This window comes from Pelophylax lessonae (genome assembly GCF_965119305.1).
Source record: "Pelophylax lessonae genome assembly, chromosome: 8".
Lineage (NCBI taxonomy): Eukaryota > Metazoa > Chordata > Amphibia > Anura > Ranidae > Pelophylax > Pelophylax lessonae.
The window spans coordinates 3,739,749-3,883,927 of NC_138775.1; positions in this window are offsets into that span (position 1 = coordinate 3,739,749).

The following is a 144,179-nucleotide window of genomic DNA, read 5'->3' on the forward strand; positions in this document are numbered from 1 at the left end:
TCAAGGTGAGGTAAGCAGCCCATTGCCATCTCAGGGCTCAGGAGGCATGTTGAAAGTTATACAGGTAATGGAGTCTCCAATGCAGGAAGATCAGCTGGTGTTTGGTGATGTGGAGGACTTACCTGAGAGTGTGCCTGATAAAGTAAAGTATATAAAGCCCCAGCTTACAGATAAAACAGTTTTTGTGCCTTTTAGCACCTTGCCTAATGATGGGTTTCCTAATGACACTCCGGGTGATTCCCCTATGCTCAGCAATGTTGTGCCTGCTGCTGATGTCTCTAAACAGGAAAAGTTGTGTTTAAAAAATGACATTTCTGCTGAAGAACCACAAAACCCAGAAGAGCCGATTAACCCCCCTTCTGCTGAGCTTAAAACTATTTCAGTCACTGTTGAACAGGACTCTACAGCGCAGCAGCAGGAAACATCTGGTACTGCATCAGAAACAGTTATCCCTAATAACATTGCAGGCATGGTGGATCCCACCATTATATGTGGAACTGATAATGCTGCTTGTTTAGGCCAAGCTGGTAAAAATAATAATAGTAGTGTACCTGATAATGTGACATCAGTGTGGGGTCTTGGCCCTAATAAGCCTACATTTGCACAGGTGGTAAGCTGTGCTCCTGGCAATATCACCAAGCCAGGGTTACAATCAAGGAGGAGCTCTGCTTCTAATCAGGGTTTTCCCTCGCGGGCTGCCACTATGAGCACCATTGGATCTGGTATTGGATCTATGGCTTCTGCTGGGGGTCCAAGGCGGAACGTAGTCCTCCTTAAATGGGAAGGTGGTGCAGTCCCTCTAGCAAGGCGTATGGTGGTGGACCTGATCTTAGATATGGGTTTTGGGGCTAATGACCTATATGCCCTGATACATGTGGCTGGAAGCCGGGAATACACAGTTAGTTTCACCAGACCAGAGGGTCTTGACTTGTTCTGGGAACGATATATGGCTCGGTGCAGGTCAAGACCCGAATGGGAAGGTCTGGTGCCAGTGGCAGTTTCCCAAAGGTCAACAGTGAAGAAAATTACTATTGTCCTTACAAATGAGAGTGTTCCTGCTCGGGACTTAGAGGTCTGGTTGAGAAATTATGGGGATGTTTTGACCAGGCCGGATAAAATTCATGATGAGAGTGGCATCTGGACCGGGGGTTGGTCGGTAACGGTCAGGTTGGCTAGGGATGGGAATGTTGTCCGTCACCTGCCCTCCTCTGCCTTTATAGGGAGGGATAGGATGACCATTTTTTATCCCGGTCAGCCAAAACTGTGTCACCGCTGTGGAGAAAAGGGGCATTTTAGCTCCTCTTGTTCAGCTCTGATCTGTTCAGTGTGTCGGGGGCAGGGTCATGTGGCCAGGGACTGCACCCAGGCGATAAGGTGCAACCTGTGCCTGCGCCTTGGCCACCCCTACAGCCGATGTCCTGAAGCCTGGCATAATATGGATAGAGAGGTGATAGATGATCTGTTAAGGCTGGACAGGATGGAGGATGAGGCCCCTGTTGTACCACCCTCCTCTGCGGTGACTGACCCCCCTGGTCTTGTGCAGGATCCCTCCCTAGTCCCTGAGCCCACCCCTCCTGTATCTGTAAGTTTTCCTTCTGTGTCTGTCCCTGTGTCCCCCCAGCCTACTGTACCGGCTCCTCTTGTGTCAGAATCTGCCAAGTCTGTGCCCCCCAAGTCAGTTATTCCCGATAAAGCTTCCCTTCCTAAGTGTGACCTTAAAGAAGCCCCCCACCCACCAGGAGTGGTAGAGGGTACCAAAAAGGGTGCTGCTGCGGCTTCCTCTGTAAAGAAGTCTTCTGTGAAGACTTCAAAGAAGAAGAAGAAAACAAGAGATGAAAGCATCTCTGAATCTGACCTTCAGTACCTGGAGGAGAGAAGGAAGGTTGTGAGGCGGAAGAGACAGACGGTGAGGACGGAACAGGGACAGGATGCCTCAGTGACTGTCTCCAACCGTTCTAGGGCTTCTGCTTGGGATATCTCCTCATCTGGGGATTCTTCTGAGCAGAATTCAGAAATTGAAATGGAGTTGGAGGAGGCTTCAAGAAAGAGAGAGGCTTCTGGTGATGAGCAGCAGAGGGGAGCTAAGAAGCAATCCACCCAATAACCCAAATGGCGGTTCCCCCTCCGTTAAAAGTGGTGACAATAAATGTCGCCAGCATTAAGTCGGTAAGAGCTCGTTCTATGGCCTTCTTTTTGTTCAGCCAATTAGATGCTGAAATTTTATTTTTGCAGGAGACTAGGCTCACCTCCTTGGCAGATATTCATATGGCCAAGAGAGAGTGGAGGTATGGTCCATCTTACTGGTCTCTTGCGGCCGAGCCTTACGGCGGGGTGGCGGTGTTGTTTAAAACCGGCATGGTAACTGTCCGGCGGGTTATTGAGGTGGAGATTGGGAGATGTATGGTCTTAGACGTTCTTGTGGGAGGGCAGGACCTGCGCCTAATTAATATCTATGGGCCGCACACAAAGTGGGACAGGAAATGCCTTTTTACAAGGATCAAGCCATTTCTTTTTACATCCCGGCAAGTGGTTTTTGGAGGTGACTTTAATACTGTGACTAGGCCCAAGGACAGGAAGGACTTCAATGACCGGCTGGGATATGATAGCGTTTTTTTAAATAGTATGGTTAGGGATGCTGGTCTTGTGGATGTGCACATTAAGCACCTCCCGGATGACACAGGGTTCACCTTTCATCGAGGTAATAGTCAGAGTAGGATAGATAGGTTTTTTTTGAAGGAGGCCTCTGCTTTCTCACCCCCAGTGGTGCAGGCGGTGGAGTTCTCTGATCACTGTATGCTATCTGTGGTCTTGAATGCTTCAGATTTCCCTCAGAGGGGCAAAGGCATCTGGAGATTAAATTCGACTCTCCTTGAGGAAGAACATGTTAGACAATCCTTTGAGGAATTCTTTCAGGCACAGGTGACCATCCTGGACTTTTGTAGCAGCAAGGCTGAGTGGTGGGAGCTGACCAAAAAGAGGATTGCTGGATTCTTCAGGGGCCTAGCCAATAAAAAACAGTTTAATAGATACATGACCTACCAACGTTTGCGGAGGAAGCTGGATATTCTTGTCTCGAGAGGAGGAGATCCTGGGGCAATCTCTGAAGTGAAAATCCTCCTCAGGAAGTGTCAATATGACCGGCATACCTCTTTGGTTCTGGAGCGGGACTATGGGAAATACCACTCGCCTGACCCTTACCAGAACTGCAAACAGGGTGTAGCTGTTAAGATGGTCGTTGGCCTTAAGGATAGTACAGGTTCCTTGACAAAGTCCAGGTCAGGGATCCTGGAGGTCGTGAGGTCTTTTTATGCTGAACTTCTTGGGAGGAAGGAGCTTGACCGAGACAAGATGGAAAGCTTTTTGGACTCTATTCCAGGTCTAAATGGTGGAGATGTCCCTTTGATGAATTTGACAGAAGAGATCACAGTTGAAGAGGTGACGAGGGCAATTGAACAGCTTGCCATCAAGAAGTCACCTGGACCGGATGGTCTGACGGCTGAGTTTTACAAAGCCTTTAAGTCTATTCTGGCCCCACATTTGGTAGAGATTTTTAACAGTTGTCTTGCTGAGGGGGTGCTTCCCCCTTCCATGAGACACTCAGCTGTGATTCTTCTTTCAAAAGGTAAAGATCCTTCGATGATTGAGAATTGGCGCCCCATCAGCCTTCTCAATGTCGATAGAAAGGTGCTGGCGAAGATACTTTTCTGGCGCCTATCGGCAGTAGCAGAGTCTTTGCTTTCTCGCCATCAGCACTGTTCGATCCAGGGTAGGAGCACCTTCACAGCGGTTTTAGCTGTCCGGGAGGCCTTGGAGCAGTGCAGGGCTGCAGGCTGGGGAAAGTATCTACTGGCATTGGATCAGGCAAAGGCTTTCGATCGTGTCAACCATGAGTACCTGTGGTTGCTCTTTAGTAAGTACGGTCTGCCGGGTGGTTTTGTCGATTGGTTAAAAGTTTTGTATAAGGGGGCAGAAAGCTTCCCTCTTGTTAATGGTTGGGTTGGACAGTCCTTTAAGGTTGGTTCTGGGGTGCGCCAGGGTTGTCCGCTGAGTCCCCTGCTCTATGTGTTTGCAATCGACCCCTTCATCAGGAGGCTAGAGAGCAGCATGTTGTGTGGGGTACCAGTGGGAATCCCGGGTGAGCCGCCTTTGAGGGTTGTTGCCTATGCGGATGATGTGTCAGTGATTGTCACTGGGACAGATGAAGCGGAGGAGGTGGTCTCTCTGACATCACGGTACTCTGAAGCATCAGGCTCCAAGATCAATCAGGAAAAGAGTGAAGTTTTTTGGATGGGAAAGGAAGGTGAGGGGTTTGATCTCCCGGACACTTTTCCAGTGCCCCAGGAAAAAATTAAGATATTAGGCATTGAATTTGGACCTGGCGATTATGGCCTCAAAAACTGGGAGGGCAGGCTGGAAGTTGCCAATACTAAGGTGGTCAGCTGGAAGAGATGGAAGTTATCTCTGAGGGAAAGGGTTGATCTGATTAAGACTTACCTGATACCGATCTTCTTGTATGTCAGCCCTGTCTGCATCTTGCCAGTGTCTCTCTATGCTAGGATCTATAGTGTGTTCTTCCAGATGCTGTGGGGGAACAGACTGAACCCCATCAAGAGGAATGTCACCTATCTATCCAGGAGGGAGGGTGGCTTAGGTATGGTCAACCCCGTTCTTTTCTTTTCACTGCTATTTCTCAAGTTTAACATTGGTAGTATGCTTGCAGTGGAACCTCCTGGATGGGCAGGCATGTTTAGATCTTGGTTTAGGCCTTTTCTGCGACTTTGGGAAGAAGGTGGCCAAGTGAAGAATCTCAGGGGTCATCGTGGTCAGCTCCCAGCCTATGTCGCTCCGTGTCTGAAGTTGCTGCGGCAGTGGCGACTGTCGGCTGAAGATCTCAGATCCGCTCCGAGGAAAGTCCTTATGAGCCGAGTCTTGAGTGAAGTCTTTCATGACCCACTGGCCTTAAGGGATTGCCCAGGCCCAATTTCGAGGGAAGGGTTAAGATTGATTAATTTGGCTAGAGTCCCCCTTAAATTCAGGGATCTGGCCTGGTTGTGCTTCCACGGGAGGCTCTATGTTCGGGGCAATTTGAAATTCCGCAGTGGGATGGATCGTGGTTGTCCTCGGGAGGAATGTGCAGGTGAGGAGGAGACTATGGACCATTTTCTGCTTCGTTGCCCTTTTAACATAGAGGTATACAAACAGGTTGGGCGGGCCCTCGGTGTTCCTTTCCTCTCCAGGCTGGGTTATGCTGAGTGGGTGTACGGAGCATTCAATACTGGTGGGGGCTTTTGTTTGGATACACTTTTTTTAGTTAGTTTAGTAGTCCGTTATTACACATGGAACGCACGGTGTCAGGTCACCCTTCGGCGTAAAATCCTTCCTGTTCAGGTGGTGGTGTGTGACATTCTGCATGAGGTGGGGAAGATTCGGGCGCTTGAGAGAGACAAGTGGGGTCAGAGGGCTTGGCTGAAGGCGTGGAGGGGTTTCAGGCCTCCCTGACTGCCAGGAGTCTCTTTCCCGGGTGTGGCTTTCTGTCTCTTATCACCCTAGATTTTTTCTTAATGCTCAGTTTTTGATAAATGGCTGCATACATAGGTGATGGGTTGTGCCTCTTAGGCCCTCTCTGCTGCTTTATGTAAATAGTTTTCTAAGAATGTTGGAAGTGGATTATGTATATATTGTATATATTCTGCACATGGATGTGAATTCCTTTGTTTTTTTTTTTTTGTTGGAATATTGTACTATAGTTCTGTTTTTTACTTTTGTATAAAATATGTTGCTTGATTCTTTTCAATAAAAGATCAATAGTGTCCCATCATTGGTGTCAGTGGGAGGAGTAGTGTCCCATCATTGGTGTCAGTGGGAGGAATAGTGCCCCATCATTGGTGTCAGTGTGAGGAATAGTGCCCCATCATTGGTGTCAGTGGGAGGAATAGTGCCCCATCATTGGTGTCAGTGGGAGGAATAAAGTCCCATCATTGGTGTCAGTGGGAGGAATAGTGTCCCATCATTGGTGTCAGTGGGAGGTAAAGTGCCCCATCGGTGTCAGTGGAAGGTAGAACTGTCCCATCATTGTTGTCAGTGGGGGGAATAGTGCCCCACCATTGGTGTCAGTGGGAGGAATAGTGCCCCATCATTGGTGTCAGTGGGAGGAATAAAGTCCCATCATTGGTGTCAGTGGGAGGAATAGTGTCCCATCATTGGTGTCAGTGGGAGGAAAAGTGCCCCATCGGTGTCAGTGGAAGGTAGAATTGTCCCATCATTGGTGTCAGTGGGAGGAATAGTGCCCCACCATTGGTGTCAGTGTAAGGAATAGTGCCCCATCATTGGTGTCAGTGGGAGGAATAGTGCCCCATCATTGGTGTCAGTGGGAGGAATAAAGCCCCATCATTGGTGTCAGTGGGAGGAATAGTGTCCCATCATTGGTGTCAGTGGGAGGAAAAGTGCCCCATCGGTGTCAGTGGAAGGTAGAATTGTCCCATCATTGGTGTCAGTGGGAGGAATAGTGCCCCACCATTGGTGTCAGTGGGAGGAATAGTGCCCCATCATTGTTGTCAGTGAAAGGAATAATGTCCCATCATTGGTGTCAATGAGAGGAATGGTGCCCCATCATTGGTGTCAGTGGGAGGAATAGTGTCCCATCATTGGTATCAGTGGGAGGAATAGTGCCCCATCATTGGTGTCAGTGGAAGGAATAGTGCCCCTCCATTGAAGTCAGTGGGAGGAATATTGCCCCATCATTGGTGTCAATGGATGTAATAGTAACCCATCATTGGTGTCAGTGGAAGAAATAGTGCCCCATCATTGGTGTCAATTAGAGGAATAGGGATGACCTGGCATGCGGAATAGGTTCTGGGGATCTTGGGCGGCGCAGCGGAAGAGACGGTAGCAGCGGAAAAGGAGGAGTCAGCTGAGGAGGAGAGGGAGGATGGAGAAGGAGGAGGAGAAGAAGAGCCAGGCTTGCATGCAATCCATGGCAGTACAACCAAATCTACACAGGTGCCACGGGTTACATGCTTGACGGCCGTCAGAAGGTTCACCCAGTGGGCAGTAAAAGTGATATACCTTCCCTATCCATGTTTGCTAGACCATGTGTCTGTGGTCAGATGTATCTTGGCACCAACACTGTGTGCCAGAGATATATTCACTTGCCACTGAGCATGGCCATACAGCTGTGGAATGCCGTTCTGCGAGAAATATTTCCTGCCTGGAACCTTCCATTGTGGTTTTCCAATGGCCACAAATTTCCGAAAGGCCTCCGAGTCCACCAGTTGATATGGCAGTAGTTGGCAGGCTATCAGTTACCACAAGCCAGCAGTCAATCGTTGGGCAAGAGGGTTAATCCGGCGTCATCATATTTTTATGCTCGAACATTTGGGCCACGGAAGCCTGCCTTTCTCCAGAACAACGTGAGGATGGCATCATGGGAGGTGGAGTGGAGGACAATTGTGAGGAGAGAGGAGCAGAGGCTGAACGGTGAGAGCCTGGAGTGTAGCTTTGTGGGTTCTGACGGTGTTGCTCCCACTGGGTGCCTTCTTAAGGCGGTCGTCCCTAAGTGAGTGTTGGGCTTACCGCGACTTATGCGTTGACTGCAAAGGCTGCAGATGGCAACACTGTTGTCAGCAGCGGACACAATAAAAAAAGCCCACACTGCGGCTTATGTGGACGCTCTGAGGAGTGATGAACCACTGGACACTGGGTGGGCAGGCTTGACCTCTGGCCAGAGCTTGCACAATTTGCAATGGAACTGTTGGCTTGCTCCCCGTCCAGTGTCCTGTCTGAAAGGACGCTCAGCGCAGCAGGGGGGATCGTGACCGATAAGCGCACTCGCCTAGCTCATGACAGTGTAGACTACATCACATTTATAAAAATGAATGAGGCATGGATCTCTGAGGAATTCAACACATGTGACCAGTAGACCATGTTTTATTGAAATTCCTCATGACAGGCCACAAATATCCGCCAGACCGCCATCCACCCACAACAATTCATGGTCCTTGTCTTCGCTAAATACAGCGGCATAGAAGGCATTTCATGTCCATTGAATGCCTAATTTTTGGGGCCTTTTATGGCCGTCACTTACTTCTGTATCCTGTGAATGCCTAATGTACCTTCAGCCGCAGAATACAATGTTCTTAGCTGTCAGGTAAACCCATGTGGGCTAATTTTTGGGGCCTATACTGGCCGATACTTACTTCTGTATCCTGTGAATGCCTCATTTTTCAGACTGGAATTTAAAATCAATGGGTCTGTAAACTTTCCGCCAAATTGTGGAATGAATGCGGACTCATTTTACAGATTTGTGAATGGACCCTATATGTATTTGACATGTATTTACCGACTGCTGTCAGTTCTGGTTGATTTATGAAAAAATAAAAATTTTTTTTTTTTTGCTGTAAAAAAATAAAAATAAATTGTAGGATAACTTTTCCAATTGCAATACTTCTGTTTTGACATTGTCCATGTGGTGGGACTATTTGTGCACAGCTAGTACATCTTTTGTGGCTGCAAATATGACCTAAAGGTTTTTAAAGTTCGCCGCAGTCAATGGGGCCCGCCGCGAACTTGGGGTTTGCAGACATTTGAGAAAATTTGCGGCTGACGTTCGCGAACCGCCCCGGCTGATGTTTGTCCATCACTAGAGAGGAATAGTGCCCCATCATTGACCTCATTTGGTGGAATAGTGTCCCATCATTGGTGTCAGTGAAATGAATAGTGTCCCAACATTGGTGTCAGTGTCTTCTTTCTGTGTCTGTTAGGGAGGGGCACCTTCTCTATGTGTCCTGGTGACCACTGTCCCTAGAACTGAAAAATAAGGAAAAAAAAAAAAAAAAAACTCAAAAAATGTTGACATTGGAACACACGTGTAGGTGTGATGAATCAAGTTGTCAGTGTCAGAACAGAAGACATATCACGTAACTGAGAGCAGAGATGGAGCTGCCAGGAGAGTTTGCCGGGCTAAGGGCTCACTTTACAGTATTTAAGTGAAGGTATTCTTTGTTCCTTTATGCCTACTTTTTTTATTTCAAGGGGTAACTATGAATACTTTTTCAAGGCACTGTTCCTTGATTACTGGAGGCCCCTATAACACTTGTGTGACGTCAATTTTTTTTCAATATTTTTGGCCAATTTGTTTTCTGCTACATATTTTTGGTAAAAAAAAAAATCTCAATAAGTGCATATTGATTGGTTTGCACAAAAATGATCGCGTCTACAAACTAGGGGAAAGATTTATGTCATTTTTATTTAATGTATTATTTTTTTTACTAGTAACGGCGGTGATCAGCGATTTTTAGCGGTACTGCGACATTGCAGCGGACAGATCGGACCCTCAACTGACCTTTTTGACACTTTTGGGGGGACCAGTGACATTACTATAGTAATCAGTGCTAAAAAATATGCACTGTCACTGTACTAATGACACTGGCAGGGAAGGGGTTAACACCAGGGCGATCAAAGGGTTAAATATGTGCCTAGGGGGCTGCTTTCTAACTGTATGGGGGATGTACTTACTGGATGAACACAGAGACCTGTGTTCCTAAATAGGAGGAAGTCAGGATCCCTGTGTTCACCACTGATAGGACAGCGATCTGCCATGCTTACTTCGGCAGACCGCCGTTCTGTCTCCATGGGGAGCGATCGCGGGTGCCTGATTGACATGGTGGCCGCCGGACCCACTGATTGGTTCCCTCTCTAACCAATCTGTGCCTGCACGCGCCTCCAACACTGCGTGTGCTCCTACTAACTGCTACACGAAACGTTGTACAGGTACGCTGTTTCGCATAAAGGAGCCGACCTGCCGCAGTATAAGTATGGCGGCTGGTTGGCAAGTGGTTAAACATTCCATCTTTAATTTGTCCATCCACCTTAGATATGTGAGGATTGACAATACAGCCGAAGAACTTTGAATCAGTTTGATATTTTTATAACCTTCATCTTCCTTATACCTTTTCTATAAGGTAAAGTCTGGACACATCGATACCCTCTGGGAGTTCTGAGTGTGTCAGCTAGAATCATTACAGAACACTTGACCTATGGATGTTTTCCATCTTGTTTTTGCAGTATTGTAGTAGAAAAAAAATCCTGCCACAATTTATTTCCAACCTTGAGAGGACCTGACTCAGATGTTCAGCATTTGTTGTCACGGTGCGTTACAACAAATACAGTATCTGACAAAAGTAAGTACACCCCTCACATTTTTGTAAATATTTTATTCTATCTTTTCATGTGACAACACTGAAGAAATGAGACTTTGCTACAATGTAAAGTAGTGAGTGTACAGCTTGTATAACAGTGTAAATTTACTGTCCCCTCAAAATAACTCAACACACAGCCATTAATGTCTAAACCACTGGCAACAAAAGTCAGTACACCCCTAAGTGACAATGTACAAATTGGGCCCAAAGGGTCAATATTTTGTATGGCCGCCATTATTTTCCAGCACTGCCTTAACCCTCTTGGGTATAGAGTTCACCAGAGCTTCACAGGTTGTCACTGGAGTCCTCTTCCCCTCCTCCATGATGACATCACAGATCTGGTGGATGTTAGAGACCTTGCGCTCCTCTACCTTCCGTTTGAGGATGCCCCACAGATGCTCAATAGGGTTTAGGTCTGGAGACATGCTTGGCCAGTCCATCACCTTTACCCGCAGCTTCTTTAGCAAAGCAGTGGTCGTCTTGGAGGTGTGTTTGGGGTCGTTATGTTGGAATACTGCCCTGCAGCCCAGTCTCTGAAGGGAGGGGATCATGCTCTGCTTCAGTATGTCACAGTACATGTTCGTGGTGCATTCATGGTTCCCTCAATGAACTGTAGCTCCCCAGTGCCGGCAGCACTCATGCAGCCCCAGACCATGACACTCCCACCACCATGCCTGACTGTAGGAAGACACACTTGTCTTTGTACTCCTCACCTGGTTGCCCCCACACACGCCTGACACCATCTGAACCAAATAAGTTTATCCTGGTCTCATCAGACCACAGGACATGGTTCCAGTAATCCATGTTCTTAGTTTGGGGGCTTTCTTGTCCATCATCTTTAGAAGAGGCTTCCTTCTGGGATGACAGCCATGCAGACCAATTTGATGCAGTGTGCGGCGTATGGTCTGAGCACTGACAGGCATCCCCCCCCCCCCCACCCCTTCAACCTCTGCAGCAATGCTGGCAGCACTCATACGTCTATTTCCCAAAGACAACCTCTGGATATGACGCTGAGCACGGCACTCAACTTCTTTGGTGGACCATGGTGAGGCCTGTTCTGAGTGGAACCTTTCCTGTTAAACCGCTGTATGGTCTTGGCCACCGTGCTGCAGCTCAGTTTTAGGGTCTTGGCAATCTTCTTATAGCCTAGGCCATCTTTATGTAGAGCAACAATTCTTTTTTTTCAGATCCTCAGAGAGTTCTTTGCCATGAGGTGCCATGTTGAACTTCCAGTGACCAGTATGAGAGAGTGAGAGCGATAACACCAAATGTAACACACCTGCCCCCATTCACACCTGAGACCTTGTAATGCTAACGAGCCACATGACACCGGGGAGGGAAAATGGCTAATTGGGCCCAATTTGGACATTCTCACTTAGGGGTGTACTCACTTTTGTTGCCAGCGGTTTAGGCATTAATGGCTGTGTGTTGAGTTATTTTGAGGGGACAGCAAATTTACACTGTTATACAAGCTGTACACTCACTACTTTACATTGTAGCAAAGTGTCATTTCTTCAGTGTTGTCACATGAAAAGATAGAATAAAATATTTACAAAAACTTGAGGGGTGTACTTACTTTTGTGAGATACTGTATATTCCATAGTTTGTGGATTCTATAACTTTCCTACAGACTAAATTATATACACTGATTTGGGTTATTTTCACCAAAGAAATGTAGCGGAATACATTTTGACCAAAATTTATGAAGAACGATTATTTATTTGCAAAATTTTATAACAGAAACAAAACAGAACATGTTTTTTTTTTATAATTTGACATCGTTTTTTTTATTTCTTTAGATAAAAAAAAATTTAAAATAGCGGTGATTAAATACCTATCAGAGCCAATCAGTGCCTATCAGTCCAGCCTATCAGTGCCCATCAGTCCAGCCTATCAGTGCCCATTAGTCCAGCCTATCAGTGTCCATAAGTCCAGCCTATCAGTGCCTATCAGTCCAGCCTATCAGTGCCCATCAGTCCAGCCTATCAGTGCCCATCAGTCCAGCCTATCAGTGCCTATCAGTCCAGCCTATCAGTGCCCGTAAATCCAGCCTATCAGTGTCCATCAGTTCAGCCTATCAGTGTCCATCAGTCCAGCCTATCAGTGCCCATCAGTCCAGCTGATCAGTGCCCATCAGTCCAGCCTATCAGTGCCCATAAATCCAGCCTATCAGTGCCCATCAGTCCAGCCTATCAGTGTCCATCAGTCCAGCCTATCAGTGTCCATCAGTCCAGCCTATCAGTGTCCATCAGTCCAGCCTATCAGTGCCCATAAGTCCAGCCTATCAGTGCCCATAAGTCCAGCCTATCAGTGCCTATCAGTCCAGCCAATCAGTGCCCATCAGTCCAGCCTATCAGTGCCCATAAGTCCAGCCTATCAGTGCCCATAAGTCCAGCCTATCAGTGCCCATCACTCCACCTTATCAGTGCCCATCAGTCCAGCCTATCAGTGCCCATCAGTCCAGCCTTTCAGTGTCTAGCAGTCCAGCCTATCAGTGCCCATCAGTCCAGCCTATCAGTGCCCATAAGTCCAGCCTATCAGAGCCCATCAGTCCAGCCTATCAGTGCCTATAAGTCCAGCCTATCAGTGCCTATAAGTCCAGCCTATCAGTGCCCATCAGTCCAGCCTATCAGTGTCCATCAGTCCAGCCTATCAGTGCCCATAAGTCCAGCCTATCAGTGCCTATCAGTCCAGCCTATCAGAGCCCATCAGTCTAGCCTATCAGAGCCCATCAGTCCAGCCTATCAGAGCCCATCAGTCCAGCCTATCAGTGCCTATCAGTGAAGGGGAAAAATGACCTGCTTTCAAAATATTATAACTATGTATTTTTTTTTCAAAATTTTCAGTATTTTTTCGTTTGCTTAGCAAAAAATAATAACCCCAGTGATGATTAAATACCTCCAAAAGAAAGTTCTATTTGTGTTAATAAAAAAGATACAAATGTCACATGGGTACAATGTTGCATGACAGTGCTGAAAGCTGGAAATTGGCCTGGGCAGGAACGGGGGGGGGGGGGATAGGGGGAAGTGCCCGGTATTGAAGGAGTTAAACATAAATAATTTATATGTTTCAGTATTAATGGGTTAATAAATACGTCGGTATTTATGACTACATCTAGAACATGCTGGGATTTGTAGTGCTCATGGTCTACCTGTGATCCCTCCATGGAAGTTGCTCCCCCTTCTCCTCTCAATCATTGCGTATTGTAGGAGAATTTTCCATTTGAAGTGATTAATTGATGTGCGAGTCTCTCGTGGTGCCATAGTCTGTTAATTATGCGTTTAATTTCTTGGAAAGATAAGCAATTTCTGTCGCTATGTTAGAACAATATGCCGACAAGCTGCAAGGCAAGCATATCTTTACAGACAAGCTCCTTTCCTCCGAGATAAACCGTGCCAAGGTGCCAAGCTGGCGGAGCCGGAGGAAGCGATCATGTTACATTAAATTCTGGAGACGTGAACGCCATTCCATAACGCTTATAAATCGTCTTCACTTCGCGGGGCGGTGACGGCTTATTTACACCGATAACGCTTCACCGCTAAAGGAGAGCTCCGGTCTCCGCACTCCTCGTTCACTCCTTAACCCCTTCATTACCGGGCACTTCCACCCCCTTCCTGCCCAGGCCAATTTCCAGCTTTCAGCACTCTCACACTTTGAATGACAATTACGCGGTCATGCAACATTGTACCCATATGACAATTCTTTTTTCATTTTTTTTCTTTTTCCACACAAATAGAACTTTCTTTTGGTGGTATTTAACCACTTGCTGACCGCCAGCAGTACATATACTGCGGCAAGTCGGCTCTGTCCCGTGAAATAACATAACTGTATAGGTGGTACTGATGGGCACTGATAGGCGCTACTGATAATGGGACTGATGGGCACTGATAGGCGCTACTGATAATGGGACTGATGGGCACTGATAGGCGCTACTGATAATGGGACTGATGGGCACTGATAGGCGCTACTGATAATGGGACTGATGGACACTGATAGGCACTACTAATAATGGGACTGATGGGCACTGATGGGCACTACTGATAATGGGACTGATGGGCAGTGGCACTGATAGGCACTACTGATAATGGGACTGATGGGCACTGATAGGCGCTACTGATAATGGGACTGAAGGGCACTGATAGGCGCTACTGATAATGGGACTGATGGGCACTGATAGGCGCTATTAATAATGGGACTGATGGGCACTGATAGGCACTACTGATAATTGGACTGATGGGCACTGATAGGCGCTACTGATAATGGAACTGATGGGCACTGATAGGCGCTACTGATAATGGGACTGATGGGCACTGATAGGCGCTACTTATAATGGGACTGATGGGCACTGATAGGCGCTACTAATAATGGGACTGATGGGCACTGATAGGCGCTATTAATAATGGGACTGATGGGCACTGATAGGCACTACTGATAATGGGACTGATGGGCACTGATAGGCGCTACTGATAATGGGACTGATGGGCACTGATAGGCGCTACTTATAATGGGACTGATGGGCACTGATAGGCGCTACTAATAATGGGACTGATGGGCACTGATAGGCACTACTGATAATGGGACTGATGGGCAGTGGCACTGATAGGCGCTACTGATAATGGAATTGATGGGCACTGATAGGCACTACTGATAATGGAACTGATGGGCACTGATAGGTGCTACTGATAATGGGACTGATGGGCACTGATAGGCGCTACTTATAATGGGACTGATGGGCACTGATAGGCGCTACTAATAATGGGACTGATGGGCACTGATAGGCACTACTGATAATGGGACTGATGGGCAGTGGCACTGATAGGCGCTAGTGATAATGGAACTGATGGGCACTGATAGGCACTACTGATAATGGGACTGATGGGCACTGATAGGCGCTACTGATAATGGGACTGATGGGCAGTGGCACTGATAGGCGCTACTGATAATGGAACTGATGGGCACTGATAGGCGCTACTGATAATGGGACTGATGGGCACTGATAGGCGCTACTGATAATGGAACTGATGGGCACTGATAGGCGCTACTGATAATGGGACTGATGGGCACTGATAGGCACTACTGACAATGGGACTGATGGGCACTGATAGGCACTACTGATAATGGGACTGATGGACACTGATAGGTAGCAATGATGAGGAGGCACCGATAGGCAGTAATAAGAAAGAAAGGAGCAGAGCCCTCCAGCAGTGCAGAGTATTTCAGGAGAGGAGAGTTATAGAGGAAGGAGCAGAGTTCTCCAGCAGTGCAGAGTATTTCAGGGGAGGAGAGTTATAGAGGAAGGAGCAGAGTCCTCCAGCAGTGCAGAGTATTTCAGGAGAGGAGAGTTATAGAGGAAGGAGCAGAGTCCTCCAGCAGTGCAGAGTATTTCAGGAGAGGAGAGTTATAGAGGAAGGAGCAGAGTCCTCCAGCAGTGCAGAGTATTTCAGGAGAGGAGAGTTATAGAGGAAGGAGCAGAGTCCTCCAGCAGTGCAGAGTATTTCAGGGGAGGAGAGTTAGATATGTAGTCAATATGTTCATTCTGAGGTTGTACCTTTGCATTGTCAGACATTGTTGTGTCTCCTCTGATCACCCCCCACCTCCCCCTTGGTGATTGGCCATTATATGGATTTCTTCTCCTCTGTAGAGGTGAATTTGTGCTCATTAATTTCTCAGGCGTTAGCGGAATCCGGTTCCCGGTGACTGCTGCCCTTATTTAATGAAGCCTCGTCTCTGGTTTTTGGCTTGCTGGCTGGTGAAGCTAATCTATTCTATTCTTTAGGACACATTTATCCACTGAAGCCGGGCAATTTTATTTAAGGACCTGTCAAAAATTTTGTCCAGTCCAAGCCTCCCGCCACCGGAGAAATTGGCTGCGTGATTTGTTTATCAGCAATCTGTTCAGCCGCTGTTTTCTGGCGACACTTGATTAATCATCAAGGGAATGTAAGATGTAATATTGATCTCCAGAATTAACTGCATTTAACGGGTTCTTTAGATGGTAATTTTGTCTCTCACAGCCGGCATTTTTAAAGAGAAATATATACGTTCAGAGACTTAAAGACCTATTTGTAAAAGGTCGAAATTGATCTTTCAACGATATAGTTCCTGACAGTTTTATCTATTTTTAAACCTGCCCTGGACAATTGATGTGCTCATTTTCTTTGTAAATTGTCTAAAGTGAAAAAAGTCCCAAGAGAATACATTTTACCAATTAAAAAAAAAAAAAAGTCTGTATTATTTATTATTATTATTATTATTATTTTTATTATTATTAATAATAATATTAATAATAATAATAATACTAATAATTGTATTGTTATTATTATTATTATTATTATTATTATTATTATTATTATTATTATAATTAATATTTTTAATAATAGTAATAGCAGTATATGTATTGTTATTATTATTATTAATTTTAGTAGTAGTAGTATATTTATTTTTATTATTATTAGTAGTAGTAGAATATTTTTATTATTATTATTATTATTATTATTATTATTATTAGTAGTATATTTATTGTTATCATAATTATTATTATTATTATTATTATTATTATTAGTAGTAGTAGTAGTAGTAGTAGTAGTAGTAGTAGTGTATTTATTGTTATCATAATTATTATTATTATTATTATTATTATTGTTATTGTTATTGTTATTATTATAATTATTATTATTATTAGTAGTAGTATATTTATTGTTATCATTATTATTATCGTTATTATTATTATTATTATTATTAGTAGTAGTATAGTAGCAGTAGTATTTTTATTATTACTATTATTGTTATTCTTATTTATTGAAATAAAAAGAAAATATTTTGTTGATCTTTTTAAACAGGTCACTAAATGCAAAAAAAAAACCAAAAAAAAACCCCAAAAACATGAAACATTCATGAGCAAACGGTTTAGAGAAGGGCCAGGACAAGGGCGGGCAAAAGGGACATGTGCCCTGGGTGTCGGTCATGTGGGGGATCGGAGGGGGAGGTGCACACCGTAAGCTCCCATCTCCCTGCCTCTTACTAACTCTAGTGACTGCAGTGTCACTCCTGTCAGCAGGGTCTTTTTTGTCTGGAGTGCCGTGGTACCTGGAACTTCCACCTCCTGTGTTCCCTGCTGGCTGCTGTCACTTGTACACCTAGAAGTGGCTTCCTTTGGGGGATTCTGTGTTTATAAGTGACAGCGCCCCCTCAGCACAGGAGGAACAGCTGTGCTCCACAGGACTGCATAACTAGCTGTGGGGGGAAGTCCTGGGGGGGAGGCTCTATGTACTGAGGGGCTCTGTGTACTGGGGGAGGCTCTGTGTAATGGGGGGCTCTCAGTACTGGGGGAGGCTCTGTGTACTGGGGGGGGGGGGCTCACAGTACAGGGGGAGGGAGGCTCTGTGTACTGGGGGGCTGTCAGTACTGGTGAGGCTCTGTGTACTTAGGGGGCTCTCAGTACCGGGGAGGCTCTGTGTACTTAGGGGGCTCTCAGTACTGGGGAGGCTCTGTGTACTTAGGGGGCTCTCAGTACTAGGGGAGGCTCTGTGCACTGGGGGGCTTTCAGTACCGGGGGAGGCTCTGTGTATTGGGAGGGCCCATCAGTGCCACCTTATCAGCACCTATTAGTGCAGCCTCATCAACGCACATCAGTGAAGGCGAAAAATTACTTATTTACTAAATTTTACAAAAATTAGGAAAAACTGTTTTGTTTTTCAAAATTGTAGGTCTTTAATTTGTTTAGCAAAAAAAAAAAAAAAACAGCGTTGAATAAATACCACCAAAACAAATCTCTATTTGTGTGAAAAAGCTGAAAAAAATGTCATATGGGTACAGTGTTACATGACTGCGTAATGGTCATTCAAAGTGTGACAGCGCTGAAAGCTGAAAATTGCCTGGGCAGGAAGTTGTGGGAGGGGGGGGGGGGGTTAAAGTGACCGGCATTGAAGGGGTTGAAGACAAAAAAAATAAAATCCTCTGCAGAACGGGGACATATGAACGCATTATGATGTTGGAGAGAACCACAGAATCATGTGACCTGTTCATGGAGATCCAATTAGGATATCATACCCAGGAATCTTTGATAAATACTACCTGTACTTTATACCGGATACACCACTGCCACTTTATACCGGATACACCACTGCCACTTTATACCAGATACACCACTACCACTTTATAACGGATACACCACTGCCACTTTATACCGGATACACCACTGCCACTTTATACCAGATACACCACTACCACTTTATACCGGATACACCACTGCCACTTTATACCGGATACACCACTACCACTTTATACCGGATACACCACTGCCACTTTATACCAGATACACCACTACCACTTTATACCGGATACGTCACTGCCACTTTATACCGGATACACCACTGCCACTTTATACCGGATACACCACTACCACTTTATACCGGATACACCACTACCACTTTATACCGGATACACCACTACCACTTTATACCGGATACACCACTACCACTTTATACCGGATACACCACTACCACTTTATACCGGATACACCACTGCCACTTTATACCGGATACACCACTGCCGCTTTATACCAGATACACCACTACCACTTTATACCGGATACACCACTACCACTTTATACCGTATACACCACTGCCACTTTATACCAGATACACCACTGCCACTTTATACCAGATACACCACTACCACTTTATACCGGATACACCACCGCCACTTTATACCGGATACACCACTGCCACTTTATACCAGATACATCACTGCCACTTTATACCGGATACACCACTGCCACTTTATACCGGATACACCACCGCCACTTTATACCGGATACACCACCGCCACTTTATACCGGATACACCACTGCCACTTTATACCGGATACACCACTGCCACTTTATACCGGATACACCACCGCCACTTTATACCGGATACACCACTGCCACTTTATACCGGATACACCACTACCACTTTATACCGGATACACCACTACCACTTTATACCGGATACAACACTACCACTTTATACCGGATACACCACTACCACTTTATACCGGATACGTCACTACCACTTTATACCGGATACACCACTGCCACTTTATACCGGATACACCACTACCACTTTATACCGGATACACCACTGCCACTTTATACCGGATACATCACTACCACTTTATACCGGATACACCACTACCACTTTATACCAGATACACCACTACCACTTTATACCGGATACACCACTGCCACTTTATACCGGATACACCACTACCACTTTATACCGGATACACCACTACCACTTTATACCGGATACACCACTGCCACTTTATACCGGATACACCACTGCCACTTTATACCGGATACACCACTACCACTTTATACCAGATATACCACTACCACTTCATACCGGATACACCACTGCCGCTTTATATCAGATACACCACTACCACTTTATACCAGATACACCACTACCACTTTATACCGGATACACCACTGCCACTTTATACCGGATACACCACTGCCACTTTATACCGGATACACCACTACCACTTTATACCGGATACACCACCGCCACTTTATACCGGATACACCACTGCCACTTTATACCGGATACACCACCGCCACTTTATACCGGATACACCACTGCCACTTTATAACAGATACACCACTGCCACTTAATACCGGATACACCACTGCCACTTTATAACAGATACACCACTGCCACTTTATACCGGATACACCACTGCCACTTTATAACAGATACACCACTGCCACTTTATACCGGATACACCACTGCCACTTAATACCGGATACACCACTGCCACTTTATACCGGATACACCACTACCACTTTATACCGGATAAACCACTGCCACTTTATACCGGATACATCACTGCCACTTTATAACAGATACACCACTGCCACTTAATACCGGATACACCACTGCCACTTTATAACAGATACACCACTGCCACTTTATACCGGATACACCACTGCCACTTTATAACAGATACACCACTGCCACTTTATACCGGATACACCACTGCCACTTTATACCGGATACACCACTGCCACTTTATACCGGATAAACCACTGCCACTTTATACCGGATACACCACAGCCACTTTATACCAGATATACCAATGCCGCTTTATACCGGATACACCACTACCACTTTATACCGGATACACCACTGCCACTTTATACCGGATACACCACTGCCACTTTATACCGGATACACCACTGCCACTTTATACCGGATACACCACTGCCACTTTATACCGGATACACCACAGCCACTTTATACCAGATATACCAATGCCGCTTTATACCGGATACACCACTACCACTTTATACCAGATATACCACTGCCACTTTATACCGGATACACCACTGGCGCTTTATACCAGATACACCACTACCACTTTATACCGTATACACCACTGCCACTTTATACCGGATACACCACCGCCACTTTATACCGGATACACCACTACCACTTTATACCGGATACACCACTGGCACTTTATACCGGATACACCACTGCCACTTTATACCGGATACACCACTGCCACTTTATACCGGATACACCACTGCCACTTTATACCGGATACACCACAGCCACTTTATACCAGATATACCAATGCCGCTTTATACCGGATACACCACTACCACTTTATACCAGATATACCACTGCCACTTTATACCGGATACACCACTGGCGCTTTATACCAGATACACCACTACCACTTTATACCGTATACACCACTGCCACTTTATACCGGATACACCACCGCCACTTTATACCGGATACACCACTACCACTTTATACCGGATACACCACTGCCACTTTATACCGAATACACCACTACCACTTTATACCAGATATACCACTGCCACTTTATACCGGATACACCACTGCCGCTTTATACCAGATACACCACTGCCACTTTATAACGGATACACCACTGCCACTTTATAACGGATACACCACTACCACATTATACCGGATACACCACTGCCACTTTATACCGGATACATCACTACCACTTTATACCAGATACACCACTGCCACTTTATAACGGATACACCACTACCACATTATACCGGATACACCACTGCCACTTTATACCGGATACATCACTGCCACTTTATACCGGATACACCACTGCCACTTTATACCGGATACACCACTGCCACTTTATACCAGATACACCACTACCACTTTATACCGGATACACCACTACCACATTATACCGGATACACCACTACCACTTTATACCAGATACACCACTACCACTTTATACCGGATACACCACTACCACATTATACCGGATACATCACTGCCACTTTATACCGGATACACCACTGCCACTTTATACCGGATACATCACTGCCACTTTATACCGGATACATCACTGCCACTTTATACCAGATACACCACTAGCACTTTATACCGGATACATCACTGCCACTTTATACCAGATACACCACTACCACTTTATACCGGATACATCACTGCCACTTTATACCGGATACATCACTGCCACTTTATACCAGGTACACAACTGCCACTTTATACCGGATACACCACTGCCACTTTATACCGGATACACCACTGCCACTTTATACCAGATACACCACTGCCACTTTATACCGGATACATCACTACCACTTTATACCAGATACACCACTGCCACTTTATACCGGATACATCACTACCACTTTATACCGGATACACCACTGCCACTTTATACCGGATACACCACTGCCACATTATACCGGATACACCACTGCCACTTTATACTGGATACACCACTACCACTTTATACCGGATACACCACTGCCACTTTATACCAGATACACCACTACCACTTTATACCGGATACATCACTGCCACTTTATACCGGATACATCACTGCCACTTTATACCGGATACATCACTACCACTTTATACCAGATACACCACTGCCACTTTATACCGGATACATCACTGCCACTTTATAACAGATACACCACTACCACTTTATACCGGATACACCACTGCCACTTTATACCGGATACATCACTACCACTTTATACCAGATACACCACTGCCACTTTATACCGGATACACCACCGCCACTTTATACCGGATACACCACTGCCACTTTATACCGGATACATCACTACCACTTTATACCAGATACACCACTGCCACTTTATACCGGATACACCACCGCCACTTTATACCGGATACACCACTGCCACTTTATAACAGATACATCACTACCACTTTATACCGGATACACCACTGCCACTTTATACCGGATACACCACTGCCACTTTATACCGGATACACCACTGCCACTTTATACCGGATACATCACTACCACTTTATACCAGATACACCACTGCCACTTTATACCGGATACACCACTACCACTTTATACCAGATACACCACTGCCACTTTATACCGGATACACCACTGCCACTTTATACCGGATACACCACTGCCACTTTATACCGGATACATCACTACCACTTTATACCGGATACACCACTACCACTTTATACCGGATACATCACTACCACTTTATACCGGATACACCACTACCACTTTATACCAGATACACCACTACCACTTTATACCGGATACACCACTGCCACTTTATACCAGATACACCACTGCCTCTTTATACCGGATACATCACTACCACTTTATACCGGATACACCACTACCACTTTATACCGGATACACCACTGCCACTTTATACCGGATACACCACTACCACTTTATACCGGATACATCACTACCACTTTATACCGGATACACCACTACCACTTTATACCAGATACACCACTGCCACTTTATAACAGATACACCACTGCCACTTTATACCGGATACACCACTACCACTTTATACCAGATACACCACTACCACTTTATACCGGATACATCACTACCACTTTATACCAGATACACCACTGCCACTTTATACCGGATACACCACCACCACTTTATACCGGATACACCACTGCCACTTTATACCGGATACACCACTACCACTTTATACCGGATACACCACTACCACTTTATACCAGATACACCACTGCCACTTTATAACAGATACACCACTGCCACTTTATACCAGATACATCACTACCACTTTATACCGGATACACCACTACCACTTTATACCGGATACACCACTACCACTTTATACCAGATACACCACTGCCACTTTATAACAGATACACCACTGCCACTTTATACCGGATACACCACTACCACTTTATACCAGATACACCACTACCACTTTATACCGGATACATCACTACCACTTTATACCGGATACACCACTGCCACTTTATACCGGATACACCACCACCACTTTATACCGGATACACCACTGCCACTTTATACCGGATACACCACTACCACTTTATACCGGATACATCACTACCACTTTATACCGGATACACCACTACCACTTTATACCGGATACACCACTACCACTTTATACCAGATACACCACTGCCACTTTATAACAGATACACCACTGCCACTTTATACCAGATACATCACTACCACTTTATACCGGATACACCACTACCACTTTATACCGGATACACCACTACCACTTTATAACAGATACACCACTGCCACTTTATACCAGATACATCACTACCACTTTATACCGGATACACCACTACCACTTTATACCGGATACACCACTACCACTTTATACCAGATACACCACTACCACTTTATACCAGATACACCACTACCACTTTATACCGGATACATCACTACCACTTTATACCGGATACACCACTACCACTTTATACCGGATACATCACTACCACTTTATACCGGATACACCACTACCACTTTATACCAGATACACCACTACCACTTTATACCAGATACACCACTACCACTTTATACCGGATACATCACTACCACTTTATACCGGATACACCACTACCACTTTATACCGGATACACCACTACCACTTTATACCAGATACACCACTACCACTTTATACCGGATATACCACCACCACTTTATACCAGATACACCACTACCACTTTATACCAGATACACCACTACCACTTTATACCGTATACACCACTACCACTTTATACCAGATACACCACTACCACTTTATACCGTATACACCACCACCACTTTATACCAGATACACCACTACCACTTTATACCAGATACACCACTACCACTTTATACCAGATACACCACTACCACTTTATACCGGATACACCACTGCCACTTTATACCAGATACACCACTACCACATTATACCGGATACACCACTGCCACTTTATACCAGATACACCACTACCACTTTATACCGGATACACCACTACCACATTATACCGGATACACCACTACCACTTTATACCAGATACACCACTACCACTTTATACCGGATACACCACTACCACTTTATACCAGATACACCACTACCACTTTATACCGGATACACCACTACCACTTTATACCGGATACACCACTACCACTTTATACCGGATACACCACTGCCACTTTATACCGGATACACCACTGCCACTTTATACCAGATACACCACTACCACTTTATACCGGATACACCACTACCACTTTATACCGGATACACCACTACCACTTTATACCGGATACACCACTGCCACTTTATACCAGATACACCACTGCCACTTTATACCAGATACACCACTACCACTTTATACCGTATACACCACTACCACTTTATACCGGATACACCACTACCACTTTATACCGGATACACCACTACCACATTATACCGGATACATCACTACCACTTTATACCGGATACACCACTGCCACTTTATACCGGATACACCACTGCCACTTTATACCGGATACACCACTGCCACTTTATACCAGATACACCACTACCACTTTATACCGGATACACCACTGCCACTTTATACCGGATACACCACTGCCACTTTATACCGGATACACCACTACCACTTTATACCGGATACACCACTGCCACTTTATACCAGATACACCACTGCCACTTTATACCGGATACATCACTGCCACTTTATACCGGATACATCACTGCCACTTTATACCGGATACATCACTGCCACTTTATACCAGATACACCACTGCCACTTTATACCGGATACATCACTGCCACTTTATACCGGATACATCACTGCCACTTTATACCGGATACACCACTGCCACTTTATACCAGATACACCAATGCCACTTTATACCGGATACATCACTGCCACTTTATACCGGATACACCACTGCCACTTTATACCAGATACACCACTGCCACTTTATACCGGATACATCACTACCACTTTATACCGGATACACCACTACCACTTTATACCGGATACACCACCACCACTTTATACCGAATACACCACTGCCACTTTATACCGGATACATCACTACCACTTTATACCGGATACACCACTACCACTTTATACCGGATACACCACCACCACTTTATACCGAATACACCACTGCCACTTTATACCGGATACATCACTACCACTTTATACCGGATACACCACTACCACTTTATACCAGATACACCACTACCACTTTATACCAGATACACCACTGCCACTTTATACCGGATACATCACTACCACTTTATACCGGATACACCACTACCACTTTATACCGGATACACCACCACCACTTTATACCGAATACACCACTGCCACTTTATACCGGATACATCACTACCACTTTATACCGGATACACCACTGCCACATTATACCGGATACACCACTGCCACTTTATACTGGATACACCACTACCACTTTATACCGGATACACCACTGCCACTTTATACCGGATACATCACTGCCACTTTATACCGGATACACCACTGCCACTTTATACCAGATACACCACTGCCACTTTATACCGGATACATCACTACCACTTTATACCAGATACACCACTGCCACTTTATACCGGATACACCACCGCCACTTTATACCGGATACACCACTGCCACTTTATACCGGATACACCACCGCCACTTTATACCGGATACACCACTGCCACTTTATAGCGGATACATCACTACCACTTTATACCAGATACACCACTGCCACTTTATACCGGATACACCACTGCCACTTTATACCGGATACACCACTGCCACTTTATACCGGATACACCACTGCCACTTTATACCGGATACATCACTACCACTTTATACCGGATACACCACTACCACTTTATACCGGATACATCACTACCACTTTATACCAGATACACCACTGCCACTTTATACCGGATACACCACTGCCACTTTATACCGGATACACCACTGCCACTTTATACCGGATACACCACTGCCACTTTATACCGGATACATCACTACCACTTTATACCGGATACACCACTACCACTTTATACCGGATACATCACTACCACTTTATACCGGATACACCACTACCACTTTATACCGGATACACCACTACCACTTTATACCAGATACACCACTGCCACTTTATACCGGATACATCACTACCACTTTATACCAGATACACCACCACCACTTTATACCAGATACACCACTACCACTTTATACCGGATATACCACCACCACTTTATACCAGATACACCACTGCCACTTTATACCGGATACACCACCACCACTTTATACCGGATACACCACTACCACTTTATACCGGATACACCACTACCACTTTATACCGGATACACCACTACCACTTTATACCAGATACACCACTGCCACTTTATAACAGATACACCACTGCCACTTTATACCGGATACACCACTACCATTTTATACCAGATACACCACTACCACTTTATACCAGATACACCACTACCACTTTATACCGGATACACCACTACCACTTTATACCGGAGACACCACTGCCACTTTATACCAGATACACCACTACCACATTATACCGGATACACCACTGCCACTTTATACCAGATACACCACTACCACTTTATACCGGATACACCACTACCACATTATACCGGATACACCACTACCACTTTATACCGGATACATCACTGCCACTTTATACCAGATACACCACTGCCACTTTATACCGGATACACCACAGCCACTTTATACCAGATACACCACTGCCACTTTATACCGGATACACCACTGCCACTTTATACCAGATATACCACTGCCGCTTTATACCAGATACACCACTGCCACTTTATAACGGATACACCACTGCCACTTTATAACGGATACACCACTACCACATTATACCGGATACACCACTGCCACTTTATACCGGATACATCACTACCACTTTATACCGGATACACCACTGCCACTTTATAACGGATACACCACTGCCACTTTATATGGTGGGAACCTCGTACTGCCTCTGTGCGTTCGGCTCTCTCCGCTTGGCTGCTTGGCGTCCATTCGACCTTGGTTCTCCTTGTGCATCAAACGCCTAACGACCGCGCTGATTCTATTGGCAGCTCACACGCAATGACATTAGCCTAGCGGCATTAAACCCTGAGAACCAGGCCAGGGTCATACGACGTGAGCGGCTCATACAATACAATCAGAAGCATGGAGGGATGGAGCCATTCCATTTATGAAGATGATTGCTTCATATTTTTTTTCTGCAACTTTTGGCGCAATCGTTCGCCCAGTGGAATGGCGTTCGGCGGGGGGAAGGACTCAGTTTTTTGTCTGTGGGATCCGTGTGGATTAATAGAAGCTTATCCCAATGAAAGACTCCAGCCCGTAGCAGGACAAGCCCTCCGTATTATCTTCAATCACTCATCATCTGCTAATGTGTGCAATTATATCCCAGAGAGAGGAAAACTATCGCCTGAATCCGAGGATTACTCCATCCCTCAATCCACTTTGTTATCAGAGCAGCAGGGGGTGGGGGTGGGGGGAAATCGCAGAGGTCTCCTCTATTGAGGGAACCATCAGGACATTAATTCCTCTTTCTTCTGCGGTTGGACGGGTACGGTGTGGCGCTCGGTTGGCCCCAAATTTTAGCAATCACCTTGAAGGCTTTTGTTTTTTGTTTTTTTTTGCAGGAACCTGCAGATGGCTTATCCCAGGCTGGTGCAAAATATATCATCAAATGAACACGCTGAGGTATAGATATGTAAATTTCCCGCATGCGGATTAGTCTACAGAAGGAGCCGATAGCTCGCCATTTCCAGCAAACCTAACAAAGGGAAGACTGCTGTCAAGGTGTAAAAAAAACATCAACAACTCTTTCCAAGAATCCACTTTTCGCCCCTTGCTACCCATTTATTCCATCCGGATCTCATGTTCTTCATTATAGGTTTCAGTGTGCCAAGCGCTCAATTTGTGGTCAATTTTGCGCTGGTAGGACCTTTGTGCTGGCACCTTCTCAGATCTTAATTGACTCCTGGGGCCATTCCTCCCAATATTATCCATTGATTAACCACTCGGATAACCAGCCAATATTACCTCTCCATTACCAGGCCAGTTTTCAGTGCTGTGATAGTTTGACTGATAATAACTCCGTCATGCAACACTGTAGCCAAATTCATTTTATATACTATTTTTGAGACTCAATGCTGACACTTGGCCACTCACTAAAATGGTGAGGAAAAATGGTTTAACCTTAAAATACATAGGGGGTTATTCACTGTCAGAGCAGTAAGGATGTGGAATTCTCATCCACAAGCAGTGGTATCAGCAGGGAGTATCGATAGTTTAAAAAAAACTATTAGATGGGCACCTTAAAGACCACAACATACAGGGGTATACAATGTACAACATACAGGGATATACAATGTACAACATACAGGGGTATACAATGTACAACATACAGGGGTATACAATGTACAACATACAGGGATATACAATGTACAACATACAGGGGTATACAATGTACAACATACAGGGGTATACAATGGACAACATACAGGGGGTATACAATGTACAACATACAGGGGTATACATTGTACAACATACAGGGATATACAATGTACAACATACAGGGGGTATACAATGTACAACATACAGGGGTATACAGTGTACAACATACAGGGGTATACAATGTACAACATACAGGGGTATACAATGGACAACATACAGGGGGTATACAATGTACAACATACAGGGGGTATACAATGTACAACATACAGGGGTATACAATGTACAACATACAGGGGTATACAATGTACAACATACAGGGGTATACAATGTACAACATACAGGGGGTATACAATGTACAACATACAGGGGGTATACAATGTACAACATACAGGGGTATACAATGTACAACATACAGGGGTATACAATGTACAACATACAGGGGGTATACAATGTACAACATACAGGGGGTATACAATGTACAACATACAGGGGGTATACAATGGACAACATACAGGGGGTATACAATGTACAACATACAGGGGTATACATTGTACAACATACAGGGATATACAATGTACAACATACAGGGGGTATACAATGTACAACATACAGGGGGTATACAATGTACAACATACAGGGGTATACAGTGTACAACATACAGGGGTATACAATGGACAACATACAGGGGTATACAATGTACAACATACAGGGGTATACAATGTACAACATACAGGGGGTATACAATGTACAACATACAGGGGGTATACAATGTACAACATACAGGGGGTATACAATGTACAACATACAGGGGGTATACAATGTACAACATACAGGGGTATACAATGTACAACATACAGGGGTATACAATGTACAACATACAGGGGTATACAATGTACAACATACAGGGGGTATACAATGTACAACATACAGGGGGTATACAATGGACAACATACAGGGGGTATACAATGGACAACATACAGGGGTATACATTGTACAACATACAGGGATATACAATGTACAACATACAGGGGGTATACAATGTACAACATACAGGGGTATACAGTGTACAACATACAGGGGTATACAATGTACAACATACAGGGGTATACAATGGACAACATACAGGGGGTATACAATGTACAACATACAGGGGGTATACAATGTACAACATACAGGGGGTATACAATGTACAACATACAGGGGTATACAATGTACAACATACAGGGGGTATACAATGTACAACATACAGGGGTATACAATGTACAACATACAGGGGGTATACAATGTACAACATACAGGGGTATACAATGTACAACATACAGGGGTACACAATGTACAACATACAGGGGTATACAATGTACAACATACAGGGGGTATACAATGTACAACATACAGGGGTATACAATGTACAACATACAGGGGTATACAATGTACAACATACAGGGGGTATACAATGTACAACATACAGGGGTATACAATGTACAACATACAGGGGGTATACAATGTACAACATACAGGGGGTATACAATGTACAACATACAGGGGGTATACAATGTACAACATACAGGGGGTATACAATGTACAACATACAGGGGTATACAATGTACAACATACAGGGGTATACAATGTACAACATACAGGGGTATACAATGTACAACATACAGGGGGTATACAATGTACAACATACAGGGGGTATACAATGGACAACATACAGGGGGTATACAATGGACAACATACAGGGGTATACATTGTACAACATACAGGGATATACAATGTACAACATACAGGGGGTATACAATGTACAACATACAGGGGTATACAGTGTACAACATACAGGGGTATACAATGTACAACATACAGGGGTATACAATGGACAACATACAGGGGGTATACAATGTACAACATACAGGGGGTATACAATGTACAACATACAGGGGGTATACAATGTACAACATACAGGGGTATACAATGTACAACATACAGGGGGTATACAATGTACAACATACAGGGGTATACAATGTACAACATACAGGGGGTATACAATGTACAACATACAGGGGTATACAATGTACAACATACAGGGGTATACAATGTACGGTAAACAGCAAACACACACACATCATAGGTTGAACTGGATGGACTGATGTCTTTTTTCAGCCTCACAAACTATGTAACTATGTGTGAATACTTATGTACATGGGATTTTTTTATTTTTCATTTTTAATAAATTTCCAAATATTTCAAACAAACTTCTCCCACGTTGTCATTATGGGGGAGGGGTTTGTAGAAATTTGAGGAAAATAATGAATTTAATCCATTTTGGAATAAGGCTGTAACATAACAAAATGTGGCAGAAGTGAAGCGCTGTGAATACTTTCCGGATGCTCTGTACTGCGAGTCCCAGAAAGAAAGCGATTGAGCTGCAAGTTTGGAAATGACGTTGCTAAGCTATTCCTAGGCTTGCCGGGATTCACACGTTTGTTGCACAATTGCAGCAAGTCTGCATTGCAGTCCCGAGTTGCAGGACAAGTTGCACAAGTGTGAAAGAGGCCTTAGTGTCCCTAGCAATGTCAGTCAGTTAGTGACCCTCCCAGCCAGTGCCAGTTAGCACCAGATTGCCCACCGCCCTATCCCACTATAAGTCGCTGATTGCCGCAAATACCAGTATAGTGTCTGCTAAAATTCCTGTATATATCCCATAGTTTGTAGACGCAATAACTTTCATACAAAATAATTAACCACCTGCTGACCGCCGCACCAATATATACTGCGGCAGTCAGCCCCCTACAGGTAAAGTGACGTAGGGGTACTTTGCTCGCCAACGAGCCTGTAAGGGGTGAGCCCACTCGTTCCCTGCGTAGCCAGCGCATATGACTGGCGGCTCTTATGTCCGCCGGCCACTCGCGATCTCCCGCAGGAGAGGGAGAAAGACAGACGGCTGATGTAATGACAGAGCTATGCGATCCTGCTATATAGGATCGTATGTCTCTGTGATTCCTTCACTAGCCATGCCCCCTAACAGTTAGAATCACGCCCCTAGGGACACACTTAACCCCTTAATCACCAATAAAGTTAACCCCTTCCCTGCCAGTGTCATTATTACAGTGCATATTTATAGCACTGATTACTGTAGTAATGTCACAGGTACCCCCAAAAGTGTCAAAAATGTTTACCTGATTAGATGGCCATGTGGCCTTGACTATGTTGGCCGCACAATCCGAAAGCTGCATGTCAGGCTCAAGGAGCATGTGGCCAACATAGCCAAGGGTTACCCGAAACGAACAAGTACACACCAGTCATCTGAACGCATCCAACGATTTATGAATTATTGATGAATGCGTTTAGATCCCAAGCAATGTTTAACCCCAAGGGAGTATAAGATTTCAATTTAAAAAGTTCGAATTAGAAATTCGATGTTTTATAGAATTGCCTAACGGCTGGCCTTTCTTGACCCAGTGATAACAGCACATAAATCCAGCATTTGGGTTCTCTTTCAGACTTCTAGTTACAAACCTGTACTAGAAAGGGCCTATCCATCTATTTATTACTTTGCAGGTAAAGCCCCCCTTTTTGCTCTCTTGTCTCTCCCCTTCTTTTTTCCCAATTACTCATTGGAGAGTCATTTCTTAGACTCCTAATTACAGGTACACTTTTTTGTATTTTCATTTTAATAGTTCATTACCCTGCGTGTTGGTTCCAATATGGCTGCCATACTTGAGCCCTCCTGCTTTTAACCCTGTCTATCTTGACTATACAAACGAGTCTATCTTATACATCGAATGAGGTATATATACTAGCTTAATATACAGATTTCTTTTTACTTTCCTCCATTTTCCCTGATGGTGAAGGTGTTTTCAGTTTATATCCTTATCCTGCTCCATATGCCCCTCCACATCCGCTGGTGAGACGTTTCCCTTGGGGAGTGCTTCCATCCGACTGGTCTATGAGTGGGTCTTTCCTTGGTGGTGGTCTCGGATGCATCTCAATATTCTATGGTGGCATGCAACTTATATTTGTCGTTATACATATATGCATTTGAGCCAATAACAAACGTTTACTGTTGTTGTATCATACAGGCACTGTATATTGATACATTCTTACTCCCCTGAAGAAACGGAGCATTATTGCCCATGAAACATGTCGGGACTGGTCTGATGTTCATCATTGGACGCATTCATCCTCACCATTTATTTACTGCCTTATGTCTTATGTATTTGTTCTTTTTGTATTTGTATGTGTCAATATATGTATCTATGTTACACTGTTGGTCTTTGATTTTAAAGATGTTATGCCAATAAACATTTCCAGTTTTTAATCATGTCTTTACCATTTTGAATTACCTGGTACCTTAAAAGTCCCACCAGCCCTCCCATTTTTCTTCTCACCTCCTTTGTCTTACAGTTCCCTATCCTATCCTTCCCCATTTCTTGTCCTTTCCAGTTCCCTTCCACAGTCCCTCCTTTTTTACTTTCTCTTCCTTGCTTCTCCCATCCCTCTCCCTTCCCCTGCTTCTCTCCTCTCTCTTTTTTTCCCTTCCTTTCCTATACCTTTCCTTTTTTCTTTTCACCCCAGCACCTACCTGCACACCTCAGGTTTTAGCTGTCGGTTTCATTCTTTGGGATATCTTTCCCAGTATAGATTATATACAGATTAGGGATGCGGTACCTTTATCTACCATCTTGTGCTACAAACACACTCTTTATTTGAAAGATTTCAATTTATAAATCCAGCTGGTCTCTAGCCTGGATACTCCTTGAATCATATTACTTCCCCTCCAGTTACCAAAGAAATTGTCAATGCCCAAAAACACCGTACCCTTAGGGTCCCTCTGATGATATTGATCATAGTGACGTGATCTGCGATTTTTTTTTGCGGGACTGCGACATTACGGCGGACAGATCGGACCCTTGACTGACATTTTTGACACTTTTGGGGTTACCAGTGACATTTCTACAGTAATCAGTGCTATACATATGCACTGTTACTGTAAAATTACACTGGCAGTGAAGGGGTTAACTTTTTTTGAGAGGGAGGGGTTATGTGTGTCCCTAGGGGTGTGATTCTAACTGTGATTGGCTGTGGCTTGAGGTGTAGGAACAGTGATCAATGGTCCTACATAGCAGAACCGTATGATCACCATTCCTACACAGGGGAGAATTACAGGCGGCTTGTTTACATTAGCCGCCCGCCTTTCTCCCTCTCCACCCGACGAGTGACCAGCGGACATCGGGTCCGCCGGTCACACGCGCGGGGGGGGGCCCGTGACCACGCGGGAGCGGGAGCGCGCTTCCGGCGGCGCGCACTCGCTCCCTAGACCCTCACAGGCTAGCGACGTAGCCCTACGTCGCTCTGCCTGTGAGGAGCTGACCGCCGACGTAAATAGTCGTGCGGCGGTTGGCAAGTGATTAAAGCCCCGTACACACGATAAGAAAATCTGAAGGGGAATTTCGTCCGACGACCGATCTGACGATTTTCAGATTGTTAGTATGGTGCTTTAGACAGCCGACTCCGACTTTTCGGCTGACAAAATCCTGATGTGCAGGCTATATATTTTTTGTCGTCCGTAATAAAACGTCCGATTTTCGTCTGATTAGTACAGATTTCGACGGAAAAAAAATCTTAAGAGCAAGACTGGGCATGCTCAGAGACGAAAGAACACATAGAAAGCAATCCAACACATGACATCACTTCTGAAGTAGAATTCTGTCGTACGGGAAAATTCGTATGAAAATAACCTCTTCACTTTCCACATCAGACTAGCATGCCACAAAAAAACGGACGACAGATCGTTTGATAATCTGATCGTGTGTACGGGGCTTTAGACTCTGCACAGTGGTGTAAGCCCACCCCTTCTAGATATGTGAGAAACCATGCCATGGTATGACCCCAAAGATTCAGACACACATTTATAGTAAAAAAATAAAAAATGTTCCTGATGATTATTAGCTGCAGATGTGATCTGGGCATGCGAACCCCTTCCAGCCCCATTAGACACAAGCCGGTCCCTGGATTCCTGGGCAGACAGTAGGAACCCTCTGAACAAACTGACAGATTTCTCCATCTGGAGAGACAACACAGAACGGGAAAACTCAAATACCAAAAGATGTTCCATATGCCCCCATCCTATGGGCTTTCCATAAAAGGGAACATTTTTTTTTTGGGGGGGTGGTGTTTGTAGTTTAGTTCCTGAGAGCATGGACGCTATCTGACGTCCTCCATGCCCATTCACTTGAAGTGTTCGCCATCTGGATGTGACCCCGGCATGGATGTGAGCGATCTGGCAGTTCCTGATACAAGCTGTCCTGGAGGGACGTAATCTGTACACTAATGATTGCAATATGTTTTTCGGGATTCTTCTCTCTGAATAAACAAGCTTGATGTCTGAAAAACACTTCAGTCAGATTTGACGGCGGCGGTGGCAGGCGAATGTCCCATGCTGGATGATATTTCCAATTTGTTTGGCAGAGGACGGTGCCATCGCCCACTCATGCTAATATATGTAAATATTCCGGGAGTGAAGCTCCTCCATGCAGAATGGCTTTTGATAAACATGTGCAGAAATTCGATGTGAACATTTGGAGGGGAGATGTGCCGTACATATAGTATGAGACGGGGGATGGGGGTCTATAGGTGCACTTCATGGATGCAGGACACAATGGTCTGTTGTGTAGAGATGAACAAAATAATTGACAAATCAACAGTTGGAAAAAAATTACCAGTTGTACACCAATTGCACACCTTACGGTTCAAAACTTTATAGTTGGCCATAGACGCTGCAGTGATATGACAGATGGGGGCCAATAAATATACCTGGAATAATCCTCACCGGAACACCTGGGAGAAGGGATTTCAATTCATTCTGGATCCATCTTTGCCACTTAAAGCATACTATACCAACATTATGGGACCTCCCTTCCTTCTATCCTCCTTTCCCTTTCTTCTTTTTTTTGTTCTTTCCCTTTTTCTCCCTCCCTCCCTTCATCCTGTTCTCTCCTCTCCTCCCCTCTCCTCTCCTCTCCACACTTTTCCTCTCCATCTTCCTCTCTCCTCCCTTCCTCCAGTCGTTTCCTCCCCTCTCTACTCCTTTCCTGTCCCTCTCCCCCTCTTGCTCTCCTCTCCCCCCTCTTGCTCTCCTCTCCTCTAATTTTTCATCCCCCTCTCCACTCTTTTCCTCTCCCTCTTCCTCTCCCCTTCTTTCCTCCCCTCTCCACTCCTTCCCTCTCCGTCTCCCTCTTCATCCTACTCTTCCTCCTCTTCTTCTACTTTCTCCTCCTCTGCCTTCTCTACTTCTTCCTTCTCTTCCACCTCCTCTTCTTCTTCTTCCTCCTACTCTTCCTCCTTTTCTTTATCTTTCTCCTCCTCTTCTCTTCTTCTTGCCCCTCTTGCTCTCCTCTCTCTTTCTCCTCTCTTTCCCTCCTCCTCTTCCTCTCCCCCTCATTTCCTCCCCTCTCCACTCTTTCCCTCTCCTTCGTCTTCTTCCTCCTACTTGTCCTCCTCTTCTTCTACTTTCTCCTCCTCTGCCTTCTATACTTCTTCCTTCTCTGCCACCTCCTCTTCTCTTCTTCTCCCCCCTCTTGCTCTCCTCTCCTCTCTTTTTCTCCTCTGTTTCACTCCTCCTCTTCCTCTCTACTCATTTCCTCCCTGCTCCACTCCTTCCCTCTACTTCGTCTTCTTCCTCCCACTCTTTCACCTCTTCTTCTACTTCCTCCTCCTCTGCTTCCTCTTCTTCCTTCCCTGCCACCTCTTTTTCTTCTTCTTCCTACTGCTCTTCCTCCTTTTCTTCATCTTCATCCTCCTCTTCTCTTCATCTTCCTCCTCCTCCTCCTCCTCCTACTATTCTTCTTCTACCCCCTTCTCTTCTTTCTCCTCCTCCATTTCCTTTTCTTCCTGTTCCTCCTCCTCCTCCTCTTCTGCCTCCTCCTCTTCTTGCTCCTTCTCTTCCTTATCCTCATCTTTCTTCTCCTCCTCTTCTTCCTTTTCCTCTTTCTTCTTTTCTTTCTCATCCTCTTCTTCTTCCTTCATCCCCTCTTCTTCTTCCTCTTCCCCTTCACTCCTTTCCTCTCCCTTCCCCTCTCCTCTCCTCTCCACTCCTCTCTACTCCTTCCCTCTCCTTTTCCTCTCCTCTCCTCTCTTCTCCTCTATTGGCTCACAGGTCACTGACCAGTTATTCACCACCAATATTTCCATTCATTTTGCAGCATTCATAAAGTGCACCCCTTGCCAAACATTTGAATTTCCTGTTTATCAGTCTTTTACCTGTATTTATTATGTCAGTTGATAAATCTCCAGGCTCTGGTCTGCTTTTAATAGTTATCAGTGACTCCCTATAGACTCTTCTAGAGGAGTCACCATTCCTGATCCGTGCTGCTGGTTATTTCCTGCACACCCTTCAAACATGGAATCCTCTTTGTACAAACTGGCATTCAATCCCGACACCCAGCGCCACAAACCAAACCACATGCAAATGGTAGCAACCAACATTTACTTTGAGCACGGTATCATTTTCTAAATCCAACCCCTCGGTGTAAATCGATATTGATGTCAAGTTCTGGTTGGAATGCAGTAAATAAACGGTGCGTTCGGCCTTCTCTGCCTTCAACACAATCATATCTCCAGCAAGGCGAGGAACGCAAAGCAGGTCAAATACCGACTCCAAGCTGTCATCTACACTGTGCCATGGAGGTCATTGGGGATGTTCTGACCTGCGTTTGATGAACCAGAAAAACGTCATCTGAGTATAAAAATCCTAAATGAATAAAATTAGATTTTACAAACATTCAATATGCAGAGCTGGAAGTAGAAAGAACTGAGCTGAGTTCTATATGTGTGAAGATATTCATTATCAGAAAACATGGCAGCTCTACCTCTACTCCCCGGAATGTATGGACATACCAACCAATCAGGACTTCTGAAGGTGGATTCCACAGTGAGATTCTCACTTTAATAATTAGTGAGTGTTTGTTAGAAGTCAATCACTGCGCTTAATGTCTGCACTTACCTGTGACCCCCCAACCCCCCCCCCCTCTCCTTTATGTGGTAAATAATAGAGAACACCACCTTGAGCCATAGCTTAACATCCGTCTATTCCTTCCTTTATTCTTTCTTCCTTCCTTCTTTCAACCCTCCTTCCCTTCCTTTTCCCCACCTTTTCCTGTCTTCCTTCATTCTTTCCTCCATTCCTTCCTTCCTTCTTTCCTTCCTTCCTTCTTTCCTTCCTTCCTTCCTTCCTTCCTTCCTTCCTTCCTTCCTTCCTTCCTTCCTTCCTTCCTTCCTTCCTTCCTTCCTTCCTCTCTCCTGTTACTTCCTCCCTTCTTTTCTATCTTCCTCCCTTCCTTTTTTAATTCCTCTTGCCCTTCCTTCACTTCCTTCTCTTGCTTGTTTCATCCTTTCCCCTCCCTACTCTTCCTTTCTTTCCTTCCCTTCCTTCATCATTCCTCCTTCCTTTCGGCATTCTATCTTACATTATCTTCCTCTCTTCCTTTTACGTTTATTTCTTTACTTTCCCTTTTAATTTCTTCCTTCTTCCTTTCATCCCACTTTCTCTTCCTTGCCCCTCATATGCTTTCTTTCTTTCTTTCTTTCTTTCTTTCTTTCTTTCTTTCTTTCTTTCTTTCTTTCTTTCTTTCTTTCTTTCTTTCTTTCTTTCTTTCTTTCTTTCTTTCTTTCTTTCTCCCACCTCCATTTCCACCTCCATTTCCTAACTCCTTTCTTTCCTTTTCCCATTTTCTTTTTCTTTCCCTTTTCCTTGTTCTTTTCCTTTTCTTTTCCTTCCCCCTCCTCCTCTCCTCTCCTCTCCTCTCCCCACCCTTCCCTTCATCATTCCTCCTTCCTTTCTGTATTCCTTATTATATTTCCTTCCTCTCTTCTTTTTCCTTTTGTTTCTTTTCTTTCCCTTTCTTCCTTCCTCCTTCCATCCCTCTTCCCCTTCCTTCACATCCTTCTCTTTCTTTCTTCATCTTTTCCCCTCTCTACCTTTCCTTCCTTCCTTCCTTCCTTCCTTCCTTCCTTCCTTCCTTCCTTCCTTCCTTCCTTCCTTCCTTCCTTCCTTCCTTCCTTCCTTCCTTCCTTCCTTCCTTCCTTCCCTTCATCATTCCTCCTTCCTTTCTGCATTCTATCTTACATTTTCTTCCTTTTCTCTTTGTTTCTTTACTTTTAATTTCTTCCTTCTTCCTTTCATCCCACTTTCTCTTCCTTCCCACTTTTCCTTCCTTCCTTCCTTCCTTCCTTCCTTCCTTCCTTCCTTCCTTCCTTCCTTCCTTCCTTCCTTCCTTCCTTCCTTCCTTCCTTCCTTCCTTCCTTCCTTCCTTCCTCCCTCCCTCCCTCCCTTCCTCCCTCCCTTCCTTCCTCCCTTCCTTCCCTCCCTTCCTTCCCTTCCTTCCTCCCTTCTTTCCTTTCCTTTCCTTTCCATTTTCCTTTTTCTTTGCCTTTTCCTTATTCCTTTCCATTTCTTTTCCTTTTTCCTTTCCCCTTCCCTCCTCCTCTCCCCACCCTTCCCTTCACCATTCCATCCTTTCTGTATTCCTTCTTACATTTCCTTCCTCTCTTCCTTTACCTTTTTGTTTCTTTACTTTCCCTTTCTTCCTTCCTCCTTTCATTCCACTTTCCCTTCCTTTTCCTCTCCTATTTCTCTCTTCCTGCCTCCCTTCCTTTCTTCTCTCTCCTTCCTTCCTTCCTTCCTTCCTTCCTTCCTTCCTTCCTTCCTTCCTTCCTTCCTTCCTTCCTTCCTTCCTTCCTTCCTTCCTTCCTTCCTTCCTTCCTTCCTTCCTTCCTTCCCTTCTCCCCTCCTTCTCATTCCATAATTCCCTCCTTACATTTTCCTTTCCTTTCTTTCCTTTCCTTTCCTTTCCTCCCAATGTTTACTACATATTCACTCACAAGCCCCCCCCCCCCCCACCACCTTCCCTTCGATGTTTGGAATGTTATAATATTCGTTTGGTGGATGTTTCAGGGGCCCCTCATGAATTTTTGTAGCACTCATTTGGTGGTCCATTTTCCAACAAAATAACTTCCCATGTTCCATTGGGCACCCCTCCCCCCCTTAAATCTATCCATACAGGAATGTCGCAGTGAAAACATGGCGGCTCTTCACCCTCTTGGACTGTAAATACATAAATCTGAAGGCGGATTCTATGGAGAGATTTTCACTGATAATTAGCGAGTGCTCGTTAAGAAGTCAATCACTGAACTTAATGTCTACACTTATCTGTGACCCCCGAGCACTGACCCCCCCAATGTGTTAAATCACAGAGCCCGCCGCCCTGAGCGACAGCTTTCCATCCCTCTATGGCAGGCGCAAGCGGCGTGCATCACTGACTAATTCACCAACAACTGGCAATAAGTGGCTCCTGATCATTAAATGCTTTTCGTGGACTGCTAATTAACGGCAGCTTTTCCAGCAGACTTGGCAAAGACGGAAATTCCTCTCTGCTTCTGTGCGGACAAATCATTTATTTCACGGCTATAAATAACGCAAAAACCCCCCTTCTGCTTATCAAGGCCATGGAGCGCGTTGTCGACATTAACGAGCGATGAACATTAATGAAATTTAGAGATTTCCATATTGGAATATTAATGGAGGAGAGATCAACGTTTTCTGATGGTTCTTTGATTTCCCGAATCTGGAGAAATCTTCTTTTTATTTATTGCAGATAAGAGCGCTCCTTCTTCAAGCGGACCGGTCACTTCATATAATGATGAGAAAAGCTTAGATCAGGGGTGGAGATCTACCTGAGCAACATGGGAGGAGTCAAAGATCACCGGGCACAGGGCTGCCCATGTCACCCAATGACACTTCAATCAGTGGTGTATTTTGGTTTTGTGCTGCCCTAGGCAAGACTAAAATTGGGCGCCCTGCCCCCCCTCATATGTAAATTTGCCCCACTCCTTTTTTAACGGATGTGACTCCCTCCAAAATTGAAGGACTACAAGTCCCAGCATGAACCCCTGAGATCTCACAAGAGGGGGGGTGAGAGAGAGAGGGGGGGAGAGAGGAGGGGATGAAAGAGAGGGGGTGAGAGAGGAGGGGATGAAAGAGAGGGGGTGAGAGAGAGATAGAGGGGGAATCAAAGAGTGAGAGAGAGAGGGGTTGAGAGAGAGAGGGGGGATGATAGAGAGAGGGGGGATGAGAGAGAGAGGGGTGATGAGAGAGAGAGTGGGTTGAGAGAGGGGGATGAGAGAGAGAGAGGGGGGATGAGAGAGAGAGAGAGAGGGGATGAGAGGGGGGTGAGAGAGAGAGAGGGGGGATGAGAGAGATAGAGGGGATGAGAGGGGGTGAGAGAGAGAGAGGGGGGATGAGAGAGAGAGGGGATGAGAGGGGGTGAGAGAGAGAGAGGGGGGGTGAGAGAGAGAGAGGGGGATGAGAGAGAGGAGAGGTGATGGAGAGGGGGTAAATGAGAGAGAGGGAGATGAGAGAGGCAGCTCTAGCAACCAGTGGCCAATAGAGTCTCAGGTAGAGGGGGGTGGCGGCTTTTTTGCTGCCCCCCTGCAAAGTGCCACCCTAGGCCTGGTCCTTGTTAGCCTAGGCCAAAATACAGCACTGCCTTCAATATGTCGCCTCCTAGCACCTGATTTAAACTTATAGTCGCCGTTCTATCGTGCCGCAATCACGTGCATTGCAATGGTTTATGATGCAACATATCGCCTCCTCACCACCTGTCAAACACACTCGGTTTGCTTTTTTGAGGAGCAACAGGGCCTGCCCCACTTGTTAATGAGCCCTTGAGTTTAATTTGGTGGCGGCACCCTTAGGGCTCATTCACACCTAAGGATGGGGATGGTAAAATCCTTTGTTTAAGCTGTGGCTTTATCACCCCCCAATCCTTACCACCTTTAGCTGCAAAGTCAGCACATGCTGGGCTCATGCCCATTGTCCAAGCGCCTCACAAATGCATGGAATTCCTGCTATGGCATGGGTACAGAGAGGCGGAGGGCAGTTGATATCCCACCGCCTGTTACTGCAGCCACATCTACAGAAGAAGCATCAGCAGATGGGGCTGCCTGCTCTCTCCACGACCGGTGCTACCTCTACTGTGTTTGAGACTCTGCAGATAGTGGGCTGGCAAGCTGAGGGTGCAATCTACCAGTCACCTGGCAGCGATCGACTGGTAGATCATGATCAACGGGTTGCAAACCTCCAACTTAGAAGGGGAGGCTGTGTTTTGGGGAGCTGCGATGTGAGAGGGGGAGCTGTAATATGGAGAGGGGGTGTGATTGTGGGGGGGGGGCTTTGTGTGGGGAGAGCTGTGATGGGAGAGAGGGAACCTATGATATGGAGGGGGCTGTGATTTTAATAGGGGACTGTGTTTGGAGGGAGCTGTGATGTGAAAGGGGGGAGATGTGATATGGAGGGGGAGGTGTGATTGTAAAGAGGGCTTTGTTTGGGGGGAGATGTGATGTGAGAGGGGGAGCTGTGATATGGGGAGGGGAGTATGATTGTAGGGGGGGCTTTGTGTGGGGGGGAGCTATGATATGGAGGGGGCTTTGATTGTAATAGGGGACTGTGTTTGGGGGAAGATGTGATGTGAGGGGGAGCTGTGATATGGAGGGGGGCTGTGATTTTAATAGGGGACTGTGTTTGGAGGGATCTGTGATGTGAGAAAGGGACCTGTGATATGAGGGGGGGGGGGGGGGGAGACTGTAAATGTAATAGGGTTCTGTGTTTAGGGGGAGCTGTGATGTGAGAGAGGGACCTGTGATATGGGGGGGGGGGGCTGTGATTGTAATAGGGTTCTTTGTTTGGGGAGAGCTGTGATGTGAGAGAGGGGACCTTCTGATATGGGGGGGCTGTGAATGTTAGGGGGGTGTGTTTGGGGGGAGCTATAATGCGAGAGAGGGAACGTGTGATTATAAGGGGGGGCTGTGATTATAAGGGGGGCTGTGATTATAAGGGGGAGCTGTAATATGGGGGGCTGTGATTGTAAGGAAGGACTGTGTTTGCAGGGAGCTATGATGTGAGAGAGGGGACCTTCTGATTTATTTAAAAAAAAAAAATGTTTAAAATTGGCAGCAAATGACATTTCATTGCAGGCTTAAAAATAAATAAAATAAATAAATAAATAAATAAAAAGCACAGCCCCCAATCCCAAAGGGACTGCTATGTATTTGGGGGACCTGTGGATGGGGTTTGTGTGTTTTTTTTTTTCTTTTTTTTTTTGGAACCCGGCAATGAAATTTCATTTGCTGCCAATTTAACTATGTCCAGTCTGGGGCTTTTCTGGCACTATTTTTTTCTTTTTCTAAGTAGTAACCCCCAGCTCTGCTGATCCCCCTCCCAGTAGTACCCCCAGTTCTGCTGATGCCCCACTCAATAGTAAACCCAGCTCTGCTGATCCCCTACTCCGTAGTGACCTCCAGCCCTGCTGATCCCCCACTCAGTAGTAACACGCCCCTCTGCGGATCCTCCCTAAGTAGTAACACCCAGTTCTGCTGATCCCTTCTAAGTAGTAACCCCCAGATCTGTTGATCCCCCACTCAGTAGTACCCCCAGTTCTGCTGATCCCCCACTCAGTAGTAGCCCCCAGCTCTGCTGAACCCCCACTCAGTAGTAACCCTCAGCTCTGCTGATTCCCCCCTAAATAGTAACCCCCAGCTCCTGTGCTTATGTTTTTATATTTCTCCAATGAATCTTCATTGCATCTTATGGGAAGTGCAGCCATTCCTCATTCATTTGTTCATGTTGTCTGCAGCAGTGGCAGGGCGTGCACCCCAGCAGGAGTTTGTTTACTTTCAGCCCGATGGATCCACCTGGAGCAGAGATATCTGGCTTAGTTATAGGTGGGGGCAGGGGCCATTTTGTTTGTTCTTGATGTATACTGGTGAGGGGACACACTGGGTGCCTTTGCTGCCATTGTGCTATGCGCTGGGTGTCCATTATGCCCCTGTGCCTTTAAGGAAGGGTTGGGCTCCCTCCAGGCCCACCTGCCCCCTATCTATCCATTGGAACTCATGCACTCCCACTGTGGAGCCTCTCATAGATTTACAGGAGTTAGGACTGCAGGTAATACAGGGTGCCGTGAAGTGGCCCTGCAGCTTACACATGCATTAGCCAGTGTGCGCTAAACCCCTGTTTTTAACGCATAGCCTTATGCTGGCCATACACGTATAGATTTTTGGACGGAAATATTCGTAGAACATTCGTACGACAATTCTTTGAACATTCGTTGAATAGATGAATGTCGTTCGAAAATTGTCTTTTACTTTTAACATTTAATGTTAAAATGAATGTAATTTCTGAACGCTAACCACATACACTGCCCGAAAACTCGTTGACCGAGAAAAGTTTGCCCTTCTGCCCCTATGAATTTTCCCGTCGCTGCAGTTGAAAAGGGGCATCGATTTAACCGCACTAACGATTAGAAAATCGAACGAATTTTTTTTTAAAGAAAATTTCCGGATGAAAATCTATACGTGTATGGCCAGCATTAGACAGGTTAATTCGGTTGGTAAGCAGACTGGTTGGTGAGTTGAGCTGGGAATTATTTTTCTGGTTTTGTCTTGAGCGGTGGATCAGCAGAGCTGGGGGTACTACTAAGCAGGGGATCAGCAAAGCTGGGGGTACTACTGAGCAGGGGATCAGCAATGCTTGGGCTACTACTGAGAAGGGGATCAGCAAAGCTGGGGGTACTACTGAGCAGGGGATCAGCAAAGCTGGGGTACTACTGAGCAGGGGATCAGCAAAGCTCGGGGTACTACTGAGCAGGGGATCAGCAAAGCTGGGGTACTACTGAGCAGGGGATCAGCAAAGCTGGGGGTACTACTGAGCAGGGGATCAGCAAAGCTGGGGGTACTACTGAGCAGGGGATCAGCAAAGCTGGGGGTACTACTGAGCAGGGGATCAGCAAAGCTGGGGGTACTACTGAGCAGGGGATCGGCAATGCTGGGGAACTACTGAGCAGGGGATCAGCAAAGCTGGGGGTACTACTGAGCAGGGGATCAGAAAAGCTGGGGAACTACTGAGCAGGGGATCAGCAAAGCTCGGGGTACTACTGAGCAGGGTATCAGCAAAGCTGGGGGTACTACTGAGCAGGGGATCAGCAAAGCTGGGGGTACTACTGAGCAGGGGATCAGCAAAGTTCGGGGTACTACTGAGCAGGGGATCAGCAAAGCTGGGGGTACTACTGAGCAGGGGATCAGGAAAGCTGGGGGTACTACTGAGCAGGGGATCAGCAAAGCTGGGGCTACTACTGAGCAGGGGATCAGCAAAGCTGGGGCTACTACTGAGCAGGGGTTCAGCGAAGCTGGGGGTACTACAGAGCAGGGGATCAGCATAACTGGGGGTACTACTGAGCAGGGGATCAGCATAACTGGGGGTACTACTGAGCAGGGGTTCAGCGAAGCTGGGGGTACTACTGAGCAGGGGATCATCAAAGCTGGGGGTGCCTGTATTTGTATGGCTGCGATAAGTGGATAGCAGAGGGGGGGGATTTGGCTGTTGAGATTGTTCTGAGAATTTGATGGGAAAAGAGAAGGAACTGCAGAACAGGAACTGGAGAAAGAGCCAAGAGATACAATTGTGGCGAAGTGTCTCTTCGTTTCCTTCTCCAGATCTCATTGTATCTTCTCTGCTGAACAGATTGTAAAAGCATCAAATTCTGTCAAAACACGCGATGTGCCAGGTGTGCCTGCGACGATTATTCCAAGAAGCCGCTATGTCGAGAAAAAGTGGATCTCCAGAAAATTGTTTGTGGTTTTTTTTTTTTACCGTTGGCTCCAATGTTCTCTCTTCCCAGCAGCTTCTAAGAACAGCCGGGTGGGGACAATCGTCGGTGAGTGTTTGCCAAGAATGAACTTTGCTCTTTTGTCCTTGCATTCTTTATTGGAAAAGTTTGTAGATTTGCGTATTCTGAAAGACCGCCGGGGAGATTCATCCTGGCTGGATTCGGCTTTTACAACGAATCCTCAATTTTAATAAAAAACAAAATGATTTTGATGTAAAAAAAAAAAAAAAACATTGTCTCCAGATTACTTTCAGTATACAGTATATGTAAGAATTTTAGTAAAAAGTAATAAATTCCTCACCTGCGTCTGTCCTGTAGATAACTGAGTTCCGGTTGAAGGAGATTGGCTTGACCACTTGCCGGCTGATTACCGCCTTCCTGCTCAGTGCGGGGAAGACTGCGCAGAATCACGTATATTTACAGTGAGGGAAATAATGATTGGCTCCCCTGCAGATTGTGTAAATTTGCCCACTTACACAGAAATGGGGGGTGTATAATTTTTATCATAGGTGTATTTTATATGATAGAGTCCCCATATCAACCAAAAATCCAAACATAACATTCCCAATAAAAAAAATTTAAAATCAATTGTTTTTGTTTTCATAATTTTAGGCCAATGTGTTTTCTGTTACATATTTTTGGTAAAAAAAAAAAAAAAAAAAATCCCAATAAGCGTATTTTGATTGGTTTGCTCAAAAGTTATCACATCTACAAACTACGGGAAAGATTTATGTAATTTTTTTTTATTTACTAGTAATGGCGGCGATCTGCGATTTATTGCAGGACTGCAACATTGCGGCAGACAGATCGGACTCCTCACTGACATTTTTGGGGGTACCAGTGACATCACTACAGTAATCAGTGCTAAAAATATGCACTGTCACTGTACTGATGACACCGGCAGGGAAGGGGTTAACCCCTTCACTGCCGGTGATCAGCGATTTTTAGTGGGACTGCGACATTGCGGCGGACAGATCGGACTCCTAACTGACATTTTTAATACTTTTGGGGGTACCAGTGACATTACTACAGTAATCAGTGCTAAAAATATGCACTGTCACTGTACTAATGACACTAACAGGGAGGGGTTAACCCAGGGGCAAATAAAGGGTTAAATATGTGCCTAGCGAGCAGGGCCAGCGCTACCTGTAAGGCGACCTAGGCAGCTGCCTAAGGCGCAGCTTAACAGGGGATGCCAGCATCCTGCACCCGGAATCAGTAATGGACCAGCCGTTTTTATTTACTAGTAATTGCGGCGGACAGATTGGACCCCTAACTGACATTTTTAATACTTTTGGGGGGACCAGTGACATTACTACAGTAATCAGTGCTAAAAATATTCACTGTTACTATAATAATGGCACTGGCAGGGAAGGGGTTAACCCAGGGGTGATTAAAGGGTTAAATCTATGCCTAGGGAGCAGGGCTGGTGCTGACTGTAAGGCGACCTAGGCAGCCGCCTAGGGCGCAGCTTAGCAGGGGGCGCCGGCATCCTGCACCCGGAATCAGTAATGGACCAGCCGTTGGCCGGTGCAGCACTCCTCATTCTGTGCCGCCTGAGCGCTACAACAAGCCATGCTATGAGAAGACCTTTAGCGTCGCTGAAATCCCCATAGGAAAGCATTGAATAATGCTTTCTTATGGGGAGGTCTAATGCGCGTGTGCGGCCATTGCCGCGCATGCGCATTAGATCTCCCACGCCGACTGATGTCGGCGGGGTTGGAGAGTAGGTGGAGCCTGACCCAGCGCCGAGGTAAGTCACTGAAAAGGTTTTAACCCCTTTAGCAACTTGGGATGGGGGGGGTGGGAGGGAGAGGGGCACTAAAGGGTTCTGCAGTTGTGGGCCGAGCAATTTTTGTTTTGCCTAGAGAGGCAAAAATCCTTGCACTGGCCCTGCTAGGGAGTGTTTTCTAACTGTGGGGGGATGGGCTTATTGGAGCAACACAGGGATCTGTGTTCCTAAATAGGAGGAGCCTTGTGATAACTGACAGAACAATGGTCTGCTGTGTTTACAATGGCAGACCACAATTCTGTCTTCCCAGGGAGTGATCCCGGGTGCCCAGCGGCCCGCCGGCCCTGCAGATCAGCTTCCCCTCACCCACACGTCCCGACGAGCGACATATGGGTACGGCGATTCACACGGCCGAGCCAGCCTGCCGCAGTATATCTGCGGCGGGCGGTTGGCAAGTGGTTAGCCACCGACCATCGCACGACTATAAACTGCGGCGGTCAGCCCCTCCTGGGCAAAGTGACCTACCGGTACGTCACTCGCCCATGAGCCTCTAGGGGGCGAGCGCTCCCTGACATCCCTGCGCGAGTGACCGGCAGCTACGATGCCCGCCGGCCTCTCGCGATCTCGCTCAGGAGAGGGAGAAAGACAGACGGCTGATGTAAACAAAGCCGTCTATCATTCTCCCTTAGATCATGACAGAGGCCATGTGATCCTGCTATGTAGGATCGCATGTCTCTGTGATGATCGAACAAGCCACGCCCTCTGACAGTTAGAATCACGCCCCTAGGGACACACTTAACCCCTTGATCACCAATAAAGTTAACCCTTTCTTTGCCAGTGTCATTTTTACAGTAACAGTGCATATGTATAGCACTGATTACTGTAGTAATGTCACTGGTACCCCCAAAAGTGTCACAAATGTCAGTCAGGGGTCCGATCTGTCCGCCGCAATGTCGCAGTCCCGCAAAAAAAATCGCAGTTCGCCGCCATTACTTAAAAAAAACAATAAAAATGACATAAATCTTTCCCTTAGTTAGTAAACGCGATAACTTTTGCGCAAACCAATCAAAATACGCTTATTGCGATTTTTTTTTACCAAAAATATGTAGCAGAAAACAAATTGGCCTAGAATCTTAAAAAATTTAGATTTTTACATTTTTTTTGGAGAATTTCATATAAAAAAAAATGTGAAAAATATTGTTATTATTTCAAAATTGTCGCTCTTTTTTTGTTTATAGCGCAAAAAGTAAAAATCGCACAGGTGATCAAATACCACCAAAAAAAAAGCTCTGTTTGAGAGAAAAAAAGGACGTCAATTTCATTTGGGTGCAGCGTCACACGACCGCGCAATTGTCCTTTAGGCTCCATTCACATCTTAGCGTATGGATCACGGGCAGAACCGCCGCGGTTCCGCCCGCAATCCGGAGATTATTGAAAATCGCGGGACGCCCGTGCGTTGCCCGTTGATTTGCAATAGACCCCCAAACGCTGAGCGATGTTGCCGCGATTTCCGCCTGCCGAATCGCGGTAACATTGCGCAAAAAAAATCGCGGGACGCAATACGATCCAAAAAAGCTCTTGTACTTTTTTGGTCGTAATGCGTCCCGCGATTTTTTTTGCAACATCGCTCAGCGTTTGGGGGTCTATTGCAAATCAACGGGCAACGCACGGGCGTCCCGCGATTTGCAATAATCTCCGGATCGCGGGCGGAACCGCGGCGGGTCTGCCCGTGATCCATACGCTAAGATGTGAACGGAGCCTTAAAGTCACGCAGTGCCGAATTGCAAAATAGGGCCTGGTCTTTGAGCAGCCAAATCCTCCGGGGCTAAACTGGTTGAAGAAAAAAAAAAAAAGATATTTTGAGTTAACAATTTTAATTTTTCAATTTAAGCATTTGATATTCTGTTGTTTTTTGCTTTGTTTTCACATAAATTCAGAAAAGGTTAAAATCCAAAATCCAAAATTACCAAAAAAAAAAAAAAGGCAATTTCCAGATGAATTCCCCGAGGTAACGTCTGTCACATGACTATTTGTAACATCATTTTCCCTCTCTAAGGAAAGTATTGATGGTTTTCCCACCTGCCCAATTTTTCTCTCATAGTTTGCTTTTTGGTTTTTTTTTATTTTCGCAGTTTTCAGAAGCCGCTTCACTGTTTCTCTGCTTGGCTGGTCTATAGATCGCAGCTTTCCAAATACCTGGCTAAATGACCGCCGGCGGTCCTCAGAAAACCAGCAAACTCACATCAAGCGCACACCGGGAGGAAGATTTATTAACCTCAGAAACATCTTTTGTATTTTCCTTCTTTGGAGGAAAATACATTTTTTGTTACTATTTTTTCGAGGGTTTTTTCTCATCAAAAATCAACAATTTGAGGACTGACTTTGCTGCGGCAGAATTTACTTTTCCCCAAATATTCCACATTTTTCAGCATTGTGTATAAAACTGTTTATATGATGTTAACTTTTACAGTGCAGTGAAAAAGTATTTGCCCCTTCCTGATTTTATTTTTTTTGCATATTTGTCACACTTCAAAGGATTCAGATCATGAAATAAATTTTATTATTACACAAAGATAAATAAATAAATAAGAGAAAAAAGCTGTCCAACCCTGCCTGACCCCATGTGAAAAAGTAATTGCCCCCCTCCCTTTGCTAAATCATGAATTGTGATTAAAGCGGAGTTCCGGGCAGAGAAACGATTTTTTTCTGAACATACCCCCGGGACAGTCAGGGTTAGTACATTCCACAATGGTTAGCCTCTGATCTGTCCCGGTTCGCACTTACCTGTAAGAAGAAATACTTACTTAGAAATTTTCTTCCACAGCGTTTCCATCTCGGTTGTGGGCAGCTGAAGCCGGCGCGGTCCTCTTCTCTGTCTTCTTCTGCGTCTTCGTGTCCCAGAATGCACTGCACCGGCCCCTCTCGTCACTTCCGGTGCGGCGCCGCATTCCTAAACAGCTTCTGGGCATGCCCAGAAGCTGTTTAGCAGGGGAATGCGGCGTCGCCCGGAAATGACGAGCGGGGCCGGTGCGGCGCATTGATTCCTGGGAGCTATGACGTTTAGCTCCCAGGAATCATCGCGAGGCAGGAAGTGACGGGGTGAGCCTCGGCGCTGGAGGAGGAAGCTGTCATAGGTGAGTATTTACGATCTTCAATAAAAAGGTGAGTAAACAAAAAAAAAAAAAATAACTATCCAATTCCTTTTCAGGTGAGGCATACCTAGCGGAGGGGCACAAAAAATAAAATCTTTTTTGTGCCCGGAACTCCGCTTTAACTACATTTTTAAAAAAGATGAGTTAACCACTTCTGGACTGGAAGGTTTTCCCCCTTAATGAGCAGGCCATTTTTTATGATTCGGCACTGCATCACTTTAACCACTTAAGCCCTGGAGGATTTGGCTGCTCAATGACCAGGCCCTATTTTGCGATTTGGCAATGTGTGACTTTAACAGACAATTGCGCGGTCGTCCGACGCTGTACCCAAATTAAATTGACGTCCTTTTTTCCCCATAAACAGAGTTTTCTTTTGGTGGTATTTGATCACCTGTGCGATTTTTCTTTTTTGCGCTATAAACAAAGAAAGAGCGACAATTTTGAAAAAATAACAATATTTTTCACATTTTTTCATATGAAATTCTCAAAAAAAATGTAAAAATCAAAATTTTTTAAACATTTTAGGCCAATTTGTTTATTGATACATAATTTTGGTAAAAAAAAATTGCAATAAGCGTATTTTGATTGGTTTGCGCAAAAGTCATTGCGTTTTCTAACTAAGGGAAAGATTTTTGTAATTTTTATTGTTTTTTTTTTTTTTAACTAGTAATGGCGGTGATCTACAATTTTTTTTGCAGGACTGCGACATTGCAGCGGACAGATCGGACCCCTGACTGACATTTTTGACACTTTTGGGGGTACCAGTGACACTACTACAGTAATCAGTGCTAAAAATATGCATTGTTACTGTAATAATGACACTGGCAGGGAAGGGGTTAACTATACTGGTGATCAAGGGGTTAAATGTGTCCCTAGGGGCGTGATTCTGTGAGGGGGCGTGGCTAGTGAAGTAATCACAGAGACATATGATCCTATATAGAAGGATCGCATAGCCTCTGTGATAACCTAAGGGAGAATGACAGACGGTTGTGTTTACATCAGCCGTCTGTCCTTCTCTCTCTGCTGCGGGATATCGCTAGTGGCCGGCGGACATCGGAGCCGCTGGTCACACGCACTGGCTCCCCAGCTAACGAGCGGGGGCGGGAGCATGCCGCCGGCGGCACGCGCTCGCCTCCTAGAGTCTCCTGAGCGAGTGACGTAGTACTACGTCACTTTGCCCAGGAGTGCCTGACTGCCGCAGTAAATGTGCGATGGGCGGGGCGGAAGTGGTTAACTGACAATTGCGCGGTCGTGCGACGCTGTACCCAAATAAAATTGATGTCCTTTTTTTTCCACAAATAGAGCTTTTTTTTGGTGCTATTTGATCACCTGTGCAAATTTTTTTTTTTTTTTTTATAAACAGCGACGATTCTAAAAAAAAAAAAAAAAAACAATATTTTTCACTTTCTGCTATATAACTTTCCCAAAACAAAATAAATAAAAATCAAATTGTTTCATCTTTTTAGGCCAATTTATTTTCTGCTACATATTTTTGGTAAAAAAAAATCCCAATAAGCGTATATTGATTGGTTTGCGCAAAAAATATTGCATCTACAACTAGGGGAAGGATTTATGTCATTTTTATTTATTTATTTGTTTTTACTAGTAATGGTGGCGATCTGTGATTTTTAGCGGGACTGCGACATTGCGGCGGACAGATCGGACCCCTAACTGACATTTTTGACACTTTTGGGGGGACCAGTGACATTACTACAGTAATCAGTGCTAAAAATATGCACTGTCACTGTACTAATGACACTGGCAGGGAAGGGGTTAACCCAGGGGCGATCAAAAGGTTAAATGTGAGACTAGGGGGTGCTTTCTAACTGTGAGGGGAGGGGCTTGTGAAATTAACCCAGAGACCTGTGTCCCCTAAATAGGAGGATCACAGGTGCTCTGTGCTAATTCCTGAGAGAAAAACTGTGGTGAACACAGCAGACCACCATACTCTTTTCACAGGGAGCGATCGCAGGTGCCGGCCCCATGGATCGGCTTCCCCGCAGGAGCGCTCCTGTGAACCGCCCTACAGATACGGCGATTTTTCGGTAACCTGCCAGCTGCTGGTCGGCAAGTGGCTAATTGCTGTCACAAGGAATGCAAACCTCCCCTGTGACAGTAATAGGAGTGACAGGTACTCTTTATGGAGGGATCGGGGGGAATGTGACAGTAATAGGCAGTGACAGGTACTCTTTATGGAGGGATCGGGGGGAATGTGACAGTAATAGGCAGTGACAGGTATTCTTAATGGAGGGATCGGGGGAATGTGACAGTAATAGGCAGTGACAGGTACTCTTTATAGAGGGATCGGGGGGAATGTGACAGTAATAGGCAGTGACAGGTATTCTTAATGGAGGGATCGGGGGGAATGTGACAGTAATAGGCAGTGACAGGTATTCTTAATGGAGGGATCGGGGGAATGTGACAGTAATAGGCAGTGACAGATACTCTTTATGGAGGGATCGGGGGGAATGTGACAGTAATAGGAGTGACAGGTACTCTTTATGGAGGGATCGGGGGGGAATGTGACAGTAATAGGAGTGACAGGTACTCTTTATGGAGGGATCGGGGGAATGTGACAGTAATAGGCAGTGACAGGTACTCTTTATGGAGGGATCGGGGGGATGTGACAGTAATAGGAATGACAGGTACTCTTTATGGAGGGATCGGGGGGAATGTGACAGTAATAGGAGTGACAGGTACTCTTTATGGAGGGATCGGGGGGAATGTGACAGTAATAGGAGTGACAGGTACACTTTATGGAGGGATCAGGGGGAATGTGACAGTAATAGGCAGTGACAGGTACTCTTTATGGAGGGATCGGGGGGGAATGTGACAGTAATAGGAGTGACAGGTACTCTTTATGGAGGGATCGGGGGGGAATGTGACAGTAATAGGCAGTGACAGGTACTCTTTATGGAGGGATCGGGGGGAATGTGACAGTAATAGGAGTGACAGGTACACTTTATGGAGGGATCAGGGGGAATGTGACAGTAATAGGCAGTGACAGGTATTCTTAATGGAGGGATGGGGGGGGGGGGGATGTGACAGTAATAGCAGTGACAGGTACTCTTTATGGAGGGATCGGGGGGAATGTGACAGTAATAGGAGTGACAGGTACTCTTTATGGAGGGATCGGGGGGAATGTGACAGTAATAGGAGTGACAGGTACTCTTTATGGAGGGATCGGGGGGAATGTGACAGTAATAGGAGTGACAGGTACTCTTTATGGAGGGATCGGGGAGGAATGTGACAGTAATAGCAGTGACAGGTAATCTTTATGGAGGGATCGGGGGAATGTGACAGTAATAGGCAGTGACAGGTAATCTTTATGGAGGGATCGGGGGAATGTGACAGTAATAGGCAGTGACAGGTATTCTTAATGGAGGGATGGGGGGGGGGATGTGACAGTAATAGCAGTGACAGGTACTCTTTATGGAGGGATCGGGGGGAATGTGACAGTAATAGGAGTGACAGGTACTCTTTATGGAGGGATCGGGGGGAATGTGACAGTAATAGGAGTGACAGGTACTCTTTATGGAGGGATCGGGGGGAATGTGACAGTAATAGGAGTGACAGGTACTCTTTATGGAGGGATCGGGGGGAATGTGACAGTAATAGGAGTGACAGGTACACTTTATGGAGGGATCGGGAGGAATGTGACAGTAATAGCAGTGACAGGTACTCTTTATGGAGGGATCGGGGAGGAATGTGACAGTAATAGGAGTGACAGGTACTCTTTATGGAGGGATCGGGAGGAATGTGACAGTAATAGGCAGTGACAGGTACTCTTTATGGAGTGATCGGGGGGATGTGACAGTAATAGGCAGTGACAGGTACTCTTTATGGAGGGATCGGGGGGAATGTGACAGTAATAGGAGTGACAGGTACTCTTTATGGAGGGATCGGGGGGGGATGTGACAGTAATAGGAGTGACAGGTACTCTTTATGGAGGGATCGGGGGATGCATAAGACCCCAAACCCCTCCTCTGCACTTCAAAGTATTCAAAATGCCCAAATTATAATTTTTGAATACTTTGTGTTTTTTTTAACTACCACTGTTGGCTGCCTAGTAACCCTGAAGTGACGTCGCTTCCAGGTTACTACATCAGAGACCCAATCATTGGCTATTCCAGCATTGTTCGGGTATCCGGCCAGCCGGCGGACATGCCAGCTGGTGGCTTGGGTCTCCCGGTGGGAAGGGAGACATTGGTGGAGCGGTGGAAGGCGGCGGGAGGGGGAGGGGACGTCCCCTCCCGCTCCTTGTAATAACAGTTGCATAATTACAAGAAAGCTGACCGTCGACTCTGGCAGGGGACAGGCTTATCTACCCAGGCTGAGGCTGCATTCTAAACCAAAGAAAGATAACAAGATAAGTAAGATGTTGCAGACTTTTTATTACACCTGGAATGTATTTAACTAATTAAAAATAAAAGCGCTGCAGTGCCATTTGCTGGGGACTTTGACATTCAGTTCTGCCACACGCTTGCCAGGGGATCGTGTCTGATTTTGTATAATTAAACAGCGCAGCCACTTCTCCTCTTCTTCATTTAGTGAGGCGCTATTCACTCTAATTCATTTTTCACACAAAACAAAAAAACAAAAAACTGAAAAGATATATTTCTAATCCACTAATACAGATACACTTTATTTATTTAATAGTTGTATATATTAAATAAATAAATAAATTAAAAACGTTTCTGAGTGTTTAGTAAGTGTACAAAACCACCCCAAAGTTTCCCAATATACTGTATATATATATATTGGGAAACTGTCCTAACTGCTCCTAATGAGATGACGGGTGGTGTCCTGGGGTATTTCCTCCCAGATCTGGACCAGGGCATCACTGAGCTCCTGAACAGACTGAGGTACAACCTGACGGCATTGGTTGGACCAAAACATAATGTCCCAGAGGTGTTCTATTGGATTCAGGTCAGGCGAGCGTGGGGGCCATTCAATGGTATCAATTCCTTCATCCTCCAGGAACTGGCTGCATACTCTCACCACATAAGGCCGGGCATTGTCAAGCTCCAGGAGGCACCTAGGACCCACTGCAACAGCATAGGTTCTGACAATGGGTCCAAGGACTTCATCCCAGTACCTAATGGCAGTCAGGGTGCCATTGTCTGGCCTGTAGAGGTCTGTACATCCCTCCATGGATATGCCCCCCCCGACCATCAATGGATTTGCCTCCCCCGACCATCACTGACCCACCACCAAACTGGTCATGCTGAACAATGTTACAGGCAGCATAACGTTCTCCACGTCTTCTCCAGACCCTTTCACGTCTGTCACATGTGCTCAGGGTGAACCTGCTCTCATCTGTGAAAAGCACAGGGTGCCAGTGGTGGACCTCCCAATTCTGGTGTTCAATGGCAAATGCCAATCGAGCTCCACGGTGCCGGGCAGTGAGAACAGGGCTTATTAGAGGATGTCTGGCCTTCAGGCCACCCTCATGAAGTCTGTTTCTGATGGTTTGGTCAGAGACATTCACACCAGTGGCCTGTTGGAGGTCATTTTGTAGAGCTCTGGCAGTGCTCATCCTGTTCCTCCTTCCACAAAGGAGCAGATACCGGTCCTGCTGATGGGTTAACTTAAGGATCTTCTACGGCCCTGTCCAGCTCTCCTAGAGTAACTGCCTGTCTCCTGGAATCTCCACCATGCTCTTGAGACTGCTGGGAGACACAGCAAACCTTCTGGCAATGGCATATATTGATGTGCCATCCTGGAGGAGTTGGACTGCCTGTGCATGCTCTATAGGGTCCAGGTATCTCCTCATACTACCAGTAGTGACACTGACCCCCTCTATAGGGTCCAGGTATCTCCTCAGGCTACCAGTAGTGACACTGACCCCCTCTATAGGGTCCAGGTATCTCCTCAGGCTACCAGTAGTGACACTGACCCCCTCTATAGGGTCCAGAGATGGCCTCATACTACCAGTAGTGACACTGACCCCCTCTATAGGGTCCAGGTATCTCCTCAGGCTACCAGTAGTGACACTGACCCCCTCTATAGGGTCCAGGTATGGCCTCATACTACCAGTAGTGACACTGACCCCCTCTATAGGGTCCAGGTATGGCCTCATACTACCAGTAGTGACACTGACCCCCTCTATAGGGTCCAGGTATCGCCTCATGCTACCAGTAGTGACACTGACCCGCTCTATAGGGTCCAGGTATCGCCTCATGCTACCAGTAGTGACACTGACCCCCTCTATAGGGTCCAGGTATGGCCTCATACTACCAGTAGTGACACTGACCCCCTCTATAGGGTCCAGGTATCGCCTCATGCTACCAGTAGTGACACTGACCCCCTCTATAGGGTCCAGGTATCTCCTCAGGCTACCAGTAGTGACACTGACCCCCTCTATAGGGTCCAGGTATGGCCTCATACTACCAGTAGTGACACTGACCCCCTCTATAGGGTCCAGGTATGGCCTCATACTACCAGTAGTGACACTGACCCCCTCTATAGGGTCCAGGTATCGCCTCATGCTACCAGTAGTGACACTGACCCCCTCTATAGGGTCCAGGTATCGCCTCATGCTACCAGTAGTGACACTGATCCCCTCTATAGGGTCCAGGTATCTCCTCATGCTACCAGTAGTGACACTGACCCCAGCCAAGTGCAAAACTAGTGACAAACAGTCAGATAAGATGAGTAGGGAACAAAAATGTCAGTGGCCTTCACCTGTAAAACCATTCCTGTTTTGGAGGTTGTCTCAATTGTTGCCCATCTAGCAGGGGAGGACCGGACCAGGGGGCAGGGGGGCAAAATTGCCCCCCTGTGGCACTCTGATGCCCCGAAAAAGGCTCTGTCACAGACATGCCATAAGGGATTCCTGGTGAAGAGAACTAAAAAGTCCCTGACGCTGGCCTACTAAGTGCAGGTTGAAGACAAGGACAGAGCACAGGCCTCCCTCCCCCCCTCTCCCCAGCGTGGATGGTGTAAACTGTGTCTGAGCAGAGGCCGGTTCCATGCCCCAACGGAGACTCTTCTGCCCCCCCCCCCAGCCCCAACAGAGCTGTCCTAGCTTCCCCCAAACGCCCCCTGCTGGCCAGGTTGGGAACCCTGATTTAGCTGGTGAGCAGAAAGTACCTGGAGCGGAGCTTAAGCCTGGAATGGGGGTCAGGGAGAGGTAGAGTGGGAGGGGAAGCCGAGTTTTCTGCACCACAGGCCTCTGGTTTGTACTTGCCCCCTGGGCCGAAAGTTGCCAGTCAGCCCCTGCCATCTAGGGCACCTGTTGTTAATTTAATTAACACTAAAGCAGCTGAAACTGATTGACAACCCCCTCTGCTACTTAACTGATCAGATCATTATCCCAGGAGTTTAATTGACTTGATGCTTTATTCTAATTAAAAAGTGTTCCTTTCATTTTTTTGAGCAATGTGTATCCCATAGTTTGTGGTCTTTATAACTTTCCTACAGATAAATAATTTACACTGATTGGGGTTATTTTCAGCAAAGAAATGGAGGAGAATACATTTTGGGCTAAATCTATGAAGATAGATTATTTATTTGCAAAAAAAATAATATTTTTTTTTTGCCTGGCATTAACCACTTGCCAACTGCCTAACGACGATTTACGTTGGCAGTCAGCCCCTCACAGGCAAAGTGATGTAGTACTACGTCGCTAGCCTGTGAGGCTCTAGGGAGCGAGCGCGCGCCGCTGGAGGCGCACTCCCGCTCGCTCACAGACCCCCCCGCACGTGTGACTGGTGGACCCGATGTCCGCCGGTCACTCGCGATCATCGGTTACACCGGGAGAAAGGCAGGCGGCTAATGTAAACAAAGCCACCTGTCATTCTCCCCTGTGTAACAGCAGAGATCATACGGTCCTGCTATGTAGGACCGTAGATCTCTGCTGTTACACACACAGCCACATCCAATCACAGTTAGAAGCACGGCCCTAGGGACACACTTAACCCCTCCTTCTCCAATAAAGTTAACCCCTTCCCTGCCAGTGTCATTTTTACAGTAACAGTGCATATATATAGCACTGATTACTGCAGTAATGTCACTGGTACCCCCAAAAGTGTAAAAAATGTCAGCCAAGGGTCCGATCTGTCCTCCGCAATGTCGCAGTCCCGCAAAAAAAAAAATCGCAGATCACCGCCATTACTCGTTAAAAAAAAAAACAATAAAAATGACAAAAATCTTTCCCTTAGTTAGTAAACGCGATAACTTTTGCGCAAACCAATCAAAATACGCTTTTTGCGATTTTTTTTACCAAACATAGGTAGCAGAAAACAAATTGGCCTAAAATGTTAAAAAATTTTGATTTTTACATTTTTTTTTTTTTGGGAATGTTATTTATCAGAATGTAAAAAATATATTTTTTTTTCCAAAATTAAAAATCGCACAGGTGATCAAATACCTCCAAAAGAAAGCTCTGTTTGTGAGGAAAAAAAAGGACATAAATTTCATTTGGGTACCGTGTCACACGACTGCGCAATTGTCCGTTACATTCACGCTGTGCCAAATCGCAAAATATGGCCTGGTGAGGAATGGGGTAAAATCTTCTGGCCTTAAAGCGGTTAAAAATATGCTCATTGAGGATTTTTTTGTCAGACATGTAGCTAAATACATTTTGGCCTAAATATATGACACAAATTTAATATATTGGATATTTTTTTAACTGTCAAAGTAGAAAATGTCAATTTTTTTGCAAAATTTTCGCTATTTTTTTATTAATATTGCAAAAAATGAAAAGCGCAGAGGTGATCAAATACCACCAAAAGAAAGCTCTGTTTGTGGGAAAAAAAGGACATAAATTTCGTTTGGGTACGGCATTGCACGACAGCGCAATTGTCAGTTAAAGTCGCGCAGTGCCAAGTTGCAAAAAGTGGCCTGGACGTAAAGCAGGAAAATCCTCCGGTGGTAAAATGGTTAATTAAAAAAATAAACTATTAACACTTTGATTGCTGAAGGCATTCTTCATTTACAGCATTAGCATCACACCTGCCTAAGACTTTTGCACAGTGCTGTGTGTATATTTATTAATATTGTAATAGAAAGTGATAGAAGTAATGAAATAGAAGTGATTTTCAGTTGGGAAGTCACGTCCCGATCCCTCGCGTTTCCTGTTGTTGTTTTTCTCTCGGATGGATATCTTGGCGCTGCGCACATTGCGTGTGATAATTTCTATTTATGTTTAATTTATTGAATTTTAATTTTAGCATTTATTAAGTCCATCCATTCCGGCCCTCCTGACTGGGTGCATCCGGTTGCCTGGAGACGGCGTGTATTGTCTGACTCCGGCGGAGCTGTAATTCAAAATTCTACACAAGTCCAATTATCCCGAAAATTCCAACTGACGCAGCGCTTAGACCTACGTAAGCGGCATCTGTTACATTGTTTATCTTTGTTATTTGCTGTTTCGGCTCGAACCTTCCTCCTCCAATTAAGTTTCTTTCTTACTAATTGGATTGTATTTGTATAATCATAAGGATTTTTATTTCATTGACTTCATTCACTATGATATAGACTAGTTTTGTGTTTTTCTAGAATAAATGTGTGAATCATGAAAGGAAAAGTCTTTAATCTGACAAATGTATGAAAGCAATTATTACTGAGAAATAAAGCGTTGGCCATGTAAGTTATATTGCAATCTAGATGGGAAATCTCTCCATTGTGGGAGGAGCAGAGACACAAACTACTGCAGGAAACCTCACCATTGTGGGAGGGGCAGAGACACAAACTACTGCAGGAAACCTCACCATTGTGGGAGGGGCAGAGACACAAACTACTGCAGGAAATGTCATCTTTATGGGAGGGGCAGAGACACAAACTACTGCAGGAAATCTCCCCATTGTGGGAGGGGCAGAGACACAAACTACTGCAGGAAATGTCACCATTATGGGAGGGGCAGAGACACAAACAACTGCAGGAAATCTCCCCATTGTGGGAGGGGCAGAGACACAAACTACTGCAGGAAATCTCCCCATTGTGGGAGGGGCAGAGACACAAACTACTGCAGGAAACCTCACCATTGTGGGAGGGGCAGAGACACAAACTACTGCAGGAAATGTCATCTTTATGGGAGGGGCAGAGACACAAACTACTGCAGGAAATCTCCCCATTGTGGGAGGGGCAGAGACACAAACTACTGCAGGAAATGTCACCATTATGGGAGGGGCAGAGACACAAACAACTGCAGGAAATCTCCCCATTGTGGGAGGGGCAGAGACACAAACTACTACAGGAAATCTCACCATTGTGGGAGGGGCAGAGACACAAACTACTACAGGAAATCTCCCCATTGTGGGAGGGGCAGAGACACAAACTACTTTAGGAAATCTCACCATTGTGTGAGGGGCAGAGACACAAACTACTGCAGGAAATCTCACCATTGTGGGAGGGGCAGAGACACAAACTACTACAGGAAATCTCACCATTGTGGGAGGGGCAGAGACACAAACTACTACAGGAAATCTCCCCATTGTGGGAGGGGCAGAGACACAAACTACTGCAGGAAACCTCACCATTGTGGGAGGGGCAGAGACACAAACTACTGCAGGAAACCTCACCATTGTGGGAGGGGCAGAGACACAAACTACTGCAGGAAATGTCATCTTTATGGGAGGGGCAGAGACACAAACTACTGCAGGAAATCTCCCCATTGTGGGAGGGGCAGAGACACAAACTACTGCAGGAAATGTCACCATTATGGGAGGGGCAGAGACACAAACAACTGCAGGAAATCTCCCCATTGTGGGAGGGGCAGAGACACAAACTACTGCAGGAAATCCCATCATTGTGGGAGGGGCAGAGACACAAACTACTGCAGGGAAATCTCACCATTTTGGGAGGGGCAGAGACACAAACTACTGCAGGAAATCTCACCATTGTGGGAGGGGCAGAGACACAAACTACTGCAGGAAATCTCCCCATTGTGGGAGGGGCAGAGACACAAACTACTGCAGGAAATCTCCCCATTGTGGGAGGGGCAGAGACACAAACTACTGCAGGAGATCTCACCATTGTGGAAGGGCCATCATAGGACCTTCCCAGCACCAAATATAAATATAAAACAAAAAAATACATAAAAACATTAAATCTTTATTACAAAATAAAGAAACCATATCTCAACATAGGAACATAGGGGAACAAAACTCCATATACTGTATAACTCTCATAGGTTTATGTAGTTTAGGTATAACAGCCCTGATATAGAAGCTTCCTGACAGGTTTTGAGTATCACTCTTCATCAGGACACAAATTCATCTAGAAACTCATAGAGAGGTTAGTGGCTGCAAGCATACAGATAAAGGTAACAGCAATAAGCCTGGTAGACAAATAGAACAATGTCGGTTCTAAGGACAACCATTCACAGCCACATCCCTTTAGACCAGAGATATGCAAACCATGGCCCTCCAGCTATTGCAAAACTTGCTGGAGGGCACATCTTGCCTCTTCCAATGGGTGTCATGCTTGTGGCTGTCAGAGTCTTGCTATGCCTCATGGGACTTGAAGTTCTGCAACAGCTGGAGGGGCAAAAGTTTGCATATCCCTGCTTTAGACCTTATAGTAAAGACAAAAGAAAAGGGGGAAGGGTGCCAACAGTTCTCCAATCCAAAAATGGATAGGAGAGTTGGCTCACACACCACCTTATAAAAATGGGATTTTATAGGCTGAGAGGTTGTCATCAATTCACATACAGCATACTTTGTATAAAAAGATACAACTTTATCGATTCCATCAAAGATAGAGAATAAAAACACAATATGCAAATATAAAAAAAAACAATAGATTATTCATCCATAGCATGTTTGTCATGTTCATAAAAAGAAACAGGATACTTGGTATGTCCTACGCGTTTCGCTGAGTGATTAGGCCCCTATATGAGCTTCTTCAGAGACCAAGTTGAACATTGATAAAACTGTTTCTACAAGCTAAATTGAGAAGTTGTGAGAAAGAGGAGAAAAGATCACACAATCATTGATAATATCAGACCGTATACATAAAGTTAACCTCTTTCAATATATATACAGTGCCTTGCAAAAGTATTCGGCCCTCTTGAACTTTTCGACCTTTTGCCACATTTCAGGCTTCAAACATAAAGATATAAAACTGTAATTTTTTGTGAAGAATCAACAACAAGTGGGACACAATCATGAAGTGGAATGAAATTTATTGGATATTTCAAACTTTGTTAACAAATAAAAAACTGAAAAATTGGGCGTGCAAAATTATTCAGCCCCTTTACTTTCAGTGCAGCAAACTCTCTCCAGAAGTTCAGTGAGGATCTCTGAATGATCCAATGTTGACCTAAATGACTAATGATGATAAATAGAATCCACCTGTGTGTAATCAAGTCTCCGTATAAATGCACCTGCACTGTGATAGTCTCTGAGGTCCGTTTAAAGCGCAGAGAGCATCATGAAGAACAAGGAACACACCAGGCAGGTCCGAGATACTGTTGTGGAGAAGTTTAAAGCCGGATTTGGATACAAAAAGATTTCCCAAGCTTTAAACATCCCAAGGAGCGCTGTGCAAGCGATAATATTGAAATGGAAGGAGTATCAGACCACTGCAAATCTAGGAAGACCTGGCCGTCCCTCTAAACTTTCAGCTCATACAAGGAGAAGACTGATCAGAGATGCAGCCAAGAGGCCCATGATCACTCTGGATGAACTGCAGAGATCTACAGCTGAGGTGGGAGACTCTGTCCATAGGACAACAATCAGTCGTATACTGCACAAATCTGCCCTTTGTATGATGCTTACCCTTTTACACAGGTCACAGAGCACGCTGGGCATAACCGGATCCCATGGTGCGGGAATGAGACCGGAGATGTAATCCCAGAGGGAGATGAACACCAGTAAGGTGGCCAATAACCCACATGGAGACGCTTAATTGACGGGCACTGGACCAGACCTATGTCCTATGGGGGTCCCACCCAGACACATGGAGCGGAGGAGCAGGCGAAGAGGCCACTCTAGAAATCAGTGTATAGAGAAAAAGACTAATATAGTCAATGACCATCAAAAGCATATTGGTGATACAATATAAAGCTAAATAATCCTGGTATTTTGGTGATGCCATCCCAAAGGGCCAAAAATGGTCAACCATAAGTGCAGAGATGCAAAGGGCAGCTAGGAGATCTTAACCACAGCCCAAAATTGGCCCACCCAAGAGCGTGGCTGGCCAACACCAGGGAATTGCTCTTTGTAAAAAATAACCTATAAAATTGAATATAAAAATGAAAATATATAAATTAGTGATCGATATCGTTTTTTTATTTCCGATACCGATATTTTGGTCATCGGATATCGGTATCGGCCGATATTAGCCGATATTTTCAGACATTTAAATTTTTTTTTTTTTCACAGGTACTGTTGTGGAGGGATCTGGGGGTCTAAAATGCCTCAAGCCCCTCCTCTGCACTTAAAAGCATTCAAAACGCCAAATTTGGCTGTTTTGAATGCTCGCATTTTTTTTAATTTGGCGCCGCCAGTACCCAGAAGTGATGGTCATGACATCACTTCCGGGTTTTTTATATGGAGACCCGATCAGAGCCGAATGCGGCTTTTATCAGATCTTCTCTTCGGCGGCCGTGCAGGTAGGATGCCCGGGTCTCCCGGTGGGACAAGAGACCCGAGCGAGCCGTGGAAGGCGGCGGGAGGAGGGCATGTCCCCTCCCGCTCTTTGAAATGACAGCTGAGCGGCTTCTCAGCCGCATCAGTTGTCATTACAAGACAGCCGACCGTCGGCTATGGACGCCGTTACCGGGGTGATGCCTCTAGCTGCAAGATCACTCCGGTACAAGCACCTTCCCAAAATATCGGCAATATCAGTAACCTCCGGGGCCCAGGGGCTTAACTACAAGGGTTTCAGGGGTTGCAATTGCAACCGGGCCCCATGCTCCAGGGGGCCTGTGCGGCTCCCCTGTACACCTGGATAGGAGGGACGGTGGGGGCAACATGTAGATAAATCACTGTTCTCCTTTTTCCTCCTGTAGCTGCATGAGGAAAATGGGAGGAGATTGGTTCCTCTGTATGCTGCCCCCGCCGCTCCTCCTATCCAGTTCACTTGTGTTCTGCTGTCTCTGGGCCTCTGTGTGCAGGATCGTAATAAAGGGCCCCGCAACAAGAGTAAAGGGCCCCAGGATCAGTGGGAAGAGCCCCAGGCTTGAAGGGAAGGGCCCCAGCCAGGGGTCCAGGGGGCCCTTTATGGTTTCTTGCACCGGGCCCTGAAGGTTCTAGTTAAGGATATATCGGGGAAAGTGCATATCTGCCCTCCATATATCAGTGTTGCCGATAATCGGTCGATCCCTAATATAAATCACTGTTTCCTACCAGCGGGAATCTGACAGACCGTGCAGATAATAAGATTGGCATAAATCAGACCCAGAAACGGCCAGCTTGGTTGATTGTCATCTCATGTTATCAGCCATAAGGCCGTCAGCGCTCTTCTATATACAGACAGAATATTTTGCCCTGACAAAACAAATATCACCATAAGGAAAGAAAAAAAAAAAAATGTCCCTCCATATTGGAGGGATGAGATAAATTGATTCTCGTTGGGAAAATCTGGAACATCCTGGAGACTTTATTAGTGAGATATTTCACAGGGTATCGGATGTGATCTCGGGGGACGGTGCACTTATGGCAATTGATATAATCCATCCATCGCAGTACGCAGCCGGCGTCCTAACAAGCCAGCTGAATGGATGAATGTAAGTGATTGTAATGTATTGCGCACTTTACAGCGGCGTGGATAAAATGGCAACTCAGATTGCCAACCGCCTCTAACTGACTCCTCGTCCGTGGTGCGTATCTGTTTCAATTTGTCTCTCATGGCTTCTTTTTATGACGCGACCATTAGAATAATGAGAAAAGCATTTGGTGTTTATCAGATGACATTTTTACCAAGTTTCTGTAAAATCTCCAATTAATTGGAAGGAAAAAAGTGCAGTTAAAATGGACCTTTACTAACTACTGTGCCTTACAAAAGTATTCACACCCCCTTAAATTTCCCACACTTTGTCGTGTTACAACCAAAATCGTAAATGTATTTTATTGGGATTTTATGTGATAGACCGACACAAAGTGGCCATAATTGTGAAGTGGAAGGAAAATGATAAATGATACAAATAAATCTGTGAAAAGTGTGGCTGCATTTGTATTCACCCCCCGGAGTCAATACTTTGTAGAACCGCCTTTCCCTGCAATTACAGCTGCAAGTCTTTTTGGGGATGTCTCTACCAGCTTTGCACATCTAGAGAGGACATTTCTGCCCATTCTTCTTTGCAGAATATCTCATCTCTGTCAGATTGGATGGAGAGCGTCTGTGAACAGCAATTTTTAAGTCTTACCACAGACTCTCAATGTGATTTAGGTCTGGACTGTGACTGGGCCATTCTAACGCATGAAACCATTCCATTGTAGCTCTGGCTGGATGTTTCGGGTCGTTGTCCTGCTGGAAGGTGAACCTCCGCCCCAGTCTCAAGTCTTTTCTTCTAAGATTGTCCTGTATTTGGCTCCATCCATCTTCCCATCAACTCTGACCAGCTTCCCTGTCCCTGCTGAAGAAAACCATCCCCACACCATGATGCTGCCACCACCATGTTTCACAGTGGGGATGGTGAGTTCAGGGTGATGTGCAGTGTTAGTTTTCCCCCACACATAGCGTTTTACTTTTAGCCCATAAAGTTGAACTTTGGTCACCTCTGAGCAGAGCTCCTTCTTCCACATGTTTGCTCCTCCCCCACATGGCTTCTCCCAAACTGCAAACAGGACTTCTTATGTCTTTCTTCCACCAATGGCTTTCTTCTTCTCACTCTTCCATAAAGGGCAGATTTGTGGAGCGCACGACTAATAGTTGTCCTGTGGACAGATTCTCCCACCTGAGCTGTGGATCTCTGCAGCTCCTCCAGAGTTCCCATGGGCCTCTTGGCTGCTTCTCTGATGATGTCTTGGTAGGGGCCCGGCCGGTCAGTTTAGGTGGACGGCCATGTCTTGGTAGGGGCCCGGCCGGTCAGTTTAGGTGGACGGCCATGTCTTGGTAGGGGCCCGGCCGGTCAGTTTAGGTGGACGGCCATGTCTTGGTAGGGGCCCGGCCGGTCAGTTTAGGTGGACGGCCATGTCTTGGTAGGGGCCTGGCCGGTCAGTTTAGGTGGACGGCCATGTATTGGTAGGGGCCCGGCCGGTCAGTTTAGGTGGACGGCCATGTCTTGGTAGGGGCCCGGCCGGTCAGTTTAGGTGGACGGCCATGTCTTGGTAGGGGCCCGGCCGGTCAGTTTAGGTGGACGGCCATGTCTTGGTAGGGGCCCGGCCGGTCAGTTTAGGTGGACGGCCATGTCTTGGTAGGGGCCTGGCCGGTCAGTTTAGGTGGACGGCCATGTATTGGTAGGGGCCCGGCCGGTCAGTTTAGGTGGACGGCCATGTCTTGGTAGGGGCCCGGCCGGTCAGTTTAGGTGGACGGCCATGTCTTGGTAGGGGCCCGGCCGGTCAGTTTAGGTGGACGGCCATGTCTTGGTAGGGGCCTGGCCGGTCAGTTTAGGTGGACGGCCATGTATTGGTAGGGGCCCGGCCGGTCAGTTTAGGTGGACGGCCATGTCTTGGTAGGGTTGTAGTTGTGCCATACTCTTTCCCATTTTCCCATGATGGATTGATCAGCGCTCCGTGAGATGGTCAAAGCTTGGGAGATTTTTTTTTATAACCTAACCCTGCTTTACACTTCTCCACAACTTTATCCCTGACCGGTCTGCTGTGTTCCTTGGCCTTCATGATGCTGTTTGTTCACTAAGGTTCTCTAACAAACCTCTGAGGGCTTCACAGAACAGCTGTATTTATACTGAGATTAAATGACACACAGCTGGACTCTATTTACTAATCAGGTGACTTCTGAAAGCAATTGGTTCCACTAGATTTTAGTTAGGGGTATCAGAGTAAGGGGGGGGGGTGAATACAAATGCCCCCCCCCCCCCCCCACACTTTTCACAGATTTATTTGTAAAAAATTGTGAAAAGCATTTTATCATTTTCTTTCAATTTTTTTCCCACTTTGTGTCGGTCTATCACATACAATCTCAATAAAATACATTTATGATTTTTGTTGCAACATGACAAAATGTTGAAAATTTCTAGGGGTATAAATACTTTTTCAAGACACTGTATAATCAGGAATCTATTGGCTCAAACTGCTAAACTGTAGACTTTGAAGAACGCATCTCTTAGTAAATTTGAAGTGTTGGGGATGTGGGGGGAGGGGGGGCACTGGATGACTTATTTTGAGTGGAGGTCCTTTTTGGCAGATCTCTGGATAACAAGGGCCATGGCGCGGTCTTGCAGCTCTTAGGTGTCTAAAGGTGTATGGAGGAAAGCACCACATGAGGTGTGTAAACTGTAGAATGTTTTTTTTTTTTAAATTCAAAAGTCACATGCTGTACAAATCCACCAAATTTCAGGGGTTTGTAAAGCCCCCCCCCCCCCCCCCTGCTCATCAGGGCTTTATAAATTGTGATATATTCTAGATCAAGCTTTCTCAATCATGGTTCCTCCGCAGATTGCCAATGTAAGGGTGCAATTTCCCACTGACATTTATTGCAGAGTCCCTTCTACACTGACCTCCAATGTAAGGGGTCACTTCTACACTGACCTCCAATGTAAGGGGTCACTTCTACACTGACCTCCAATGTAAGGGGTCACTTCTACACTGACCTCCAATGTAAGGGGTCACTTCTACATTGACTACCAATGTAAGGGGTCCCTTCTACACTGACTACCAATGTAAGGGGTCCCTTCTACACTGACCTCCAATGTAAGGGGTCCCTTCTACACTGACCTCCAATGTAAGGGGTCACTTCTACACTGACCTCCAATGTAAGGGGTCACTTCTCCACCGTCCATCAATGTAAGGGGTCACTTCTCCACTGTCCACCAATGTAAGGGGTCCCTTCTACACTGACCTCCAATGTAAGGGGTCACTTCTCCACTGTCCACCAATGTAAGGGGTCACTTCTACACTGACCTCCAATGTAAGGGGTCCCTTCTACACTGACCTCCAATGTAAGGGGTCACTTCTACACTGACCTCCAATGTAAGGGGTCACTTCTACACTGACCTCCAATGTAAGGGGTCACTTCTACACTGACCTCCAATGTAAGGGGTCACTTCTACACTGACCTCCAATGTAAGGGGTCCCTTCTACACTGACCTCCAATGTAAGGGGTCACTTCTACACTGACCTCCAATGTGAGGGGTCACTTCTCCACCGTCCACCAATGTAAGGAGACAATTCTCCACTGTCCACCAATGTAAGGGGTCACTTCTACACTGACCTCCAATGTAAGGGGTCCCTTCTACACTGACCTCCAATGTAAGGGGTCACTTCTACACTGACCTCCAATGTAAGGGGTCACTTCTACACTGACCACCAATGTAAGGGGTCACTTCTCCACTGTCCACCAATGTAAGGGGTCACTTCTACACTGACCTCCAATGTAAGGGGTCACTTCTACACTGACCTCCAATGTGAGGGGTCACTTCTACACTGACCTCCAATGTAAGGGGTCACTTCTACACTGACCTCCAATGTAAGGGGTCATTTCTACACTGACCTCCAATGTAAGGGGTTTTGGCAGATCTCTGGATAACAAGGGCCATGGCGCGGTCTTGCAGCTCTTAGGTGTCTAAAGGTGTATGGAGGAAAGCACCACATGAGGTGTGTAAACTGTAGAATGTTTTTTTTTTTTAAATTCAAAAGTCACATGCTGTACAAATCCACCAAATTTCAGGGGTTTGTAAAGCCCCCCCCCCCCCCCTGCTCATCAGGGCTTTATAAATTGTGATATATTCTAGATCAAGCTTTCTCAATCATGGTTCCTCCGCAGATTGCCAATGTAAGGGTGCAATTTCCCACTGACATTTATTGCAGAGTCCCTTCTACACTGACCTCCAATGTAAGGGGTCACTTCTACACTGACCTCCAATGTAAGGGGTCACTTCTACACTGACCTCCAATGTAAGGGGTCACTTCTACATTGACTACCAATGTAAGGGGTCCCTTCTACACTGACTACCAATGTAAGGGGTCCCTTCTACACTGACCTCCAATGTAAGGGGTCCCTTCTACACTGACCTCCAATGTAAGGGGTCACTTCTACACTGACCTCCAATGTAAGGGGTCACTTCTCCACCGTCCATCAATGTAAGGGGTCACTTCTCCACTGTCCACCAATGTAAGGGGTCCCTTCTACACTGACCTCCAATGTAAGGGGTCACTTCTCCACTGTCCACCAATGTAAGGGGTCACTTCTACACTGACCTCCAATGTAAGGGGTCCCTTCTACACTGACCTCCAATGTAAGGGGTCACTTCTACACTGACCTCCAATGTAAGGGGTCACTTCTACACTGACCTCCAATGTAAGGGGTCACTTCTACACTGACCTCCAATGTAAGGGGTCACTTCTACACTGACCTCCAATGTAAGGGGTCCCTTCTACACTGACCTCCAATGTAAGGGGTCACTTCTACACTGACCTCCAATGTGAGGGGTCACTTCTCCACCGTCCACCAATGTAAGGAGACAATTCTCCACTGTCCACCAATGTAAGGGGTCACTTCTACACTGACCTCCAATGTAAGGGGTCCCTTCTACACTGACCTCCAATGTAAGGGGTCACTTCTACACTGACCTCCAATGTAAGGGGTCACTTCTACACTGACCACCAATGTAAGGGGTCACTTCTCCACTGTCCACCAATGTAAGGGGTCACTTCTACACTGACCTCCAATGTAAGGGGTCACTTCTACACTGACCTCCAATGTGAGGGGTCACTTCTACACTGACCTCCAATGTAAGGGGTCACTTCTACACTGACCTCCAATGTAAGGGGTCATTTCTACACTGACCTCCAATGTAAGGGGTTTTGGCAGATCTCTGGATAACAAGGGCCATGGCGCGGTCTTGCAGCTCTTAGGTGTCTAAAGGTGTATGGAGGAAAGCACCACATGAGGTGTGTAAACTGTAGAATGTTTTTTTTTTTTAAATTCAAAAGTCACATGCTGTACAAATCCACCAAATTTCAGGGGTTTGTAAAGCCCCCCCCCCCCCCCCTGCTCATCAGGGCTTTATAAATTGTGATATATTCTAGATCAAGCTTTCTCAATCATGGTTCCTCCGCAGATTGCCAATGTAAGGGTGCAATTTCCCACTGACATTTATTGCAGAGTCCCTTCTACACTGACTACCAATGTAAGGGGTCACTTCTACACTGACCTCCAATGTAAGGGGTCACTTCTACATTGACTACCAATGTAAGGGGTCCCTTCTACACTGACTACCAATGTAAGGGGTCCCTTCTACACTGACCTCCAATGTAAGGGGTCCCTTCTACACTGACCTCCAATGTAAGGGGTCCCTTCTACACTGACCACCAATGTAAGGGGTCACTTCTACACTGACCTCCAATGTAAGGGGTCACTTCTACATTGACTACCAATGTAAGGGGTCCCTTCTACACTGACTACCAATGTAAGGGGTCCCTTCTACACTGACCTCCAATGTAAGGGGTCCCTTCTACACTGACCTCCAATGTAAGGGGTCACTTCTACACTGACCTCCAATGTAAGGGGTCACTTCTCCACCGTCCATCAATGTAAGGGGTCACTTCTCCACTGTCCACCAATGTAAGGGGTCCCTTCTACACTGACCTCCAATGTAAGGGGTCACTTCTCCACTGTCCACCAATGTAAGGGGTCACTTCTACACTGACCTCCAATGTAAGGGGTCCCTTCTACACTGACCTCCAATGTAAGGGGTCACTTCTACACTGACCTCCAATGTAAGGGGTCACTTCTACACTGACCTCCAATGTAAGGGGTCACTTCTACACTGACCTCCAATGTAAGGGGTCACTTCTACACTGACCTCCAATGTAAGGGGTCCCTTCTACACTGACCTCCAATGTAAGGGGTCACTTCTACACTGACCTCCAATGTGAGGGGTCACTTCTCCACCGTCCACCAATGTAAGGAGACAATTCTCCACTGTCCACCAATGTAAGGGGTCACTTCTACACTGACCTCCAATGTAAGGGGTCCCTTCTACACTGACCTCCAATGTAAGGGGTCACTTCTACACTGACCTCCAATGTAAGGGGTCACTTCTACACTGACCACCAATGTAAGGGGTCACTTCTACACTGACCTCCAATGTAAGGGGTCACTTCTACACTGACCACCAATGTAAGGGGTCACTTCTACACTGACCTCCAATGTGAGGGGTCACTTCTCCACCGTCCACCAATGTAAGGAGACAATTCTCCACTGTCCACCAATGTAAGGGGTCACTTCTACACTGTCCACCAATGTAAGGGGTCACTTCTCCACTGTCCACCAATGTAAGGGGTCACTTCTACACTGACCTCCAATGTAAGGGGTCACTTCTACACTGACCTCCAATGTGAGGGGTCACTTCTACACTGACCTCCAATGTAAGGGGTCACTTCTCCACTGTCCACCAATGTAAGGGGTCACTTCTACACTGACCTCCAATGTAAGGGGTCCCTTCTACACTGACCTCCAATGTAAGGGGTCACTTCTACACTGACCTCCAATGTAAGGGGTCACTTCTACACTGACCTCCAATGTAAGGGGTCACTTCTACACTGACCTCCAATGTAAGGGGTCCCTTCTACACTGACCTCCAATGTAAGGGGTCACTTCTCCACCGTCCACCAATGTAAGGAGACAATTCTCCACTGTCCACCAATGTAAGGGGTCACTTCTCCACTGTCCACCAATGTAAGGGGTCACTTCTCCACTGTCCACCAATGTAAGGGGTCACTTCTCCACTGACCTCCAATGTAAGAAAATAATTCTCCAATGACCACCATTGTAAGGGGGCATTTTTCCACTGACTACCAAATTAAGAAGGCATTTCTCCAATTAATATCAATGTAAGGAGGCATTTCTCCACTGACCATCAAAGTAAGAGGTCACTTCTGCATTGACTGCACATGTAAGGGGGCTTTCCTCCAATGATCACCAATGTAAGGAACCATTTCTCCCCTCACCACCAATGTCAGGAGGCATTTCCCCACTAACCGCCAACACATGGGAGCATTTCTCCCCTGACAACCAATGGGAGGAAGCATTGCTTCACTAAACACCAGCATAAGGGGGCATTTCTCCACTAACCAACAATGTAAGGAGGCATTTCTCCACTAACAGCCAATATATGGGGGCATTTCTCCTCTGACCCCCAATGTAAGGAGGCATTTCTCCACTGATCGCCAATATAAGGGGGCATTTATCCCCTGACCACCAATGGGAGGAGGCATTTTTTCACTAAACACCAGCATAGGAAGGCATTTCTCCACTGACCACCAATGTAAGGGGGCATTTCTTCACTGACCACTTGAGTAGGAGGATGATTTGTACAGTCTGTGTTTCTTTTCTGGCCATAATTATCTCCATGTATAAATACATAAGGGGGATATGATCTCCATGTATAAATACATAAGGGGGGATATGATCTCCATGTATAAATACATAAGGGGGATATGATCTCCATGTATAAATACATAAGGGGGGATATGATCTCCATGTATAAATACATAAGGGGGATATGATCTCCATGTATAAATACATAAGGGGGGATATGATCTCCATGTATAAATACATAAGGGGGATATGATCTCCATGTATAAATACATAAGGGGGATATGATCTCCATGTATAAATACATAAGGGGGATATGATCACCATGTATAAATACATAAGGGGGGATATGATCTCCATGTATAAATACATAAGGGGGGATATGATCTCCATGTATAAATACATAAGGGGGGGATATGATCTCCTTGTATAAATACATAATGGGGGATATGATCTCCATGTAAAAATAAATAAGGGGGGATATGATCACCATGTATAAATAAATAAGGGGGGGATATGATCACCATGTATAAATACATAAGGGGGGATATGATCTTCATGTATAAATACATAAGGGGGGATATGATCTCCATGTATAAATACATAAGGGGGGATATGATCACCATGTATAAATACATAAGGGGGGGATATGATCTCCATGTATAAATACATAAGGGGGGATATGATCTCCATTTATAAATACATAAGGGGGGGATATGATCTCCATGTATAAATACATAGGAGTGGATATGATCTCCATGTATAAATACATAAGGGGGGATATGATCACCATGTATAAATACATAAGGGGGGGGGATATGATCACCATGTATAAATACATAAGGGGGGATATGATCACCATGTATAAATACATAAGGGGGGGGGATATGATCACCATGTATAAATACATAAGGGGGGGATATGATCTCCATGTATAAATACATAAGGGGTCCATATAGTGAACTTGGTGTTGAGTTGTTCACTTTAAGGCCATCACAGAGGACAAGGGAGCGCTCTTTATGTCTAGAGGAAAAGAGATTTTATCTCCAAATACAGAAAGGTTTCTTCACTGTAAGAGCTGTGAAAATGTGGAATAGACTCCCTCCAGAGGTGGTTCTGGCCAGCTCAGTAGATTGCTTTAAAAAAGTCCTGGATTCTTTCCTGGGTGTACATAATATAAATGGGTAGTAATATTTATAGGTAAAGTTGATCTAGGAAATATCCGATTGCCTCTCAGGGGGATCAGGAAGGAATTCTTTCCCTTGCTGTAGTAAATTGGATCACGCTTTGCTGGTGTTTTTCCGCCTTCCTCTGGATCAACTGCGGGTATAGGATTGTGTATATGCGATTGTATCGCTGTGTTTTTTGTTTTTTTTTTTAATTGATTGAGCTAGATGGACTTTTTGTACCTGACTAACTATGGTAACTATGTAACTATTTTATGTAACTTTTCAATCACTTTAAGTATAGAGGAAGGTCGTGTTGTTAATTGGCTTTGAGAGTCAGATATTCCAGATTCTTCATTCTTTTACTTGAAACTTTCAACAGCTTACCTATCATGTTACTTCACCATATAATGTGGGTAGAATCATTTTATCCGGGGTTCTCTGAGACCTCTGAATTATTTCAAGGGTCTCCTCAGGGTAAAAAGGTTGGAAACGGCTGTTCTAGATTTAGTTAATCCTCTGGGAATATGTTTTTAAAATGAAACAATCCTGTAAAGTGTATAAAAATATATATTTCGCGCTCACCCAAAGTTATATATGTGGGAAAAAGGTGCTGCAACTCTATATACTCAACTGTTAAATTTCTGTGTACAGTAAACCCCCCTCCATTTCGGGGGTTACGTTCCGGGCCTAGCCGCGAAAAGTGAAATTCCGCGAAATAGAAAAACCCTATTAAAATGCATTGTAGGCATGATTTTTTTACTGTCACTGTACGTGTAAAAGCATTTTAAGGTCTTTAAACACACTTTTAAAACAATAGAAACTCATTTAAACACATAAAAGATACTGAGAGACAGAGCAAGAGCTATGGAAAACACAAAAATATTTAATTTTTTATGATTTATATAGTAAAATAACATTACAAAAAAAGCCGCGAATTACCGGGACCGCAAAAACTGAACCGCGATGGAGCGGGGGATTACCATAGGTGTGCGCACAGGGTGTGCCAGGTGTGCCTGGGCACACCCTAATCACCCCTTGTGGTGCAGATTCCCCCTGTTTAGATCCCTGATATTTCAGCAAAGCTCCCAAACTGTGCTAACAAAAAAAATTAAACTGTAAAAAAGAATAAAAAAGTAACAATAGAACTACAGACACCGATCTCTACCCTACTGACACCATCAGTATATACACATGGATATGTGTTTGGGCTTTGGTGTGCACACCCTAATGTAATAGGCTGCGCACACCTATGGGGATTACTGTATACAAAATACGTGCGAAACCTAAAATGAATAAATTGATAGCTACGTATATTAAAAAAAAGGTCCCTACAAATATATGAATCACAACGTAAAGGAAAGCCCACTTATAGTGCTCTTATGAAGGTGAAAAAATTATTCAAAGTAACACCGGTGACAGAGGCGTAACTAAAACCTGCAGGGCCCCGGTGCAAGAAACCATGAAGAGGATTAGTTGCTGCCCCCTGAAATGCATTACATATGTTTAGTGTAAACCAATCAATTACAGTGAGGGGGAAAAGTATTTGACCCCCTGCTGATTTTGTACATTTGCCCACTTTACCAGTGAGAGACAAAATAACAAGAAAAATATCCATAAAAACACATTTCAAAAAAAGTTATAAATTGATTTCCATTTTAATGAGTGAAATAAATATTTGACCCCTTATCAATCAGCAGATTTCTGTCTCCCAGGTGTCTTCTATACAGGTAACAAGCTGAGATTAGGAGGATTCTCTTATAGGGAGTGCTCCTAATCTCAGCTTGTTACCTGTATAGAAGACACCTGTCCACAGAATCAACCAATCAGATTCCAATCTCTCCACCATGGCCAAGACCAAAGAGCTGTCCAAGGATGTCAGGGAGAAGATTGTAGACCTACACAAGGCTGGAATGGCTACAAGACCATCGCCAAGCAGCTTGGTGAGAGGGTGACAACAGTTGGTGCGATTATTCACAAATAGAAGAAACACAAAATTGTCAGTCTCCCTCAGTCTGGGGCTCCATGGAAGATCTCACCTCGTGGAGTTTCAATGATGATGGAGAACGGTGAGGAATCAGCCCAGAACTACATGGGAGAATCTTCTCAATGATCTCAAGGCAGCTGGGACCATTGGTGTGTGCAGCCTATTGCATTAGGGTGTGCACCCCACAGCACAAACACACACGCATTGTATATGAGCAGAGCAGTGGATGGTGTCAGTAGAGAAGAGATTGGTGTCAGTCGTTTTTATTTATTTATTTTACAATTTTAGTTTTTTAATTATTTTTTAGAGTAATATTATTATTATTCTAAAAAATATTATTATTAATAATAATATTTTTTAGAATAATAACAACAACATTTTTTAGAATAATATTATTATTATTCTAAAAAATATTATTATTAATAATAAATATTTTTTAGAATAATAATAAATATTTTTTAGAATAATACATATTTTTTAGAATAATAACAACAACAACAACATTTTTTTGAATAATTATATATATATATATATATATATATATATATAGATATTTTTTTTTTTTAGGGGCCCCATTAGGGGGCTTTGGTGAAATATCAGGGGTCTAAACAGACCCCTGATGTCTCACTTTTCAGACAGAGAAACGGATTGAGGACAGAGCTTCCCCAGTCCCTTTCTCTGCAGCCTCAGGTGCACTAAACAGTAAAGATCATTCACAAACTGAAGCATAATAAACAGTTGACCATGCTTCAGTTAAAAATGAATGCAGGAGCAGCCAGAACAGATTACGCCTTGCATTAATTTAGGAAATGAAGGGGCAGGTAAATAAAATCTTTATCGACCCCTTCCCCTGCTCTCCATTCTGAAACATCCCCTGCAGCAGCCTGCAGGGGAGGAGAGAGGAAAGCTGGCAGCACTGCAGCAGGAAGACGGGGAACCAGGAAGCAGGGGAAATCTGCCCTGCACAGGTTGATTAGAGTGTGCCCAGGCACACCTGGCTCACACTGTGCACACTCCTATGGCTGGGACCATAGTTACCAAGAAAACAATTGGTAACACACTACGCTGTGAAGGACTGAAATCCTGCAGCGCCCGCAAGGTCCCCCTGCTCAGGAAATCACATGTACAGCCTGTCTAAAGTTTGCTAATGAACATCTGAATGATTCAGAGGAGAACTGAGTGAAAGTGTTGTGGTCAGAGGAGACCAAAATTGAAATTTTTGGCATCAACTCAACTCGTCGTGTTTGGAGGAGGAGGAATGCTGCCTTTGACCCCAAGAACACCATCCCCCACTGTCACACATGGAGGTGGAAACATTATGGTTTGGGGTGTTTTTCTGCTAAGGGGACAACTTCACCGCATGGAAGGGACAATAGATGGGGCAATGTACCATCAAATCTTGGGTGAAAGGCTCCTTCCCTCAGCCAGGGCACTGAAAATGGGTTGTGGATGGGTCTTCCAGCATGACAATGACCCAAAACACACGGCCAAGGCAAGAAGAAAAACAATAAGGTCTTGGAGTGGCATAACCAGTCTCCGGACCTTAAACATATGTGGAGGGAGCTGAATGACTTGGAGAGGATCTGCAAAGAGGATTGGGACAAAATCCCTCCTGAGATGTGTGCAAACCTGGGGGCCAACTACAAGAAACGTCTGACCTCTGTGCTTCCAACAAGGGTTTTGCCACCAAGTACTAAGTCATGTTTTGCGAAGGGGTCAAATACTTATTTCACTCATTAAAATGCAAATCAATTTATACATTTTTTGAAATGTGTTTTTCTGGATTTTCTTTTTGTTGTTGTTATTCTGTCTCTCACTGTTAAAATAAACCGACCATAAAAATTATAGACTGAACATTTCTTTGTCAGTGGAAAAACGTACAAAATCAGCAGGGGATCATATACTGTTTTCCCCTCGCTGTATTTGGGTTCTTCCCATTTGGTTTGGTGCTCCTTCCATTGTTGAATGTTTTTTCTTTCCCTGGAAACAAGTGTCTTTAGTCCGCTTCTAGAAAGTTTCAGCAGCCATTTGTTAAGCATCTTATAGTAGAAAGTCTCCTCAGAACTCTACCCAACAGTCTTTGAAGCTCGGTAAATGACTTCTGAAAGTTCTTTAAAGCTTCATAGATTCTTGTCAGTGAGGACCCCTGCTGAGGTCTCCAGAGCCAAAGAGCTCTTAGAGGGCTCCAAGGAAGCCATCTGATGCTTTCTGAATGCTTTGTAGATACAAAGTATAAAAAGGGCCACGCTATTTACCAAACAAAAAGTAGACAAATCAAAAGTTCATAAACAAAGCATAGAAGTTAAAATAATCTTATAAGTATAAATCAAAGTCCACACTCCGCATGTAAATCTTCCTTTAAGTGACCCACTTTTGCAAAAATATGTGGATGTGAGGAACCTCTTCAGTATAGAAATGAACATCACACACGTGTAGCTCCACCAAGGAGCCACACAAGGAGGCTTACCACAAAAAATGTGACCCCCTTATTAAGAGAAGTCACATCATGCCTGATTTAGTCCGCTAAGGTGGGGGTCAGCAAGCCGCAGATCCTATTGACTGCAGGCAGCAGACAGGTAGATCAGGAACACAGACCTGCATTGCCAGTCCTTCCCCTGCATTCCTGGTCCTTCCGCTCCTTCCGCCCCCCCCCCCGCCCCACACTGCAGAGTGGAGAGTGGGATATATCACAGCATGGGAGCTGCCGGAGTTGCCTGTTCACAATAACCAGCAGATTGTTTACTGGGAAGCTGGATGTTTCTAGCAACCAATCATTAGTGATGATCAAACGATTCAGGTCGACCATCGGTTCAAACCGAACATTGACTGTTCGAGGTTCGGCCGAATATAGAACTTTTAGCTGAAAAAGTTCGGAATTCGGCAACCAGAACCGACCAAAATGCAATGGGACAGGAAATGGGTTTTAAAAGCCCGTGATTGGACCAAAACCATCAGTAAAAGCCAATTGAGGGGGCAGGAGAATGCTAGGAATGTGATTGGAGTGACTAGGGGGTCCAGAGGCCAATCATTAGTGAATACGCCCCCCAGTATATAAGATAGCCCCCGCCAAATCTCCACCATTTTAACCAGGGCTGTGGAAGAGAATGGAAGCAGTTCTGTTACTTCTGCTTCAAAGTGTCATTTAGCAATTATTCGTGTGAGGAAAGGGATATCTAGTGTAGTTAGGGTGCTATTTTCCACTTTAGTTAGCTTCAAAAATATAGTTTCTGTAGGGAAAGTGTTAAGTGCCAGGGTGACCGTAGTGTAGTGTAGGGTTAACTGACAGTGACTGCTATGGCAGGGTGACCAAACCCTTCCATGTCAGGGTGACCGCTTTAGAGAAAAGATCGTTTCTCTTAGGTCACTTAGAGAACAGTAATATGGCTTCTCCCCTGTCAGCCTGCTTTTTGCTGCAGGCGTTTATAGGGCATTTTTGAGGACATGTTTGGAGTCAGGCATGACATCTGAACTTGTGTATAGGGGTATATATACACACACACTTGTATGTATACATACACCTACACATATATAGGTGTGAAAATAGCAGAACACTATACTTGCGCTAATGAAATAATTCACACCCATATGGCTTCTCTGCTATCACACCTATATATGTGTATGTGTATAAATACATAGAAGTGTGTGTGTGTATATATACCCCTATACAGAAGTTCAGATGTTTTGCCTGCCTCCAAAGACCCCAAAAAATGCCCAAAAAAAAGCCTGCGCCAAAAAAAAAAAAACAAAAAAAAACACCCAGGTGTGTTATTGCAGGCGTTTTTTTTTGTTGGGCATTTTTTGGGGTCTTTGGAGGCAGGCAAAACATCTGAACTTCTGTATAGGGGTATATATACACACACTTCTATGTATTTATACACATACACATATATAGGTGTGATAGCAGAGAAGCCATATGGGTGTGAATTATTTCATTAGCGCAAGTATAGTGTCACACCTATATATGTGTATGTGTATATATACATATAAGTGTGTGTGTATATACCTCTACACAGAAGTACAGATGTTATGCCTGCCTCAAATAACCCCCAAAAAATGCCCAAAAAAACGCTTGCTACAAAACAAGATGTGAAAAGAGCGGAGCCATATCCCTGTTCTATAAGTGCACTATACAAACTAACTTTTTTTTCTGGTTCTGGACATGCTACAGAGCTGAAACTTCACAGGTACACTTTTTAGACCCCCAGACACAAAATCACACACAAAAAAAAAAAGGTCTTAAAAATTGTCATTTTTGATAGAGAGACAATTATTGAAAAAATTAAAAAAAAATTCTTTGGATTTAGTGTCTGGGGGGGTCTAAAAAGTGTACCTGTGAAGTTTCAGCTCTGTAGCATGTCCAGAACCAGAAAAAAAAAAGTTTGTTTGTATTAGTGCACTTACAGAACTGTAATATGGCTTCGCTCTTTTCACACCTTGCCGGTTTTGTAGCAAGCATTTTTTGAGCATTTTTTGGGGGTTATTGGAGGCAGGCATAACATCAGAACTTCTGTGTAGAGGTATATATACACACACACACTTATATGTATATATACACATACACATATATAGGTGTAAAAGTAGCATAACACTGTACTTGCGCTAATGAAATAATTCACACCCATATGGCTCCGCTCCTATAACACCTATATATGTGTATAAATACATAGAAGTGTGTGTGTATATACCCCTATACACAAGTTCAGATGTTTTGCCTGCCTCTAAAGACCCCAAAAAAAAGCCTGCAATAACACACCTGGGCGTTTTTTTGGGCATTTTTTTGGCGCAGGCGTTTTTTTGGGCATTTTTTTGGGGTCTTTGGAGGCAGGCAAAACATCTGAACTTCTGTATAGGGGTATATATACACACACACTTATATGTATATATACACCTAGACATATATAGGTGTGATAGCAGAGAAGCCATATGGGTGTGAATTATTTCATTAGCGCAAGCATAGTGTTCTGCTACTTTTACACCTATATATGTGTATGTGTATATATACATATAAGTGTGTGTGTGTATATATACCTCTACACAGAAGTTCTGATGTTATGCCTGCCTCCAATAACCCCCAAAAAATGCCCAAAAAAAACGCTTGCTACAAAACCGGCAAGGTGTGAAAAGAGCGGAGCCATATCCCTGTTCTATAATTGCACTAATACAAACAAACTTTTTTTTCTGGTTCTGGACATGCTACTGATCTGAAACTTCACAGGTACACTTTTTAGACCCCCCCAGACACTAAATCCAAAGATTTTTTTTTTTTTTTTTTAAATTTTTCCAATAATTGTCTCTCTATCAAAAATGACAATTTTTAAGAACTTTTTTTGTGTGATTAATAGTCCCTGGGGCATGACCCAGAGCCCTAGGCACGTTTTAGGGGCATTTATTGGGTTTTAGGGCTTCAAAATGGTGTTTTTTGATTACCGAAGTTCGGGTCCCATTGATTTCAATGGGGTTCTGAAATCCGGGCCGAACTTTTGGGAGGTTCGGGTGTTCTGGTTGAACCGAACTTTTCTAAAGTTCGATCATTCCTACCAATCATCAGCTAGTTCATGAAAAAAGTTAACTCGGGCAGCTCCCGCCCTCCATCCAGTACTGTGACACCTCTCGCTCTCTGCTCTTCTGCATAGTGTACACCAGTGTAAGGTAGGAGACTGCTACCTATACTGTGTGTGGGGGGGGGGAGTAATGGGGGGACAGAGGAAACTACAGTGGGGTGATGTGTGTGAAGAGGACAGATGACACTGATGTAGGAGGGGGGGGGGCAGGGGACACTACAGAGGGGAAATGTGAAGGGGGGCAGTGGGATTAGAACACTGCTATGGGGGCACAGGGCACTACATTCGGGGGCTGTAAAGGGGGGCAGAGGACACTATGAGGGGGGCTTGTGAAGAGGACACACTGCTTTGTGAGGGCACATGACACTGTTATGGGGGGCAGAGGACAGTGCTTTGGGGGGCAGAGGACACTACTGTGGGAGGGGGGAGTGGGAAGGGGGGCAGACAGCACTGCTTTGAGGGGCACAGGGAAATTATATGGGGGGGCACAGCACACTATATGGGCGGGGTTGTAAAGGGGGGCAGTGGACACTACAAGGGGATGATGTGAAGAAGGACACAGGACACTGCTTTGGGAGGGCATAGGACACTGTTATGGGGGGGAGAGGACAGTGCTTTGGGGGGTCAGAGAACACTATTCTGGGAGGGGGGATTGTGAAGGGGGACAGAAGACAAAGCTTTAGGGGGGCACATGATACTGCTATGGGGGGGCGGAGGACACTACATGGGGGGTTGTAAAGGGGGGCAGAGGACACTACGGGGGATGATGTGAAGGAGGGCACAGGATACTACTTTGGAAGGGCACAGGAGACTGTTATGGGGCGGCAGAGGACACTACAGTGGAGGTGATGTTAAGGGTGGTAGAGGACACTACGGGAGTGATGTGAAGAGGGGCATAGGACATTGTTATGGGGGGGGGGGGACAGTGCTTTGGGGGTCAGAGAACACTATTCTGGGAGGGGGGATTGTGAAGGGGGACAGAAGACAAAGCTTTAGGGGGGCACATGATACTGTTATGGGGGGGCGGAGGACACTACATGCGGGGTTGTAAAGGGGGGCAGAGGACACTACGGGGGATGATGTGAAGTAGGGCACAGGATACTACTTTGGGAGGGCACAGGAGACTGTTATGGGGTGGCAGAGGACACTACAATGGAGGTGATGTGAAGGGGGGCAGAGGACACTACGGGGGTTGATGTGAGGGGGCATAGGACACTGTTATGGGGGGGCAGAGGACACTACAATGGGGGTTATGTGAAGGTGGGCAGAGGACCCTGCAACATACATGGGAAGATATAAGACCAAATACACCACATGGCATAAAATGATTCAGGCTACTCCCACAAAAGTAGAATGACATCAGCGCTGTATATATAAGCCACTCCTGGGGTAGCACGGGCCGCTTCTGGGTTCTCATGGTGTGGTGAGGCCACGAATGTCACCTCCGCCAGAACCGATGTTCATGACGTCCCCGCTCACTGAGAATGTATGGACATTGTAGCCATTGATATCTAATGGTGTACTGGAATCTTTTTGTTTATTAGCACATTTTCACTTTGCACCCAAATGTTTTGTGGATGGCCAAAGCTCCCCAGGCTAATATTTGATGGAAATATTGCCTTTTGTACCTAGCCGAGCCATGCTGACATTTGGAGTCCCAAGACAACAGCCCATCGGTGCTCAGGAATTAACTCTGAAAGTTTGTGCAGCTCGGGTCCGGAGGAAGCCGAGGGAAAGGCTCACTAATAATGACTTCTTGAAGAAGCTCGGGTATTGATTCAATTAGAAGGAAACAGACATTAATGGCTTTGCTGCAATGTGTATCAAATTCATACCCCCAGGGTGAAGCCATTTAGGCCGTACAGGACGGGGGAGGTAATACATCTATCCTGACATGCAGGGACAAGCAAAGTTGACTTTTACAAACTAGTACTAAGTGTGTTTTTATGTGTCAGTCTTCCTGGAGCCTTTCCACTTTACAGAGAGAGCTCAGATTGCAGAGCTGTTTGTAACCATCTTCTCGTATTGCTGCCCTGAGCTCTTGTATCCAGTTTCTGTTGCTAATTTCTCAATCTTCCTGTTGCTTCTATTTGCAATGACATTAAATGGGGTGATTGGCTTCATAAATTATCCTCTCTAGTCCTATTTTAAAGAGGACCTAAAGTTGCAAAATATACCTGCCTAACCCCACGGGTGTCCCCACCATAAATGCAACAGATTGTGCAGTAATATTTTGGACTTTGAAGATCAATGGAGAAAATGGGATCTCCAACATTCTCAGGTGGCATGCAATCTGTGTAGCTCATTACCTTCCAGACTGATACCATCAGATAATGATCAGCCCTCCCCTGGCAGGAAACAATTTTTCATAAAACTTTGTACCCCCTGATTACCTACACTTTTTCAGTCATGGCACCTGTAACACTACCCCCAGTAGACCATCTTGTAGCCGCTGGATAAGATGGGTCTTCATTTCTTTGCCTTGAACTTCTCAAGAACTTCAGCCCCTCTGACACACCAGGTTGAGTGTACAAATATACAATAGCACAGGAAATCACGGAAAGTAATACTTAGTATTGATTAGTAGTGCTTTATCAAAGAAAACAGGCACAAAACCAGGTGGTAAAGGCAAACCTAATGTATTGTCACCCAATATGGTTGGTAACTAGGCAATATTAAAATAGATTAACAATGGTAAAAAACACAATTTAGCATACAAAATGATTAACAGTAAGGACTAGACATTAGATGACATTTGGCATCCAGATCAGCATAAACAGTAGCAAAGGCATTTCGAGTGCAGCAGTCAGCAGTAATAAAATGTAATCTACCGGGTGCTGAAACTATACAGCCAGACAATGCTAGTCCTAGACTGACTGGGTATGAACTGTTCAAAAGAAATGGAGGATGGTAGCAGAGGGGGCAGGGGAACAAAGGGGGATTGCAGAATAATTATTATGGGAAGGGAAGTTCTTTGAGATGTTCTCCTGCCGGCTATCATTGGGGCCCTTTAAGAGTGTATTTGCATCTAACAACAGTCCCAGGTAATCTGCATGCAGTATAGGTACAGTATAGGTATGGTATAGTCTTAGCACAGGTGTAAGGTAGATGTGGTTCAGATGCAGTAAAGGTTCAGTATAATGCAGTATAAGGTCGGTATAGGTGCAAACTAGTTTGGAAGATGTGTGGTACAGAGTGCAGTATGGGTGCTTTATGGATTGGGTACATTTGGTGTCCTGCTCTCAGTGGCTCAGTCCCTGCTAGCAGTAACAGGAATGATAATGGGATAAAACCCACCTGACCTTTGTGATCGTAACAGCTTATAAATTCCAAAAATCTGTTGGCCATAAATTTGGTTAAGAGGTTTAGATTGTTGTTGATCAAAGAAATGGGTCTATATTTACCCACTTCAGCGTGATCTTTGCCCGGTTTGGGGATGACAGAAATTAGAAATTCTGAAGCCAGGTTGGCTTCAGAATCCAGGAGAATCCAAAGAGAGTTAAAAAATCTCATTAAATATAGGGCGAGAGTGGAAGCGAAGGTTTTGTAGTAGCAGCATTAGAACCCAACCTGGAGCAGAGCCGATCTTGAGATTCTTAATAACCCCTAAAACTTCAGATTCTGTTATTGGATTTTCAAGGATTTTTCTATGTTCCCAATGGGATCCCATCAAAAAAATCAGTGAGGAAACGAGGACAGGAGTCTTCAGTCGTCTTGTACAATTTTGCAAATAAATCATGAAAGGCAGTCATAATCCTTTTCGGATTTTGGTTGAAAGTACCCGTTGAATCACGTACCTTAGGGAAGGAAAAAGATCGTGTCCGGGGTGTCAACCCAGCAGCCAACATTGGACCTATCCTATCTTTTTGAGAATAAAATCGACAACCCAAGTCAACAATGATTTTCAAAAGTGAAAAAAGAAAACTATCCATCTGAGCGGTGGGGGGGGGGGGGTGGATACAATGCTCTATGGGCCCTGTCTAGCTCCAAGCAGAGTTCTGGTATATCTGGTATAATATCTTTGATGAAGGTTTGAACTGCTAATTGAACATCTTTGACAGATTCGGGGAGTCCCCTAATGTGAAAGTTGTATCGCCTAGAATGGTTCTCTAGGTTATCGATTTTGGAAATGGCGGTGTCCAGTTGGTCCTGTAAATCTTATATGCGGGCCCTAGAGATTGTTTGTTCCAATTCCAATTTGTGCTCTATGGTCTTTATTCTAGTGCCAATGTTTTGGAGGTCAGCCTGTGTGGTGGAAGTGATTTGGGATGCAGTTCCTGCTAGGCCCCTGGAAAGCATCTTGCAAAGGGTATTCATCGTAATAGTGAAGTCCATCGGGCCTGCAGGGGACTATGGGCTGAGAAGGGCCGACATGGCTGGGCTGGCTTCAGGATCCCTCATAGGGGTTATCAGCTCATCCATGGTTCTCTCCAGCAGGGATATCATGGATGCTGGTGACAACAGGGTGGGGACAGGTTACTCACTGAATTAGGCCCAGAGAGGGGAACCACCTGTGGTCCTGAGTCCGTGCCTGCCTCCATGTCTTCCGCCCTATCTGCATCCACGAGCCGAGCTCTGGACCATCTTGGATTGTTCCGAGGCTAAGAGGCCAAAGCCGGGCTGGTGGGATAGGTCCCTCTTGACTGAGGACATAGAAGTGTTCTCGGACTGTTCCACAATCGATTGAGCCTGTTGGGAAGGCAGCCATCCAGCTGCTAGCGGCAGTGGGGCTGGAAAGGCCGGAGCGGGACGGAGCTCTGAGTCTAGGCATCCATCCTGGAAGCTCCGCACATGCGCATTCTTCCACAAGTTTTTGATGTGTGCGTTCTGTGATGCACTTTGTATGAACAAGAGCATACAAGTGATATTATTTATAAGTTCAATGCATTTGACAAACAAAAACCACTCCACATGCATTAGCTAGCAGTGCATGATCCCCTGGATAGATTGGGAGATTGCAATGCACATGTGAGAGGACATTCACAAAGGTAGGTCCAGGATCCAATCATACTCTCACCATTCATTCCAGCTTTGGCATAAAGAGGAGAGCTGAGTGTAATCTGAGATCTGAGTAGAAAGTAAGGTCTCATAGGGAAGCAGAGACAGTCGAGGCTGTCAATCACCTGCTGTATGCCGGAGGCAGGGCTATCTCCCGGGATCCATTGGTGTCTGCATAGACTATCAGAAGTGACTCATATAGATAGTAGGGGAAGGAGAGAAAAGAAATAAATCACACTAGGTGCTTTGGATTGAGACAGATATACACTATAGAGGGATGTGCTTTGTTCATTTTTCATTTCAGACACTAACAGCCAACTTTTTTCAGCACACAACATTCTTTTTAGCTGTTTTTAAACAGGTTTTGTGACACGCAGGGGTCCTATTCCTCTGCCGGTCTTCTACAGCACTGGAGGTTCCTAAATGCTGCAGAGTATTGCTCCCATAATGGTGTGAATGTGGTTCTCTCCATTTATCTCATGTGAACCTGATGATACACCCCTAGGGGGGCATTATCTTGGCACTCTGGGCTCACAGTAAGTAATCATTCAACCTGGCAGAGGACTGGCAGCTCTAGGCTAAGAGTGGGGGACACCACCATGGAGAAGGGGAGTATTGCAGCAGGAGCTGTTTTCTTATTAAATAGGTAGACTTTAAGTTGAAGATAGTATGAATCATTCTATACCTATGCAAGTCCATATCAGGATTACAGAATATCCATGATGAAGAAGTGACCAGCTTTTTAACCAGGAGGGGTGAAGGGGGAATTGATATTTGAGGAGGTATAAGGGGGAGGGGGGACAAGGGGTTCCTGGGGGGTTATAGGCAGATGGAGGGCCTGACTCGGTCCCAGTTGGTCAAAGGGGATTGTGACCTCGCTGAATATGGCTATGAGGGTCCTTGCAGTGCACCATTTTATTTATCAATCCAAGGTTGCCCAGCCCAGGTATATTTGGGAAATGTATCAGCTAGCGTTGCCTCAAAATTTCTTATTTCAGAGGTTATACTTAAATGCTCTGTGCAATAGTATTGCACAGAGGGGTCCCTTACCTCCTCTTTGGCAGTCTCCACCAGCGATGTCCGCTCCTCCTTCCTGCGGGTGCCTCCTTAGCAAGCTGTGTGCTATGGGGGCACTCATGTGTGTGCTCCCGAGCCAGGCTGTGTGCATCCACAGACACACACCACTGGTAAACGACACCCCTGCTTTCTCCTTAAAGGAGCTTGACTGACAGCAGCAGGAGCTCATGGCTCAGTGTCTCAGTGTCTCCTGTGAAAGCAAGAAGCGAAGGGAATGGTTCTGCACCTGGGTGCCTCCTTTGCAGGCTGTGTGCTATGGGGGGGCACCCATGTATGCCTGCACCTGAGCCAGGCTGTGTGCATCCATAGTCACACACAGCACTGGTGAGTTCCACCCCTTCTCCCTCCTTAAAGGAGCTTTACTGCCTCTGCTCTCAGTGTTCCCTGGGAAAGGAGGAAGTGAAGGGAATGGTTTTGCAGCCAGGATGGCACTGGATTGGTGACAGGAGTCAGGTAAGTATTTAGGGATGGGGAGTCAGGTAAATATTTAGGGATGGGGAGTCAGGTAAGTATTTAGGAATGGGGAGTCGGGAAGTATTTAGGGATTTGAAGTCAGGAATTATTTAGGGATGGGGAGTCAGGTAAGTATTTAGGGATGGGGGAGTCAGGAAGTATTTAGGGATTGGGAGTCAGGAAGTATTTAGGGATGGGGGAGTCAGGAAGTATTTAGGGATGGGGAGTCAGGTAAGTATTTAGGGATGGGGGAGTCAGGAAGTATTTAGGGATTGGGAGTCAGGAAGTATTTAGGGATTGGGAGTCAGGTAAGTATTTAGGGATGGGGGAGTCAGGAAGTATTTAGGGATGGGGAGTCAGGTAAGTATTTAGGGTTGGGGGGTCAGGTAAGTATTTAGGGATGGGGAGTCAGGTAAATTTTTAGAGATGGGGAGTCAGGGAAGTATTTAGGGATGGGGAGTCAGGTAAGTATTTAGGGATGGGGAGTCAGGTAAATATTTAGGGATGGGGAGTCAGGTAAATTTTTAGAGATGGGGAGTCAGGTAAGTATTTAGGGATTGGGAGTCAGGTAAGTATTTAGGGATGGGGAGTCAGGAAGTATTTAGGGATGGGGAGTCAGGAAGTATTTAGGGATGGAGGAGTCAGGAAGTATTTAGGGATGGGGATTCAGGCAAATATTTAGGGATTGGGAGTCAGGTAAGTATTTAGGGATGGGGAGTCAGGTAAATATTTAGGGATGGGGATTCAGGCAAATATTTAGGGATTGGGAGTCAGGTAAGTATTTAGGGATGGGGAGTCAGGTAAATATTTAGGGATGGGGGAGTTAGGTAAATATTTAGGGATTGGGAGTCAGGTAAATATTTAGGGATGGGGATTCAGGTAAGTATTTAGGGATGGGGAGTCAGGTAAGTATTTAGGGATGGGGAGTCAGGTAAATATTTAGGGATGGGGAGTCAGGTAAATATTTAGGGATGGGGAGTCAGGTAAATATTTAGGGATGGGGAGTCGGGTAAATATTTAGGGATGGGGAGTCGGGTAAATATTTAGGGATGGGGAGTCAGGAAGTATTTAGGGATGGGGAGTCAGGTAAGTATTTAGGGATGGGGAGTCAGGTAAGTATTTAGGGATGGGGGAGTCAGGTAAATATTTAGGGATGGGGATTCAGGTAAATATTTAGGGATGGGGATTCAGGTAAATATTTAGGGATGGGGAGTCAGGTAAGTATTTAGGGATGGGGATTCAGGTAAATATTTAGGGATGGGGAGTCAGGTAAATATTTAGGGATGGGGAGTCAGGTAAATATTTAGGGATGGGGAGTCAGGTAAGTATTTAGGGATGGGGAGTCAGGTAAATATTTAGGGATGGGGAGTCAGGTAAATATTTAGGGATGGGGAGTCAGGTAAGTATTTAGGGATGGGGAGTCAGGTAAATATTTAGGGATGGGGAGTCAGGTAAGTATTTAGGGATGGGGAGTCAGGTAAATATTTAGGGATGGGGATTCAGGTAAATATTTAGGGATGGGGAGTCAGGTAAATATTTAGGGATGGGGAGTCAGGTAAGTATTTAGGGATGGGGAGTCAGGTAAATATTTAGGGATGGGGAGTCAGGTAAATATTTAGGGATGGGGATTCAGGTAAGTATTTAGGGATGGGGAGTCAGGTAAGTATTTAGGGATGGGGAGTCAGGAAGTATTTAGGGATGGGGAGTCAGGTAAATATTTAGGGATGGGGAGTCAGGTAAATATTTAGGGATGGGGAGTCAGGTAAATATTTAGGGATGGGGAGTCGGGTAAATATTTAGGGATGGGGAGTCGGGTAAATATTTAGGGATGGGGAGTCAGGAAGTATTTAGGGATGGGGAGTCAGGTAAATATTTAGGGATGGGGAGTCAGGTAAATATTTAGGGATGGGGAGTCAGGTAAATATTTAGGGATGGGGAGTCAGGTAAGTATTTAGGGATGGGGGAGTCAGGTAAATATTTAGGGATGGGGATTCAGGTAAATATTTAGGGATGGGGATTCAGGTAAATATTTAGGGATGGGGAGTCAGGTAAGTATTTAGGGATGGGGAGTCGGGTAAATATTTAGGGATGGGGAGTCAGGTAAATATTTAGGGATGGGGAGTCAGGTAAATATTTAGGGATGGGGAGTCAGGTAAATATTTAGGGATGGGGAGTCAGGTAAATATTTAGGGATGGGGAGTCAGGTAAATATTTAGGGATGGGGAGTCAGGTAAATATTTAGGGATGGGGAGTCAGGTAAGTATTTAGGGATGGGGAGTCAGGTAAATATTTAGGGATGGGGAGTCAGGTAAATATTTAGGGATGGGGAGTCAGGTAAGTATTTAGGGATGGGGAGTCAGGTAAATATTTAGGGATGGGGAGTCAGGTAAGTATTTAGGGATGGGGAGTCAGGTAAATATTTAGGGATGGGGATTCAGGTAAATATTTAGGGATGGGGAGTCAGGTAAGTATTTAGGGATGGGGAGTCAGGTAAGTATTTAGGGATGGGGAGTCAGGTAAGTATTTAGGGATGGAGGAGATACAAAAGAGAGTGCATTGAAGGTAAGAAACATTGAAAATGTTGATTTTAGAACCACTTCATATTTCTTTGTGAATCTTGGTTTGTAATCCTATTTTCCCTTCCGTTAGACATAGGTTTGTTTTTTTTCCAGGCCTTGACTGCAGATTGATTGGCCGCTGTGAGTACTTGAAGTACTTGAAGTTGGAGTCTAAATTGTGCATTAGAGAGCAATATTAATTTTCATTTTCAGCTGGAACTGGATTTGGGCTTTGCGGGGACACAGAAAGCCGAACATTCAGCCGAATTAATGGAAAAAATCTCTGAAAAGAGCAATGTAACTACTTGAACTTTCTTTTTTTTGTGTTGGGTTGTAGAACAGATGCTCGCACATTTAGAATAAGAATCTTGTTGGTTGTCAGGCACACTCAGGGCAGAGGCGGCCATTAAATGTTTTTCTTGCCATTAAAAGCGTGTCGTGTTCACTCAGCTGAACGTAGAGATAATGAAGCCGTCACAGATAGTAAAATAACCTTTTCTCTTAATAAACTAATGACAGACCATAGGCATCGCGTGTCCTAATTATTCCCCTCTGAGGTTTATCATCCATTCATTACAAAGAAAGAAGTGGTGGCTTTTTGTTACAGCGGGGGGTTCAGCTACACCTGTGCTTGCGGGGCTTTTTTTCAGCGGTAACACGGGGGTAACACAGTCCCAGCATCTCCAGCACTGATCGAATGTAATAGCAAGGAGTGTGGGGTGGGTTGGAGGGTCTATTGATGCTGGCTTCTGGGGGATCCATTGTCAGTGGTGGGGATTTTTTTTTTTTGTGTGAGGGTCTATTGTTGTTGGTGGATCTATTGTTACTGGGGGTGGGGAGGGTCTTATGTTTCTGGTAGGAATCTACTATTGACTGATAGGTCTATTGTTGCTGTATTCTGGAGGGTCTATTGATGCTGGCTGCTGGGGTATCCATTGTCAGTGGTGGGGATTTTTTTTTGTGTGAGGGTCTATTGTTGTTGGTGGATCTATTGTTACTGGGGGGTGTCTTATGTTTCTGGTAATAATCTTCTATTGACTCAGAGGTTTATTGTTGCTGTATTCTGGAGGGTCCATTAATGCTGGCTTCTGGGGGGATCCATTGTCAGTGGTGGGGATTTTTTTTTGTGTGAGGGTCTATTGTTGTTGGTGGATCTATTGTTACAGGGGGGTTGTCTTATGTTTCTGGTAGGAATCTACTATTGACTGAGAGGTCTATTGTTGCTGTATTCTGGAGGGTCTATTGATGCTGGCTTCTTGGAGATACATTGCAGTGGTGGGTATTTTTTAGTGTGAGGGTCTATTGTTGTTGGTGGATCTATTGTTACGGGGGGTGTCTTATGTTTCTGGTAGGAATCTACTATTGACTGAGAGGTCTATTGTTGCTGTATTCTGGAAGGTCTATTGATGCTGGCTGCTGGGATATCTGTTGTTGCTAGAGGGGGGAGTCTAATGTTGCTAGGGCGGATCTTTTGTTGCTGGGGGTGGTATTTTGTTATAAAAAAAAAAAAAAACACTATAACATAATGACCATCTTCCGTAATGCATATGAAGAAAAGGAAAAGCGGGGGGGGGGGGGACTAAAATAAATTTGAAATGTATAGGCCAGTGAGAGAAGCATACACAGTTGTATAATAAAATTAGACAACATTTATTTGGGACATATGAACTCAATTGTGCTATAAATAGCCAACTAAAATCCCCATTAAAATAGCATGTAGGTATATAACCAGGCAGTAAGCACTATGATATTGGGTCCTCCAGTGCCGACGCGTTTCACATGTTGCTTCCTCCGGGTTATGGAGACCACATAGTAAACATTCCTTGCAATAGAAAAAAGGATGACAGGTCCCCTTTATGGAGAGATCTGGGGTGAAAAGGACACCAAATCTCTTCTTTACCTTTAAAAGCAAAAGATACCAAATATATATATATATATATACAGGCCTCGACAAAACCCGGGCGCCAGGTCGCATTTGCGACTAGAATTAGCGACCTGGCGCCTGGGGTGCCCTGCAGAAGGTGTCCTGTCATTTTTGCACGGACTTCCGCGCACGGAGTGCACGGACTTCCGGGCCGTCCGAAAATTGAGGCCCCCGGCTTTTCGGCCTACTTGGGATGAGAGGCTTCCAATGGGGAACTGGCGCCCTCTTGTGGTGGCCGGGAGTAATGACTGTTGTAATTACTGTTTCCACACTGCCTGATTGTTCACAATGCATTACCATCTCCCTGTCCAGTTAGTTACCTTTGACAGGGAGTGTGGTTATTTATTATTAATTTAATTTATTTTTTAAATGTAAAAACTAAATAATATTTTTTTCTTTTTAATTATTAAAAAAATTAAAAAAAAATATATATTTTTTTCCAATTATTAAAAAAAAAATAAAAAAAATAAATAATAATAATAATAATAAAAATAATTATATATATATATATATATATATATATATAATCTTTTTTTTTTTTTTCCTCATCGCCATGCCACAGCCGAAGGCCCCTTTCACATGGGCTGTCTGATCAGGTCCGCCTGTCAGTTTTTCAGGCAGACCTGATTGGACCCTTCATTCTCCTCTATGGAGCAGTAATCTGCCGCCATCTGATCCTGTCCTCCAAAAGCAGACGGATGGTGGTTCTCTTTTCTATCCATCCCATGGATCGGATCAGATGGCATCGGATGGAAAGAGACAGTCTGTTTTCATCCAATTACGCTAGAGGAGAGTGGGGTTCTAGTCGTATTTATGTGTAAATTTAGTATCCGTTTTATTAAATAAAGCTTGGTTGTTAGTTTAAAAAAAAAAAAAACTGGCTCCTAACTTTTTTAGCTGGCTCCTAGATTTCAGGAAAATTTGTCAAGCCCTGTATATATATATATATATAAATATTTTGCTTTAAAAAAAAATGTGAGCAGCTGGCCACACCATCATATTGTTCCTGAGGCGAACTGGTAAAAATGGTAAGCCTGAGAAACACGAACCGGCGTACCCATACGTTGGTTCACGTAGCCGAGCCAGCCTGCCACAATATAACTGCGGTGTGCGGTCGGTAAGTGGTTAACTTAATAAAATAAAATTCTAGGCTTTAAAGTCACTTTAATTTCTTTAACCACTTGCCGACCGAGTACGGTAATAGTACTGCGGCAAAGTGGCTCGTTATCGTCTGACGACGTAGTACTACGTCGTCAGACACTCCCGCTTCTGGGCGGCGCTTGCGCGCCGCCGGAGGCTCGCTCCTGCTGTTTTCATTCACAGCGGGAGTCGGGCCAGGGGAGGAGCAGCGGCGATCGCCGCTGCTCTGCCCCGATCGCCGGGGATCTCCATAGTGACAGGGAGTGACAGATCGGACTGTTCAGCATAGCTGGACATCCGATCTGTCCATGACTCACTCAGTCACCTCCCCCCACACACGTCAGTAAGCACCAGGCATACATTAACCCCTCCCTCTCCAATAAAATTAACCCCTTCCCTGCCAGTGTCATTTTTACAGTAAAAGTGCATATATATAGCACTGATTACTGCAGTAATGTCACTGGTAACCCCAAAAGTGTCAAAAATGTCAGTCAAGGGTCTGATCTGTCCGCCGCAATGTCGCAGTCCCACAAAAAAAATCGCAGATCGCCGCCATTACGCGTTAAAAAAAAAACACCAAAAATGACAGAAATCTTTCCCTTTGTTAGTAAACGCAATAACTTTTGCGCAAACCAATCAAAATACGCTTATTGTGATTTTTTTTTACCAAACATATGTAGCATAAAACAAATTGGCCAAAAATGTTTTAAAAAATTGGTTTTTACATCTTTTTTGGGGGGAATTTCATATAAAAAAATGTTAAAAATATTGTTATTTTTTCAAAATAAACGCTCTTTTTTTGTTTATAGCGCAAAAAGTAAAAATTCGCACAGGTGATCAAATACCACCAAAAGAAAGCTCTGTTTGTGGGTAAAAAAGGACGTAAATTTTGTTTGGGTACGGCGTCGCACGACCGTGCAATTGTCAGTTGAAGTCGCACAGCGCCGAATCGCAAAAAGTGGCCTGGACGGAAGACAGCAAAATCCTCCGGTGGTAAAGTGGTTAAGATGAGAAAATAATCCTCTTCAATGGAGATATTCATGAGCAGGCTTTCCAAATGTAACCTGACTTCAACTTGAGTAATAATATTGTATAAATGTATCTATTTGTATTTTATTATTATACATTTTATTTACAATTAAAAAAAAACACACACACGCATGCACAGATGGAAAACTTTGTAACAAGATTACACAATACAAACATTTCAAACCAAATAAATTCTATTCCCCGCAGATTGTGGATTTATATATAGCTCCCCGTGCCTGACATCACCAGATCTTCCGATAATAAAATCCGTTCCATCGCCAGACACTCCAATCACAATTATGATAATGATGTCTTCTAACCCTTCCCGTGAGCCGTGCTAACAACCGAGTGCGTTGTGTAAACTATTGGTCAGTAACTATGAATATTAATTTAGCACAGCCTGTTGGTAGGGTAAAAGACGTCATTATCATAAATTGGAGTATCTGATGATACAAATGATAATATTATCTGAAGGGGTCATACAAGGGGAGCTATATATATAAACGCACGCTCTGCAGGGGATAGGTTTTATTTCATGTTACATTGGTGTTTATTGTGTAATCTTGTTACAATGTATTTGTGTGTTTATTGATGCAATGAAACAAAGTAAACACATTCATACAATATTATTACTGTAAGTTGAATGGGTATGATATTTATTTGAATACTTATGTGAATCATTACAATATATAGATACCGTCCCCAAATATTAACCACTTTACCACCGGAGGATTTTGCTGTCTTCCGTCCAGGCCACTTTTTGCGATTCGGCGCTGTGCGACTTCAACTGACAATTGCGCGGTCGTGCGACGCCGTACCAAAACGAAATTTACGTCCTTTTTTTTCCCACAAACAGAGCTTTCTTTTGGTGGTATTTGATCACCTGTGCGATTTTTACTTTTTGCGCTATAAACAAAAAAAGAGTGTTTATTTTGAAAAAATAACAATATTTTTAACATTTTTTTATATGAAATTCCCCCCAAAAAAGATGTAAAAACCAATTTTTTTAAAAATTTTTGGCCAATTTGTTTTCTGCTACCTATGTTTGGTAAAAAAAAATCGCAATAAGCGTATTTTGATTGGTTTGCGCAAAAGTTATTGCGTTTACTAACAAAGGGAAAGATTTCTGTCATTTTTGGTGTTTTTTTTTTTAACGCGTAATGGCGGCGATCTGCGATTTTTTTTGTGGGACTGCGACATTGCGGCGGACAGATCGGACCCTTGACTGACATTTTTGACACTTTTGGGGGTCCCAGTGACATTACTGCAGTAATCAGTGCTATATATATATGCACTGTTACTGTAAAAATGACACTGGCAGGGAAGGGGTTAATTTTATTGGAGAGGGAGGGGTTAATGTATGCCTGGTGCTTACTGACGTGTAGGGGGGGAGGTGACTGAGTGAGTCATGGACAGATCGGATGTCCAGCTATGCTGAACAGTCCGATCTGTCACTCCCTGTCACTATGGAGATCCGCCCGCTTGTGTTTACACAGGCGGGTGGATCTCCACACTAGATCCCTGGCGATCGGGGCAGAGCAGCGGCGATCGCCGATGCTCCTCCCCTGGCCCGACTCCCGCTGTGAATGAAAACAGCGGGAGCGAGCCTCCGGCGGCGCGCAAGCGCCGCCCAGAAGGGGGAGTGTCTGACGACGTAGTACTACGTCGTCAGACGATAACGAGCCACTCTGCCGCAGTAATATTACTGTGGGCGGTGGTAAAGCGGTTAAAGATATTTTTATATTTCTTAACCTCTAAAGGACCGGGCCATTTTCTGACACTTGTTGCTTAAAGTTAAAATCAGTATTTTTTGCTAGAAAATTACTTAGAACCCCCAAAATTATATATATATATATATATATATATATATTACAAAAGAGGAAAGATGGGTATCTTGGGACTTTAGCGGTGCATCTTTACTTAAAATAATATAAACACATAGTATATAAAAAATATATCAAACATTTTTATTGAGATACTGTATTAAAAATGGTTCAATTTACAAATATTGAAGCAAAAAAAAAAAAAAAAAAAAGAAAAAATATATACCAAACAACAAACATAAATTTTGGATTGGTCCTTTACGCAAAATAAATTTGACCGGTTTTGCCAGAACAGGCTTTTTCAGAAAATTAGCGTAAACACGAATCCCACACACACACACATATATATATATTAGCAGAGACCCTAGAGAATAAAATGGAGATTGTTGCAATACTTTACGTCACACTGTATTTCCGCGGCGGTCTTACAAACACAATTTGTTGGGAAAAAATACACTTTTTTGAATTTAAAAAGGAAAACAGAAAAGTTAGCGCAATTTTTTTCTACAATGTGAAAAAGAATGTTACGGCGAGTAAATAGATACCTAGCATGTCACGCTTCAATATTGCTCACGCTCATGGAATGGCGACCAACTTTGGTAATTAAAAATCTCCCTAGGCGAGACTTTAAAAATCTCTACAGGTTACCAGTTTACAGTTAGAGAGGAGGTCTAGGGCTAGAATTATTATTCTCGCTCTAACGATCACGGCGATACCTCACATGTGTGACTTTAACACCGTTTACATATGTGGGCGCAACTTGCGCATGCGTTTGCTTCTACGAGCGAGCTCAGAGGGACAGGGTGCTTTAAAAAAAAAAAAAAATGATCACTTTTATTCCTATTTTATTCCTATTACAAGGAATGTAATCATCCCTTGTAATTGAAATAGACAGAACAGGACCTCTATAATGTGAGATCTGGGGGTCAAAAAGACCTCACATCTCACATCTACACTTAAAAGCAAAAAAAAAAAAAAAGTCATTTTTTTTCTGCAAAAAAAAAAAAAAAAAAGGTGCCCTTTAAGGTCATTGGGAGGAAGTGACATGGGACGTCACTCTGGTCCTCCAAGGCCATAGAGTGGCGTGGGGGCCATCTTCCTGCCTAGGAGGAGAAAGGATCGGATTGGTTTACCCGCTAATGACGGCTCCGGTAAGCGTGAAAAACAACCAGGAAGGAGCGTAGAGGTGCCACTTCTCCCGCCACCCATAAAAGTGATCCCACGGTGAATACACAGCTGGGCCACTTTTATGTTAAAGAGGACTGCCCGCCATTTAAAAAAAATACCAGGGTTATGGCAGTTATCTGTTGCTATAACCCTGGTATTTAACGTTAACCACTTAAGCCCCAGCCCTATCGCGGACACTTTTTGTTTACAAGTTAAAATCAGTATTTTTTCCTAGAAAACTACTTAGAACCCCCAAACATTATATATATATATTTAGCAAAGAAGAATAAAATGTCGGTCATTGCAATATTTTTTGTCACGCGATATTTGCGCAGCGGTCTTTTTTTTGGAAAAATTTAGAAAAATCACATTTCACTGCATTTAAAAAATATTAACAGTAAAGTTAGCCCATTTTTTTTTCTATAGTGTGAAAGATGATGTCACGCCGAGTAAATAGTTACCCAACATGTTACGGTTTAAAATTGCGCCCCCCCGTGGGATGGCGACAAACTACGGTCAATAGAGATCTCAATAGGCGACGCTTTAAATTTATTTAACGGTTACCAGTTTTGAGTTAGAGTGTAGCTCTTTTTCTTAAATTATTGCTCACGCTCTGGCGATCGCGGCGATACCTCACATGTGTGGTTTGAACAGCGATTTAATTTGCGGCTCGACTTCCGTACACGTTTTTTTTTTGTGCGCGAGCTAACGGTGATGGGGGCGGCTACATTTTTTTTTTTCCCATTTATTTTTTTAACTTTATTACAGTTTTAAAAAAAAAAATCTGATCACTTTTATTGCTGTCACAAGCAATGTAAACATCCCTTGTGACACCAATATGCAGTGACAGGTACACTTTATGGAGGGATCGAGGGTCTAAAAGACCCCAAACCCCTCCACTACACTTCCCTGTATGCCAAACGCCGAAAACGGCGTTTTTGCATACAGCCGTTTTTCAAATTTGCCGCCTTTTGCAGCACAGTAACCCGGAAGTGACGTCATGGACACCGCCTCCGGGTTACGTCATCGGAGACCCGATCTATGCCGTTTCTAGCATTGATCGGGACTCCATCCAGCCGGCGGACGTGCCGGCTGGGTGCTCGGGGCTCCCGTGGGACGGCAGGCCCGAGCAAAGTCACGGAAGGCGCCGTCATATGATGTCCACCCAGGGATAAGTGGTTAAAGTACCGATGTACATGTGGTCCATAAGGGGTTCATTTGTGTATCTTCTACCATTTTTTTATCTCATAATATCTGGTTTTCACCTTTTTTTCATCCATTTTTCAATGTCAGTGCTGCTGATTTTCTTCAGCCTCTTCCATCCATTTCCCCTCTACATGCACTTGGTCCAGTGTCGGCTGCACATACCCTATTACTCTAGACCTCTAGACCGCTTTGTGACAATGGTGGACCATGCCTGCAAAATGTGTGTCTACTTTGTCATTTGTAGTCTCCACCAGGAGTGACAATGCAGGATTGCTATTGGAAGACAGTTTGTCAGGAATCAGCAGCAGTTGTGGCCAAATCTGTGAAGCTACACTAAGAAACTGAGTAAAGACTATATATAGTAAAGTCAATTTATTAATACATAGTTACATACACTATAGTTGTATAGTTACATAGTTAGTCAAGTTGAAAAAAAGTCCATCTGGCTCAACCAACAAAAAACAAAAAACAGTCAAGAAAACCCAACCATACAATCCCATATACACAATCCTATACCCGCCCCAACCATATAATCCCATATACACTATCCTATACCCACCCCAACCATACAATCCCATATACACAATCCTATACCCACCCCAACCATATAATCCCATATACACAATCCTATATCCGCCCCAACCATACAATCCCATATACACAATCCTATACCCACCCCAACCATACAATCCCATATACACAATCCTATACCCACCCCAACCATACAATCCCATATACACAATCCTATACCCACCCCAACCATATAATCCCATATACACTATCCTATACCCACCCCAACCATACAATCCCATATACACAATCCTATACCCACCCCAACCATATAATCCCATATACACAATCCTATACCCGCCCTAACCATATAATCCCATATACACAATCCTATACCCGCCCCAACCATATAATCCCATATACACAATCCTATATCCGTCCCAACCATACAATCCCATATACACAATCCTATACCCACCCCAACCATACAATCCCATATACACAATCCTATACCCACCCCAACCATACAATCCCATATACACAATCCTATACCCTCCCCAACCATACAATCCCATATACACAATCCTATACCCTCCCCAACCATACAATCCCATATACACAATCCTATACCCTCCCCAACCATACAATCCCATATACACAATCCTATATCCGCCCCAACCATACAATCCCATATACACAATCCTATACCCACCCCAACCATACAATCCCATATACACAATCCTATACCCGCAGTTGATCCAGAGGAAGGCGGAAACCCCAGCAAAGCATGATCCAATTTACTACAGCAGGGGAAAAGATTAGTTCCGGATCCCCCCGAGAGGCAATTGGATATTCCCTGGATCAACTTTATCTATAAATATTAGTACCCATTTATATTATGTTTTTAAAGCAGCCTAGTGAGCTGGCCAGAACCACGTCTGGAGGAAGTCTATTCCACATTTTCACAGCTCTTACTGCAAAGAAACCTTTCCGGATTTGGAGACAAAACCTATTTTCTGACGTAAAGAGTGCCCCCTTGTCCTCTGTGATGATCTTACATTGAATAACTCAACACCAAGTTCACTATATAGACCCCTTATGTATTTATACATGGAGATCATATCCCCCCTTATGTATTTATACATGGAGATCATATCCCCCCTTATGTATTTATACATGGAGATCATATCCCCCCTTATGTATTTATACATGGAGATCATATCCCCCCTTATGTATTTATACATGGTGATCATATCCCCCCTTATGTATTTATACATGGAGATCATATCCCCCCCCCTTATGTATTTATACATGGAGATCATATCCCCCCTTATGTATTTATACATGGAGATCACATCCCCCCTTATGTATTTATACATGGAGATCATATCCCCCCTTATGTATTTATACATGGTGATCATATCCCCCCTTATGTATTTATACATGGAGATCATATCCCCCCCCTTATGTATTTATACATGGTGATCATATCCCCCCTTATGTATTTATATATGGAGATCATATCCCCCTCTTATGTATTCATACATGGTGATCATATCCCCCTTATGTGTTTATACATGGAGATCATATCCCCCCTTATGTATTTATACATGGAGATCATATCCCCCCCTTATGTATTTATACATGGTGATCATATCCCCCTTATGTATTTATACACGGAGATCATATCCCCCTTATGTATTTATACACGGAGATCTTATCCCCCCTTATGTATTTATACATGGTGATCATATCCCCCCCTTATGTATTTATACATGGTGACCATATCCCACCTTATGTATTTATACATGGTGATCATATCCCCCCTTATGTATTTATACATGGTGATCATATCCCCCTTATGTATTTATACACGGAGATCATATCCCCCTTATGTGTTTATACATGGAGATCATATCCCCCGTTATGTATTATACATGGAGATCATATCCCCCCTCCCTTATGTATTTATACATGGTGATCATATCCCCCCTTATGTATTATACATGGTGATCATATCCCCCCTTATGTATTTATACATGGAGATCATATCCCCCCTTATGTATTTATACATGGTGACCATATCCCACCTTATGTATTTATACACAGGGATCATATCACCCCCTTATGTATTTATACATGGAGATCATATCCCCCCTTATGTATTTATACATGGTGACCATATCCCCCCTTATGTATTTATACATGGTGACCATATCCCACCTTATGTATTTATACACGGAGATCATATCCCCCCTCAATCTCCTCTTCTAAAGAGAGAATAAATTCAGTTCCTCTGATCTTTTCTCATAGCTGAGCTCCTCCATGCCTCTTATCAGTTTGGTTGCCCTTCTCTGCACTTTCTCCAGTTCCCCAATATCCTTTTTAAGAACTGGAACCCAAAACTGAACTTCATATTCCAGATGAGGTCTTACTAATGATTGTACAGATGATATCTCTCTCTCTGGTGTCCATGCCTCTGTTGATACAAGAAAGGACTTTGCTTGCTTTGGAAACTGCAGCTTGGAATAGTAATAATAGTAAATCAAAGAACACACAAACAGCAGCAAACAGGAAACACAGCAAATGTGAAGAAGCAGGTGAACCATATAACCTAAATGCCTAACTAGCAACCTAACTAACAGGAAGCCTAACACACTAACTACTGTATATAAAATAAGTACAAAAATGGGGAACACAGATAAACAGGGAAAACTGGAGATGGGGGGGGGGGGAAGGGGTTTCTAGGACTGAGATCAGGTATAAGGAGAGCAGAAAGGAGGCCGCCGGGCTCAGGATGCAGGGCAGAAGCAAATTTAGGATCTAAACTCAGGATAAGTGACAAGCAGTATCTGGCAGCAGAGCAAAACACTAAAGCGAAGAGTAATAGTAGAGGAAGGACTAAATACCCTCCCAGCAGCCAGCATCAGATGGAGACTGGAATCTACCGTCTGCTGGGAGACACCCGCTGGTGAACACCAGAACTACAACCTCCTACTCTGGGAAGCACAGTGCCACCAGCAGGTGATGCAGATCCTAAAACAGTTGTCACCCCCAAACAGGAAGTGGCTGAACTAGATTTTCATGGCAGGATCACCAGGGATTATGTTGAAAAAAGATGCAATTTTGAAAAGATTAAAAACGACTTTTGACATTTACATTTTGTAACCACTTGTACCTCTGGAAGATTTACCCCCCTTCATTACCAGGCCATTTTTTGCTATATGGCGCTGCGTTACTTAAACTGAGAATTGCGCGGCCGTGCAATGCCGTACATAAATAACATTTATGTCATATTTTCCCCCACAAATAGAGCTTTGGTGGCATTTGATCACCGCTGCGCTTTATAAAAAAAAAAAAGAAAAAAAGATTGACAATTTTGAAAAAACCAAAAACAAAAAAAAAAAACAATATTTTTACGTTCTGCTTTAAAACATATCTAGTAAATAAATGTAAAAAATCAAAATTTCTTCATAAATTTAGGCCAATATGTATTCTGCTAAATATTTTTGGTAAAAAAAGCTCAATAAGCGTATATTGATTGGCTTGCACAAACGATATACATACTTTGGGATATATACTGGAATTTTATTTTTTTTTTTTATACTTGTAATAGCCGCGATTAGCGACTTATAGTGGGACTGCGATATTGCGGCAGCCAGTCTGACACTAACTGACACTCTTGATACTTCGTGGGAACCAGTTACACGAATACAGTGAGCAGTGCTAAAAATATGTATTGTCACTGTACTAATGACACTGGCGGGGAAGCGGTTAAATATCTAGGGGCGAACAAAGGGTTAACCACCTCTGGACCACCTGCCGCATATATACAGGGCAGGGCAGCCCCGCTGCACAAAATCACGTACATGTACGTGATTTTGTGCACGAGATGTTGGGGGTGCGTGCCGCCAGAGCGCCGCTTCTCGCCGTGCTTGGACACATCCACTCCCACCCACAGTTAGAAAGCACTCCCTAGAGCACACCTTGATCACCCCTGATGTTAACCCCTTCCCTGCCAGTGTCATTTATACAGTACCAGTGCTTTTTTTTTTTTTTTTTTAGCACTGATCACTATATTGGTTTCACTGGTCCCCAAAAATTGTCAGATTAAGCAAAAGCAAGCACTAAGCAAGGTCCGTAAAGACATGGAGGAGTGAGTTTGGGGTGGAGGAACTTGACTGGCCTGCACAGAGTCCTGACCTCAACTTAATAGAACACCTTTGGGATGAATTAGAGCGGAGACTGCGAGCCAGGCCTTCTCATCCAACATCAGTGCCTGACCTCACAAATGTGCTTCTGGAAGAATGGTGAAACATTCCCATAGACACACTCCTAAACCTTGGGGACAGCCTTCCCAGAAGAGTTGAAGCTGTTATAGCTGCAAAGGGTGGGCCAAACCCAATATTGAACCCTACGGACTAAGACTGGGATGCCATTAAAGTTCATGTGTGTGTAAAGGCCGGCGTCCCAATACTTTTGGTAATATAGTGTATATAGAGAGGGGTCCCAATACTTTTGGTAATATAGAGTATATAGAGAGGCGTCCCAATACTTTTGGTAATATAGTGTATATAGAGAGGCGTCCCAATACTCTTGACAATATAGTGTATATAGAGAGGTGTCCCAATACTTTTGGTAATATAGTGTATATAGAGAGGCGTCCCAATACTTTTGGTAATATAGTGTATATAGAGAGGCGTCCTAATACTTTTGGTAATATAGTGTATATAGAGAGGCGTCCTAATACTTTTGGAAATATAGTGTATATAGAGAGGCGTCCCAATACTTTTGGTAATATAGTGTATATAGAGAGGCGTCCTAATACTTTGGTAATATAGTGTATATAGAGAGGCGTCCTAATACTTTTGGTAATATAGAGTATATAGAGAGGCGTCCCAATACTTTTGGTAATATAGAGTATATAGAGAGGGGTCCCAATACTTTTGGTAATATAGTGTATATAGAGAGGCTTCCTAATACTTTTGGAAATATAGTGTATATAGAGAGGCGTCCCAATACTTTTGGTAATATAGAGTATATAGAGAGGCGTCCCAATACTTTTGGTAATATAGTGTATATAGAGAGGCGTCCCAATACTTTTGGAAATATAGTGTATATAGAGAGGCGTCCCAATACTTTTGGAAATATAGTGTATATAGAGAGGCGTCCCAATACTTTTGGTAATATAGAGTATATAGAGAGGGGTCCCAATACTTTTGGTAATATAGTGTATATAGAGAGGCTTCCTAATACTTTTGGAAATATAGTGTATATAGAGAGGCGTCCCAATACTTTTGGTAATATAGAGTATATAGAGAGGGGTCCCAATACTTTTGGTAATATAGTGTATATAGAGAGGCGTCCCAATACTTTTGGTAATATAATGTATATGGAGAGGCGTCCCAATACTTTTGGTAATATCGTGTATATAGAGAGGCGTCCTAATACTTTTGGTAATATAGAGTATATAGAGAGGTGTCCCAATACTTTTGGTAATATAGTGTATATAGAGAGGCGTCCTAATACTTTTGGAAATATAGTGTATATAGAGAGGTGTCCCAATACTTTTGGTAATATCGTGTATATAGAGAGGCGTCCCAATACTTTTGGTAATATAGTGTATATAGAGAGGCGTCCTAATACTTTTGGTAATATAGTGTATATAGAGAGGCGTCCTAATACTTTTGGTAATATAGTGTATATAGAGAGGCGTCCCAATACTTTTGGTAATATAGTGTATATAGAGAGGTGTCCCAATACTTTTGGAAATATAGTGTATATAGAGAGGTGTCCCAATACTTTTGGTAATATCGTGTATATAGAGAGGCGTCCCAATACTTTTGGTAATATAGTGTATATAGAGAGGCGTCCTAATACTTTTGGTAATATAGTGTATATAGAGAGGTGTCCCAATACTTTTGGTAATATAGTGTATATAGAGAGGCATAGTAACATAGTAACATAGTAACATAGTAACATAGTAACATAGTTAGTGAGGTTGAAATGCAATACGTCCCAATACTTTTGGTAATATAATGTATAGGAGATTTTAGTGATTGGGTTTAGGTCTAATTTACCAGTCAAGTTGTATTTATTCCTGGATTTGCTCCCTTATGCTTTAGCAGTGAAATATTTTTGGTGAGAAAAATACTTCTTTAGCTCTGAAAGATTCAAATCAGCAAGTCTTCGCTGAGCCCAAACAGCCGGAAATTGCAGAATGCAAAATTTTAACACTAGAGTTTGAAGAGCGAGGTGTGAATGAGCCCATTCAGGAATAATGTATTCTGAGAATAATGTGGTTCTGCAAGCATTGAATAATGAATACAAAATAACATCACAAACATATTGGTGTGAAAAAGGCCTAAGCAAACGCAAAAGAGATTGCAATGTGCATGATGTCATCTTAAAGGGTCAGTCCACTCCAAGATGATATTTCAGTGTTTAGTAGACGCCGGATGGTCTAACAACATGAATGGCGCTTGTAACTCCCAGGGACTCAATTGGTGAGATCTCTGTGCTTGAGTTTCCAAGTTTGCGGAACTGCTGTGACCAAAAAACTGGGCTCCACAAGACCTCCTAATCATACACAAATGGGAAGAAGGCCATAACCACTTGCCGACCGCCGCCCGACTATATACGGCGGCGGTCAGCCCCTCACAGGCAAAGTGACGTACCGGCACGTCACTAGCCTGTGAGCCAATAGGGGGCGAGCGTGCGCCGCCGGAGGCGCGCTCCCGCCCCCACTTGTTCCCTAAGCAGCCCGCGTGTGTGACCGGCGGACCCGATGTCCGCCGGTCACTCGCGATAGTCGGATACAGCGGGAGAAAGGCAGGCGGCTAATGTAAGAAAGTTAGAAACACGCCCCTAGGGACACACTTAACCCCTCCTTCTCCAATAAAGTTAACCCCTTCCCTCCCAGTGTCATTTTTACAGTAACAGTGCATATGTATAGCACTGATTACTGTAGTAATGTCACTGGTACCCCCAAAAGTGTCAAAAATGTCAGTTAGGGGTCCGATCTGTCCGCCGCAATGTCGCAGTCCCGCAAAAAAAATCGCAGATCGCCGCCATTACTCGTTAAAAAAAAAACAATAAAAATTACAAAAATCTTTCCCTTAGTTAGTATAATATAATAACAATAACTTTTGAGCAAACCAATCAAAATACGCTTTTTGCGATTTTTTTTTACAAAACATAGGTAGCAGAAAACAAATTGGCCGAAAATGTTAAAAAATTTTTGATTTTTACATTTTTTTGGGGGGGAATTTCATATAAAAAAATGTGAAAAATATTGTTATTTTTGCAAAATTGTCGCTCTTTTTTTGTTTATAGCGCATGATCAAAAAATTGCACAGGTGATCAAATACCACCAAAAGAAAGCTCTGTTTTTGGGAAAAAAAAAAGGACTTCAATTTTATTTGGGTACAGCGTCGCACGACCACGCAATTGTCCGTTAAAGTCACGCAGTGCCGAATCGCAAAATAGGCCCTGGTCAGGAAGGGGGTAAAATCTTCTGGGGCTTAAGTGGTTAAGGCTACATTCTCTCAGGCTCAAAAAGGATTGCAATATTATCTTCACACACAAAGCTTCCCCGGCCAAAAGGTATCAAGAAAATGGATATAAGCTGTTGATACAATGGGACAAGTCCTCTCAGCAACCTCAGACTTATCCTCAGGTCTGCCAGATATGTCGGTGATGTCACTAAGCAGTGGACATGCTTCTCCATATATCTCCATGGATGCCAAATGGTTTAACAACATGAATGTTTCTAGAGCCAGGGACTCAATTGGTGAGAGTTTCCAGGTCTGCAGATCTGCTGTGACCATAAAAAGGGGCTCCACAAGTCACTTCCTATTGATATACAAATGGGAAAACCCATTGACATGACGACACAGGACAATGGACAGGACCCCTCAGCAAGCCTGTTAGATATACCCCTAGGTCATCCAACTTTGTTGGTACAGGGCAATGGCACAGGGTGATGGTCAGGACTCCTCAGCAACCACATTAGATAGACCCCAGGTTTCCCAACTATGTTTGCGATGTCACCTAATAGTGGGCATGCTTCTCCATATATCTCCATAGATGCCGGATGGTTTACCAAAATGTAAGTCTCTTGTATCTTCCAGGGACTTGCTCTCTAGGACCTCTGTGCTTAGGTTTAATGTTAGGTTCGTTTCTAGATCTGCAGACCTGCTCTGACTATATAAAGGGCTCCACAAGGCTTCCAATTCATACACAAATATGAAGAAGACCTCAAGGCTTCATTCTTTCAAAAAGATTGCATTATCCTCTTTGCATACAGAGCTTCCCCAGCCAATAAGTACCAAGAAAGTGGATATAAACTGTTGGTACTGGACGTAATGGACCCCTCAGCAACAACATCAGATATTGGATATAAGGTCTTCAAACCATGCTGGCACTGTCAGTGGACAGTGGGCACACTTCTCCATATATTTTGGGAATGACCCCGCCTGCAGGTGTAGCCCCAGATCCATGGCGCTCCTGTCCACAAATGAATGGACAAGGCTGTCATTTCTATTGCTGTTGCCACCCACATAGATTCTCCTTCTCTCCCTGGCCACCAGTACATGGACATGTAAAGAGAGGAGGAGGGGGAAGACACAGGAGGGGGGATGTTGAGGTGCACTGGGGACAGTGGGAACCCCACCCTCTCTTTCTTTTATTTCTTCTTCCTTCTAGGAGAATGCTGTAGAAAATGGTGCCATGGCATCACTTGGCACCACACTCTGCTGCTTTGAGAACCAGCCACTGCTAGACATGTAAAATCAGATGGTTGGAGAGAAAAATGCTGGAAAAAAGGTATGTATAGAAATTTTATTAAAAAAAAAAAAACGATGTGGCAGACAATCTTCGATTGAGGGGGGGAGGGGGGTCTGTCTGATGGCTGCCAAAAAACACAGGAGGGAGGGGTGCCCATTCTGTACTAAAACTTTAAGGTAGAAATGAAGAGCGACAGGAACTATAGGGGGAAGGAGCTTAATGTTGTGACACGCCCAATGGTTGATCTGAAGTCACAAATATACATTTGCAGTCAGATAAATATCATCCTAACAATCCCAACCCCATTTGCTTCCTGTTATAAAAGTTATACAAAGGGGTTTATTTTCTAAAGGATGTTCATTTTGCAAGGAAAGTTACACTTTGCAAGGGAATTATCCCCGGGGCTTGGTGAATAAGTTGAATCTTTGCTGATTTTAATTTAATTTTTTATTTTATTTATTTATTTGTTTAATGTTTTAAATGCATGTTTTTTTCTATGCCATATTTTATTTGTTTATTTTTAATTTTTAATTTTTGTTTTATTTTTTTTTTTATTTAATGGGTATTTTCCCAAAGTGTGATTTCACCACATTCACTATGCTCTGAGGAAAATTCCCTCTACAGACTATTTGCCTTTAGTAAATCAACCCCAAAGTTTTTTAATATGACTGCAGTGTCTAATAAACACCAGAGTTTGGCCGTTCTCTGCTCAGTGCAACTTGTAATGTAGCAGACCCTGGCAGATTCAAGGGGTGTGACCATTACAGTAATCCCCCGCTACATCGCGGTTCAGTTTTTGCGGTCCCGGTAATTCGCGGTTTTTTTTGTAATGTTATTTTACTATATAAATCATTAAAAATGAAAGGTTTTTGTGTTTTTCATAGCTCTTGCTCTGTCTCTCAGTATCTTTTATGTGTTTAAATTAGTTTCTATTGTTTTAAAAGTGTGTTTAAAGACCTTAAAATGCTTTTACACGTACAGTGACAGTAAAAAAACATGCCTACAATGCATTTTAATAGGGTTTTTCTATTTCGCGGAATTTCACTTTTCGCGGCTGGGTCCGGAACGTAACCCCCGCAATGGAGGGGGGTTTACTGTACTCAGCTATACTAGTACAGACAAATGCAATGGGAGGTCAGAAAGCCCATTTCCACTAAGAGAAAAAAAATATTTTCTGGTGAAAATTAGTGATATTTGACGGTACAGAAGTATAAAGAGCATTGCCAGCCATCTCAGCTCGGGGGGCAGGGCACTTGGGTATCTTGCTTTGGTTGCCAATGGTTCCGGTCACAGCTCCAGGAACAAACAAAAGCCCCAAGCATTGCGATTGATCACATTTCTCCATCACACACAATGTGGCCACCCCAGTATTTCAATCCACATCTCCGTCAAAGCATTGCATTAAGTGTACTGACGGAGTAAACTAGCTGAAGGTTTGTAATGGAAGAATCTATTTTGTATCTTTTAATCTATTGTATCTGAATCCCCGATGTAAACTTGTCAATCACTTTGAAGTAAATTTTGTAACTGAGACTGAAATATTAAAAAAAATAAAATAAAAAAATAAGAAAAAAAATATCTGCGTGCATTAAGAGCTTTACTTCCATTAACCAAATTTCAAGTGTAATATATATATATATTTTTTTTACATTCCATTAGTACATTTTAGAATGTGTCAAGTAATTCCTTTAATTCATTACTCCTTGTGCTTAAACTTGATGATCCCTCAAATTTCTTAAGATGTTTGAGCAGCGCAGGCAATTCCCTCTTGTGCGTGCGCTCATTTTACTGTATAATTGCCTGTAACAAAACGCATTAACCTCAGCGAACTATCATTTGTAGGGTTACGTGTTAAAGCAGGATGGGACAGGAATTAATTAATATGGGGTTGTCCTTTTTTTTTTTTTTGGCCCAAAACTATGCAATAATGTTGGTGCACAAAAAGGAAATGTGGTCCTTGAAAGCCGAAGATGTGAAGGAGCAGGACAAAGATTTTTAATAAAGATCATTTAAATCAAAACTTATGGAACTGATTTGATCTAAGCCAGTGGTCTCCAAACTGCGACCCAGGGGCTGAATGCAGCCCTGTACTTGCTTTTATATGGCCATTGAGGCACTCTTTAATTCACTGACACCAACAAAGGGGCACAATCAGTGCCATCTTAAGAGCCTTATAGGCCCCTGGGCAATGCAGTGCACTGCGGCCCCCTGCCTACACAATCACCCACGAGAATATTCTACAAGAGAGTACAACTACCTGGAGTATATACCTTACTATATACATATTACAGGGAACACTATATACTACAAGAGTCTCTTGTAGTATATAGTGTTCCCTGTAATATGTATATAGTAAGGTATATACTCCAGCCTAGTTGTACTCTCTTGTAGTATATAGTGTTCCCTGTAATATGTATATAGTAAGGTATATACTCCAGCCTAGTTGTACTCTCTTGTAGTATATATTGTTCCCTGTAATATGTATATAGTAAGGTATATACTCCAGGTAGTAGTTGTACTCTCTTGTAGTATATAGTGTTCCCTGTAATATGTATATAGACTATATACACATTACAGGGAACACTATATACTACAAGAGAGTACAACTACTACCTGGAGTATATACCTTACTATATACATATTACAGGGAACAATATATAGTAAGGTATATCCTCCAGGTAGTTGTCTCTTGTGTCGATCGATGGAGAGAGAGAGTGTGAAAAAAAAAAGAAAACCAAGCAGCCTGGCAGCTGACTGCCTTACCTTTCACAACGGCTGCACAAGGGCACATGAAGGGAGAAGTTGGGTGGAGGCGGAGCCAGTCTTCTAGGCGCGTAAACGAGGACGAGCCAACGAGGAGGATCCTCCTCCGCTGTGCATCATGGGTCTGCTCTGCTAACGTCACTGGTTGCTCTATGCCAATCGGCCTGGCCTTAGCAACCAGTGTGCAGTGCAGACAGCAGACTGAGACTTGAGCCACCGGCGGACAATAACAGGGGGGGGGGGGCGTTGGCGCCCCCGGCGGAAAGGAATGATTACTAGTTCACTTCTCTGATACAGAGTGGCAGAAGGACCCAGGGCTGCTGATAAGGCATCATCATCTAAATGGGGGGGGGGGGGGGTCAAGAGAGGGGCCCAGGAGGTGGGACTTTTTTTTTCATTTTCAGGGGTGGGAAAATAAAATGTTAGTGGCGCTGTTCTATAGGCCAGGGGCTGACTGGCAACCATCGGAAATGAGCAGCAACCGATGATTCCTTCCACCATCCATGGTCATCAATCATTACACCGTACAAAGCAATAGAAGTATCCGTGTCAACTGACTTGTGAGTGTTTACACAAAACGGAGATGAAATTAGAGCCTTAGATGGTTATGGAGACATTTAATGTAAGTGGTCTAATGGGCATTTCAGGGTAACTCGGTTATCCTGGACACGTCCACACACTTCCTCTATGTTTGTTTCCTCTCTGGAAGTTGAACGGAATGTGGTGGATTTTATGGCCCTCCAGAGAATGCGACTATTAGACAAATATTTTCTCTTCTGGTAATTTTACACCATCCATTTACTTAACTTCCTTTTAAATCTTCTCCTCCATCGGAAACTCCACCTTCACTGTTTGTTAGTTCCTTAAATGCAGCGTTACTTTGTTCATTCTTCTTATCATCAGTCGGTAATGGAGACAAATGGGCTTCCTTTCCGCTATTCTCTTTCAAATAAAGCCGACTAACGGAAGGATTATGTCAAAGCTTCTGGCGCTAGAGGAGGCAACATTTCAACAGAGGTGGCTTTTATTCATTTGCATGCAGAGCCTAAAGAGGAACACCAGTCTTCGAAGAAGGATTACAAGGAGCACTGACTATCTTTAAGGGGATCCTCTAAGGATAGAAACATAGGAGTTGCCATTGTTGAATTGTTTTCAAAGCTGTAGATTTTATTGATTTATTGGTCCCTCAATCCAAGACTGTGCAGTCAGTGAATTACAGTACATGTTATGGTAAGAAAACGAGGGCCTTGGAGCATGCATCTTTAACGGCTTAAAGCGGTGTTCCAGCCTCACCCCCTTCCCCTCCAAAAATTAAAAGTCAGTAGCTACACATACTGTACACCTACTGTAGCTGCTGACTTTTAACATTAGGACACTTACCTATCCTGGAGTCCAGCGATGTCGGCAGCACAGCCAATGTTACCATTGGCTGTCGGGTGCTGCCGCCGCCATTGACGGTCAGGGAACCCGGCAGTGAAGCCTTGCGGTTTCACGGGCGGGTACCTAATGCACTGCGCATTTGGATTGGCTCAGCAGTGGGGGAAGGAGGAGGGGACCAAACTTCCGAGGGACAGCGTTGTGACGCCGTCTCCCGGAAGTGGGGAAGGGTACCTGTCAAAAAACAGGTACCCATACCCCCCTCCCCTCTGAAAGGTGCAAAATGTGGCACCGGAAGGGGGGGGGAAGCAAATGAGCAGAGGTTCCACTTTTGGGTGGAACTCCGCTTTATGGTTAAAGTTTTACTGCTACAGGGCGGCACCTCTGCGGTGTATAACGTGATCCGGCTCTTCCAGGTAGGGAATGTGCAAACGTGCCCTATGTGGCACCCGTGGATCATTGAGCAGATCTCTATTTGTGGGACAAACGGCCATACATTTATTTTTGGGAACAGTGTCGCATTGTCATTTAAATTGCAGTTCCGCATCGCAAAAAATGGCCTGGTCATGAAGGGGGATAAATCTTCTGGAGGTCAAAAAACTCCTCAATGGCAGAACCTTTAATTCTACCCTGTTAGGTTCCCTTTATAATGTTGTTACCCATGACTAATCATCAGATGACATATATAGGGAAGGGGTGGGGTTAGTGGGGATATGTTTCATCAGCAGTATTGCAAAAGCATTGTTCAGGGTGTGTCTAACTTACAGGCCTGGATGATACAAATTTCTAATTATTTGCATGTGAATCAAATAATTTACATATCTGTTGTTTAGATTTTCACCTGGAGCTTCACTTCAAGAGTTATATTTGCGTTTTTCCATGGTGCTAATATAAGGTCTGTAGTAAAGCTTGCTTATGCTCTCTTTGGTGCTGACAGATGATAAGTCATGACATGATGACCACTGACAGGTAAAATGAATAACATTGATGATCTGGAGACAATGGCACCTGAAAGTGGGTGGGATTTATTAGGCAGCAAGTGTCCCTGAAGTTGGTGTGTTCAAAGCAGAATGGATTTTAGGGGCTTTGACAAGGATCAAGGACCACATTGTAATGTCTAGATGACGGGGTCAGAGCAACACCAAAACTACAGCTCCTGTGGGATGTTCCCAGTCTGCAGTGGTCATGACCAGCCAACTGGTGACAACCGGTGGTCATTTATGGAGGTGTGTGTGTGTGGGGGGGGGGGGTGCTCATTCAAGGAGGTGGGGAGGGAAGTTTCATTGATGGAGGTGGGGGGGGGGGGCTCATTGATGCATTGATGGAGGTGAGGAGGAAAGGCAGTCGGGAGGGAAGGCTCATTTATGTAGGTGTGAGGGGGCTCATTCATGGAGATGAGGAGGAAAGGTTCATTGATGGAGGTGGGGGGGGGCTCATTGATGGAGGTGAGGAAGTAAGGCTCATTGATGGAGGTAGGGGGGAAGGCTCAGAGATTGATGTGGGGAGGGAAGGCTCATTGATGGAGGTGGGGAGGGAAGGCTCATTGATGGAGGTGGGGAGGGAAGGCTCATAGATGGAGGTGGGGAGGTAAGACTCTTTGATGGAGGTAGGGGGAAGCTCATAGATGCAGGTGGGGAGGGAAGACACATTGATGGAGGTGGGGGAGGCTCATTGATGAAGGAGGGGAGGGAAGGCTCATTGATGGAGGTGGGGTGGGGGCTCATAGATGGTGGTGGAGAGGGTTTTGCTCATTGATGGAGGTGGGGAGGGGCTCATTGATAAAAGCTCATTGATGGAGGTGGGGAGGGAAGGCTCACTGATGGAAGTAGGGGGAAGGCTCATTAATGAAGGCTCACTGATGGAGGTGGGGGGAAGGCTCATTAATGAAGGTGGGGGTGGCTCATTGATGAAGGTGGGGGGGAGGCTCATTGATGGAGGTGGGGAGGGAAGGCTCATTGATGGAGGTGGGGAGGGAGGGCTCATTGATGGAGGTGGGGGGAAGGCTTGTTTATGGTAGTGGAGGGGAAGGCTCATTGATGGAGGTGGGGAGGGAAGGCTCATTTATTGAGGTGAGATAGAAGGCTGGCCATATGATCCGATCCACTAGAAGAGCTACTGGAGCTCAAATTGCTGAAAAAGTTAATGCTGGTTCAGATTGAAAGGTGTCAGAACACACAGAGCATCAAAGTTTGCTGTGTATGTGCCTGCATAGCCACAGACTGGTCAGGATGCCCTTGCAGACTCGTGTCCACAGCCTCATAACTAGACCATGAAACAATGGAAGTAGATGGTCTGGTCTGATAAATGGTGTTTTCTTTTACATTATGTGGATGGCCGGATGCATGTGCGTCACTTACCTGGGAAAGAGATGGCAACAGGATGCACTGTGGGAAGAAGGCAAGCTGGCAAAGGCAATGATCAGATGCCAGATACCACATCACACCTTCAGAGAACTAGTGGAGTCCATGCCTTGATGGGTCAGGGCTGTTTTGGCAGCAAAGGGGTGACCTGTTTAATTTTAGGTGTCTGGCCATGGTATAATAGGTGGTTATAATGTTATGGCGGAGCAGTGTAAAATCTGCAGTAGGGTCTTGCTGCTGCTGTCCAAAGTGCTGAAATAAAACATGCAGAAGAAGTTTCTCCTGCTATCCGTCCATGGTCTTGAAACAATTCTGCAGAAAGGTGTTGCTCCTGCTGTCCATGGTGCTGAAATAAAGTCAGTTGTATGTAGAAGGATATTGGCTTTTGCTGTCCATGGTTCTGAAATAAATCTGTGCACAGTGTTGCCCCTGCTGTCCATGATCCTGAAATATATATGTGCACAGTGTTGCCCCTGCTGTCCATGATCCTGAAATATATATGTGCACAGTGTTGCCCCTGCTGTGCATGATCCTGAAATATATATGTGCACAGTGTTGCCCCTGCTGTCCATGGCCCTGAAATATATATGTGCACAGTGTTGCCCCTGCTGTCCATGGTCCTGAAATATATATGTGCACAGTGTTGCCCCTGCTGTCCATGGTCCTGAAATATATATATGCCCAGTGTTGCCCCTGCTGTCCATGGTGCTGAAACAAAGTTTGCATGGTACTGTCTGGCTTCTGCTGTCCAAGGTTCTGAAATAAAATCTGTGGGAGGGTATTGATTCTGCTGCCCATGGTGCTGAAATTAAGTTTGTAATGAGATCTTGTGCCTGCTGTTCATGGTGCTGAAAAAAAAGTCCATCATTAGGTTTGGCTCGTCTGTCCAAAGTCTTGAAAATAAAATCTGTAGAAAAAGTCTTGCTTTTGCAATTTCATGATTGCTAATGGCTTCGTGGTATAATGGTATTTCAGCACCATATATAGATTTATTTTCAGCACTATGGACAGCAAGGAGCAAGACATTTCTACCAATTTTCTTTTAGGGCCACGGACAGCGGAGCGAGACCTAATGACACATTCAATTTCAGCACCACGGACAGCATGATAAATAGATAGCAGGATCAATACTTTCCTCCAGATTATATTCCAGCACCTTGGACAGAAGAGACAAGACCTTACCATGCAAACTTTATGTCAGCGCCATGGACAGCAGGAGCATCATTTCATGGCAGGTTTGTTTCAGGACCATAGACAGCAATAGGAAAACATGACTATATATCAGAGATCTCCAGACTATGGTCCTTCAGCTTTTGCCGAACTACACATCCCATGAGGCATTGTAATACTCTGACATTCACCGACATGACTAAGCATGATGGGAATTGTAATTCCTGAGCAATTTGGAGGGCTGTCGTTTGCAGACCCCTGCTATACACCTTGGATACCTACAGAGATGTATAGTAACGAAGTACCGAAATACGGTATCTGTACTTTCCTAGAGTAGTTTTTTTTTCTCCTACTTCTACTTTTACTTCACTACATTTTTTCGATGATTTCGATACTTCTACTCAAGTATTTTTTTTTTGTGCTGCATAGTTACTCGTTACTTTTAAAAAAATTACCACTGCCAGAACAGTAGATGGCAGGTTGCATAAAGCTCAAAAAAATGTGTATAATGTCATTTGTAAATCAGCGCATACGAAAATAAAGGCTGTGTATAATAAAAGCTGCTATACCAAATCTTTCCAATAAAAAGAAAATATGAAACAAACAAATAAATGGTGCTACAGCGCTTAAAGTGCATCAAGAAACTACTAACAAACACAGGTTAATCATTTGAATAAATCATTTGAAATAATAAAAACAATATGATGTTCATACTTTTGACTTCTTTCTTTAATAACTACATAACACAGTACTTGTACTTCTACTTTCAGTACTTGAGTAGAATTTTTTTTTCAAAACTACTGGTACTTTTTACTTTTAGTACTTAAGTAGCAAATTTTTTGAAAAAACTACTTGCAATACTTAAGTAAAAAAAATGTTGAATACTTTAGTACTTCTACTTAAGTAACTTTTTCTGCGAGCACTTCCACTTCTACTCAAGTCACTTTTTGATTGAGCACTTGTACTTTTACTCAAGTAGAAATTTCGAGTACTTTATACAAGTCTGGATACCTAGTGGCATGTTAATCACTTGCCCTCTGGTAGGTTTACCCCCCCCCCCCCACACACACACACACACACACACACTTCACGCCTAGGCCATTTTTTTTGTGATAGGCACTGCGTTACTTTAACTGACAATTGCGCTGTCATGCGGCGCTGTACCCAAATATAATGTATGTCATTTTTTCCCCCCACAAACAGCTTTCTTTTGGTGGTATTTGATCACCTCTGTCAGACCGTGACATCCAGAGTGAAGCTTCCGCCTCGGGGTGATTGTGTGTAGTGCGCCTGCACACGGTCCAGCCGTCGCCGCACACACACTGCAGGGATAAATTGAGTAGCTGCTCAGTAGAGACACCAATGCGGATTAACAGAGGGGAGATCCCTGATTGGGTCCCCTAGCATGACACCACTGGGGTTGCCAAGGACTACGCGTTTCGGAGGCATGGCCTTCTTCTAAAATAGACAGAAAGGTATCATACCATACGCCGCACACTGCATCAAATTGGTTTGCATGGCTGTCATCCCAGAAGGAAGCCTCTTCTAAAGATGATGCACAAGAAAGCCCGCAAACAGTTTGCTGAAGACAAGCAGACTAAGGACATGGATTACTGGAACCATCTCCTGTGGTCTGATGAGACCGAGATAAACTTATTTGGTTCAGATGGTGTCAGGCGTGTGTGGGGGCAATCAGGTGAGGAGTACAAAGACAAGTGTGTCTTCCTACAGTCAGGCATGGTGGTGGGAGTGTCATGGTCTGGGGCTGCATGAGTGCTGCCGGCACTGGGGAGCTACAGTTCATTGAATGCCAACATGTACTGTGACATACTGAAGCAGAGCATGATCCCCTCTATTCGGAGACTGGGCTGCCCCAAACACACCTCCAAGATGACCACTGCCTTGCTAAAAAAGCTGAGGGTAAAGGTGATGGACTGGCCAAGCATGTCTCCAGACCTAAACCCTATTGAGCATCTGTGGGGATCCTCAAATGGAAGGTGGAGGAGGGGAAGGTCTCTAACATCCACCAGCTCTGTGATGTCACCATGGAGGAGTGGAAGAGGACTCCAGTGACAACATGTGAATCTCTGGTGAACTCCATGCCCAAGAGGGGCAAGGCAGTGCTGGAAAATAATGGTGGCCACACAAAATATTGACACTTTGGACATTGTCCCTTAGGGGTGTACTCACTTTTGTTGCCAGTGATTTAGACATTAATGGCTGTGTGTTGAGTTATTTTGAGGGGACAGCAAATTTACACTGTTATACAAGCTGTACACTCACTACTTTACATTGTAGCAAAGTGTCATTTCTTCAGTGTTGTCACATGAAAAGATAGAATAAAATATTTACACACATGTCAGGGATGTACTTACTTTGGTAAGATACTGTACCTATATGTTACTGGGATTTAATTAGAACATTTTTTGAAAAGTTTAAAAGTACTCCTCAACCAAACTTTTCTTTTTTTGGGGTGGGGGGAGGGGTGAGTTCAAGGTCAAGCCAAGGATCATCATATCCAGCTGGGGGGGGGGGGGGGGGGGTATCTGTGTTATTCGTGTTATAATGAAGCAGGCACTGAGTCTTTTATAATCATGCTGAGAATTTATCTAAACACTACCTATTAATTAATTTTTTTTTAAAATAAAACCTTCTGATGGCTGTGAACACAGCCACCTTCCCTACAGCCACCTTCCCTACAGTCACCATCCCTACAGTCACCATCTCTACAGCCACCTTCCCTACAGCCACCTTCCCTACAGCCACCTTCCCTACAGTCACCTTCCCTACAGTCACCTTCCCTACAGTCAAGCATGGAGGTGGAAACATGATGCTTTGGGGCTGTTACTCTGATAAAGGTACAGGCCGACTTTGCCACATTGAGGGGCCAGTGGGCGGGGCCATGTATTGTAAAATCTTGGATGAGAACCTTCTTCCCTCAGCCAGAACACTGAAGATGGGACATGGATGGGTCTTCCAGCATGACAATGACCCAAAACATATCGCCAAGGCAACAAAGGATTGGTTTAGGAAGAAGCACATTGAGGTCTCCAGAGTGCTTTGTGACTGGAAGATTAATTCATTTTTTTACTTGAGGTCCGCTTTAAATAATCTTCCACCAAATGTTTTGTTCTAAAACAATATTTATCGCTGTGCAAATAAATTAAACTCCCAGCGAAAAAAATAATAATAATAATAAAAAAAAAACAATCTTTCAAGTCAGAACGCGCGTCTTCCGGTTGCCGTCCCAAACAAACAAGCAGGCGGAGAATTACTTTGTATAATTGAGGGTAACTGACAAATTATTTTGGACAATTGAATTTAATTTGTCTATGCAAATGAGCTGATTAAATAGATCAATATTTCACATGCCCAAATGAAAGACAAAGTAGAAACTGTTTCTTTTCAGAAATTTGGCTAATTACAGCTAATGACCCAAATGAGATACAGTATGCAGATGAGTTTTCGTGAGAAGTAAATTATAGGCAGAGGAAGGGAAAAAAATCAACTTGTGAAACTAACAACTCTTCCCTACTGAGAATTATTGTAATTCCAGATAATAAAGAAGCATGATAGGGAATGTAAATATACTTATTCATATATATATATATATATATATATATATATATATATATTAGAAATTATTAGATATTATACATATATGTGTGTGTGTATATATATATATATATGTAAATATATATATATATATATATATATATATATATATATATATATATATATATATATATATGTTTATATGTGTAAATGTAAATATAAAAAAATAAATATAAATATCTATATCTATATATATATATATATATATATATACATATATATAGAAAGATATATATTTATATTTATTTTTTTATATTTACATTTACACATATAAACATATATATATATATTTACATATATATATATATATATATATATATATATATATATATATATATATATATATACAGTGCCAGGAGACAAGGTCATTTAGAGCCCAGGGCAAACATGCCAAAATGCCCCCCCCCCCAAGATTTATGAGCTTTATGTGTCAGCAAAAAAACCCTCCCCCATGAAAATCCTACACTAATCTGCATGCTTGCCCCCTAAAAATAAATCCCCCCTTCTCCCAGTACAAATCCACCAATTACTAAAATGCCCTCCTTCCCAGCACAAATCCACCCCCCCCAAAAATTCCCCCCTCCTAATACAAGCCCCTCAAATTTCCTCTCCAAGCACAATTCCCCCCCCCCCCAGCACAGATACCCCTTCCCCTTTTTTACATCCTAGCAGAAATCCCCCCCCCAAGTTTGCCTCCTAGCACAAATCCTTCCCAATCATCCATAATAACACAACCCCCCCCCCCCCCAGAAAAAAAAATCTTGTTGTTGCACAAATCTTTTTCCTCCACTTCCATATCTCCTTTTCTAGCACAAACCCCCCAAACCCCTCCTCCTAGCACAAATCATGCCCCCCCCCCTCCCAACTCAAATCCACCCAAACCACCACTCTTAGCACGCCTTCCCAAATTTCCCCTCCACCATTCTTATCCCCCAATTTCCCCCTCCTAACACAAATACCCCCCCCCATCTCCTCATGCCCCCCCCCCACCTCACATGACACCACAGTGCCTACTATATATATATATATATATATATATATATATATATATATATATATATATATATATATATGCATCTTAATTTTATTTTAAAGTGTGCTATAAGCAATTTTGTGCAATTTTTTGTTATTTATTTTATATCCCCGTATTCCCTGCATGCAAGCTGAAATCTTAGATCAGGCTTACAATGGGGATGATTTACTATAGGCAAATAGACTGAGCACTTTGCAAGTGCAGTTTTACTCTGCAGATGCTGTTGCTCCAGAGCTTAGTAAATGAGGAAACTTCCGTCATCCAATAATGTGCAAGCAACAATGTTTTTTTTTTTTAATGTTCTAGCATGTGATTGGGTATTTCCTTGCATAGTGCAGCTTTACCTCATTTACTAAGCTCTGGAGCAACTGCACTTCCAAAGTGCACAGTCTATTTGCCTTTAGTGGCAAGACGTTTTTGCAGATATGCCGTATTCATAAAAGGGAATTCCATCCCAATACTCTACGGGAGGTCCCCGGGTTACAAACAAGATAAGTCCTGTAAGTTTGTTCTTACATTGAATTTGTGCAAAGTGTGTGCAACTTGTAGTCTCCACCAGAGGTGACAATGCAAAAGTGCAAATTGAGGACAGGTGTCACCCCAAAACAGGAAGTGGCTGAACTAGACTAACAATGGTTAGCAATGGACTATGCCTGCGCAATGTGCGTCAGCTTCACCAGGGGCAATGTGACAACACAGGAGCACAATCGGGAGACAGGGACAGAGAGTTGTCACCATATAACTGGAAGACCAAAAACAAGGACCTTCATGGCAATATCAACAGGGATTACTTTAACTACTTGCCTACAGTGCACTTAAACCCCCTTCCCTTCCAGACCAATTTTTAGCTTTCAGCGCTCTCACACTTTGAATGACAATTGCGCGGTCATGCTACACTGTACCCATATGAAATTTTTATCATTTTTTTCACACAAATAGAGCTTTCTTTTGGTGGTATGTAATCACCGCTGGGGTTTTTATTTTTTGCAAAAAAAAAGAAAAAAGACAGAAAATTTTGAAAAAAAAAAAGTTTTTCTTATTTTCTGTGAGTAAATTTTGAAAATAAAATTTTCTCCTTCACTGATGTGCGCTGATGAGGCGGCACTGATGGGCACTGATAGGCTGCACTGATGGGCACTGATGAGGTGGCACTTATGGGCACTGATGAGGTGGCACTTATGGGCACTGATGAGGAGGTACTAATATGCCGCACTGATGAGCACTGATAGGCGGCACTGATAGGCGGCACTGATGAGCACTGATAGGCAGGACTGCTGGGCACTGAGAGGTGGCACTGCTGGGCACTGAGAGGCGGCACTGACGGGCGGCACTGATGGGCACTGATAGGCGGCACTGATAGGCACTGGCGGATGGCACTGATGGACACTGACGGGTGGCACTGATGAGCACTGATGGGTGGCACTGATGAGCACTGATGGGCAGCACCATCAGTGCCCACACTCAGTGCCCATAGTGCTGCCAGTCAGTGCTCATCAGTGCCTAGATGAGCAGGCACTGATGGGCACTGACTGGCAGCACTATGGGCACTGATTGTGGGCATTGATGGGGGGCACTGATGGTGGGCACTGATGGGGGGCAATTTGTGTATGTTTTTTTACCTTTAGTAATCAGGGCACTGGTGATCAGTGCCCTGATTACATTCCTGTGTGTCCCCGGCGGCTGACGGCTCTCCTCCTTCCTCACACTGCAGGCTCCGTGTGAGGAAGGCGCGCTGGCGATGAGAGATGATCTCATATATTTACATATGAGGGACACGGCCGACACAGATTTTCCCCGATGCGCGCTCGCGGGAGCGCGCGGGGAGACTCTTTCTGGGAGGCCGTTTAAAAACGGCCTCCCGAAAATTCAAGTCCGCGCTGCAGCCGTATATAGGCTGTAGCGCGGATGGGAAGCGGTTAATGAAATCTGAGGGTTAAGGGTTAGGAGTTAGCCTTAGGGCTAGGGGTATGGGTAGGGTTTAGGGTTAGGGTTGGGGGTGAGGATAGGGGTAGGGTTTAGGGTTATGGTTAGGTTTTGGGGTGGGGTTAGGGGTAAGGGTTAGGATTAGGATTAGGGTTAGCGTTTAGGCTTTAGGGTTATGGTTAGGTTTGGGGTGGGGTTAGGGTTAGGGGTAAGGGTTAGAATTAGGGTTAGGTGTAGGGTTGAGTTTAGGGGTAGGGTTAGGGGTAGGGGTAGGGTTAGGGATAGGGGTAAGGGTTTAGGGTTAGGGTTAGGGTTAGGGTAGGGTTAGGGGTAGAGTTCTGGGTTAGGGTGAATTGTTTCTAGAAGGGATCTACTGTTTAGGGAGGGGTCTACTGCTGGCGGCTAGAGAGTCTATTGATGCTGGCTGCTGGGAGATCTTTTGCTGCTGCTGGGGGGTTCTATTTCTATTGCTTTTCTTGTTATCATAACCTAATTGCATACATTCCAATACATAATTATACTTGGTTCTATATTCTGTAAAAGAGGCTGTACTGGAAGTTGGGTAGGGGGTGGAACCAAGGTTCAGTGTTCCGAGGTTGGAAGGGGTGGGACCAAGGGTTAGTGCTCGGAGGTGGGTAGGGGGCGGAGACACAAAGTAACTTAGAAGGGGGAGTTCCTGCACCTATTGTCTGAGAAAAAAGCCCTGAGAATTAATAAGATTGAAAATAACTATTGGAACTACAATAGGATGTTAAAGCTTACATGAGATTTAACTGATTGGGTTTACCTTTACTTCAATCAGATCCCTTTCACAAATGTATCTAAAAAAGCCCCAGAGATTCTCTATACAAGGAAGCCGCGGGGCGGATTGTGATACATTGTATTTATTCGGGTCTACGAAGGTTAATGCACTTATGTTGTAAGTAACCTTCCTCTTTGCAGCTGCTCGGTGGCAGAAATTGGTGCGCGTTGGGCCACTACGTGCGCAGTACAGCAGCGTCGTATCCCTAAGTGAGAATGATGAGATTGGACATCGAGTATTAGCGTAAAAGCCAGTTCCACAACAGACACTGGGCCGCAGCCAATGGCAGGCAGGAAGAGCGTAATGTGAAGCGCGCCCAGGCCTTGCCTCTGCCAGAAAGAGATATCTTTCCAGTTGTTAAACATGAATTGATCCCGGTGCTTGTAATAAATTCCGCATCTCCTCAGAGAACGAACAAGACCTTTTAGAATGAGCCGCGCAAGGCGAGCGTTTAGAGAGAAAGCTTTTCTTTTATAATAATAATACGGCATTAGCGCTGATATATACTCTGCTCCGCGCACACGCACTTTATAACTCCGGCCAGTAAATACCACTTTCAGTCCTCGGGCTTTCAGGGAGAATTTTTTTTTTCTGAAATTGCATTTCTTATTTAACACTTCAAATAGTCCGTTCTTGTTTTACTGCGAGGAGAAAGGCCTTGAAAAATAAAACAGAAATGACTGTTACCAGGAAAAATCTGTGAATCTTTTACAGCGGCAGAAGAGAAGGCGAAATTTTCCGGGGCGAAGGATTTCCTAACTCTTTCACTGCTCTCCTCTCCTTCTCTCTATCTCTCCTAAACGCTTTTTCTCTCCTTTCATTACTTTTCTCTCTTTTCCCCCTTTCTTCTCTCTTTCTTTCTTTTTCCCAGTCTTAGTTTTTGTCTCTTTCTTCCCTAAAATTACTCTCTTGTATTTTTCTTACTTCTCTCTCTCTCCTCTTTTCCCTTTCTCTTCTTTTTTCCCCTCTCTCACCTCTCACCTATCTCTCATTCTCTTCTCTTTTCTTTACTTCTCTTTCTCCTCTTTTTTTTCTCTCTCTCCCTTCTTGATTTTTTCTCTTCCCCCTATTATCTTTTCCTTACCTTACTCCTCTCTTTCTTTTTTCCTTCCTCTTTCTTTCACTTTCCACCCATCTCTCACTTTCTGTTCTTTTTTCCTTACTAGTTCTCACTCTCCTCTTTTCTCTTTCTCTCTCTATGGGTCTCTCTCTCTCTCTCTCTCTCTCTCTCTCTCACTCACTGTCTCTCTCTTTCTCCCCCCTCTCTCTCTCTCTCTGGGTCTCTCTCTCTTTCGCTCTCTCTCTCTCTCTGTTTCTCTCTCTCTCTCTCTGGGTGTTTCTCCCCCCCTCTCTCTCTCTCTCTGGGTCTCTCTCTCTTTCGCTCTCTCTCTCTCTCTCTCTGTGTTTTCTCTCTCTCCCTCTCTCTCTCTCTGGGTGTTTCTCCCCCCCCTCTCTCTCTCACTCTTTGTCTCTCTCTTTCTCCCCCCCTCTCTCTCTCTCTCTGGGTCTCTCTCTCTTTCGCTCTCTCTCTGTGTTTTTCTCTCTCTCTCTCTCTCTCTGGGTGTTTCTCTCCCCCCTCTCTCTCTCTCTGGGTGTTTCCCCCCCCCTCTCTCTCTCTGGGTGTTTCTCCCCCCCCCTCTCTCTCTCTCTCTGGGTCTCTCTCTCTTTCGCTCTCTCTCTCTCTCTCTGGGTGTTTCCCCCCCCCTCTCTCTCTCTCTCTCTGGGTGTTTCTCCCCCCCTCTCTCTCTCTCTCTGGGTCTCTCTCTCTTTCGCTCTCTCTCTCTCTCTCTCTGGTTCTCTCTCTCTCTCCTCTCTCTCTCTCTCTCTGTGTTTATAAATCTCTCTCTCTCTTTCTCTCTCTCTTGTTCTCTCTCTCATATCTCTCTCTCTTTCTGGGTCTCTCTCTCCCTCTCTGGATCTCTCTCTCCCTCTCTCTCTTGTGTGTCCCCCCCCCCCTCCCCCTCTCTCTCTCTTTCTCTCTCTGTTTCTCTCTTTCTCTGTTTCTCTCTCTCTCTTTCTGGGTCTCTCTCTCTCTCTCTCTCTCTCTCTCTCTCTCTCTCTCTCTCTCTCTCTCTCTCTGCATGTTCATCCATCCAAGGCAAGGGTTGCAGCTTAAGAAGGCAGAATGACGTCACAAAAATATCAGCAATATCGGCCATTTCCGGGGCTGATACCGATATATTGGGGAAAGTGCATATCGGCCACCGATATATCAACCTTGCCGATAATCGGTCTATCCCTAATATATATATATATATTATTAAACAATAAAAAAACAGTAAAAAAAATAACAAACATATTATACGTACCTGCTCTGTGAAATAGTTTTGCACAGAGCCGCCCTGATCCTCCTCTTCTCGGGTCCCTCTCTTATGCTCATGGCCCCTCCCACCTAAAGAGCGCCCCTACAGCAAACAGCTTGCTATGGGGGGCACCCATGCCGAGCCACAGCTCCCTGGGTCCATTCCATTAGGACCAGCCCCTCTCTCTCCTCACTGGCTCACTGACTTTGACAGCAGTGGGAGCCAATAGCACTCTGCTGCTGTCTCAGCCAATGAGGAGGGAGAGTCCCGGACAGCCGAGTCTCTTCTGCAACATCGCTGGATAGAGATGGGGCTCAGGTAAGTATTGGGGGGGGCTGTTGCACGCAGAAGGCTTTTTATCTTAATGCATAGAATGCACCTTCTGCAGCAGAGCAAAATCAGGTCTTCTGCTCTGTGCTGTGTTCGCAGAGCTGTGCACATCTCAGGACTGGATGGACAGCAATACAAGTCATTTAGCAGGTAAAACAACTCTTATGCTGTATGTACTAAACCCTGCACTCCGTGAGTTAAAGCAGCCTCAGCCAAGTCCCATTCAAGCCATCAACCAACGCGTTTCGTCCCACCCATGACTAAGGCCCGTTGGCAGGCGAAATGTATTGGGGGCTTGGCTTAGGCTGCTTCAGTTCATAGCGGGTTTGCTTGGAGTGCAGCATTCAGGACTTTTATTTTTCCTGTGTGATAACACAGAGCCGGGAGAGGCACTTTATCCTGAGCCGGAACCCGCAGTGGAACCCGCAGGATTTGAATACAGGGACCGGAGCGGTAACCCAATCCTCTTATTCAGGTTTATAACTTTTATACAGTGTATCCATAAAGTATTCACAGTGCTTCACTTTTTCCACATTTTATGTTACAGCCTTATTCCAAAATTGAATAAATTCATTATTTTCCTCAAAATTCTACAAACCCCTCCCCCATAATGACAATGTGAGAGAAGTTTGTTTGAAATCTTTGCAAATTTATTTAAAATATAAAAGGAAATAAATCCCATGTACATAAGTATTCACATCCTTTGCTCAATACTTTGGTGAAGCTCCTTTGGCACCAATTCCAGCCTCCAGTATTTCTGAGTATGATGCTACAAGCTTGGCACTCCTATTTTTGGGCAGTTTCTCCCATTCTTCTTTGTAGGACCTCTCATGCTCCATCAGGTTGGATGGGGGAGGGTCGTGCACAGCCATTTTCAGATCTCTCCAGAGATGTTCAATCGGGTTCAAGTCTGGGCTCTGGCTGGGCCACTCAAGGACATTCACAGAGTTGTCCTGTAGCCACTCCTTTGTTATCTTGGCTGTGTGCTTAGGGTCGTTGTCCTGTTGGAAGATGAACCTTCACCCCAGTCTGAGGTCCAGAGCGCTCTGGAGGTTTTCATCAAGGATGTCTCTGTACATTGCTGCATTCATCTTTCCCTCCATCCTGACTAGTCTCTGTTAAACTTTCAGTGCGAAATAGAAATACATTTTTATTATTACAGGTCAAGAATTGTGAACTTTGAGGCCTCCATTGACCTTGCTACATATTGAGTCAAAACTCTTTCAGTTTGAAACACACATTGCGTCCATTGTTTGAGATGGTTTTGTTTGCATGTACTTTGAGATAAAAAGCTGTGTCATCTACCCCCGAAAGGAAATTGTGTTGGTTAAACTTTGAATAAGAGAAACCAGAAAATCATAAATTGATATCTTTGCCCCATCATATACAAAAGGTGTTATGGAACTATGATGTTATGACAACCTCCTACTGAGAAGTACATTATATTCTATCATATAGTAGTATCAAAGGGTCAGAAATTTCGCCCATATTTTATAATCCAGTCCCCATATCATGAATGTACTGTTGTTAACATAATAATGCCTAAATGGATAATATTCTGATCAGAAGTAACCATGTATAGGACAAGTTACATATACAAGCTGTTGTGTATCAATATATATATAACCGTATATTTTTCGATATAATTCTTACTGCTACTAATTGAAGTCTTGGGTTAAAGAGTAAAATCCAATATATATATATTACATAAGAGATATTAAATATGAGAATGGTGGTATCCAGATTAATCTTTATTCAGATACCTGGTGGATTAAATGGACGTCATAGATGAGAGCATGATTACATTTTATGTTTTTTTTTATAATAGTCTTAAATGGAGAAATTTTTAATTAATTTTAATATACTGGTTAACCCAGAGGTGTCACCCTATGACATCACTAGTTAATGAATAAGATGTTCCAACCAATAGGAATAATGTTCCTCCCACTGGGTTTGGCTTATGATAATTTTTACTGCCCTTTTGTTCAACACAAAATAAAAAGAAACCAGAGATGTAATAGGACAACACACAACAGACACACACAAGACACATCACACTTACAACATACACACTACTAACAGCCATGCATAGACTCATCTACACAGACGCCATCTTGGTCCACCATGTATCTGAACCTTTGAGGGACGCCAAGCGAAACTCCTCCCTAATTGGCCACCATCTTGGAAATGCAGCCATCTTAAGGAACCTGGTAACTACTATTCTAAGCTAAGCGGCCATTTTAAATATGGTAATTATGCCTTGCTGTTATTTGATTATTATTCAATATTGTTTATGTACTTCCTTAAATGTTTTACTTTTCGTATTTAAAGGGTAACGAAAGTACAATCCCAGCCGTATAAACCATATGTAGATTTTTCTCTAAAGAGATGATTTTTGTTTTTATAACATTTTTAATATCAGATTAAGCGCATTATTTGCGATTTTACGTCTTCCGTTTTGCATGGCTTATTCTCACTTCATCTGCAGTGGAATGACTTTCGGCCATGTGATTCGCAGACTATTGTGGTCTGATTATATAGAATATTAATTTATGGTTCATACTACACCTGGGAAAAACATAATCTTGCTTTATTTTACTTTCATCGTTTAGCTAAATATCACATTGCATTTATTGTTTTAAGTTGGTATTTTGTGTAAGGTTATCTCTTTGTGTCATTCAAGTATGATCATTTATGGTGAAAATATGTCTTGCGAATAAATATTCTTATATATATATATTCCCTACTGTAGACTGTTTCACTAAGATTGGTATATGCTTTTAAAAAGGAATTAACTGATAAAAAAAGAACTCGGGAAAATTACGTGGTATACTATGAGTGTCTGAAAAAAATTGATTGGGTTTTGTTTTTAGTTATTAAATTATTTGCCGTAATCGGCTGGAGGCACTGCGTCATAAATTCTATTGATAGTTCAGACATCGCCTTTTAGTAATAAATTAAAAATAGTCAAATTTTATACCAAAACGCACAACATATTAAATGGAGTTGCACTGCTGAGATATCATTAATTTCTTACATATGCCAATCATAATTTTGATCATGGTGACATAATTAATAACTTTGCAAAAAAAAAAAAAAAAAAAAGGAAATTTTTTTTTAATAATTTTTTTTTTAATTATTTAATTATGAATATTGATAGTAATGCCCTAAAATGTCTACATAAGGTAAGGTTCACGCTGCCAACTCTGGCTAGATGTTAATCCCACAGCCCCAGTAGATTCGGCACAGATCTAGAATATGTAGAGACACCTCTCTGAGTCTAAAATGGTGGTATATGTATAGGCTAGTTGGAGTCATACCAAAATCCTCAGAAAAAGTCGGGCCAAAAATGGGCACCAGACGTGGGTAGGGGAAAACCTGATGTATGAACTCACCGAAAGCTTCTCTAACCCCAAAGACGTCAGGAAGCGTGATCACATACTTTTAGAATCATGGCCAATCTTACTGTATCTCTGTGAGGAACTGCACCATAAGGCTCAGCAAAAAGGAATTTAGTAAAGTTCTAATCTCCACTCCAAATAATAAGAAGTGAGATAAGGAACCTCCTTGAGCAGGTGAAAGTGACCTCTATTGGGACACATAAGTTAAGAGAATGTAGCACGAAACTGTAGGAAAAAGTAGAACTGTGGCAGAAGTTGTATTCAGAAAGCTGTAATATAAGCAACCATTTGAAAGAGCAATGTAAACGATTAATGCAAGAAGTAGGAAGTTTTGAGCAAGGAAATGTGTTTTTTTTTTATTAGTGGAAGTTGCCGAGTAACCAGCAGTGGAAAATTTAAAAAAAAATAAATAAATAAAAATGTAACAGTTCCAGTAAGGACAGGAATTCATAAATAAATAAATAGGAAAGTTCAAAAAGGTTATGGTGTCCATACAAAAGGGTACTGCTTATCAGTCCTGCATTATAAATAAAATGAAGTAATTAATTAGACCCAGATATGACTCCCAGTCTGATGCTTATGACCCAGACAAGGGGGGGAGAGTCAGGCAAAGAGTCCACGTCCTACCCCAGCCATATTCCTAAGATAGGAGGGCAGAAATTGGGCAGCCATACATAACTAGGTATGAGTCATATCAGGTCACCGCAAAAAGACTAGCACCCCTAAAAAGATACCATACACCTCCAGAATTTAAAAAGTTTGTTTTAAAAGAGTACTGTCCCGATTTTTATTAAGACAGGGTCCTTAGATATTACTAATCATTTTGAGGCCTACGAAAACAGCCTATCTGTGTTGTGCCTCAAGGATGTAATTTAAAAGTCGGCCCACACATAAAAAAAAAAAAAAAAATCCTTAACGCTGCTAGAGCTGCTATATATAATTTAAAATGTACACAGCACCAAAGCCCACTAAATTTTTGCTGTACTGTACTCAAAAGTGCCTAACACCCTTCAATGGAGGAGCCTGAGTACAACTATCCAGAATTTAAAACCCTGTGCTTTGAGGCATCGGCCAGGTACATAAAAATAAGTTTGGCCAGGGACTACAAGTTGGGGTGTTCACTGGAATGGGTGGCAAAAGAGAGCGACAATTTGCACTCCATCCAACAGACCAGTGAATACAAAGAAAGGCGTAAGCCTGTCATCAAAATTGTGGCAGGAACACACCTTTCTCCTCAACCTTAACACTAAAAATAAATAAATAAATAAAAATAAAAAGGAGCAAGATTTTATACCGGATACCTCAAGGAGGACACCGGACACCCCACAAATAAGGAGGGGGGAACAGAGGCCATTTTAGGATTTCTTTCCAAGGGGACAGGACCCAAGGGTTAAAAGAATCTCCAGGGAGTATCCCCAAAGAGCCCAATTCACCCTTGAGAATGGAAATCCTCGCTATGCCAAAAATCCTCAACAAAAAAGGGGGGACCCCACAAATAAATAGGGATTTGCCCCATCTTAGGGCTCCCCAAAATCATCGGGAAGATGGAGACATTAAGGCCCAGACCCCGCCAGAACCGAGCAAATGGTTCTGATAGGGATCTGTCCCATCTGTCTGTACCCGAGAGACATAGGCACCGCAGGAGGCGGAGCCAAATAAAAAAAAAAAAAAAGCCAATAATTCTATTTCTGAAAAGGTTTTTCAGCAGAGTAGATGCCAAGGTGGATCGGATGATCACTTGGTTCACTCAGGGCACTGTAGCCCGAACTAAAATAATTCCTCTTTAGGAACAAATCTTGTGGCCAGCCAAAGGCCACAAAATCCTTAAATGCCCAGATAGCAAGGGATCAGAGGGACACACTGAATGGATGCATAGGAGACAGAGGTTCTAACACCATTTTATCCCCAGGTCACAGTATTGAGGATCCTGAAAATCCCTGCCAGGGGGATCTTGGTTGTTAGATAATAACTACTCTCCTATTTTTCAGTGGTCACTTCATCCCTCTGACTCAAACAGGTCGCTCAAAGCGGGCACATTTTGAAAAATCGCCAATGGCGGTGATACAAGGAGGATCAAACCCTAATGACGTAATGAAGTCAAGAGGTTAAAGGTGGTATTACGGTAACCAAGAAGAATCCTCAATGTCAGGTAGTTTTGTTGCCTACCGTGAATTGCATTGATGCCCCAAAGGGGGGATATTATATATATTTTCTTTTCCTCCCAAGTAGAAGGTAAATTCTAACAAAAATAGTATATTACTGTTCAATTGTTCAATGTGTGGTATCCATGGTGATGAATACGTCCCATGTTAATGAGCCCCAGAAGTCAGTCTCCCCTGGGAAAGGTTGCATATATAGTCTCACCGTCCATGGTGGTCAGATAAAAGGCTGATCACACGATGGAATAAAAGGAGGACTCGGAGGAAGCTCAGGATACCAACCTCACATTGAAATCCCAACTAAAAGTTATGGCTGAAAACTGTGTGTATCATTTTCTCATGGAATCCATTTTCCTTTATAGGACTAAGAGATCCAGGAAGTAAGCAGGAAACCGAGAGTCTGATGTGTCTGAGACACCCAAAGGGGGGTACAGTGTGAAGGACCCCGGGATACCCCTGATGGCCGGTCTACCAAGATGAACCCGTCAAGACAGCCAAAGGCAAAAGTGCCCGGAGAAATCCACATTCCACTGGCCAACAGACGATAACCCTTGGATCCACACCTCACTCGGAGTCACCATGCTTGTTTACTGAAGTCACTACACCTACTTGCAGGTGTCTACACCCCATTCAACTATTCCATACCTATCTACAAAGCTGTCAAAGTCCGATTTAAGCCCTATTTCTTCAAAAGTTCTGCCTTGGAAAAATGTTTCAAACGGCTACGGCAATTTTCACAATTTTTCCAAGAGGGGGGATTTGTTAAACTTTCAGTGCGAAATAGAAATACATTTTTATTATTACAGGTCAAGAATTGTGAACTTTGAGGCCCCCATTGACCTTGCTACATATTGAGTCAAAACTCTTTCAGTTTGAAACACACATTGCGTCCATTGTTTGAGATGGTTTTGTTTGCATGTACTTTGAGATAAAAAGCTGTGTCATCTACCCCCGAAAGGAAATTGTGTTGGTTAAACTTTGAATAAGAGAAACCAGAAAGATCATAAATTGATATCTTTGCCCCATCATATACAAAAGGTGTTATGGAACTATGATGTTATGACAACCTCCTACTGAGAAGTACATTATATTCTATCATATAGTAGTGTCAAAGGGTCAGAAATTTCGCCCATATTTTATAATCCAGTCCCCATATCATGAATGTACTGTTGTTAACATAATAATGCCTAAATGGATAATATTCTGATCAGAAGTAACCATGTATAGGACAAGTTACATATACAAGCTGTTGTGTATCAATATATATATAACCGTATATTTTTCGATATAATTCTTACTGCTACTAATTGAAGTCTTGGGTTAAAGAGTAAAATCCAATATATATATATTACATAAGAGATATTAAATATGAGAATGGTGGTATCCAGATTAATCTTTATTCAGATACCTGGTGGATTAAATGGACGTCATAGATGAGAGCATGATTACATTTTATGTTTTTTTTTTATAATAGTCTTAAATGGAGAAATTTTTAATTAATTTTAATATACTGGTTAACCCAGAGGTGTCACCCTATGACATCACCAGTTAATGAATAAGATGTTCCAACCAATAGGAATAATGTTCCTCCCACTGGGTTTGGCTTATGATAATTTTTACTGCCCTTTTGTTCAACACAAAATAAAAAGAAACCAGAGATGTAATAGGACAACACACAACAGACACACACAAGACACATCACACTTACAACATACACACTACTAACAGCCATGCATAGACTCATCTACACAGACGCCATCTTGGTCCACCATGTATCTGAACCTTTGAGGGACGCCAAGCGAAACTCCTCCCTAATTGGCCACCATCTTGGAAATGCAGCCATCTTAAGGAACCTGGTAACTACTATTCTAAGCTAAGCGGCCATTTTAAATATGGTAATTATGCCTTGCTGTTATTTGATTATTATTCAATATTGTTTATGTACTTCCTTAAATGTTTTACTTTTCGTATTTAAAGGGTAACGAAAGTACAATCCCAGCCGTATAAACCATATGTAGATTTTTCTCTAAAGAGATGATTTTTGTTTTTATAACATTTTTAATATCAGATTAAGCGCATTATTTGCGATTTTACGTCTTCCGTTTTGCATGGCTTATTCTCACTTCATCTGCAGTGGAATGACTTTCGGCCATGTGATTCGCAGACTATTGTGGTCTGATTATATAGAATATTAATTTATGGTTCATACTACACCTGGGAAAAACATAATCTTGCTTTATTTTACTTTCATCGTTTAGCTAAATATCACATTGCATTTATTGTTTTAAGTTGGTATTTTGTGTAAGGTTATCTCTTTGTGTCATTCAAGTATGATCATTTATGGTGAAAATATGTCTTGCGAATAAATATTCTTATATATATATATTCCCTACTGTAGACTGTTTCACTAAGATTGGTATATGCTTTTAAAAAGGAATTAACTGATAAAAAAAGAACTCGGGAAAATTACGTGGTATACTATGAGTGTCTGAAAAAAATTGATTGGGTTTTGTTTTTAGTTATTAAATTATTTGCCGTAATCGGCTGGAGGCACTGCGTCATAAATTCTATTGATAGTTCAGACATCGCCTTTTAGTAATAAATTAAAAATAGTCAAATTTTATACCAAAACGCACAACATCTCCCAGTTCCTGCCGCTGAAAAACATCCCCACAGCATGATGTTGCCACCACCATGCTTCACAGTAGGGATGGTATTGGCCAGGTGATGGGCGGTGCCTGGTTTCCTCCAGACATGACGCTTGCCATTCAGGCCAAAGAGTTCAATCTTTGTTTCATCAGAGCCGAGAATTTTGTTTCTCATGGTCTGAGAGTCCTTCAGGTGCCTTTTGGTAAACTCCAGGTGAGCTGTCATGTGCCTTTTACTGAGGAGTGGCCACACCCATACAGGCCTGATTGGTGGAGTGCTACAGAGATGGTTGTTCTTCTGGAAGGTTCTCCTCTCTCCACAGAGAAATGCTGGAGCTCTGTCAGAGTGACCATCGGGTTCTTGGTCACCTCCCTGACTAAGGCCCTCCTCCCCTGATTGCTCAGTTTGGCCGGGCGGCCTGCTCTAGGAAGAGTCCTGGTGGTTCCAAACTTCTTCCATTTACAGATGATGGAGGCCACTGTGCTCATTGGGACCTTCAATGCTGCAAAAATGTTTCTGTACCCTTCCCCCGATCTGTGCCTCCATACAATCCTGCCTCTGAGCTCTTCAGACAATTCCTTGGACTTCATGGCTCGGTTTGTGCTCTGACATGCACTGTTACCTGTGGGACCTTATATAGACAGGTGTGTGCCTTTCCCAATCATGTCCAATCAACTGAATTTACCACAGGTGGACTCCAATCAAGTTGTAGAAACATCTAAAGGATGATCAGTGGATACAGGATGGACTTGAGCTCAATTCTGAATGTGTCATGGCAAAGGGTGTGAATACTTACGTACATGGCAAAGGGTGTGAATACTTATGTACATGGCAAAGGGTGTGAATACTTATGTACATGGGATTTTTTCCTTTTTTATTTTGAATAAATTTGCAAAGATTTTAAACTTCTCTCACGTTGTCATTATGGGGGATTGTTTGTAGAATGTTGAGGAAAATAATGAATTTAATCCATTTTGTAATAAGGCTGTAACATAAAATGTGGAAGAAGTGAAGCGATGTGAATACTTTCCGGATGCTCTGTATGTGTATTTTATCTGTATGTTGCTTTAACCACTTGCCGACTGCCGCACGACTATTTACTGCAGCAGTCTGGCTTTCCTGGACAAACCGACGTAGGGTTACGTCGCTCGCCCAGGAGCCTCTAGGGGGCGCTCCCGCACCCGCTCGTTCCCACACATCCCCGCGCGAGTGACCAGCGGCTCCGATGTCCGCCGGTCACTCGCGATCTCCCGCTGGAGAGGGAGAAAGGCGGGCGGCTGATGTAAACACAACCAACTGTCATTCTCCCTGATGTAATTGCAGAGATCATACGATCCTGCTATGTAGGATCGTATGTCTCTGTTGTTACATCAAAAGCCACACCCCTATACAGTTAGAATCACGCCCCTAGGGACACACTTAACCCCTTGATCACCGATAAAGTTAACCCCTTCCCTGCCAGTGTCATTTTTACAGTAACAGTGCATATTTATAGCACTAATTACTGTAGTAATGTCACTGGTCCCCCCAAAAGTGTCAAAAATGTCAGTCAGGGGTCCGATCTGTCCGCCGCAATGTCGCAGTCCCGCAAAAAAATCGCAGATCGCCGCCATTACTAGTTTAAAAAAAAAATAAAAATGACATAAATCTTTCCCTTAGTTAGTAAACGCAATAACTTTTGCGCAAACTAATCAAAATACGCTTATTGCAATTTTTTTTACCAAAAATATGTAGCAGAAAACAAATTGGCCTAAAATGTTACAAAATTTTGATTTTTACATTTTTTTGGGGGGAATTTCATATAAAAAAATTTGAAAAATATTGTTATTTTTTCAAAATTGTCGCTTTTTTTTTTGTTTATAGCGCATGATCAAAAAATCGCACAGGAGATCAAATACCACCAAAAGAAAGCTCTGTTTGTGGGAAAAAAAAAGACATCAATTTCGTTTGGGTACAGCGTCGCACGACCGCGCAATTGTCCGTTAAAATCACGCAGTGCCGAATCACAAAAAATGGCCTGGTCATTAAGAGGGGAAATCCTTCTGGTCCAAAAGTGGTTAACCACTTGCCGACCGCCGCAAGTACATATACTGCGGCGGTCAGTCCCTCCTGGGCAAAGTGATGTACCGGTACCTCACTCGCCCACAAGCCAATAGGGGGCGACCGCGCAATTGTCCGTTAAAGTCACGCAGTCCTGAATCGCAAAATAGGCCCTGGTCAGGAAGGGGGTAAAATCTTCCGGGGCTTAAGTGGTTAAGTACCTCCATTAAATATATAGATGGCAGGCATGTAAAAAAACAAAATTGCGCGGGTCAGATCAGAAAAGTTGCTCTCAGGTAGATATAGCGGCAATAACTCCGGACACGATCCCATAATTCCTCTTTACGGCTCGGCTCCGAGCTCCCAGGAAAATGTTGATAAAACAATAAAAGTAGCAGATAATTTGTATCATTATTATATGGCGCCGGCGCTCGGCGCTCTATATTCTGGATGGGGGCCATTTGTACCGGTAAATTATTATCTGTCTGATTATCAGTGGGAATGCAGCATAAAGGCTTTACCAGAGAACATAAAGCCGAAACAATATTGGCGGAGAGAGAGAAGCTCGCCAAATCCATCGCAATCCATACTCAACAGATTGCTGTCACCTCGCGCTCAGATATCGGACATTGTGATGTATGTGCGGCAGGTTATCGGCGAGAACGCTGACTTCATGGATATTCAACATAATGCAACAAAAACAGGGCGCTATAATTCACGGCTAATGAATATCCATGAGTGCCGTTCTGAGATATTGTTGTAAAGTTAACCCTCCCTCAATTTAAAACATGTGTTTTCTTTTTTTTTTGCTTTGTTTCTTTGTTGCCTTTTTTATATACATATCGATGGCCCCACCCCCTGACGCCATTCTCATCAAGGCCTTTTCTGGCACTTTTTTTGCTCAGTCCATTACGCGTTAAAAAAAAACAACAAAAATGACAAAAATCTTTCCCTTTGTTAGTAAACGCGATAACTTTTGCGCAAACCAATCAAAATACGCTTTTTGTGATTTTTTTTTACCAAACATATGTAGCATAAAACAAATTGGCCGAAAATGTTAAAAAGTTTTGATTTTTACATTTTTTTTGGGGGGGAATTTCATATAAAAAAATGTGAAAAATATTGTTATTTTTTCAAAATTGACGCTCTTTTTTTGTTTATAGCGCATGATCAAAAAATCGCACAGGGGATCAAATACCACCAGAAGAAAGCTCTGTTCGTGGGAAAAAAAAGACGTCAAATTTGTTTAGGTACAGCGTCGCACGACCGCGCAATTGTCAGTTAAAGTCACGCAGTGCCGAATCGTAAAATAAGCCCTGGTCAGGAAGGGGGTAAAATCTTCCGGGGCTTAAGTGGTTAAAATCAGTATTTTTTGCTTGAAAGTTACTTATAACCCCCAAATATTATATATATTTTTTTTTTTTAGCAGAGACCCTGGTGAATAAAATAGCCATTGTTGCAGGTGGTAAAGCTGCACAATTAATCCTTAGCCACTTCATATGAAGTCCTGGGGTTTCAGTGGGGATATCTGAATGATGGGAGCAGCTGCCGGCACCATTCAGATATTTTTTTTTCCTCAGATGATTCCCTTCACCATAAGAACAATCATAGCCTCTTGATCGTTCTTACAGGCGGCGGAAGGGAACAACCCCCCCCCTCCCGCCGCCCTCCGGTGCTCCTACCCGCTCGCCCGTGCGATCGTGAGCCAGAGAAGGAATCGGCCGCCGGTGGAAGAGTACTATAGAGACTGCGAGGACCAGATGGTCCCCGGCAGTCTCAATGACTCTCGGAAGCCCGGGCGGGACGTGATGACGTCACGCCCGACCGGGCAGTTTCAAGCTGAGATTGTTTTTTTTTTTTTTTTTTTTTTTTTCAGGCTTTCTAGCATGTAGGAGAGATCTGAGGTCTTATTGACCCCACATCTCCCCATAAAGAGGACCTGTCATTCACTATTCCTATTACAAGGGATGTTTACATTTCTTGTTTGGTGTCACTGATGGGCACTGATTGATGTCACTGATGGGCACTGATTGGTGTCACTGATGGGCACTGATTGGTGTCACTGATGGGCATTGATTGGTGTCACTGATGGGCATTGATTGTTGTCACTGATGGGCATTGATTGGTGTCACTGATGGGCATTGATTGGTGTCACTGATGGGCACTGCTCTTTTATGTAATCAGGGCACTGATGATCGGTGCCCTGATTACCTGTCCTGGTCACCCCTTCTAGGAGGAGCCGCTGATCGGCTTTCCTTGCCGCACACTATGCCAGTGTGAGGCGAGGAGCGCCGATAAAAAGCACTTCCAGACACAGCCAATCACATGGGCAAAGAGCTGCGTCATTGGCTCTTTACTGAGATTGGGGTGGCGCCGTGTCCTAGGAACATGCCACAGCCACGATCACCGCACTGCTGCGCACCCCCGACAATAATCCTATAGAAAATGTATGGAGGGAGCTGAAACTTCGAGTTGCCAAGGGACAGCCAAGAAACCTTAAGGATTTAGAGAAGATCTGTAAAGAAGAGTGGACCAAAATCCCTCCTGAGATGTGTGCAAACCTGGTCACCAACTACAAGAAACGTCTGACCTCTGTGCTTCCAACAAGGGTTTCTCCACCAACTACTAAGGGGATCAAATATTTATTTTACTCCCTGAACTGCAACTCCATTTATAACATTTGTATCATGTGATTTTTCTGGATTTTTGGTTGATATTCTGTCTCTATCATTTAAAATACACCGATGATAAAAATTATACACCCCCCATTTCTATGTAAGTGGGCAAACTGACACAATCTGCAGGGATCCAATCATTATTTTCCCCCTCTGTATATTGTATATAACCTGATTCTGTATCTTATTTTTAGTTGCACTTCTGTGTAGATAATCGGCCCCGTTGGCGTCTTTTCCCTGGCGCAGTCCTGGCTGCGGATGGCGGCAGTCAATAGGCCGGCCTCTGATATATAGGTCATTGCGGCATCTTCTGATGATAAAAAATTGGGAAGCGCAGGGAAGGCGATGGCAGCATTTCCCGAGGCGGCAGACAAAGCCGCGGGTCATTATCAGGCGTTATCTGGATTGTCAGCCCCGGACAGCCCGTCATTTGTTTCAGGGTTAAAATCCATGACAGGAATGTGACTTTGTAATCCGCGGGGATGGAGGAGGAGGAGGGGGAGGAGGAGGAGGAGGACGATCGATAATCAAAAAACAAAGAGAAGCGCGAGAAGAGGCTGATTTGTCAGGTCACAAATCGATAAGCAGCATCCGTCTCAGAGCAGTGATAAATATCCAGATCTCTGATCACACCACCTTCTACAGGTCACATGTCAGACTGCAGGGGAACCACAAGAACCAGCATGCCCCGGACATCACACACTCTACTCAGATCCTCACAGTAACACACTATTATTATTATACATTTATATATCTCTGACATATACCGCAGCGCTGTACAGAGATCACTGAGCCAATCACATCAGTCTCTGTACCAGACAGACTTGTATAAAGTACTCGAAATTTCTACTTGAGTAAAAGTACAAGTGCTCGATCAAAAAGTGACTTGAGTAGAAGTGGAAGTGCTCGCAGAAAAAGTTACTTAAGTAGAAGTACTAAAGTATTCAACATTTTTTTTACTTAAGTATTGCAAGTAGTTTTTTCAAAAAATTTGCTACTTAAGTACTAAAAGTAAAAAGTACCAGTAGTTTTGAAAAAAAAATTCTACTCAAGTACTGAAAGTAGAAGTACAAGTACTGTGTTATGTAGTTATTAAAGAAAGAAGTCAAAAGTTTGAACATCATATTGTTTTTTATTATTTCAAATGATTTATTCAAATGATTAACCTGTGTTTGTTAGTAGTTTCTTGATGCACTTTAAGCGCTGTAGCACCATTTATTTGTTTGTTTCATATTTTCTTTTTATTGGAAAGATTTGGTATAGCAGCTTTTATTATACACAGCCTTTATTTTCGTATGCGCTGATTTACAAATGACATTATACACATTTTTTTGAGCTTTATGCAACCTGCCATCTACTGTTCTGGCAGTGGTAATTTTTTTAAAAGTAACGAGTAACTATGCAGCACAAAAAAAAAATACTTGAGTAGAAGTATCGAAATCATCGAAAAAATGTAGTGAAGTAAAAGTAGAAGTAGGAGAAAAAAATTCTACTCTAGGAAAGTACAGATACCACATTTCGGTACTTAAGTACAGTACTTAAGTAGTTCTACTTCGTTACTATACATCTCTGGTACCAGAGGAGCTTACACTCTAATGCCCCTCCCCCACAGTCACACACTATAATTATTATACATTTATATATCTCTGACATATTCCGCAGCGCTGAACAGAGGACACTGAGCCAGTCACATCAGTCTCTGTACAGAGGAGCTTACACTCTAATGCCCCCTCCCCCACAGTCACATCAGTCTCTGTACCAGAGGAGCTTACACTCTAATGCCCCCTCCCCCACAGTCACATCAGTCTCTGTACCAGAGGAGCTTACACTCTAATGTCCCCTCCCCCACAGTCACATCAGTCTCTGTACCAGAGGAGCTTACACTCTAATGCCCCCTCCCACACAGCCACATCAGTCTCTGTACCAGAGGAGCTTACACTCTAATGTCCCCTCCCCAAGGGTCACATCAGTCTCTGTACCAGAGGAGCTTACACTCTAATGTCCCCTCCCACACAGTCACATCAGTCTCTGTACCAGAGGAGCTTACACTCTAATGTCTCCTCCCCCACAGTCACATCAGTCTCTGTACCAGAGGAGCTTACACTCTAATGTCCCCTCCCCCCACAGTCACATCAGTCTCTGTACCAGAGGAGCTTACACTAAAATGTCTTAATGTCTTAATAATAACAGTTATTATTATTATTCATATGAAAACAAGTAATAAAACACAACTATTATTATTATTATTATTATTATTATTATTATTATTATTATTATTATTATTATTAGTAGTGGTATTATAATAATAATAGTAGGTTTGTTTTAATACTCATTTTTTTTGAATAATAATGATAATATTAATAATAATAATAATAATAATAATAATAATAATATGTTTTTATTGCAATTGTTTACTTATTATTATTATTATTATTATTATTATTATTAATGATAGTAATTCTACAACTAAAAATTATGATAATAATAATAATGATAATAATAATATGTTTTTATTGTATTGGTATATTTTTTAAATAATAATAATATTAATAATAGTACTACTACTACTAAAAAATAATAATAGTTTTGTTTTATTAGTCATTTTTATTTGAATAATAATAATCATAGTAACACTTTGTTTTTATTGCAATGGTTTAATTATTACTATTTTTATTATTTATATTAATACTATTGCTACTACTACTACTAGTACTACTACTACTACTACTACTACTACTACTACTACTACTACTACTACTACTAATAATAATAATAATAATAATAATAATAATAATTATTATTATTATTATTATTATTATTATTGTTTTTATTGTATTGGTATATTTAAAAAAATATATTATTATTATTATTATTATTATTATTATTATTATTATTATTATTATTATTAGTAGTAGCAATAGTATTAATATAAATAATGCAAATAATTAATTATTAATTAATTATTATTATTATTATTATTATTATTATTATTATTATTTTATTTTATTTTTAAAATATACCAATACAATTAAAAATTATTATTATTATATCTTTCTGTATTTTATACATTTTTATTTAAATATAAGACTTTTGAGGACCTAACTATGATCCCTGCAGACGAGAGAGCCACCCACAAACACACTCACACATTGGGAATACAGCCCATTAGGGGGGGGGGGGTAATATAAATGGGGGCTCCGCAGATCTCCGGTGTCTCTCTTTCTCCCCGGTGACCCATTGATAATTCTTGTACAGATCAATGATGATCCCCGACCAATCAGAACTGACTTTAGTAGGGTTTAGTAGGGAGCTGTCACAATGTTGCCTTCCAGTTAATTGATGGAGGACTGTATCGTTATTTTGTCTCATTTATTAGGGCTGATTGTTCCTGTAAACCAATCTGGAGAAGGAGCTGACAATCATTGCGGCGAATGGCGGTGTGATGACAGATGCGTTTTCAGGCGCTCACCTTGAGCCGCCTCCCCTGTCATCGTTCCGCCGAGAAATCGCCGTCATAAATCACGGCTAAAATGATGCGCGCCTTTGATATACAGGTGACCTTTCTGATGCTGTAAGCAGCCGCGCTCTTAATAGGCAGAGAGGATTCTGGAAACGCGTCTCACGCAACCTTTCAGGACAAAATGTCCGCCGATGTTGATATCACACAGATAGGCGGAAAATAAAATTCTCTGAACTTCAGAACTTGAGAAAGAAAAATATCCTGACAAGATAGAGAAATATATTTTTCATAGCCTGACCTTTCCCTGAAGTACTGATAAAGAATTACTCTCCCCGCGACGCCCCGCTCTCCACATTCCTCTTTTATTTTTTAATGAGCGCAAAAAGTATCTCTTATGTGCAGCGGGAAATGGATCTCTGTAGCTGTGTAGATTCGCACCGAGCGGCGCAAGTAGCGGCAAACTCTGCGGTCTACGTATAAAAGATTTGCTGTGTGCATGTCTCAGCCCTCACAAATAATCCTTGAATTCTACCTAATATGTTTATTTCCTTTGATCGACAGCTCCATCTAGTGGTCATAATGCAATATTTTCTTGACTGAGGTATTTTAGGCCAATACTACATTATGGCCACTAGATGGCGCTGCCAATCACAGGAAAAAAAATTGTATGGCAAAATATGGGAATTATTCATGATGACTAAAGGGAATTTTTGAAACATTTGCACAGGATTTTATAAAAAGATACATTTTTAATAAATATTTAATAAACAGGCCATGCAGGCAAATCAACATACCGGTACGCCGCTACCTGCTTCCGGGTTTAGGGGTTTAGGGCGTGCACATGCCTAACTGACACTGGGAGGGGAACTAACTACCACTGATATCACCAGTGACACTAATACAGCGATCAGTGCTAAAAATATGCACTGTCACTGTACTAATGACACGGGCAGGGAAAGGGCTAACATCAGGGGAGATCAAAGGGTTAAATGTGTTCATAGGGAGTGCTTACTACTAGATCTCTACGTTTCTTCTTCACTTAACCCTACTTCCCCCCACCCTGTCCTCACTTACCCCCCTTACTCACCCCCACCCTGCCCTCACTTACCCCCTACTCCCCCCACCCTGCCCTCACTTACCCCCCTTACTCACCCCCACCCTGTCCTCACTTACCCCCTTCCTCCCCTCCACCCTGCTCTCACTTACCCCCCTCCTCCGCCCCCACCCTGCTCTCACTTTCCCCCTCCCCCCAATCTTGCCCTCACTTACCCCCCTACTCCCCCCACCCTGCCCTCACTTACCCCCCTCCTCCCCTCCACCCTGCTCTCACTTACCACCATGCTCTCACTTTCCCCCTACTCCCCCCCACCCTGCCCTCACTTACCCCCTTACTCAACCCCCTGCCCTCACTTACCCCCTACTCCCCCCACCCTGCCCTCACTTCCCCCATCCTTCCCCCCACCCTGCTCTCACTTACCCCCCCTCCTCCCCCCACCCTGCTCTCACTTACCCCTACTCCCCCCGACCTGGCTCTCACTTACCCCCCCCCCCAATATTGCCCTCACTTACCCCCCTCCTCCCCCCACCCTGCTCTCACTTACACTCTACTTCTCCCCAACCCTGCTCTCAATTAAACCCTGCTCTCACTTACCCCCTATTTCCCCCAAACTCTGC